Here is a 144,179-nt window from a genome sequence, read left to right on the forward strand (position 1 = left end):
TTTATGGACATGATTGGATAAATGAAGACTTGTCATATAAAAAAGAAGTTTTAACCATTTTAGAAGGATCATCAAGGGGAGTTGTTGTAAAAGCTATTGGATTTACAAATATTTCTCTTGTAACCTTTAGGCGGGTAAACTTTAAATTTTGAATTTTCTAAATTTCCTAATTTCTAAATAATATTTTTACTTTGAGGTCATGAGAAATACTTACCGACTGCTAGCTGTTTTCAACTCAACTCGAAAATAATATTTGATAAGAAGTGAACTATTTAAAAGTTTGTTATGCAATAAATTCACTGTTGTCAAATAAATTTGTTTTTCGAAATATTGCAATTTTAATTATTGTTATTTAAAATAAAGAATTTTGCACTTATTTTATATTTTTTAAAATTAAATACTTTTCTTTTATAAGTTTTTCAATGTTGTCAACTGTTTGACAATTAATTCGATAAAATTCAAGGTTTGAAAAATAATATTGAACCTATTATGTAATTGGAAATATTCCGCCACAAATTTGTGAAAATTTTCTTAAAATTGTGTTTTAACAATGAAGACTACTTTAAAAGTTACCACAACCTTTTCACTTACTTCTTATTTATGAAAATAATTAAAAAAATATGGCAATGGTTAATTTATTGAAACAAATCCAAATTCTTTTTAATTTTAAAATTAAATGCTTAAAAAATGTTGAAACGATGTTTAAAGGACAGAAAAATAGGGGAACCTTCTTTTATTAATTTAAAATAAAAATCTTTGCCACACGCAATTGGCTACTTTTTACCGACCGTATTGTGTATACAATAAGGTAGGTGATGTGATGGCAACAAATTTTGCATATCGAGTTTTCGGTGGGAACGTACTTCTCCATAGTAGGGAAGTGTAAGTAAACTATTTTTAGCCACCTGTCGGTCCGTCGGTCTGTCGGTCTGTCGGTTTGCCTGTCTGTGTATGCACACGTGTATCTCAAGTTCGGCTAAACGGATTTCGATGAAATTTTATATATAAGCTCCAGTCGACCGTCCGCGAAACCTCGTAACTTTTGGAAGAAATCAGGCATCAACAACTGAACGTTTACTACCAATTTCATTGAAATTTAATATTTGAATTCCTCGTATTAAAACAATGAACATATAAATTTTTTGGAAAGATCAGGGCTCGAAAACTGATTTGCGGGCCGATTTTACATTTTTCACCACATCTACGGAACGAATTGATAGAATTTCTTGAAATTTGATATTTGAGTTCTGGTTTTTACCGAAACTAACTGGCGAGCATTTCAGGGAATTCGGGTAACACAAAGCAAAATTCTACTAAGAGCCAAATTTACATTTTTCTAGGTATATTAACTTTAAGCCTACTAATATCCTAAAAATTGAAAATAAGTATTTAACAGACATTTTTATAATATTCTGTAGCATTTAACTTAACTAGAAAATACACATTGCGGTCGGTTATGTGCTGATCACATCAGATTTTTTTTAAATATATTGGTGTTTTTTGAATACATTAATTTTGATTTTTAATTATGGAAGGTTATAGAGGTTTTAATGTTTAAATTATTGAAATTAATTAAAAAATTCCCACCCCCTCCTCACAATAAAACTGGGTTATGTAATTATTTTTTTAACTGTGATTTTATGAAAAAAATAATTTCATTAACAGAAAATATAAAACTGTTGCAATGCGTTCATTGTAATTTATTATAAACTTTTAAGGATTCGTATGATTCGAATTGTAAAATGAACATTTAGCGTAATTAAACGTTTCTTCCAATACATGCCTATACCAACACGTTTTTGAAGCCTGAAAAAAAAACACCAATTTTTGATTTTCATATGTAAATTAAGAATTTCATTTTCAAATATGGTACGGCTGCTTTTGCACGTGAAAATTTTAAAGAAGTAATATAGTAAAAATTTCACGTCTATATTATTCAAGGTTGAAACTCAATTCTATGTGATAGATTAAACAATTTGTTTAAAAGATTTTGAAAAGTATGAAAATTGAAGTTCGTTTAGCATTAGAGGAGATATTACTTTTCTAAGTGATATTTTGTTAAAAGTGCGATTTAACAAATTGTGTTTGAAAATAATATGCTAAACAAATTTTTTTCATATGCCTGAGAAACTATAGTTATTTTGAAAAAGCTTTAATGTCCTAGCGCCTTATCTGTTTGACAAAACTCCAAATTTTCCTTCATCTCTTTTTCTGCAACCGTTTTTTTTATCTTAATACTTTGTTCACGTCATATAAGAGCATGACACTTTTGTCCTCTTCTGACTTAGTTCGCCTTAGCAATCAAATTGAATTTTTATTATCAGAGCAAATTTATTGAAGATTATTACTTTATTATTCATCTCAAATATATGCAAAAGGTATATTTCGTATTTGAAAATTAAGTTTCTCATTATTTAGAGTTGAAGTTATTGTTTGAAAAAATGCAACTTCTAGACTTTAATTGTTAAAGAGAACTTTACTTTTTGACAGACCATGATTTTAATTCACCACGGTTTCAACGTTTTTCATTTATATTTAATAATTTTACTAGCTAGCCTAACCAACTGTATTTTTGAGCATAAATCTCTTTGACATGTATAAATCTTGAGCAATTTAAAATTGGATTTGGGGTCACATATAGGACTTCATTAGAGAATCGGTGTTAAATATCCCTTTTTTTAATACTATCGTGCAAGAAATTAATTGGATATACCCTTTTTTTAATGATTCTACCTAAAAATAATTATTTTATTAAATACGATGACAAACATTTCGTTATAAAAATTTTTTTTAAATTACAATGTTACTTGTTAGTTTAGTGTTAAAACAAACTGCAACCGGTTGTTAGTTTTCCAAGTGTGATGAATTAAAATGGCTCCAAATCATGAAAATAAGGAAATTACATTTTTAGATTTTTTCAAAATAACAATTTTTACATCAAATGTAATGGCATCAAGAATTTATCTTAAAAATTTTAATCAAAATCTATTTAGCAAAATATTTTCAATTTATATTATTCTTGAAAATCTATTTTGCCTTAGAAATGAAATAAATTTAGTTTTGAAAGGATTTAATAAAGGTTTAACACAAATAGTTATTCCTCTTAGTAGTGGAACTTTTAATATTCTAATAAGTGTAAAATGGTTTGTTACATGGATTTACCAACAAAAAATCTTAGATTTAAATGAGAGTTTAGAAAAAAAATTTCCAAAAATGAATAATTTAAATAAAATTGAATGTGAAATTGTTAAAAAATATAAAAATATATCGGATTTAATGAATAGAGCACAATTTTCTTATTTCACATTTAATTGTTCAGTGAATGGTTTATACCCATTATTTCGTTCAATATTAGAATATTCAAAAACTGGAATATATCAATACTATTATCCTTCTGATATTATGATGGAATTTAAACCTGACTCATTTGGAATGTACATTTTAACTTATTGTTTTCATATAATTCATTTCTTTGGAATCAGCTATGGTTTAGTTTCTATGAATTCATATTTTTTTGTAGCAGTATTACAATTATGTATGCATTATGATTTACTTGCTCACAAAATATATAAAATTACAGATTCATCTGAAAATCTTGAATTTAAATATAAAAAACCAATAAATATTTTAAAACACATCGTAGACGAACAAACAGAAATTCTCAGGTAAGCTCTTAGCGATAAACCCTAGTTGGTTTAAGAATAAAGAATAAAAACTACAATAATGTATAATTATAATTATTATTTATAGACTTTGCGATTTAATTAATCAAATATTTGGAATTCAAATATTATTAAATTTATTGACATGTTCACTCTTAATATGTTGTATGGGAATTCAAGTTATGAGAAGCATTATACCATGGCTATTTTTATTTTCTCCACCAATTGCAAATGAATGTGCTATGATGTATTCGATTTGTTATTGCGGAATGTTACTTTCTAATGCCGTAAGATAAAAATAATTTATTTTAAATTTCTATTATATTTTTGAAATTTTTATAGAGTAGGAATTTTTCGGATTCAATTTATAATCATGATTGGATAAATGAAGATTTAAATTATAAAAAAGATGTTTTAACTATAATGGAAGGTTCATCGAAAGATGTTGTTATAAAAGCTATTGGTTTTAATGTAATTTCACTTGATACCTTCAAGACAGTAAGTTATTTTTAAATAAATCTAAATTACTTTGTTCAGAAGATGTGAAAGTATACTCTTATGACTAGTGTTAAATATTCAGTTCGATTAACATAAGAGTATTTTGTATCGATTTAAAAAGTAATCACTACAGTTCAGCTGGAACCTAACAAATGACTTAACGAACTTAATTTTTAATTTATTTTTAGGTAATGATGAATGCTTATCATTGGTTAACAGTTTTTAATTCAACCCAAAAGTAATAAATACTGGATTATGAATTTGTAATGAATGTTTTAAATTATTAATTGATGAATAATACCAAGCAGTTTACGAATTTTCTAAAAATTAATGATCACATTTTGGCACCAATACATCAAAATTAAATGTCGAATAAGTTTCAGTACACTTTGCACACTATTCTTTTGGAGTTTTATTAAAATTGAATTTTTAATTAATATAGCATTTTCGGTTTTAATTACTGATTTTACATTTTTTGAACTTAGCTTGTGCTTAGTCCCTTAAATACATTTTCTTTAAATTGAAGTAGAAATATTTGGAATGAATTTTTTAATTAGAATAAAAAAATTATGGTCTTACAGAGAAATGACAACCTTATTGTTCTGAGTTTCAGTAATACAAGATAAGGCCAAGTTATTCCCTATCTGAAGCCTAATTTGTTTTACTTTGTCTAAGACAAAATAGAATTTTTGCCTAAAATGAAAAAATTCAGCTCAATTTACAATATTTATAGCTAGAAAATAATGTTTCTTTTTTATAAGTTGTTCTAGAACTGTGCATCAATCGAACGGTATATTAATAGATAAAAGTTGAGATTTTCGAACTTCTTTATTGTTAACATGATCTCAATGGCATGAAATCATAAACCTGCACAAATAATAATTATCAATGTAAATGGAAAGAGAATAGAATCACATTTTTAATTTTTGTGTTTTTGTCAAAAATCGAGAGCAGGTGGCTATTATTTATTTAAAATTTTCAAAAGCACTAAACTTTTAATATGCACGAAAAATTAAAATTACTAAATTTCATGGTTTTTGAAATATTTTGAAAATTTTAAACATTTTTTTAAATCATTTTCGCATTTTATTTGTAGAAATTTTTGACAGTAAGTAGATTTTTTTTTTTAATTCTTGTAGCATAGCTAATTCAATAAAATTTGTACAATATAATGAAAACATTCAAGTTACTTTAAGAATTACACATATGAACCAAACAAGATACTTCATATTTCTTAAACTATTTTAAAATTAATTAAAAAACATAAAAATAACAGCAATACTTTCATATGAAAAATTGAATGTAAATAATTAAGGTGTCTGTACTGATTGTTGAATCCATGTAATGAAATTTGCAACATTTACATATACTCCTGGAACATTACTTTGTCCACATCCAATTCCCCAAGCGACCATACCAATAATTACCCACCTTAAATAAATAAAATAATTTGATAAATAAGCTATTTACATAATAGAGTGTTAAAGTTTGTGCCTAAATTTCGCTAAAAAATTCTATAGTTCCCAAAAATTTTTTTTAAATTTTTAAAAATTGCATATTTTCAGGGAGAGACACTCAAAACATTTCATGTTTTTTGTGAACTTTTCTTATAATAAGATCCTAGTGGTAAATTTTGGTGCTAATTAGATCTTTGATAATTAGACTAGCACATGGCAAGATCGCATTGCTACGTGAACTGAAACAATACTAGTGATTTCAAATTGAAAAGTACTACAGAACTTAGAGTGAAAAGATATAAATTAATCAATAAAATCCATCGCTTCATCTTGTGTAAGGTAACCTGACTTTTACAGGCTTATATAAACATCCTGTCACAAGGTATCATTTGTATAAGCAATACTATCAAACATTGAGATAAAGAATTTCACTTCAATTGAATTTCAACCTCATTTTTAGAAATTTCAACTGGAAAATACCCTTGCCACCAATATAAATAATTATTACAGTGCACATTGAAGTCTTACCTGTTATCATTTGTTTGGCATACTAAAGGTGATCCACCATCGCCCTAAAAGCATATTTAATAAATTTTAAAAAATTTGTACTTAGAAAAAATATAAGAAAAAAAAATTTTATATACTGTGCATGCATCTTTTCCAGCAACTCCACCAGCACAAATAAAATCATTTGCACTTAATATGAAATTGGATCCTAAACGTGTTGCTCTCAGATTATTTTGACATGTCGTTGAATCAATAACAGTTACATCGACAAATTTTTGAATTGCTTGATAATTTCCATTAAAATCATTTTTTCCCCAACCAGCAACATAACAAGTAGAATTTACAAATGAAGCAAGTGTTAAACAAACAGTTCCTATTGTAGTGGTTGTTCCAAGAGGTACTATCGATGATAAACGTAATAAAGCTGTATCAGCATATAAATTAGAGGAGTTAAAAGAAGGATTTATGAAAACTCTAGAAACTGTGTAATCTTGAGGTGGTATAGGCTCATTGTTTGCTCCGGCATTCCATTCACCCAAACGAACTTTTAAAGATGTTAATCTAAAAACAATTTTTCCTTTAATAAAAATTTACTTGTTAAGGAAAAGAAATATATTACGGAACATTATAAACTTTATGTGCAGCTGTCAAAATATGTCGATTGTCAACCAATGCACCACCTCCAATATAAACATCACCTGGTACAGTTAAAAGAGCTGCTTGCCATGGAAATTGACCATATTGTGCTTGATTTGGACCGGATGACGGACTATTTGGTGGTGGTGGATATGTTTCACCACATCTGTAATTTCCTAAACGACAACAGCTAACTAAACCATATTGACATGTTACTGGTGTTGCATTTGTTGGAGCAACAGTTACTCCTGTTAAATTCTATATCATTGAAGTGAAAATGAAATCCAAACAGAAAAAGAGGAAATAGACAAAGAACAGTAAAGAAAAAACAGTAATTACAGTGGAAACAAAAAAAAAAACGAACAAAACAAATGAGAAAACATGAATGATGGTCTAAAATTTGATATTATGTTCGAGCAGAGTACAAACGTTTGTTACAATTCTGATATCTATTTGACCAGTTCCATCAGTCGGCGTACTTGGTGTCGCTGTGCTTGTTGAGCAAGATCCTGGTGGAACACATATACCTAAATAAAATTGTTTTAAAAGTAGGTAAGTTGATATTCATTTTAATTTAAAAACTGCTCACATGTAGTCGTAAGAACGGTTTGTCGTGGGGCTCCTATAAAATTAATATTTAAAAATATTTTTAGTACTAAAACAAAAACCAAATAATTCAACAAAGAAAAATTAAAATAATAAAAAATTGGATATTTTCAAGGTTGTTTCAAAAAAATTGTTGATTGGCGAGTAGATTTTGAGAAACATTTTAATGCGGATGGAATAAACAGAATTAAAATCAGAGCAAAGCAAGACGCAGATCAACTGAATCAAGAAACAAAAAAAACGTGCTACAATTAACACTATATGGGATCGTTCTGGTGTGAATAAGAAAAAAATTTGTATTTAAATTTATAAGCAAAACAAAATATTCAAGTTAACCGCAGATTGTAGAGGTGGAAAGAAAATTTTTGTTTTATTACAAGAAGTCGTAAAGACTTCTTTTGTCTTACACTTGGTTTTGTGTATAAACTTTTGGTTAGTTTTAAAAACAAAATTTTAACCAGCTTCATGATATTTCAAATGAAAACTTTCCTAGGAATAACCGATGAACAAACACATTATTAATAGAAATAATAACGATAATAGCAATATCATTATTGTGCGATAATGAAAATGTTCAGCATTGCCAATATTTTTTGCCAATTTAATTTTTCTTGTTGTGGAGGTGTTGTTAACTAAGTTTAACAAAGTTGATTTTAAATAATAACAAAAATTTATTTTTGGAACACAAAATATTTTAGAGTAATTTTTTTTCTTGGATCCTTAAATATTTCGTAAGCACTTTTTCCGAATGTTTTTCCAATATTTTATAGTTATTATACTTTACTGCAATTCTTACTTTCTTGATCATCTAATGCAAGCCATTCATCTGAAATATCACCACTTTTACATTGATTCATTAATAAAAATAATATTCCAATAATTTTGATATTTATCAATTTAAAAACCATCATATTTCACAAATTAAATGCTAAAACACAGCAAATTTTAAATAAATTTGAATAATTAAAAAAAAAATTCAATTCAACTTATGTTTTTCAAATTAAACACTTTTATAAAATATTGAATATGCGATGATGTGTTTAAAGTTTGTTTTTAAATTAAAATCCCCGATATTATTGCTAAACAATATAAAAATTCACGAAAATACTAAAAATTTTAACACCCGAAGCATTTATTTATAGAATATTTTTAAGTAAAAATTAATTTTATGGATATTAAATCACATAATGAGTGTTATAATTCATGATAATTACGATTAACATTCCATATTTTCGGATATTTTTGAATAAAATATGTAATTTTGAATTTTAATTAAATTACATTAATATTTTATTTATCAACAATAATTTCATTTAAATAGCTTTTATTAGCTTACTAACGTTTGAAATTTGTTATATATATGTATAATAGCTAGTTATGAAGCACTAAAAATCGAACAGATTATGAGTTAATAGCATATTTATTTGGTATTTTCCGAACAGGAGAAAAAAAATCCTCATTATATTAATCATATCATAACTAATCAAAATTATATTTACAATATTTTATGAAATACATTTTCTTTAAGAGCAGTTGGATCGGTTAACTATAAGATTCATAAAATATTTTAACACATAAAATATTTTTTTCTATTCATTATTCATTTGAATTCTAAATAATGATGGCAAATGATATTAGGTATCATATACCAACTTATTGAACCAAAAAAATTTTTTGCTCTAATAGACCTTACGTGAAACCATTACTAAATATTTCGTAGAAGTCAGTTAAATTGACAATAAAATTTATTTACTTGTAAAGAACATTGTGGAAAAATAAAAAAACAGGAATATGTAATGTACCACAAGGTCTCATAAATTATTATACATTGCGATTTTTGCGAAGAAGCCTCTGTATGTCTTTAATTTGAAAAAGATTTTGAGAAGAAAGGAAAAAGGCCAAAATAATAAGGTGAAATTGATTTCTTTTAATTTGTTTTTGCGCTTTAAATATTAAGACATTGTTTCATTGAAACGAATATGAGATAGATTTAGTCCTTTACAACATGCTTACTTAATGTTTTATTGAGAAACTTTGATAAAAAATACTTAACCCCAAGAGAAACGCCTTCATATCGATGTATATCCAAATCAATTCAAAAAAAATTTTAAAAAATCATAATATATATGTATATTGGCAGGACAGATATTGTGATGCCATTAAGATTGAAACTGAAATTTTGAATTGTGATACGTATAGTTGACTGAAAGGCTGGGCAGATGTTGTGATGCCATTCACATTGAAACTGAAATTTTGAATTGTAATACGAATAACTGACTGAAAGACAAGACAGATATTGTGATGCCATTAAGATTGAAACTGAAATTTTGGATGGTGATACGAATAACTGACTGAAAAGCAGGACAAATATTGTGATGCCATTAAGATTGAAATGAAAGTTTTAAATTGTGATGACTGACTATTGTGCAGGAGCTGTGAAGAGTTTCGAAATCGTTTGGAAATAAGGAATACACTAAAAAATAAAGTTTCGTCCTCTAGTTCTTCAGTATGCCCCAATAATTCACTATGCATACGTTGCAAATCAGATGAGCAGATAAAATTTGCCTAAACAAATTTCATTACGCACTTAATTCAACCAGACTTTTCAATGGATTTTTGTTAAAATATAATGAGTAATAATAATTTTTGTACAATCACCCTAGATATATAAAATTTCATACATACTATAATGTTTTTGATAATTGGTATCACATATTTAAAATTAATGATTCATGAACAATTTTTGGAGATAAAAGCGTAAACTGGGTTAACCTTGGCCATGAAAACGTTTTCGTTTTTTATATTAAAGATATGAGATTGACTGGTTATAGTTTTTTAAAACTGTTTACACTTTATTAACAAAATTGCTTTAAAAATGAGTAGTCTGTATAGAAAAAAGCAAATAAAATGTTTTTGTTATATTTTTTTCAGGTTTTAGCTAGAAACGGTAAATAACATTCAGGGAATTACAATCCCTCAATGATTAGAACGGAACTGCGACATTGAGTAAAGGTGATAATTTGCCCTTAAATAAGTGCGCAATGAAAACTTATTTTCATTTCGCGGTTGCGGTAAATAACTATGCGTGTGCTACTTGTCGGGATTCCATGCACACGAATTTAGTTTTTTTGCCAATACAAGATATAAAAGCTTAAAAAGTTTGAATATACTTATGGGAGTTAAAAACATTTCCAATAAAAAATGAGTGATGCAAAACTAAGCTGGGAAAACTCTCCGCATGGTTTAAGACAACGTCTTCTTTCATTAAAATAAGGTGGACTTTTAGAAAAGCATTAATAAGTACTTGACAAACTTTCCAATTCATTTGTCTCAAATTTGTCTTTCTTTGGAATTTCTTCAGCTGGGAGAATTTTCTTTAAGCAAAGATTAATATAGTTTAATCTATGGTATTCAAAATTAAAAACTTTATATTGTAAATTCAAATAAGTGTCTACTTCGTTTAATATGCTTATGTTGCAGTGCCTAGGTAATGAATGCAGTGCCTAGTAATTCTGTCTGTAAAAACTCTATAAAGAATTTATAAAGAGACAGTTCCGATAAGAAGAAAAACAAGTATGTTTAGTTAATTTTAATTTAAAATATCCTTCAATATGTGTGACAAATTTTGATCTATCACTCATATTCTCAAATTTGCAAAGTTATTTAAAACTTTTCTAGTATGTGAAATAAAACAAATTAAGAACTTGAGATTCAATGCTGAATATTTTTGAACAATATTCTATTAAATCAAGTAATACACTTTAAATATTGATACTAATTTTTTAGTAATACTAAAATTTTCATCCTAAAAACTAATTCAATTTTATAACATTTTCAATCCATGGTATATAAGATGCAACATTAACATAAGCTCCTGGAACATTATTTGTTCCACATCCAATACCCCAAGCTACAAGTCCAACAACAGCCCACCTTAAAAACAGGTAATCGTATCTTTACACAGAAATAAAAAAAAATTAATAGATGCTATTTTTACCTTCCGTTCATCTCGCAAACTAACGGTGAGCCACCATCCCCCTAAAAAACAAAAAAAAGTCAAACTTCACACGAAATTTTATTAAGAAATTGTTATATGCAAACGAAACTCACAGTACAAGCATCCCTTCCACTTTCTCCGCCAGCGCAGATAAAGCTATTTGAATTAAAAATAAATGTACGACCAAGTTTCGTTTTACGAAATTGATCTTGACACACACTTGGTGGCTTAGTTCCAACTTGAATATGTCTCTGTACTGAAGAATATGCACCGGCATAATTTTCTTTACCCCAACCAGATACAAAACATCTTGAATTGTAATTACGTTCTCTAGTTAAACAAACAGTACCAATTGTTGATACAGAACCCAAAATAACTGGAGTTGATAATATTAAAACAGAAATGTCATTAAATAAATTTACTGATGTAAAATTCGGATGTGTTATAATCTTTGAAACATTATAAGATCTTGCTGGAATTGGTGTTGTACCATTAGTAGAGTTCCAATCCCCTAAACGAACTATTAAATTATCTGGACTTAAAAGGAAAAATTAATATTACAGAATTAAATAAATAATATAGGTTTGCTTTTATATATTTCAAATTATTGATATAAAAATTGATCTTACGTCAAACCAGATACTTTATGAGCCACAGTGATCACATGTTTAAAATCAATTAGTGCTCCACCAGCAATATATTGTTCATTTAATTTTAATAATAATTTGGCCGACCAGGGATAAGCTCCATTTAAAGGTTGTCCTGTTATTGGAGTTGGACTACCAGGTGGTGGTGGATAACGTTCACCACATCTATATCTACCAGGTCTGCAACATTTAATGAGATTAAAAGAACAATTACCAGCAAATAATGCATTAGGTGCAGTGGTAACATTACTAGGAGAAACAGTTGTTGCGGCGGTAGTAGGTGGTACAATATTCTATAGAAGAAGAGAAATTTTTTTCAGAATTTAAAGATTAAATTAATTAATTTTTCTTGTACAGATATCATTATTCTTAAGTCAAGGAGACCACTGCCATCATATAATCCAGGACATGATCCAGGTGGTACACATATACCTTTAAAGAATTTCAATTTATCTTTTGTTGTCGATAGTAATTAAATTCCACTTACAAACAGATCCATTTCTATTAGGATTACCTAAAATTAATGGTATAAAATACGTTTATTGTTTATACTCGTAGGTTAAAGAAGGATAAAAAAATGTGCGATTGTCTAGTTGGATATTTGGTCACTTTGATTGTCCCATCTACATAATTAGTTTCTAAATTTTTAATTTCACAATGCAATCAATGTCACTTAATATCAAAAAAAAAATTCTTACACCAAATAAACAACGTGCATTTGTAGTTGCTTTAGATAAACTTACGGTAGAAAAAATCCAATGTTTCAACGTACAAACTTTCAATAGCATGAAAATTACTTTTAAAAATTATTAATATTAAAAAAATGGCATATCCTTTAAAAATTTGTTTTGAATAACCCATTATCCTTAAAGAAATTTACAAAAAGAAATAAGAGTTTTCAAGCTCTCGTTTATTAAAATATCCGAGCTTAATTAAATTACAGGCTTGGAGCGGCTGCAAATTAATTTTAAAACTAGCCGCGAAATTGTTTATACTTCTTTTATTTATACAAAGACCAGCTGTAATTGAAATTCAAAAGGATAATAATTAAAAGTACAACTTGAACACGATAAAAAAATTACAAATGTTTTACATTAAAAATAAATGTGTTTTTAAATCATTTGATTACAGCGTCTGTTATTATAAAATTTTTATTAAGCAATTTAAATTACAGGCTTGGATTAAGGATAATGATATTTATGCATTTATTTTTAATTCTACATAATTTCAGATTTTTTAATTTTAATGGCATCTTAAGTTTTTTATTAATAAATTTGCAGAGAATTTCCAATAACTTGTATGTAGCTATTTCGGTAAATATAAAGAGAAAGGTACAAAATAAAGTTGTCTAGTATAATTTGCTTGTTCAGAAAACATGTAATTTTACTATGAATAGTACTGATTTTTGTAAAACTCATTTTCAAAAGTTCATCACCTTTGAAAAGTATTGATAGATAATAATAATTTGCCTTAAATGCAAGACATTATAGGCTCAAATATTATGAATATATTAATGTTTTCTATAGAAAATGCTGCCATTGTGTAAATTTACTTGTTACCTATCTGGATTTTAAATTTTTATATTTAATGATTTAATTTAAACGATTATGACTTGTTAAAATAATTAATTTTTTCTCACCGAGAAAAATGTTAAAAACCGTTTTTAAAACTAACTAACCATGAAAACTTTTTAATGGTTCATTTTGCGCTTAATTCAACTATATTTATGTTTGCCCATATAGGTAAACTCATAATATAAAATTTGTCACACAAATTAATTTGAAGATTTACGAGTTATTTTGCAGAGTCGTAAACATGTACGTTCGAATGTATATACATACATACTTGAAACAACATAGTGGAATGTAGATACAACACAATTGAAGATGTTAAAAAAATTAAAAATCGGTAATTGAATTTTATCGTTTCAAATAAAATAATGGGATAATATGATGTACATACAAATGTACTAACAAATATAGTTCGCATGTAGAAAAACTTAATTGGATATTGGATCTCAAATTTTAGTTCATATATCTAGTATCCATAACACATAACAAAATTTTCTTTCACGGTTCCTGACCAAAATATTCTAAAAGAACGTGAAAATTTTTAAAGAAGATCTACTTTTTTTGCCTTTGTTCACTTGTAGGAGGAGCATAGGGATAGTGCATGATATCATGCCCTAGTTTCATAGCGTCATAGAGTTTTAACTAGGCCAACCGTATTTTTTTCTTTATATTAAATATTTAAGCTTATAATTATTTACTGTTTATTTTTCTCTAATCGAATACTATAAATATATGAAAATTACTTGTACGTTATAATATCTGTTGTATACTGGGTTATAATATTGAATATAATTTTTATAGTGACCTGACCGAGGTTTGATTCCGAATACTTTAACCCTTCGGTAAAAGGACCGGTGCCATAACCACTGCACCAATGTTCAGATCTATACTAGAAACTATACTAGAGGTAGATCTATAGTAATTCTTCAACTCATTTGTAGTAAAGTAACAAGAAAATTTTTATCTATTTCCTCCCCTTTAAAAGTTGTAACCCAAAATTGTACTAACTCTTTTTTCAATTTGTTTTTGAATCTAGCCCAACCCTAAATCTATGCAATCAGTATTTTCACTGGTTCAAGGAAAGGAAAAGTGCTACTTAACAAACCATTGATTTGACACAACTCTATTATAAATTTATAAACGTTAAAATTTATTTAAAATACAACTAAATTCAAAATAATTTTAAAATTTTTATTGGAATATATTTAATATTCAAAAAAAAAATATGCACACATTAATTGATACGTATACTAATAGATGGCTCTTATTTCAATTTAAGTGCTGAATTGCTGATAAAAACTAAATTAACACATAAACAAATAAAATAATATTATTGTAATTTATATACCTACCTTTTTAGATTACTTTTACGAAATATGGGAGATTTTTGCCATCTCAATTTTACCTGCGTATCGTGTACATGTATTTCATTTTCTTATCTATTTATATTTAATACAATCAAATTTTCTTATCTACCTGTAAGGTATATACATATATGTATATAAAAATCTCTTCTCTTGTTTTATTATGTGTTAGTTCAATGCTCGCACTACTACGAGCCGTGGCACATATACAAAAAACAGTTCTAACACATTGAAATTATTTTTTGTTGTAATTTTGTATATCGTTTTTCATAGTATTGATAAAAACTGTCATTTTAGCTGTCAAAAAAAAAAATTTTTTTTTATTTTACAGTTACATATGATATATGTGTACATACGTGCATGCATACTATATACAATAATGTAGCACATGAAATTTTATTAAATGAAACATAACCTATAAAAACAAGAAAAGACTTTTGGAATGTGGATACTGGAAAATATTAATTTAGATTCCACTTATTTTTAGTATAGAGAAATGAAATATAAGAGAGCTGAAAATATATACATATGCTAATTTGTTTTGAATATGTAGGTAAATTGTATATATTTTTTGTATTTCTTACTGGAATAAAAAGAAATTAAATATTAAATAACTGAAAAACAAGCAAATCAATAGTAGAAAACCAGATTTTCCATACATTGAATTTAGTTCAGCTTAAAGTTTCATCATAACTGAACGTAACAGTTGTGTTCTATTTTTCGCGTATCGCACAAATTGAATGAAAAATTAAAAGAAAAAAAAAGAAAAGTTTTATTCAAGTAAATTTTTTTTTTGCAATTATTATATACCAATATTATATTATATAAAAATTTGTGTATAAAAAATACAAAAGTAAATATGTGTATATAAAAAAAATAAATTTTTTTTTTCCTGTGCAAATTATACATATTAGTATTATAATCGGTTCCATGTAATGCTTTATTTTTTTATCGAAAATATTGTCGGCGAAAATTTTAATTAATTTCCTTTTATTTAATATTTTTTGTCATAAAACCGATATACAATATTATAACAAAATATTTAAGTGAAATTTGATATTTTAGTAAGAAGAGAATAATTTTTTTTTTAAATGCAGTTGTAAACAAGAATTTTTCTTCTTGTTATAATTGTATATTAAAATAATTTAACATTGTACATGTTCAAAAATTCATTAAGATATAAATATTTTTTCAAATTTTAAATAAAATTGTAAGTCAAGTTTTATTTTCAAATACACGCTAAACATTTAAAAGATGCTCTTATAATTTTAACTTTAAAATAAATCAAAAAAGAAGGCATCAGATTCTAATTTTTGCAAATTTATTTGATTAAAAAAAAAAAATCAAAATTTTTTGCATATAATAATATGTATTAAGATTTATAATACGAAAAAAAAATTATACTAAGGTGTTATACATAGTTAAGTATTTACTAAAGGTACATTTCCAATTTACTTATTATACATATTATGGAATTTCATTAAGTATATTTTATTATTATTTGTCACTGGTGTAGTTTATTTAACCAACACATATACACATACATATATAAATGAATTTGGATAAATAAGTATATTTGTAGAGTTAATCTTATGATAATATATGTATATATTATATTATATTATAAAAAAAATTATAATATAGAACAAAAATATTATATTACAACAAAATATACATAAATATTTTAATAAAATAAATAAAGAATACAATTAATTAATTACTAGTATATGAAATGATAAATGTGAAAATTTAAATGAACATAATTAATTGATTAAGAAAAAAAAAAATTGTATTGAAATTTTAAAAAATTTTTTAGTTTCATTCCTCCACATACTTTTATTGTACATATACAGAGAAGAAAAATCAAAGATTTTATTAAAGAAAGTTGAGATTTAATATTTTTCCTTTTAATAAATTTTATTTGAAATTTATTTTTCATAAATTTTTCACTAAAAATAAAAATACTATTTAGAATTTAGAAAAAAAAAAGAAATACATACCTACTAAAATAAAATATTATACCACACCCTGTGCATGTGTATGTGCAAAATAGAAATAATATATACATAGTGGATTTTTAATACTGGATATATAAATATACATGGTATAAATGCATATAGTATACATACATTATTATATATTTATATTGTGTACAAGTAATCTATAAAGTATATGTATAAGCATATAACATAATAATATAATATAAAAGAAACATTCTCATATTTACATAAAAATAAAATCCTATCCTAATTCAAAGAATTTAAATTTTTTACTTTGTATGTATGTATGTATTTTAGTATAAAACATAATATTCAACAATATTTTTTTTTTGTTTTTGTATTTTCTCAATTCATAAAATTAGAGTATAGAAGAAGAGATCTTGAGAAAAATATTTGGTGTATCTTTATAAACCACTTACTTACCATATATACACATGTATATTTATGTATGTATATATATATTAATATTTAAAAAAAATAATTAAAAAAATATAATTGTAGGTACATAAATTGTAGATTTAATAAAAATACTTGCAAATAAAAAAAGTTGTATTAAGCATTTAAGTGCAATTTAAATATTATATATAATTTCATACGGGTACAAACATACATATGTATTTATGTACATTGAATGCGAAAATATACATTTAGTATTACTTATATATTGCATATAAAAGAAACATAAATAATTTTGTTTTATTTTTTAATTAAATTTTAAATAAATTGAGTAAAATTTTCTAATACCAAATATTTATTTGCTAAAAATTCTTTTTTGCTGAATCTACACACACCCAACGATATAATATATACATAAGTACATTTACAATTTATGCATACATATGTATACATACTTACATATACATATATACATATATAATCATTTATTCCATGTACATATTATTAATGCAGGTATACCTACATAAGTGAATGTTGTGTTATTTAAATTGAAAATTTGTTATCATTTCATAAAAAGCACAAATTATAATTGTTTCTTTTTTTTTTAAATTAATTAAAAAGTAAAGTTTTTAATAAAATTAATATAATTAAATTGAAATTATTAATTGCTATTTTAATATAAAATAAATTAAGAGAATATAAAACAAAAAAAAAAAAAAAAGAGTTAAAGAGACATCTTTATTTACTTTCAAACATTAATTTGAGAAGTTTTTATGAACGCGAATATTCAAACAGGAATTGAAATAATAAAAAAAATTTATACATGTATGTAATTATGTATACATGCTGTCGTATATATAAAGTGTATAATATGTTTGTATATATATTTGAAGTTTTTGCAAATTAGAAAAACTCAAAAGCCAAAAAGAAACCCTCAAGTACATTTGTGTGTATTTTGCCAGCAATAATAAAAAGGGAAAAAGGAAAGAAAAGAGAAAACAAGGTAAGAGAGAATTTAAAGATTAAAATTAAAATATTTTTGTATGTATGTAAATATATTATAGTTAGGTATATAGATACATACTTTTATTACATTTGTATATCAATGTAAAAGGGAAATAAGTTATGTTTTTTTTGTTTTTTCTTCTTTTGATTTTTCGCTGTTTTTTTTTTTTTTTGGCGTTTATCAGAAGAATTTTTGCTGATTGTTTTAATTTTTTTTTACTCTTTGTTGTATTCGTTAAAAGAAAAATATATTCTGTACCATGACGGCTTTGTTGCTCTTTTACTTCGCCACTAAGGTATAAAATACCTACCATATTATATAAAATAATGGAAGGTCATTGAATTTAGAAAGAGGTAAAAAACCTGGTGTGAAAATTAAAAAATAAAAATTAGATATTAATAAAAAATTTTATACCTACTTACTTACATACTAGTTATCTACTACATACTAATCATACTTTTATTTATTACAATTTCTATGAATGATTTCCTATTTACCAATAATTATAATAATCGCATATTTTAAAATTTTTATAAAATAAATGTGAATCATAGCTTCAATATGGTTTACTAATTTTATATCTAAAAGAATGTCAACTTTACCTAGATCTAGAGGTACAATAATAAATATTTCACATTATCGTGTACATTTCATATTCTGTTAATATTGGTAAAATAATAGGCCTAGTTCATGTAAAAAAAAATTGGTGGTAGTGCCTATCCAAGTTTTCCATAGCATCTAGTTTCTTCAAAATTATGTAAAATCTAATCTACTTAATTTTGGAATTGAATTGTAACTCACTTTTACAGAATAATTAAATTATAATTCAACCATATTAGTTTAATAAAAGTATAATTTTAATTGAATACAAAATATTAATTTTTTAATTTTGAAAAGTAGAAAATTTTGAGTTATACTTAAATTTTATTAACAAATTTGTATACTCGTTTACAATTATTATATACATAAGCATTCACAGAAATTTAACGCCGGCTTATTTACTTAAACGTAAAATTTGAAAATACGAAAATTTTGAATTTCATCTCATTTAGCTAAAAATGTATTGATTAATCATGAATTTGAGAATAGAATTTAAATAAAAATGGCACTCGTATTAGATGAATATGCAATCTACTTAACCTGTAACCCATTTTTCTTCTTATATAAACAAAAATTAATTCCTTTTACATGAAAAGTGATTTATTTACGATTATTTAACCCTTTTCTAATATTTATTGTTTCATATACACTACCTGAGTGTACTTATTATTACTGTTTGCATAGTTAAGCTTCGATGTTTAAATGTAATTCAATTTAGTGTCTTAAACTTTAGTTCATATTAATGCTTTTAAATCAAAATTATGTAACACAATATTTATTTACAAGATTTTGTATATATATATAACAAAAAATAATCCTAAAATTGTTTACAATTAATATAACAAACTTTTACTAACATTCTTTTAAAAAGTTCCAAATTCTTTATGAAAAAATAATCATCACATTTAAAGAAGAATCTTTTTTAGATGATAGCATCCATACACTTACGTACAGTGAAAAGCAAGTCATTATTACATACAAAAAAAAAAGTTAAATTAAATTAAGAAAAATTTTTAATTTTTATATAAAAATAAAAACAAAAATGATAAATTTTCACTAAACTTTTCTTATCAAAATTTTTATTAGAATACGCGATTTTATTACAAAAATGTACATAGTATGTAGATGTATATATGAACGCGTGCACATAATACTATTAATATTTCTGAAAATAATTTTTGTTCTAAGCGATAAAACTTTACATATATATATTATGTATGTATGTATGTCTATTTAAATTTTGGTTAGACTAAAGTAGAAAAAAAAGCGGAAATGTTCTTATTAATTGGGTGAATTCAAAATTTAGAGTACTTTAAGTAAGTAAACTGCTACACTTATCTATAATTTTAACAATAATAACAAAGTTCAAGAAATTTTAAATTTAGTAATTTAGAACATTGATCTCGATTTCAAAATTTTTATTTAAAAAAATTCTTTACTATTTTTAGTATTTGTCTACAATTAGAATTTTAATACAAAACTTTTTTTAAAATAGAGTTATAGAACAATTTCTGACGAAATTAAAATTTAGTAAAAACTTTTCAATTCTTTGTTTTAGAATAACTAGTACTTTGTCATTATAGAGTGGAGAATCAATTTAAACTAACAAGTGTTTTGTACTTAAAACTTTGAATTTAAAGTGCATTTTAAAAAAATTCTTGAAACTAAAATGGAATAAATTACAAGTTCTACATATTGTTCACAATATTCGCCGTATGTAATTCTTAGATAAACAACTTAAGCTATGTTTCTAATTTATTCAAAATTTTATTAAAATTTGTGTAAAAAGAAAATGTCATAATATTGCCCAATGTCATTGTATTGATTGGAGTTGCATACTTTTTTGCTTAAAAAATGTTATACAAGTTATTTTAAAATATTAAATTAAGTAGTTCATATAAAGTTGATAATTTTGATCAACACCATAGATTTTATAGTTTCTAAGATATAATCAAATAAAGTTTGAAGTTGTATAGCACCTACCCGAACTAGTACTCCGATCATGTCCAATTCTGCCATATAAAATATGGTGAACTTAGTTAGTTCAATTAGTTTTTGAGTTATCGTTGGGAAGGACGCACGGATGCACAGACTCAAAATTCGACGCTGATCGAAAACATACCCTTGTCACTGTATCTCAGAGCATTATTTCTTAGCTTACATAAGTTCTTAATGCAAAATTTATTTTTGGTCAACAAGTGAAAATCAGATTATTCAACTTGTACACGTATGTGCCTTAGGTATATTTTAATACTATTTACTAAAATAATTGTTATAATAATTTAAATGATTATTTCATTGAATATAGAACGTATTTGCTTAGTACATGTGGCTAAAATTTAGTATGAAATATTTTGATGTTAAAGCATTTTAGTAAAATTTTATTCTGTAAAGAATTCTAGGCATTTATTTTGTAAAATTCTTTGAGGTTGTAGTTGTTTTTTTTTCAGCACATTCTTTTTAACGATAAACCTATTTAAAAAGGTATATCGAATACCAGTGTATCGAGTACCTTACACCTACTTGAATTTTTTCATTAAAATTCAATTAAATGTTTGTTTTTTTCTAACAGAAAAAAGAGCATAGAAAAATTATTTGTCCTTTATTTGACTAATTTTTTTTTAAATAAATTAAAAAAAAAATATTTTTTATACAAAACTTTTTTTAACCACTTTTACTAATTAAAATGCGATGATGTGTGCTCATATGCAAATTTTGCATTTTACCATTAAAATTATTGTATGAGAGTGAGTTACAATATTGCATAAACATCGTATGCATATACAAGCACAAGTGTCACTTGTTATTTTTATAATTTCTTTGTATTTACGATGTAATATGCAATAAGTTTACGCTTGTATAATATTTTAAAAAGCTTTACAAGGCGTCACAATAATTTAAAACGTGAGGTAATTTTTCTTTTGTATTCTGACATACAACGTATCTTTGATGAATGTTTCCCTTTAACAATCTATATAGTAAGAATTGCTTTTAGAAACAAGCATTTATGAAATTATTATTGTCCTATGCCTTAAACCGTCATAAATATTTTGTGTTTCTTTTTTTATTTTTGGAATATAACACATGCTACATTGTTCCACGTTACTTGAACACATAAATTTTATTTTATTTTATTGCTATAGGTACTATAATTTCTTTACCTGCAGATTTTTACAAGTATATATACATAAAAGTAAATAAATTTTATCGCGTGTACTATATAAGTATGAAAATTTTTTTGTTTCAGGACAGAAAATTAAGGATAACTAAGTATACGTTCGTAATACAATATCCATATTATTTTATATGATACATGAGTGTATATTGTTATACGAGAAAAAATATTGAAATGATTTTTAAAAGTCTTTATCTAGTTAAGAATATTTATTTGAAATAAATTGCCCACATACCTTTGCTGTGTTTTTGTCAAAATGGGTATAATATGTAAAAGTGTTCTGCGAAAAAGATATGAAATAAAAAAAGAAGATACTTTTAAATATGTCGGCGTCACCGAATTTGAAAAGCTTCTTTGTTGGCTACAAAGAATTGAAAGCAGAAACTTTTTTTTCGAAAATGCCTAAGTAATTTTTATTGGTTTTTGACATGGTACATGGTTCTTATCGCTTACAAGAAATCATATGTATGTATATACGAGTACATATGTGTTGCGCGTTCTGAGTTGAAATGGACTATGCATATCCGTTTGTTCGCCTCCCTATTTCCAAAAATTAAAATTAAATGAACATTATGAAATTTCATGAAATTTTATAATGTTGCGGGCTAGACAATGATTTCCTTGAATCAAATAACTGTTTGTTATCATTTTGCCGCACATTTGCAATAAAAATTGGTTTCTTTTTTTATTGCTTTCGAAGTCTAACTTAAAAAACTGTTAATAAAATTTCAGTTTTCAATCAAAAGGCTATTATATTCATTTCGGAAGTACTTTCATAATAATTTATTGAAGGATCAATTCATTTTTAAAATTATTCTGTTTTTGATATTATCCCTCCTAAATATATGCAATGAGATATGATTATAACAAAATATTTCTTATAAAACTTCCTGTTTTACATTTTTGCCCTTAAAATTTTATTATACTCGTATGTAATTGTTTTTTTTTAATTTTAAGAAAAAAGTTTTATTGAATATATTATATTACTTCACAACTGCTGACGGTCTTCTAGTTTTTTTATGGTGAATCATAATAGCTGACTTAAATTTAAAAAAAAAATCAAGTGTGTAAACACTTGATGACTTTTGTATTGCAACTACTTACTAGAGAATTGTATTTAACTTAAATTTAATACCAAATTGAATACTAACTATAATCACTGTATAATTTAATTAAAAATTATAAAATTATTTTCAATTTTATGTAATTGAAAATTTTATTTTTTTCCTTTTTGAAAAGAAAGGATTTTTCATGTTATAACAGAGAAATTTTTATATTAATTTTTGGAGAATATTTTAAAAACTTTTCCCTTCTTCACACTCTCTTTTAAACTAAAGTTGTATTGTGGAGCTATTCCATAAAGTTTTGCAAAATTATATTTACTTTTATCCTTTTTTTTATCCTAATTGTTATTTCTTAGCAATAGAAAACTTTCCTTTCAAAATTTTCTTCCTTATAAAGTGAAAGTGTTTTAGTTTTCTTTTGTTGTTATCTACTAATCATCTGTATATACATACATATAGAAATATACATATTTAGAATACACATGGCAAAATGTTTACAAACTATAGTGTTGTTGTTTATTGCTATACAAGTGTATTGTTCTTTTATTTCTTGTATATAAAGTTTTCTTCTAGTTTTTATAACAAGTTTTTCCTATTTTTTCTTTCAATTTTCTTTTTGACAAACAATTAAGAATTTTTTCAAATTTTTATAACTCTTCAGAAATGAACAAATTCTCTAAATGAAGTGAAAACAAAAACACAAAAATTAGATTTAAGAAATTTATCTTTAATATTGTATAACAATAAAATATAGTATAACAAAATTGTGTTACGTTCTTGAACATGCGTTACAATTTTTAGTCAATAATAAAACATTGTCATTAATAATTTAGTTTTGACAATTTTTTGAAATTCTTCCAATTGATTGAAAATATATGTAAAGGTAATAGGCATTATTTTTAAGAACAATTCACTTTCTAAATTATTGTAATCACAACTCTTAAATTTTTCACATTTATCTTCTTTCTCTCTTTTATTACATTACGCCGATTTACATTTAATTGCTTAATAAAGTAATTTCAAAAAGAGTTGCTTATTATTAATCTAATTGTGGCACAGTGCAATCTATATCGCTTAAATCATACTTATTATAAATTATGATATTTTACACTTACCTTTGCAAAAACACCTATCCTAACAAATATCTTAATAAATTGGTTCATTTTTGAAAACCAATTTTCTAATGAATTCTTAATTTTATATACTTAGTTCTCATACCATTCAAGAGCTAAAAATATGTTTATTTCACTTTATGGTAAAAATTCTATGTATACTTACATAATTTACTAATGGAAAAGTTATTCACTTTCACTTTCAATTCTTGTTTTGTGAATAATTTAGTTATGTCGTTTTTGTTTTTTGTAAAAATATGTTTTCAGACTATAATACATTCTATTGTTTTAAATAAATTGGAATGTCCTAGAAAAGGAAAAGTTTTTGTTTTTTATTTTTCAAACCTAAGAAACAAGAGCGAATATTAAAATAAAAGCCAAATAATGCGAACCCTAAAAAACTTGGAAATTTTTTCTTTTTCCTATATTTTGTCTTAAAAACAATATGGTTTTTTTTTTAGATCCGGTTCATTTACTCCTTTTTTTTTTGTTAAAAACTATAAATAATATACACATACATATACAGATTTTGTTACAGCTATATCCAATAAAATATAGGTAGTAATCTTCTTTAACAAGTTAATTGTAATGGCATAGTGTTCAGAGAAAAATAGTTTGCAAAAATTTGTGTAAAATAATAAAAATTAGAATAAAATGGTCACAATATCATCATATCATCACCTGATATCATCAACTAATATTAAGTGTACAAAAATGGTTACAATAAAATTTTGTAATTAAATTTTAAATTAAACTAATTTGATTTACTTTGCTTAGTTAGTTACATTTTATGCTTCTGTAAGTAATTATTTAGTATACACCTATTTTTTCATGCTAAAATTATAAGTGGAAGTCTTTTTACTACATCAAGTAAAATAATTTACTTAAGTGTAGTTCAGTTTCCTAATTGAGTATGAAAATGAACTACACTTTATAATCATTAACTTGATCGCATAATTGCATTTACTTCAAAATTTAAACATTTACTTATTTATTGTTAGATGTAAAGAAATCTTTTATTTAATTCTGAGGAAATCTGCTTCCCAATATTTATAAAATTGCATTCTGCCATAATTACATATATAAAATTTTGAAAAACTAAATGTAAGCAACTATAATAAATGAGATTGAAAAAATTTTCAAGCTAGACTCGCCGTATTTTTCCAAAAAAAAAGTCATAATTTTCGAATACAATTATCGGATTTTTCCACAATTTCCTCAGAACTAAATTTAGTTAGTAAATTTTGGAGGTTTTTGATTATTAACAAAAAATGAAAATGCTTTTCAATTCCAAACTCTAATGTTTGTCAATCACTTAAATTGTTATACACTAAATTTTTAGGAACAAAACTGTGAATTTATCTACTAATTAACACATTCACTAATATATATTTTACATAATATATAAATTTATAATTTTACATTAAATCATATTGTTGGGAAAATATTTGAATTACAATATATTTATACATATGTGCGAACATACATCGTACGTATATGAATGTCCTATTCTGTCAGATTTTGAATAAATTTAATAAACTTATTTAACTGTATATACATGACACTAGCATTTTATTTATAAACCCTGGTATATTGTACTTTAACATTCAACTAATTCTTAAAGAAAGGGAAATACCTAACTGGAAAAAAGCAAAATAACAAAGATATCCTTACAAATTATATTTAATATTCACACATTAAAGGTTTAGTAATGTGTATATATGTACAGTTTGTAAATTAAATAAGAAAAAAAATAACATGATTGTATATAAGTAAGTATAATAGTGTGTATGTAAATGAATTTTTTTTTGTTTAATAATTATTGTTCTATATATATACGAAAATGGAGAAAATGAATGTGTAATTGTAATACAACAGAGAAAGATAAATTGAAAATTAACTGGATTAGTGGTAAAATTGCGTGCAAAAATATCCTTTATAATAATAATAATATTGTTAATTTGTAGAAATAACGCAACCAGTGCGGAATATAATCTTTAATATATCCTGCGAGAAAGGACTCAAATTGTAATATATATATATATGTATATATTTATATACCTAATATTGTTATTTAAAATCCTAAATTCATTTTCTTTTAGAAGGTTATTTTGTTTTTCTTGATTTCTCCTTGGTCTTTTTCTGATTTTTTATAAAGAGGAAGGAAATTACTTTGTTTTTAATTTGATTTTAGTTCGAAATGATATTTTTTATTAATTTTAGGTATTAATTAAATTTTACAAATACCGAATCAATTCGATGGAATTGAAGTTTTTTCGAATGACGAATCATAACTATTTGGGACTCCAGTGTCGGGACTACATAATTTTGCAAATAAAACTCATATACTGAATTACGTATTAATTTCGTAGCATACTGCAATTTGAATGTCAGATATTTTCAAAATTCTAAGCTATTAGTAAAATGTAAATTAAAATCAAATTATTTTTTAAAATCATTGCTCTTAAACAAATAAATACAATTAAAAATAAATTTTGATTCAAACTAAATACGTAAACTTCAAAAATATATTACACAATTATTTCAATAATTTTAAACATTTAGGCATGGTCAAAATGACCAGTATATGAATGAGAAATAATTTTATAAGGCATGTATGTATAAGGAATATGCTACCATATTCAATGTGAAGCAAAAAAAATAAAGTAATGCCATTAATTATGAAATGTTATGGAAAAATTATTAAAATTCATCTCATATACAAATTATATATTCTAATTAAATTCAAAATTATTATTGAAGTAGTGCATCCAACGTGGGAGTCCTTCTTTTCTATTTTTGGAGTATATATCCAATTTTAAATTTATAGCATAATGTTTGATAATGAAGTTTAAATTTTGTAGTACTCGTATAACAAAAATTTGTTTGAATAATTTAAAGACGTTTGGATTTTGATTTTATAGTTTTTTGATGTAAAGAATTATAATATTTTCGATATTGATCCATCAATTTATAAGATTAAACTGCTTTAAGACTGAAATAATGTTATAAAGTAATGTGTAAAATTCGACGATGTTACAAATATTTCGCAAATATCTTATGAAATTCATTTGAAATATAAATTGACTCTTCTAGGTTTCTAAATTATTTCGATTAATTTTCGATAATATCTAGGTAGTATAACTAAGATAGAATTTTTAATTAAATTTTTGTTTCATATTTCTCTAATTATTGTATATGAACAATCATTTATTTTCATTTTCCCCAGTACTTATATTAATTAAAACTTTATTGTATTATAAAATTTCAGTTGTTCATATTTTCACTCCATATTGGACTTAATGATATCTTATTATATTTTTTAACTATTATCATTTATTTACAATAATGAAAATAAATTTCATTTTTATTTTTTCATCATTGTTATAATTAGAAATTTTTTCACGTAATTTTCACAATTATTATCACGTTTCATCCAACTTATGGTCTCGAAACATTTTATACCACCTAAAAAGGAATTAAGAAATAAAAACAAAGAAATAATTAAATTTTATATGCATTTGTGTGTTTATTTAGAGGTCATTATTTCTGGTAAAACTTAAAAAATTTTTAAGTCTGACCTAATCTTCTTTTTTTGAACAAAAAAAAAACATAAGTAGAAAAAGTGAACTAAAATGGAATGAAAATGCATTTTAAGGATTACCAACCAGTAAAATAAAATTAAGTGAAACAAAATATTCGAAATTAAAAGTAAAAAGAAAAAGATTAAGGTATACTTATGATGTATTGTGAACCTAAGCGAAAATTGAAAATAAAGAAACCGGAGGGAAAAAGAAGAATAAAAGTGAAAAATATGGACAAAGAAATTTATTACTCTAAATAATTCAATTTTATTTTTTTCTTTTCGGAAAAGTTGTGTGAATAAATGTATGTATGTGCGTCGTGCAAGTGGTGTGTTATAGAAAATTTTAAGTACTGCAGTGCCCGTCTAATAATAATTTATTTAATGTTTTTTTTTCTGCTCGTTTTGTTTATATCAGTATGATCTCTTTACTTTTGATTTATTTTCTTTTCACGGATTTTAAGAAATCTTTTGAAAAATAAAACTTTTTAAAAATTTTGTAAAAAAAAATTTTTTTTTTGTTTTTAGCTATTTGTAAGTATATAGAATGTAAATATAACAATAAAATACTGACAGAAATATGACAAGCGCAAATTTTTCTTTATTGTACTTATGAATTGAAATTGCTTATTTTCAAATATAATAAATTAGTTTTTAAAATTTATTTGTATAATATTTAAAATGACTTATGAGATAAGAACATGCATATCATAACTAATAATAATTTGGCATTTACGTTACATATAATGTGTCTATTCTCGAAGTATTATGATTTTGCAAATGAAGATGTTAAAAAAGCAAAAAAAATCTACATGATTTTAAGAATTTAAATATTTACAATTTGAATATCAAAAAATCTCTCATGATCCGAAAATCATAATCATTATTTATCTTAAATTACTTAATTAGCTGTCGAAATGGACCGTCATACGAATTCTCCTTTTGCTTTCATCCAGAAGATATGCAACAATTATTAGCATTGTTTAATTATATAGAAGAAAAGAATTATTAAAATATTAGAAAAAGATGAAGCAAAACCAATATTTTGAAGCCTTTTTTGACTAAGCTAACGCATATGCAAAATCTGATATAATGAAGAATTTAGGTTTTTAAGGTCTAGATTTTAGTAATGGTAAAATATCGATTGGTGTAAATTTATAATCAAAGACATTTCTTAAAATGAAAAAAAAAACAAGAAAATTGTTTCTTATAGAAAATTCCACAAATTATCATACAAGTGCTTAAGTTTTAAAAGAACGGTTCGAATTTATTTCCCACTATAAAAAAAGGACTTTGGTTAATTGTTTTATTTTTGATTAAAATTCTACTCTTATATTTTTTAATTAATAAAATGCCCCATATTTTGTAAAAATTCTTTTAAATCCATAATAATTTTTGTTACAAAAAATTTTAACCTAATACCTTATACTAGGTTTATCGACATTTTCTGTTCTAATCATATAAAAGCAATTTTATTTACCCTTGAATTTTATTTGTCACCTGACATTCAGAATATGTGTGTAGGTTCAGAACACACAAAGAAAAAACATTTTTTCTTCAAGGAAAAAAACAAAAACTATTTCATCGTACTATACAAAAAATTATCAATAATATTTAAAATCTAAAAAATAATGTTCCATTCTACAAGGCTTCTATTAAAGTCTGGTAGATCGGCTTCCAAATAGATACTAAGTAAGTAAATAAGAATCTCAGAACTTGCTTACAGAATTTTATAGTTTGAAAAAAAATTATCAAGTACATAATACATGTATTTGCAATGATGAATTATGCAGCCTTACCGCTGTAATATAAAAAAGCGAACAACTTCAAATGTTTATAAAAAAAAAACATTTAATTTTCCCATTTTTTTTTTTTTTGCATTATAAAACATCTTTGCAATCTAACATCTACATGAAACGAGTGGGCAGTATACAAGTTTATGTATTTGGTTATAGATTATAGAGTTTGTACGTACATACTCGTAAATCAGCATAGAGGTGCGCAAATTTAACTTGTGTATATAATAACAACATTTTATGTACATACATTATTACTTTTATCACCTTGGCCATGTAGTCGATAGAATTTATATACAAGAACAACTAGTGAAATTCTAAAGGAGAAAATTTGAAATTGATCATGCTTACTTTTGGGTACATCACACGATTGTTCAAATATAATATTCTTATGAAGAAAGAATTTTACTACTACTACTAAGTACTACTTCATTTTAAGTTTTCCTTTGTTCAGCTGCAATATTATTCTGTTTGACATAGTTTACCAAAAACTGTTAATAATATTATTTAATAATAATTGCTATAAATTCATTTTGTTTTATGGATTATGGTGAAAAAAAATCAGTCACTTATGAAATAGTACGACATAATAATTGACGGATACTCAGAACTTCAATGAATAATGTAAACCACAAAATATTTTTAATTTTGGATTGATTGTAAGAAAATTTTATAATTGTAGAATCTCGACTATGTAATTTATTTATTTATTTTATATAACATTATATAATAAATTATAATAATATTATCAATTAACAACCCTTGGCTGCCAGGTCCATTATGGGCTTAGAAAATTAATTTATCTTAATACTTATGTTATTAACTTAATACTACGTTAGTTTACGATTTCAATATTTTTAATTTTACTTTTTTGTGCATTATGACCTTTATATACTTCTTAACAAGATTAATTAAATCAAATTCCACATATTAAATGTAATTGTCAAAACAAATTTACTTTCTACTACAAATTTTGTTCTTCATTCATAAGGGTAAAACGTCTCAATTTTAAGAATTGCATATTATTACCTGTTCCGAAATTCTTGAATCATAAAATAAGAACAAAGCCTTAGCAACCAAATTTAACTGAAAAATACAAAATCGAAATTTCGGATTTAATAATTTATAAAAATTTTTGCTATATTTACCTTATTGACCTTATACTTGCCTCCATAATTTATAATATAATTTTTATATGTATATTATAAATGGATCATTGCAAAATTAATATGCTACCATAATTAATCAAATGTACATGGTATTTATGCGGGTATGAAAATAAAAATGCAAAACGCAAAAAAAAAACTTCTTAATTTTATCCAAGCCGCAATAAAATTTATGTAAATATGTTTTGTCCATAAACATTAAGAATATTAATGAATAAAATGTGTGAGTATATACAAAATGTATATGTATATACAAAAAAAAGCAAAATTGTGAAAAATACAAAAAATAAATGAAATAAATTCATGAAAATCGCGATATTTTTTTTTCTTTTTTGTCATCTTACGAGCTGTACTCCTTTTTGTTCCCTCTAAATTATATAAGAATATTATAAACATGAAAATCCTACGCAGTTTTCAGGTAGACTAACGTTATTAAATTTATTACGTAAAAAGTAAAAGAAAAAAAATCTAAAAATTTCGTGTACATGTTTCTCATGTTCTTTGTCACAATATATGTCCAGTACAGACTGGGTCATAATTATTGTTGTACGCACAATTAGAGAAATTGTCAAATGGAGAATCATATTTGGAAGTAAAAGAACTATTTTCTTTTATTCTTTTTCATCTTTTATGGCATAAACTATTGTTAAAACTTCTACAATTTGTATGTGCTATATATAATCACACAGATTGGCGGAAATCAGAATTAGAAAAATTTAGAAAAAATTCTTAAGGAAATTCTTCAAGAATCTTAAGGAAAGATTACTCTAGAAATATTAAATTATGTAGAACGAAACTTTTAATAGTTGATACGATTGGTTCAGTTGGTCATATAATATTTACTCATTTGAAATATTTACTGCCGGTGTACAATAGCAGATATGTGCTTTATTATCAGCTCCTCTGATGAAATTTATTTAAAATGCTGGGCAATTGAAATTTATTTTTGAAATTATTTAAAACAAAACGTCTTTGTACAATATAGACCGATTTTTCTTTTAAAAAATAAATTGAAAAATTTTCTATAAGGGGTATGAGAATATCAATGGTATTAATTATTAAGTAATTCTGCGTTAAGTTTTACATGAAAGTATTTCTTATCATCCTGTCATTTCGTTTATTTGTATTAATTTTGTAATATTTTTTAACTTATTATGTTATCAGTAAAAATTTGGTTTTGTATTTTATATATTGAATGATTAAAAAATTTCGAACATAAAAAACCTAAATGAAAAGCTGTTTACTTTTTTGAGTTACTCAAACGAGAATAATATACGTAATGTGATTACGAAATCAGTCCGGTCAATTGCAATATTTTATATATGAAGTATGTATGAGTGGACATATAAAAGGTTTAATATCTACTTAAATTGTTAGTAACAACAAAAATTCTTCTCTGAATGAAATCTAAACTCATCAACTCATGTTTAAGTTAAACTGAATTTGTTATGAAATTTATTTAAATATTTGTTCTATTTAGAGTTTAACCGAATTCTAAATAGATTTAATAAAACATTGGTTCAAAATTTAATTTTTAATGCCTGAAAGGTTCCATAAAACTTTAACCTATTGTAAAAATTACGTTGTACAACCAGTTATACAGTTATAATTTTTTCTTTAAATTCTAAATTTCAAGACCTATTTTATTAGTGAATGGTTAAAAATACTCATATCTTATGATATAAAGCCATAATTTATTAAACTCCTTCACAATAATCTTACCATAAATTAGGTCGAATTAAAGTATGTACAAACAATCTTGTTTTTTTTTTTATATAAAATATAAAAAACAAAAACACTTTAATTTATTTTTTTCCCTCCATTACTTATATTTAAGTACAAGTAAGTATATACAAAGAAAAAGACGTGTAGATACTTACATTATACAAGATGGTTTCTGTTTTAAAAGAATTTGTTTGCTACTAGCGTACATAGAATTAAAAAAGCATGACAACAAAAACAACCCATAAAAACCGAACCGAAACAAAAAATTCAAAATTTTAATATTTATTGCCAAAAGTGTTCTTTAAATTAAGATTGAGATCTCCGAAATGTGTTTAATAAAAAGATTTTAAGTAAAAAAATCTGGAAATTTACTTTTACAAAAAAAGAAAAAAACAAAAACAAAAATAAAATCAAAGAAAAACGACAACGTAAATTATTCTGAAATTTTCGTTTTGTAATTTCATTTTATTAAGATATTTAAATAATAAAGATGGACGTAAATGGGTTCTCCATCCAATTAAATTATTATCGAAAAAAATAAATTAATAGAAAAGCCTTGTTTTTCTTTCATGTTATTACCGAGAATCGCCGAAATGGACTGACCAACAAATAAATTAACAAAAAAAGTAAAAGAAAACCAAAAAAAAAAATTGCGTTCTTTTCAATTTTGAACTTTTAACTTTTTCATTACAAATAATTTCAAAATTCAAGTACTAAATTTATTTAGACATTTAATTTTTAAAAAACAAAATTTCATCAAATTTAATATTTTATAATTTATTTAATAAAATACTCGTATATATTTGATAATCTTTCATGATTGTGGAAAATTTAGCTGATTTGATAATTAGAAAAAAAACTTGAACAATTTCAAAATCTTATAAAATTTCATTATTGTTGTTCCTATGGAGTACAAGAACTTTTTGGAATGTGTAGGTTTTGATAACGTTTGCAACCTGCACATTTTAAAAATCAGCCTATTTATATAGGCTGTTGTAAATGGGAAGTGTTATACACTTGCTACATTGTATGTGTCAGGCGTTAATAATTGGTGCGTTGTATTTTTACAATATACCTAACATTAATATAACACTTCAAACTAGTTGGGAGTTAGATGGAACGTTTTTTTTCTATAGAAACCCTATTTCACGTACATGTAGTACAGCAAAAATTAACCTATAAATTTAAATATTTTGATATATGTATATATTTACGTACATACATATACATATTTTAATAAATATTTGATAAGCACTTGAATAACTGTGCGTAGTCACAATCACTTCTGCGTATAAATTGATGTAATTAAAAATATTACACTTTTAGAGTATTATTCGCCTTAAATGAATTGTTATACTTAAATATTATGTCCCTTTGAATGAAAATCATTCTATTTTAGCTTAAAAAAAATTAATTTAAATTGACAAAAACTTTGTAGTAAAAATTTGTTTTTTTAGTACAGTAATTGTCTTAAATTTCTTATAATACTTTGTAATTATTATACTTTATGAACTATTATGTACAACGAATCAATATATTATTTACCATAACTACATAACTCACGTCACAGATTAGAGTTTTTCAACAATGAAAAATTTTTTAAGTATTTTTATAAAATTACAAACCTTACCTATATAATATCACTCTCACATATATATAATAATGCCATATACTTACTCACTAATTTCTTAGACTTAGATTATATGTATGTATATATGTAAAATATATAGAGTTTTTAAAAGTTTCAACTGATTTTTATTGTAAAAATAAAATAAAAATGGGGTTAAACAATGAATGTCATATTGAAAATATTTTTGATATTCACTTTGCATACTTACCTAATATTATAATACCATATACTTATGTATTATGTATGTATGTTCGTATGATATAATAATATTTTTTATATAATTGCGCTTCAACAAGTTAATGCATAATACAATAGTATTCGAGATACATACATATGTATGTAGGTATACATTATGTGCTTAATGTAAAATTCAATGAAATAAGCACCCCTTTTTTATATTATTATATTAACTCCCCTTTCAGGTTTAGAACGTACTTAAAAGCGCTAAGTTTTTTCCATTTCTTTCTTCAAACATGCTTACATATTAATGTTTGGCTCATTCATATATACATTACAACTTATGTACACCATACGTACTTTTCTATATACGCGAATATAAAAGAACGTAATTTAGAAAATGTTAAAATCAAATGCAATAATTTATATATGTACATACTTTATAATATGTATATGTATGTAGATTGGTATTCGTATTATAACATATTCATTTAACTAGAATGATATAACGTACTATTTATTACAAGTATGTATATGCACATATAGTGCAGTGTTAATCCATACCGTATTCATACTTATGTATATAGCGTAGTACTTACAATGTAAAAAGTATAATATTATATGCATACTGCATACAGTATAGAAGGAAGAATAGGTCAAATCAGGTCATTTCATTGCCTTTTTTTTTCACAAAAAATTTTTTTTCTTTATACTTTTCTTCTCTTTCTCACATTTTTTTCTTTCTCTTTTCATCCTTTTTCATTCTCTTTGATTAGCTATTGTATTCACTACTATTATAGAAACCGTCAGCTCTTATTTTTTCTTTTTGTTTAAATTAAGTTTATTATTTCAAACATTTTGAACTTAAATTCAGTGGGATATCATTAAACTGATATCAATGTATTAATATTATATAATATTATACGAGTACTTGTATATAATTTGAATAATCTTCAGTACTGAGTACTTTTTTCGATCAGTTCATTGATCCTACATACATATACATATGTACGTACGTATATATGTATGTGTTTTGTTTAAACTGCAAAAAAAATTATTAATCAATTATTCATGATATCTTCTGTGTGTAAACACATACATACATATGTACATATGTATGTAAGTAATCTGAATTGAAAATATTCTATGCTTATCTCAATTTGAAAGCGATAAATCAATTTTTCACTATTATTTAAATTACATTTATGTATTTTAATTGCATTACTTTCTAAATTATATTAAGAAAAAAATTTCAAAAATATGACATTTCTACAATATTGTCATAATTTTTGGCATGCTTGTGTTTTCAAATAAATTTACTTCTCATTTAAATTCAAATGAAAATTATTTTATTAAAGCTAATGTTGCTTTTTAAAATTTTAAAATTTTTTGAACCAATCAAGAATTGAATGTGTGTATGTAGGTAAAAAACTGCGAATATATTTTTAACGTTGTTCTTTGGCAAAACATGTACTTACGATTTGTTAAAACTGTAAACTATAATATCTGAAACTTCTCGTTTAAAAATTCTAATTTGGAAAATTGAACTACATAGTACCTTACCAATGAACACCAATTATTTATTCAACTCATATTTTGAACCTTTCTAAGAATTTACACTTTTTATTTTGTTTTGAGTGCTTTGAAATGAGCTTTTGAATTTTTGTTTTATTTTTTTATTATTAAAACTTACATTCTTTTAAGTTATTACCATTGTGAATAAAAAAAACTATAAATATTAGAATTTGTTTTTTCACTATGACTAGAATTTTAATAAGTTTTAACTTTTTAACTGTGCAAACGTAAATATACGCGGTAAATTTGAACAAAAAAAAGAAAACAAATCGTACACGAAAAATATTTTTTATTAAATTTATTTTTCTTTTGGTATACCACAATTATTTCACAATAATATGAATGAAATACAATATATTAACTCTTTGAAACAGAATCTATTTTAATAAATATAGAATTCCACGTATGAATACATACATTTATGTATGTATACATAGATGTATAATCAAGCTCATGGTAACCGTTGGAAATTAAATAAAAACCGCTTTTTATTCAGAAATTTTTCATTTAATTTTTCTTGTACTTGAAAGCTTAGTAAAATAACCTGTAAAGTACAAACTTTTTTGGCATTTATTGCACAAATGTTCTATAAAACCGAACTTGCTCAGGTTAATAATAGCTGATAAAGTAAAGCTGTAAAGGTAACTGAGAGAGATCGGAGTACAGAATAGGATAAAGACAACTAAGGAGAAATCTTTTATGTATGACTAAATATTTAATTCAGTCTCGCAATTACAAAACGCAATGCACAATTCAAATTCTATAATTCAAAATCATAGAGATTCAAATTAAATTAAAATAATTTTCTTTGTGCAAAATTTCATGTATTCTTATTAAAAAGTATTATGTATTTATTGTATACTGAATAAACAACCCTTATCTATGCAGGTACAACGATATGAAGAGGTTTTACTACATGAATTCCCAGTAGAAAATTATCGATTATTTTGCTTTTACATTATTCATTCATTGTTCGCAAAAAAAAAAAAACAAAAAATAAATAAAGTATAATAACAAACGAGTAAAATAAAAATTGAAATGAATTGCATTGAAAATTCATTTAAAAAAAAAAAAAACTTATTTATGAAGAGTTTGTTTTATAATTATACTTACTTACTACACGTTCAGAGTATATAAATTATTTGTTTGTTTGCGTGTTCATTTCATTCACAAAGTTAAATACAAAAATGAAGTAAGTTTCTATACCGTATATTTAAATATCAAGGACGATCATTATGCAGACGGGTCATAAAAATGAGGAATTCTTTTAAACATTTTCACTGCGTTATCATTAATTATATTGATATAATTTTTTATACCATCTATACAGGGGAACAAATTAAATTCCGGCAACTACTAATAATAAACAATGAATTTTCGTAGAGTAGAAATGACTAGAAAGAAAGCTCGTAATTAACAGATTGTCATAATTTTTATTAAATTTACATAATTTTAAAAATGATTCTAATATTCTACACGTTATATAAAAATTACCAATATAAGTTCTAGTAGGTAAAAATAACACCAAGTGCAGTAAAACTGAACTGAAAACAATTCAAGTATGGTATTCTTTTCCAACATCTTTTTATTCAAATTTAGTGGTCTGAAGACTCATTTGGGTGTCCTCTAACTCAAATAAAATTGAGTCGAATGAATATGTTAAAATTTAAAGAAAAGAAAAGCACAATTTCATTACTAATTACATAATATTTGTTTGAAAACTCTTATATAAAGCATTTTTTGTTAAAATGCTTTTTTATCATTAAAAAAAAATTTAATATTGAATTATCCTTTTTAATTCCCAGGAGAACAAAAAACTAAAAGAAAATAAGAATTTTTTTTTTTTTTTCATTCATGAATGAATGAACAAATGAATGGATTAAATCTTAAAAAAAATACGCAGTTAATCTTTTATTATTACATTTTTCATTTTAATTACTGAATTGAAATTAAAAAATAAAATTTATTAGAAAATTTTTTGATTCAAATCCAAGTGTTCTTTTCCACTTACAAAACAACGTACCGAAATGAAACTTTATGAACCTCGACAATATACTCGTAGATATATGTAGGTATACTTTGAATAATTTTGGTCTGTTTCCTTATTTTATTATTTAAATTATTTTTGGTAAATTTCGAAAAACCTTTTGAATAAAAGGTTTTCTTGACCGCGTTCAAGATGTAATCAAGATCTTGAATTTAATATTTTCAGCTATAAGAAAAAAAAGTGATTTTTAATTTTTTCTCTTACCGAGTTACTAGGCCGCAATGATTGCTAAAATGTTATTTTTGAGTTCACTATTTTTTTAGGCAGTTCCATAAAAGTATAAAATTAATCGCCCTCTTAGTCAACATATACTTAAGCTTATATATGTACGTATATATGTATATACTTATTCAATTTTCATATTAGCAAAGCAGTGTAAAGCAGGACTTGTTAACATTTCCATCAAAAAACTAAAGTTTCCCAAGTACCTTTAATTTATATGGCGTGCTCATTGTTAAAAAAATTTCAGTCTAGAACCGTGTATAATTAACCGGAGAATTGAATACGTTATAGCATTTGGCAACACTTACAATATAATAATGAAAGTGGACAATTATTTATAAAATGTGATATTTAAATGAAACAGTGAACGATAAGATATAAGCATTTAAATGATATCAGTATACAAAATGAATGATAAAATTAATAATGTATATTTTTAAGACATAAACAAATAAATTAAATTTGCTACTTAAGTATACTACTTATGAGATTTGTAAATATTTTAGTTTAGAATCAATAAAATAATCTCATAATAAACAAAACCAACAAAACCTCACTTCATATAATTACGATAATTATAGGGACAATAACTAAATTAAATCTAATTACGCGAGTTTAAGTTAAAGTTTTATCAAGTTTTTCGTAAATTATTTATTAGCAATGTAGAAAATAAAAATGCAATTTCCAAACAAGATAATTTAAGTTTTATATTGCTAACATACATATTCACACCATAAAATAAAATATTTTATAAATTACAAGAAAATTTCAGTTTCTCGAATATGGTTTTCATTTGGGCTGTTACTCGTATTACTATTTTAGAAGGCAGGTTGGAGAAGTTTTAAATTGTATATTAGCTTGCAGGCTAATTGATCTGTGGATCTGAGCTCTGATCCTATACTAAATCTTAGTGTATGGAATTTGATCGTAAACAGTAGTGTTTATTTATAATAAATATACTTATTATGTACATAGGTATCAAAAATTTTTTTGCATATTAAATTCCTTCAATAGCTATGATATTTTTCTAATGTTCTCTATTCATTAAAAAATAATAATTATTATTCTTGTTTATATTAAAAATGACATTCACAATTTTTGATTACCTAATTTTAGAATTACCTACAGGGAAAACAATCATGACAAATAAAACTAGGTTTTTTTTTTCATAAAAATCAAATGACGAAACTAAATACATGCGATCAAAATTATATAAAATATTTTTATAACCTTATATCGTATATGAATACTTTTGATATGTACACTTATTGTGGTTGTGGTCAATGTTAACTTTCGGCAATCATAATTTCATGAATGACGAACTTTTGATTGTAAAATAAATGTAACAGAATATGTAAAGGCATCTGAACAATGTAACATATGTAGAAAGCATGAATCCAAATTGTTGTTATGATATACAAAGCAATTAATTTTCTTATTAATATATAGTTATATGTATAGGGTGAATAAGGATGAGAAAAGAGTGAAGAAGGATGAATGTAAAGGTCACCGTTTCATCACAGTAAAATTCAAACCGTTTACTTATTTATAATAATATACATGATTTATTTGCATATATACAGGATAACATACTTTTTTTTTACCCTTATAGTCTTTAGCCTAGTCTCTCTACTATATGCATTCTCGGGCCCTACCAACAGATGTTATGATGCTGTCCAAGCAACAGAAACTGTTGACGAACTCTACTTGTTGTCCATTGCGATCCAGACTTATCGTTCGGGTGTTATTTATTCTCATCGCCTTTGTCTTTTCTATGTTTATTTCTAGACTCATATGCTTGGTAAATTGCTCAAGTTTAATTCGCTCTGCATATCTTTGCTGACTTTGAGCGAAGGAAGGCAGATGTCTAGTTGTCAGGTGAAACACAAGATTGTGTCTCTCTTCGTGAGTAGGCGAGTTGTAGTACGTTGTGAAGAGCAGTTATAAGAGTGGCCAACCTTGCTTTACTCTTGAAGTAGTAACTAAGGCTTCTTTATGCAATGATTGAATTACGCCTTCCATATTGCATTATGCTTGACTTTGTCGAAAACCATTCGGAAGTTGATGAAGAGCACTTAAAGCGATGACGTGTATTCGGTTAATTCCTCGGCTGTGCATTGCTCTTCACGTACTGTGATTAAAATTTTTCCCTCAGGCGGTTCTGGATAGTTGTTGCTTGATATTGATAAAATTTTGTATATCATGCTTGTATATCATTTAATGCTTCTCCAATTATGGAAGTCAGGTTGCCTTTCTTTAGTAATTTGATGATTAACCATTTTTTCCATAACTTTTCTACACTTTCTTCACAACATGCTCGTGAAATGTGTAGTTCTACCAGCTACACTAATCAGGAACACCTGAAGTAGTTCCGCTGTTTTGCTTAAGTTTTCTTATGGCTGCTCTAATTTCACTAATGCTTGGAGGATCTAAAAAAATTCTTAAGTTTTCCTTTTTTTGTCTGAATTGCTAATCGTGCAGTCTACTCATGTAAATGTGTACAATGTTACGGATTTTCTGAGTATTGAAGCGTTTGCTTCAGGTGTTACAGTGATTTTTTTATATTTCAATCTTAATATCGCTCATAAGCAGCTCATGATCACTCTTAATGCTTGCTCAATTCCTCCAAGTGATTTATGGCTACAGGTTTTTATAAAGTCAGCATAATAATCTTAACACCTCCATGCAATTCATCAATTCGGCGTATAAAATTTTTTAATCAATAAACCTTTCATTATAAAATATGTTTAAGTTGAAAAAATCTGTTTTTGGCATTTGTAACCTTATAATTATTTGGTTTGAGTAAATATTAATTTATTCAAAAATTATTCTTAGCACTTTAATTAATATAAAATAATTTAAAATAAAAATAAAATAGTTAATTAAAAATCATATCAATGTTAACTACTTATGCTAATTAATTTATATATGTACATATGTCTATATATTTTTTTCATTTTTAATAAAAGTCCTAAAGTGTAATATCGACTTATTATCGAAATATATATGATGATATTTACATACTTCCATATATTCTAATACGTACATACATATGTATGTGAACAATTTATATTGAAATATAATAAAAATAGTTACATATGTATCAAAGTATTTATGTATATAGGTAATAACGTAATAATCAGTTAAATGTCATTCACTTAATATTTGTTTTAATATTAATATTTAATTGATCTCAACAATTATTATCATTTTATATTTAACTCATATATTTACTAAAGCAAATAAACACACGTACTACATTTGTACAATCGTAGCTTATAATTATATAGGTATATAAATATTAGATAGAAGATTTGATATTATTTAAATATTTGATTTTATAATATTTTTTTTTAGAATTCACTAATTATTTTACTATTTTTAAAGTAATTAAGTATGTAGAATAAAAATTTTTTAAAAAACTAATAATATCTAAATGATGTTAAGTATTTGATCTTTAAAAAATTTTATTGTTGATTTTGTTAATTTCAAATTAACATTACATATATGTATATATGTTGGTACTTAATTTAATAAATTCAAAAAAAAAAGCAGAACTTAAAATTAAACGCGATTTAAAAAAAAATTTTTTTTGTTAGATATTTCGGAATTTCCTATTTACGTCAATTTAAAATATAATAATAGAAGAACAAAAGTTCTATGAATATTTATTTAAAAAGTGGTAAATAGTTAATTTAAGGGTGAAAACTAAAAACTTTTTTTCACACTTTATAAGTAGTTATAATTTATAATTTATTCAATTATACTTACATTTATAATATATATATGTACCTATGTAGGCACCAACGCAATATTATTCTTATTCATAATTTTTGTTTATTGAGTAAACAAGAATAAATTTAATTTGTTTTAGTACTTATTATGCCTATAATATTGATGAATACGTCAACATTTTTTAAACGTCGTTTATGGTTGACTTCATACTATTCTAGCTTCATTTGAAAATTAAACTGCGTACTTGTAAGTATATAATGTGCTTATAGGGTTTTCTATAATTGCTATTTCAATTCGTTACACCAAATTAATTTAAAATGTCAAAAAACGAAGCTTAAATATTCACCGACAAGGTTGTCGGATGTCAAAAAATTTTCATGATCTTTTTTCCCGTCAATTGTGAATTATTTTATTTGAAATGTTTTTTACTTAGTGCGACAATTGATGAGAACTGAGAATTAAAAAAAAATTAAAACATGTTGCAGCATTGAAACAATTTTGTAACCCTTAACTGCTCAATGCAAAAGTTATCAGAAATTAACATTTCAAAAAGATTTTTATATGTTTCCTTTAATCTAACCAAAGCGTTATCACATAAAGCAGTTTGGGGAAAAAACAGTAAATTTTTAATTCTTAAAATTTAAAAAACAAATTTGAAAATTAGTTGAATTGAATGCTTTGGGTTATTATTATCATATCAAATCAGTGGTAATATTTATTTTTATTGAACTTCAACTGTTTATACCTAAAATTTGGCATCTTTCTTTAATCCATTTGAGATCCAAAAATCGATTTTTAAAATAAATATAAGTGTATGTGTATCATGTATAAACATGTATAAGTATGTCATAGATTCAAACATATTATATCCTTACCCATTTTCTTAGCCATAATAGAATTTTTAATATTTTATTTTCAAATATTATTTTGAAGTTTTGGCATTTTTTCAATTAAATTTAAAAAATTTAAAAAAAAACGAAGTCAAATTTTGTAAGCTGTGATATTTTAACCAAAATTTCTTGCATTATCACTTTTTTATAATTAGATTCTTTGAATGATTAATAAATTTTTCTTAATACCATATAAAATCCGATTTTTCAAGATTTTGTTTTTGGTTCGAAGAAATTAGTTTTATGTCACACGTTAGTGGAAGATTTTGTGATTTAACATTTAAATCACCTTAAGGTGATTTAACATTTAATTTCATGGTGATTTACAGGCAATAGTTATTTTAAAGAGTATTTATAATTTATAAATAAAAGTTTTTAAATATGAAATTAGAAGAAAATATTGTTGTTATAACTTAAGAGAAACTCTTAAAGGAAAAACCAAGTTTTCCTCTACGAACAGTCATAAACAGAGGTGACTTTCTCCCAAATGGAAAATCCATTGTTCGCATTTTGTTGCATTGTACAATTTTATTTATCTTCCTTTTCCGAATTTTGATTTAGAGATCTAAATAATATTTATATATGTAGTTATAGTTAAACCGTATTAATTTTGAACAAGTTTTTATTCCAAAACGCTATTTAAAGGTTCGAGTGGAAAAGTTTTTACGGGAAAATTATCAGAAAATACAAACTTGATTGCGATTTTTTTTCCTTTGATTTTACTGCCCGAATAGAAAAATTGAAGAAAAAATCTTTAAAGATTCGAAAAATATGAAAAGTACCTTGCTTATTTTATTTTTGTTTGAAAAATCTGCAAAAAAATTTTTCCTTTTCTTCAGAATTGTGTACTTATTTGTGTACTATTGAGATGTAAGACACAGTATTTCACAAAAATATTTTTCCATAAATTTTCCTATGAAAAAGTTTTGTATGAAAACTGCTGTTTTTCATCATATGTGTTGCTCTACATTTAAATTGTACTTAAATTTAATAAAACCGCTTATGGAAGGAACTTGATTATTAGATTCGTATGTATGTTCATATGTATATATGTATGTTTGAATGCTAATAATATGTTAGAATGTTTATTAACTTTTTAGCAAATATCAAAATAATATAACTAAATTTTTCAAAAAAATTTCAAGTTCATGTGAAGAAAGAAAAGAAAATTAGGTTTTGTTAATTATCATAAAATTAAGCTTTAATTCCTTTTTATCGCTTAAAAATTAAAAATATAAAACAAATTAATAGCAAAAATTAACGTACATTAGAACTTGAATAATATCAAAACTTTTATAATTTACAAAAAGATAAAAAGAACATTCAAATTCAAGCAAACAATAAACAAAAATAATTTCAAAATATTTTCCTAATTATTATTTTACATTAAAAGTAATGACAGATCGTTAAGGAGACATTAACAAAATCTTAATAATATTTTGCCTATGTTTTATAAACTTATTAAAATTGATATTGACAAGTCAGAAAAGAACTTGTTCAATTTATTAAGCAAAATTTTATTATATAAACTTTTACGAAAGTTGTGGATAGCGTTCAAGGTTTTCGACACATACCACTTTTTGATAAAATTTTTTGGAATTAAAAGTTAAAAAAATTTATTAGAAAATTTTTATAGTAATTATTATTATATAACTTCAAAGTCGCACGTTTGAATTTAGAACGTGTTGTATTCGAAAATTTTTAATGGTTTAAGTGCATGTTTCTCTTCAAACTTGTAAAGCATGGTAGTGGTTCCACTCCTACCTTACGAGCTTTTGGTTTGGGAAATAATTTAGCTTTCTATATTACGGGAATGGGCCTAAAAAAGTTACAGAAATTCACATGCAACTGTATTATACAGACAATCAAATATGACATGACCGAAGCTAAGTAACAAGAAAGATTAGGAGATCGGAATTCCTTATTTGCTCGATAAAATCGTAGGAATTCAATGCTATACTGATTGATCGACGATTTCAGGTATCAGTTTTTCAGGTTAGAATTCTTCGAGTCATTTAAGACGTGTACGAGTATCTTTCAGACAAAGATGTCCTGACATGTACTGAGGTAATTTTGTACTGAGTTCCAATAGGCTTTGGAGTACAAAAAACTGAACGCAGGGACGTGCTAGCAAAAAAAACGAACGCAGAAGAGCTGCGAAAAATTGACCATCACAAAATACTTTAATGTATTAAAAAGATAGGATTCGTGAAATACAATAGACGTCACACCATGCAATCTTAACATTTAGTTAACTACAAATTCTTTTGAGTTTACTCTGTTAAAAAATTGTAAAAGAAAACGTAAATTTTAAAGAATAAAAAAGTAAACCGTACTGAATTGTTCAAAATCTATGGTTATAAAAAGTTGTTTGCATGTCTCATTATAATTCTTGCGATATTTTGTCACAATTAAATTTTATTTACTTGACATTCTCGTCATGGGTTAAATTTCGAATTCATACATTGTTCTTCTTTAAAAAATTTATTCTCTTTACTAAATGCGCCACTTAGTTGATCATGTACTTTAATATCTTGAGAATATAATAGAGTAAATTTTTTTTTGCGGCTACTTCATTTATAAAAAAACTTTTGAAATGCTATTAAGTTTTGAGGCAAATTTAAGGACGTCATATTTTCAGTAAGATGCGAATTTAACAAAACTAATGATAAAATTTTGTTTTATCATTATATTTTCATGTTTTGTTTTTCTTTCTTATTTCTTGTATAATTTTCCTTTTGTTTGACTGCAATTAAACTTAAGTTTCGTTATGTATGTATAAAGAAGTCATAAAAAACACAAAACATAATTCGATGATAAAAGAGCTGTAAAAGTTTTTACGGTTGCTCTACACTCCTCCTCCAATTTTGCATTGTTTTTGTCCTTTTGAAGAATTTTTTTGTAAGAAAAAAATTTTATGGACAAGGCAGAATCCGTTTATCTTTTTACTTTCTACAAAAGAAAATGAAAATGGTAGCCTTAATAAGAAATTTCCTTTTAGTTTGTGTGTTAACATATCAACATGAATAAGAAAAGTAAAAACATAAAAAATTTTTGGTATTAGTTTTTAAAAAAAAATTAATTTCTTATTTTTTTCGCTCTCAGCTATTTCAGTAGTTTCTCGTTTGATGAAAATTAAGCTACGTGCTTTTTTATGTCTATGTTTTCGATATTTCCTGAAAGTAAGAAAAAAAATTCTTATTAATTTCACGCTGTGTCAATTGCTATCAAAACTTCTATAAGTTGTTTGATATTGACAAATTAAATTGTAAATGCAAAAATTTTTCAAATAAGAAGTCCTTTGCTTAAGGTCGATATTTAATAATGTATGTATTTAATATATTTTTTTAATTTTTCTTCTACGGTATTACACGGATATACTTAGTACGAATTACATGAAATCCTTCTACGGATTTTACTCAAATAGTAAGTAAATGGAGGAATTCGAGATTTTCATTTATCACAATTTTTCCCATTTTGTACCAGTTTAAAATTATAGTTATGCAATGTACTATTTTTACCTAACAAACGCATGCGTGAGATATGAAAATTATATATGACTAATTCCTAGAGAACCTTTTGAAAATTTTTTTGAAATAACTTTTTTAATTTTTTTCAAAAATTTTTTCGCCTTGCTCCCCTTCTTCACGTAGTATTTCGAAGTAATAGCTCCAAGGAATCACCTCCCAGGAAAACTTTAACACCATAATTCACCATATAAGTTGGTTATATGTGTTATGTATATAATGTTACAAAATATCGTGTACATAAATGCGCAGATAATTTGTAGCACAGTTTTTAAACGTAACAAAACTAAGAGCAATATAGTAATTAGACAATATTTTTAATTTGTGTCCATTGCAATCGAACTAATTTAACTACAGTAAGTTAAGAAATAAACTATCTCTTACTATATCTGATGTCATGTGCTAGCCCTATTCTCTTCCCAATAGTAAAGAAGGAAAAAACAATAATATGTGAAAAAAATTTTCTAACGATTTTATGAAATTTTATAATTTTTTCTAAATAATGTGACTAACATAATACTTAATTATTTTTGAACATACATACATGTAAATTGCTCAAATAATATATTATACAAAAGATGCCCTCTGGCATAATTAATTTTATTTAAAAAATTTTCAAAATATTTTGAGGTTAACCATATTTTATTAAAAAATATTTCTTTAATTCTTATTTTTTAAATATATTGAAAGGAATTTATCTAATTAAATTTTATCAAAATAATGAAACTGAACCATTTATACATGAGAAATGTTAAATTGATCCCAAAATTTTCTAATAAAATAAACTTAAATTTTTTTTCTTGAAAAACAAAAAAATCTTAAACTTCTTATAACACATTAGAGAATTCCAAGGGTTTTTTTTTAACAAAAGTAAATAAGATTTTTTTATTTTTAAGAAAGAAAAAGCAAAACTTTCTTGTTAATTTTTCTTTATTTTTTCTTACTTAGAAAGTTAAGATTAGTTAAAAAATTAAAAAAAAAGTAAAAAAAAAAAGTAAAAGTCACGTGAATTTTTTCATTTAAATAAAATAAGTAGAGTTGAAATTCCTTTGGTTTTTGTTTTTATTTTATAGTTTTTTAGAATTTTCGAATATATACCGAAATATTACTATAAAAGGTTCTTTTCCTTTTGTCGGCCAAAACTTCTGATAAAATTTCTTGGCCTTCTTTATAAAATTAAATTTTTGAAAGCTGCAATATTCGAAATTCAAATCATTTAAATTTGAGGTTTGGACCAATCGATAATTAATCAAGTTTTACGATTTTTAATCATTTATGTTTGTATATATGTAATGAAGCTGAATTAAAATCATTCTATATTATCAGAAACAAGTGCCAGATAGAGACATTTCCATTATTATAATTCAATATGCAACAACGTTAAGTTGAATTTTAAATAAACAAGCTTTAAAAAGACTCAAGAAGGAAGCGTTTGAATTTTATAGTTAATGAGTTTACAGCTTTAAACTAAATCCATGTATTTTGATCAATTCCTGTTAATTAAAAAGTTTTGCTATTTTAGTATGGTTAGATCAACTTATTTTAGTTTTACTAAAAACCGTCTGAATCGAAAAACCGTCCCAATTTCTATATATACATACTTACATATGCGCATGCTTTTGTAAATTCATTCTTCTCCAATTTTTATGCATACTTTTGCACATATTTTAATTCTTGTTCTTTAAACAATTTTTAATTTTGATCAAGCAGACATCTCATATATAATTCAGTGAATTCTTGTCTTCTTTATATACGATTCCATGTTATCGTTTGAAAATATTTTCTTAATATGTGAAAAACACGTACGAAAATAAAAAATCAATTTGAAAAGAACGCACCCATACAAAAAACTTTTATGAAAAACTTAAAAATAAAAAAAAATAAAAGTTTGTTACAAAACTTCAACTATTTTTAATCTGTAGAAGAGATGCTAACTTTTTAAGTTTAACTTTAAGGACTTGAAAAGAAATTTGTTGTTTGTTTTAACTTTTTGTTTTACTTTCATTCATCATACGTTTTAAAATTATTTGGAAAAACAAAAGTTCCCGCCTTCTCACAATTTTTTTTCGATATTGATTTTTGATGTTATATTTTTAGTTTAATATTTCATATAATTTTTTTCTTATTACAGAAAGATGCTTCTTTAAAAAGGATTAAAAAAAAGAAAAAAAAAAGTTGAGATATTCAGATTTTATGTCTTTGCCCTCATAATGTTTTCGAAACGATATGTGTTGTTTTTATTGTATAATGGCAATGGTTTATGTTTTTGAAACGGATGATTGAAATCTTTTGATTAAAATACAAAAGGGAAATTGTAATTTATTTTCAATAAAAACAAAAAATAAAAAGAAATTTAATAGATAAACCCCTCTGTTTGCATATTGTAATTTAGTCCTTTTTTATGGTTTAAGTTAACATAAAATTATTATAAAGCAAATATTGTGGTATAAATGAAAATTTTTCATGTTAAATTCACGTTTTTCTTATATTTTTACATTTTTTCTTGAATTTAATAATAATTATGAAAAAACTGTTTTTGCTATGTTTTACATTACTTGTAAAAATCAAAACGTACAATACTTTGAACAGCATACAATGTTATTATCATCTCATTGCACACAAAGGGGAAGTTATGTGATGGCAGCAAATTTCGGATGTCGAGTTTTCGGTGGGAACGCACTTTTCCATAGTAGATCTGTTCTTTGGAGAGATGTCTGGGTGTCTGTCTGTAATTCTGTCGGGTTTCTGTTTGCACGTGTGTATCTAAAGTTCGGCTGAACCGATATTAATGTGAGTTTTTTTCGGCTATGTCACGGATTGCTTAGCTATTGGGATATGTCACCCTTCGGGAACTGGATTTTTTTGCCGATTTTTTATTTTTCCGTATATGAAGAGAAATAATTCACCAATTGTCTTAAAATTTAATATATAAATTTTAAAACAATGAGCCTACAATTTTTTTGGAATGATCAGGATCCAAAAAAGGGAACAAGTTTACATTTTTCGAGGAATGTTAACTAAAACTTATTACTATATTTAAAATTGTAAAGAAATGTTTAGAACGCATTATGAATTATGTTATGTACTGACCTCATTACGTTTTTATTTTCTTGTTTTCAATTTTCGTTTCATACATCAAGGGGGATGATGCCAAATTGAACACGTCGAATTTTCGAAATTTCGGAAATATATCCCTTCATGCTAGGGAGCATAAACTATTTGTACCAATGAAGTTATTACGGATATTAGTGGAGGGCTTTTTAAAAGAAAAGTATACTGCTTACTGGTTTGGCGCTATAATTTTACATTTTATTTGTAGATCAAAACATTAAGAGTTTAGGAGCCGGTCCGGACGGTCACCAAGCGAAATAATTTGAAATAAAATGCTTTCGTTTTTTCGTTTTTTAGGAGCTATTTGTTGGTGACTTAAGAAAATTTGACTGCAGTTCTAAAGACAAAAATTTTTTTTTTTTTAATTTTTGTTTTATGAAAATGTAAAATATTAATTTTAATTTGTATTTCCTTTTTTTCAGGTATGAAAATAATATGATCATCGCTTTTTGAAACCACACATTTATATTTTAGTATAGATGAAATAACAGTTTAATAATATGTTAAAATTAACGTAAGTATATAAGTATGTGGATTAGGTAAAAAAATATGAAATTAAACAATGAAATTCACAAAAATTCTCACTTCAGTTATAAAATTAATTTACACAATTTTACACAATTATTATTGCTAAATTTTTGATTGAAGTTCGCGTTTAAAACATAAATATACTTACATATTATTTCCGTAAGAATATATTAGGAGTCATTTAAATTAGGCCTACACCAATTAAGTTGTGGTAAAAAAGCATATTTCAATTGCAAATTACCTTATTAAAGTTTTTTTAAATTCAATTCTTTGATGGTTTTTGTGGTACACTATTAAAAATAGAAGTTTGTCAAAGAAGTTTCGTGACCATTAGAACGAGTTTCCTGACAGTATAAATAAAATACAATAAAATTGAATTAGGGTAAGAAAAATTTTGAACAAAAAGAATGGTTGAAATTCAAAAAAAGTGCTAAGTTTTGTAAAATCCGAAATAGTTGTAAATCTTTTTCACGTTTTTGAATTTTTAATTATGATACTCATTTTTTTTTCACAACATATTAATTATACAAACGAGAACGTCGTTAATTGTTTTAGAACATTTTCTAAACTAATTATCTTAGCCTAAGATTTTGAAATTAAAGCAATTCAAATACGTAATTAAGCTAAATTTTGATTTCCAAATTGATCAACCATATATAATAGAAAAGTTAAAAAGAAATGTTAGAATTGAGGCTCCTTGTAATTGTATTGTAAGAGCGGTGACACATTGATTTCTTCGCATACTCTACATACACATAACTCACATTGATTTTTGATTTATCACATTAAAGTTCTATATTGAACTATATATTATGTATATACCATGTTCTAATTTGGTTTTTGATCATAATATTCATGAATTATACATTATTTCAGAATTATTTACATACATATCAAGCTATAACATCTGTATAGATTCTTAGAATAATGTAATTAACATAATGTTAGTTGAATTTTTATCTCGAATATTTTGCAATCATTGAACATGCAAAAATATTTAATCAAAATATTCTAATGAGTTTTTCTGAAACTTATTAATATTAATATTTTGTTTTATTTTAACTGTGTTAAAAGGATATGTGTGCACCTATAAATATATTTTGTATTTTCTATTTTCATTCCATATTATTTTCTTTTCTCATAAATATTTCATCACCTCTACATATAATATACATATACAGTAATATATACATATATGTAAGTATGTATATATACAACTAAATTAGAAATTCTTTTTTCTAAAGATTTTGTGAGCGTATAACATAAACGGAAATTTTATTATAGAAAATTTTTTTATTAAAATCTATGATCTATTTTATAAATCCGAGGTTATTACTATGTCCCGAATATTAAGTTTTCATTTTTGTCGCTTTAACTTAAAGAAAAAACACAAGAAATTCATAAATTTTTTATTTTATGCCATCAATTTTTTTGTGAAAACTATAAAGAAACGAAATAAAAACAAAAAAATTCAATTTAAGGATAGGGATTAAGAAAATTCATTTTTTTATGCATACATTTAGATGTGTGTTTAAATATCACGCGTAAAATATTCTGTATAAATTGCTAAGTAACATAAAATTTGTCTCACTAGAATTTAAATTAATGTCTGTTTCAAAAGAGAATTGTAGATTAAAAACAAAAGAGTGGAAAGAAAATTTTTTATTAAATTTTTAATACTTTGATGGTTTTTCCTTTCAATCTTTCTACAAAATGTCATTCGTTAATCTGTTTTACGAAATTGTTTTCGTATTAAAAGCTACGCGTGTTTAATGGTTATCTATATAGTAACATTTATTATGAAACCTATACTTTATTATGAATTTTACTAATACAACATTATAGTTGCGGAATTAATAAGAATGTGCTTATTACACTACTAATTATTTCCATTAAGATTAACTATACTTTATTCTTATAAAGCTTAAAATGACAATTTTTGATTTGAATTCATGAAATTTGAATATGAGTTTTAGGTATTCTAGCTGTAATTTTAGGTATTCTAGTCAAATTCACTGCATGACAGCACATGAAAATAGATCACAAAAATAGTTAATACTAGTGTCACCTTCAAAATGTGTAGTAGCTCTTAATGCCTTCTCTCAAGTATAACAAACGAAATGTACACCAATAAAATTTTCAATTTTGAAATACGAGAATCCAAAAATATGATCCTATATTTAAAATATTTTTATATTATTAATTTTTAAGTTTCAATAATGATTATAATTTTAAATTATTTACAATTTTACAGAACATTAGCTACAAGGGTATCTGTACAACAAAAAAGTATTTAAGATTGTATAACACAAAACAGAGTCATAAACCAATTTAATAATCCTTCATATACCCTTCATACGTTTTGTTTTTATAAATTATCAAAATTTATTTGTAAATTTTTCTAAATAAATTTACTTTCTGACATAAGACATAAGGTTACAAATTTTATTAAAATTTTGAGAAAAGGGAAGAAAAAATTTTAAAATTATTATTAATGATAGTAATTTACACAAAACCTTAAATATTAAAAAATTTTTTCATTCTTAATATCAAAATTTTCTCCTAGTGTATACGTAACATCATTAAAGACACAGAAGCCGAAATTAAAAAAAAAAATCTATGAAGGATCTGCTCTCCTATTTTTAAATAATAGAAACTGCTATAAAACCTTGATGTATCTTCACACTTATATTATGTCTGTAGATATATGTATATAAACGTTTTTGCTCCTATTCAAAAAATAAAAAACAAAAAAAGTAATAATCTGTCTTCATTCTTCAACTGTCCAACTCATCAAAATCAATTTATTAGGAGCTGAATTTTCTTGATATACGTTATTAACTTATACAAACATAATATCGCACAATATAATATAAATGAATGTGTGTATATTCTGTGTTATATATTCCTATCTAAAAAATAAAAAAAAACAAAAAATGTTCAATTTAATAAAACAAAATATAGAAAAAACGCAACAACAGCAAAAATAATATTTTTCACATCAAACGAAGTTGAAATTTTTTTCTTTTTCTTTAACATTATTATTTATTAGACCCCCCAAATGAATTACATAGGCTCATGTTTTTCTATCTGATATTAGTACAAGGCTAAAAGAAAAACAAAAAGAAAATTATAATAATAATAAACAAAACGATTTTTGCTCAAGAAATTTTAAAATTGGCTTTTCTTAAATTGCGAATAATATTGCCAACCTCCTTTATTATTTGAAAAAGGAAAAGGAGTTTGCATTCTTATATTTTAAATCGTTTAGTTTTGTTAGTATTCTTATGGTGTTACTTGAAATTCTAATAAAAAAATCTTAATATGTACATTCGTAAAAAGACTCTGCCACTCTGGCTACTGTCATGCATAAATATGGTTTATGCATAAAACTCTTAATTATGAAATGTGAGAATCAGCAATGAAATTTCGAAAAAATATTTTCATGCAAGACAACAATTAATTTTATTTTTTCTTGGAAAAATTATATTCAAAGAAATTATTTTCAAAATTAATGAGGATTATAAGGGTAGATAAGTCAATATTAACACAGATTAAATTTATATTTAATTTAATTTTTTTTAGGCTTAATAATTTTAATAAAAGTTTCCAATGGAATATGAAATTAAAGTATTTAAATTTTAAATTTATTGGTTATTGAAGTAGAATGGCTGAATTTCATACTCTTATAAATTTTATATAATTTGTAAAGTAGAAATTTAGTTCACTACTTTGTTAATTTGGCAATGCTAGTTCGTTAGTAAAAAAGAATTTTTTTTTTACATTTTTCTGTTACGTCTTTTGGGAAATTTGATTTCTCTAACGAACTTTTAAGTTAACTTCAAAAGTCAAATTATATAAAATAAAAATTTAAATGTATTGCATGCACATTGTTGTTAAATAAACCCATACATGTATGCCTATGATTACAAAATTTCATACATAACTACATAATATGAATAAGAATGCACACATTTTTTTCATTCACTCTTATATTTACATATGCGTATATGAAATATGAAGCTCTCACTTTTCAAGTATATTACATTTGAGCTCATGTAACAATTAAAAATTAGAAAAAAAATGTCCCCAAATATATCACATAAATTGTGTACATGATTGTGCGTACTTACTTACACATTAGTATATTTCTGCGTATATATACTTGCTTAGATATTATTTTAAGTACATACATTAGGAAGTTATATCCTTATTCTTTAAGGATTCTTTTTTCTTTTAATTTTTAATGCTGATACAATTACGTGAGCTGAATTTTATCTTCTGTTTTAGTTTTGTTATTGTTAGAATATTGGTGAAAAATTTTAATCTCAGTACTTTACGTATAATTTTTGTATATATAAACTTATTCACTCAAGAGAACCTTAAATAAGTTCATTGAATTAATATAATAATATGTATATATACATTTTAAATAAAAGTGAGGCATATAAATAGAATATTTCTTCATATTTCTTACTTATTCATACAGAGTATATTTAATTTTATTACATAATAATTTATTTACTTGACATTTTGCTAAAGAGTTGTCGGTCTGAATGCATTCAATGAGCATAATTTCTTAACCTTATTGGATTTCTATAGAATTATTATAGATTCAATTATAGATTCCTGTAATAAGATTTTCATTTTATTGCCTAGATTTGGTCATTTTAATTTTTAATTAAGAGTTTTAAGAAAAAAAAAACTTAAACTTAAAAAATTCTTGGTCACAGTTTGTAGATTTTACATTGAGAATAATTAAGTTTTGAAATATTTATAAGACATTATTTTTATAATTTCCTTTATCATAAAAGAAAATGCATACAGAGATTAACTAAAATAAAATTTTATAATAACGAAAGTATTGAAATATTAAAGATCAAACAGCATAATTTCTTCTACCATAAATTTTTATTGAAGATTTCAAGAAAATTTATAATTAATGTATTGATATTTTGTGAAGCGAATTTGTTTAATAAATTTCCTTTTTTTTCTGAGTAGGAATCTTATTGTACCATCTCAATCATCAATGGCATAAAACACAATACCGTGCGTCTCAAAATATAATTTAATCGAGTTTACATTAAAAACTCATAAAATTAAGGAATATTCCTTTTCACTACAAATATACAGGGTGTCTCATAACAAAGGGCACTGCTATATGCCATTGTATAGGCCCTTACGAGTAGACAAAATGTTCACAGTTCAGGTTAAAGTTCAGCAGTTACAAGGGCTTAAAATCAATTTCGACTAATTTTCTTTTATTTTTTGAATTTTTAAGTATAACTCCGCGACTGTTTAAGACATTAGTTATAATCTGTTCAGATTTCAGAATCACATGACTTTAATATTCGAAAATATTTTAATTTTAACTTTCATTTTAAAAAAAGTTAATTTTCTATGTGACGTAACATTGAGGCTTTCTCCAATTTTTGTACAACTGGTAACCTTGTAAACTGAGCTTTAATTCGGTATATATGTGGTGAAAGTAATTGGAATTGGTAATTTTGGCACGCATGATACATTTTACATTTAAAATGTCGTTATTCTTGTAGTTCAAGATTCAGCACTGAAAACCAATTATACGTTCAAACAAAAAGCTTATGTACTAAGTACAAAAATAATAAAATTTTGTAGAACTTTTGATTTTAAAGAAACGTCTTAGTTTTTTAGAAAGTTAATTTTAAAGAAAGTTGATTAGTAAATCGAAATAGGTTGCTTTCATTACATTTATGCGTATAGATTTTATTTCATTAACAATTACTGGGACAATAATAATTTTTACCAACATATTCCTTACGGACATCATAATGTTCAAAGATTTGGCAAGAGTATACTTAGTGTTTTCTTTGAAAAATCCTTCAAATTATGTTGGTTTATTTTTTTTCCTCAATTTTTTTCTATATACTTAAAAATGCGTTTATCCTATTTAAAAGTAGAATAGTTCGTTAAAAATCAGGAAAACATTTTATTGAAAGACATCAAAATTATATGTATAACTATATTTATACGTATAAAGGACCAAAAAAAAAAGCGAAATAAGGAAAAATAATAATCCTAAATAATGTTACGAGTATAACACGATCAAAATGGATTATAATGCCAAGTAAAATGCTAAAATTTCCTTACTTTTTCACTATTCATTCTTATTAGGATTCCTTTTTTTTTGCTTTGTATATATTTGAAAGGATACCGAAGGATCTCAAAGTATATTATTTAAGTCCCTTTTTTTCCTTACTTTTTATTATATATTATTATGTTTAGTTAAATAAGGAAACCAAGAAGGGAAACGCAAATTATTCTAAAAGCAAAAAGAAAAAATAAATAGAAAAAAATTAAATTTTTTTTTTTTTTGAAAATAGAAAAGAAAATTTAAAATCTAAATTGAATCGTTATGCAGGGATTTCTTCATGAATAATTTTCATAACAGAGACACAAAGGAATTAAATTTTGCCTCTTGCTATGGAAAAACAAAATGAAAAATGTCATAAAATGCCTAAATACGGGCATATGTTTCTATTTAAATACTGTAAAGGCAAAAAAAAAAAAAGATATCAAAAATCTAGTAAAATATTTTACATAAATTTTTAATCAGATATCAATTTTCAGAACAATTTTATCTCATTAACATAAACTTATTATTGAAAACGATCCCAAATATTATATTTTATGGTAAATTTAAATTAATAATTTGTTATAATAGTTAACAGATAATGAATTTAAAGATTTTAAATAATTTTTAAATTTTGAATTCAGCATAACATCAAATATGTGTAATCAGATAATGAAATAAAAGTTCGCATACCCTGATTTTAATCTGAGACAATTTTCATTTCGATGATTTTGCAATATTTTAGAAAATAAATAATTTTATAATTGTTAATTTGTTAGTCAATTAGATCAATGAGAACTTCTTAATTGAGTATGGTAAAATGATTTTAATATAAAATACAATAGATTTATAAATTGTGCTCTTATCTTTGGCAACCAATTTATTTGAAATGAAATTACTAGTTTTAAAATGAAAATTAATAAACATTTTTTGTGAAATTTCAATTTTCTAAATATTTATGCAGTAATAGCTTAAATTTATCTTAAATGCACATTTCCCGGAACATTGAAGTTCATAAATTTTAAGTTAGAAAATTAATTCACCATTATAGTATAAAATTCTGAACCGAAATTTTCTTAATTTTTCGATAGCGTAAAACTAAATCCAAACCTTTGTACATGTCGTTTAACTTATTCCCATTTATTATAAACTATTTAGTAACTAAAAATATCAGCCAAAATATCATCGCAAAAGAGTCATAAATGGAATCAATAATTCAAAAGAAAAAATTATTTAATCAAGTATATTGAATAAATTATATATATAATTATATATACATATTATACATACATACTGAATCCTTTTTACTTATCTAAATATTTTTATAATAAATTGAAACAGAGAAAGGTTAGAGACTTTATTTATTTATATATATATATGTTAATTTCTTAAGGAACTCTTGAGAATAGCCAATATCCTTACTGTGTGCTGCTCTCATTAACTTCATTTACAAGTCACAACTAAACAGAAGAATAAGTGAATACGAATTTTTTTTAAGTCGAACATGAAGTTTAATAAGTAATGCAATATTTTTTTTTTTCGCAAATTGAAAATGACGTGAAGAATTTGTTAAAAAAACATGTTATTTATTTTTTACATTGAAAAAGAATGGAAAGTTTCCTTAATCCAAGAATAAATGTTTAGAAGGAGAAGAACAATTTCCATCTTATGACATGGAAATTCACATGAAAATTTTATTAAAACTTGGAAACATCAAAATTTATTAAAAAATATCACCAACACATGAAAATTATCAACAAATTATTCATTAGTGTAATCATTATGATTACGAAAATCACATGAAATCATACATTATTTCTATCACGGAGCATCTATTACGATATCCAACTTCGAAAGCAAAAGGTTGTCAAGTTCTTGAATTCGAATTCCATTGTAAGAAATGCGTTCCATTCAATGATCCTAAGCATGAAAAAGCTCCAAATTCAATCATTCTTTTCATGTAAATGGAATACAAAGAATATTTGAAAATTATAGTGTAAAAGATAACCATTGTTCATAATTGATATTCATTGATTAGAAAGAAGTATCGAGTATATAAATTTTTCTGCCGTATGTTATAGACAGCAAAGCAGTTGATCAAATTCTTTATCGACTATCAGAATTGTTTTGATTATTTTGAATAATATATGTAGATATATATTTATACGAATTAAAATTTTTGAAAATTTTGTAGATGAATTTCGATATTCATCACATAAAAACTATTGTACGAGTATATTATGTACATACCAAATAATTTATGTACATAAGCATGTCTAATGCAAAATATGAAGGCATTTGGAGTAAGTTTTTTAGAACATAAAGATATAAAAACATATACGGCTCTGACTAATACCTATCCTAATGCATACTTACATATACATGTTGGCAAGTATGTATGTATTTAAAAATATATACACATCGATGTAGATTAATTTCGTAAAAAGGTTTTTCAGGATCATAAAGTTTGGCACGTGTCTTTGAGAATTTCTTTATGTTTTTTCTTTCTTATATTGAAAAGGAAATTTTTTTTGATTATTTCATATCCTCTTTTCTGCCATTGTTACCATAATTCTTTGATTAGTCAAACGTATTTTAGATAACTTTTATTTCATTTTTGATTTGCAAATATTTTATTTTTACGTTTTAAATATTTTATACAATAATTTTTTATGTTATAAGTCATATGAGTTTCAAGATAAATTAGAAGTAAAAATATGTCTAAATTGTCTGTATCAATGTGTCTAAAACAAAAATGTATAGGTACATATAAACATATAGTACGTGCTATCATTGATCAAGGACAGATTCGTCCTTCATTAAAGGAATATTTTGTATAACAAATTCGCATTTTTATTCACAAAACTCTTTTTACATAAAGAAAGCTCGGTTAATTAAATTTTGCACTATAAATACAAAAATGTGATGCATTATAAGTGTAGTGTACTCACGTTTTTGCACGTGTAAAATTATTACAAGCTCAAATTATGTACAATTTCAGTACAACCAATCCCGCTAACTGTGGCAGTCAAACTAAAATTTTTTAATTTAGAATAATAATTTGGATAATTAAAAAGATTAGGTGCTAAATTAATTTATGTACATATAAGAATTAGAATCATGCCAAATGCAATTCTTATATGAGCAATATGGATTCATATAGGTGTAGGCACACAGACCTACAGCTACAACTATGGCAAGAAAATTTATATTGTATTTTTTTGTGTAAAAATAAAAATATCTATGCAGATGAATTGAAGATATTTTATGATGATTTTATATGTTAACAACAGTGTTATATTAAAGAAAACCGCATATTCCACAATTTATTGCTTGTTCAATAATTTTTGTTGGACAAAGAAAAATAAAAATATTATATGGACTATTAAATTTACAAATAAATGAATATTATATTATGTAGGATCAGAAATATGTTATCTGAATTTAACAGGCAATAAAGTACAATAAGATAATAAGATAATTTTACATGATTACCCTTTTGGTGAAATAATAAAAGAAAATCTTGTTAATAATACGAAAATCATGTCATATGAAAATTTGTCTATCTTAAATTAGAATAATACCATATACCCTTCTGAGTTCATGATTTTTGAGAGCTATAACTTGAAAACAAAAGAAATTTGTTTTCTTTAAAAATAAAATTTTCTCTATATTGAAAAGTGTGGAGCTAAGACTGGCTTATAAGATTTAAATAAAGAAGTAAGGAGAGTTTTTCAAAGTTAAATGTTCAGTTTTGTTATTGAGGAACGTTTGTTTAATTCGCAACATGAAAAAAACAAATTATTGAAAAGGGATTCCACAAGATTAATTCTTGACTATTCTTTATTAGAAGTGTACTTCTACTGAAATATTTGTAAAATTTAATCTTATTTCTCGGTTGGCTGTAATTAATTGCAATTTAGTTACTTTACTTAATTTTTTTATATGGAAAATTGTTATCACATTTTTCCTTAAACATAGCTTCCAGATTTTTCTTCTCGTTTCACATCTCTAAATTAAAGGTATCAAATACAAATTTTAAGATTCACCGAAAAGGATATCTAATAATTAAAATTTTTTTGTTTTGTTTCCGCTTTTAAGATTTTTCATACAGTTTTGGTTTACTAAAGAGCGTATAAACGAAAGGATCTACTAAATAAAAAGCAAGAAGGTGAAATGAAAAATATTTAATTCAGGTCTTTATGCATATTTACCTTTAAGATTCTTTTGAAATCTATTCTGAATAACAATGGACAATGTTTTTCTTTTAAAAATTCTTTTGAAAAGACTACGCTTTGTGAAACTAAGTAATTGTAATTAGCCAAAATCTTTAAATCAAAAAACTTTTAGATTAAAATTTAAATTTGAATATTTTTCTAAATGTTTAAATTTGTTTCTAGAAGCTGCAGTCTAAATTTTCTGAACAATAATTTAAGATCATCAGCTGTTAGGAATTGGGGCGTTATATTTAAAGGAATGATTTTGGAGGATGAAACATGTATTTCATCCTCCAAAATCGTACCTTTAAATATAATTCAGGCACTTGTATTAAGCTTGTTTTCACAAATAATTTATTCTAGGACAATTAAGAGCTTGTTCGATTTTAAAATTATTTCCAGAATTACAGAAAAATATGCATTTTAGGAAACAGCTTTAATTTTTAAAAGTCAATATATAACCTTAAACATAATTTTAGTTATTTAATAACTTTAAAATCAAAATTATAAATTTGTCCATGGATAAATCTTTTACGATAATTCTTAAGCAAAAAGCAAACTTTTCGAATACAGTAATGGGTGGGTATATATATATATATATATATACATATTTGAGTGGTTTACCCTTGTATTCCAATGATGATAGCCTTTTTTTTTCTACTTATATAGATCTCTTTTTCTACTTTCTTATTTTACTTAGATAGAACTTATTTTTATTGAAATTATTTGTAAAGAAACCCCATGAATGTTTGTATTTTTCAAAAATGTCCTCTTGTATTTTAAATGACTCTTACATTGAGAATCTGTTGAAAAAAATTAAAATTTACATGGTAGCATAAAAAAAATTTGCTACTACTCGTATTTGAATTTTTGGTGTATTTGAAATTTTGGTCTATTCTCAGTTGACCAAATGTGAATTTGCAAAAATTTTGGAAAATCTTCCACCTTTTTAAATTTTATTTAATTTATAAATTTAATGCTATTAAATTAGTGCTAAAATGAACTTCTCATTATTTTAAAAAAAAACATCATTTCCATATTTATTTTTAATTTAAAAGAGATAAGAAAGAGATTTCTGTACTTAATAATGTGCACCACATTTCACGAGATGCTCAACCCTGCGTAAAGAATTTCATTCTCTTTTGGGTATAAGCAATTTTTTTAATTGCAGAATTTTCTTTTACATACGGTTCTATGCTGTTATACAATGTTAAAGTAAAAAAAAGCATAAAAAAAGTAATAAAAATTGAACCTTTTTGAATGTAAAAGCCCTTCTGTGTACATTACTAGGATATCAGGACATAATCACGAAAAATCCAGAAAATCACAAGCAAAAAACAGCGCTCAAGATATCTACAAGAGGGAAATTTTTTTCCTTTGTCTTTTAAAAAAGAATTTGTTTTTTAATTTAAATTTTTTTTTTAGTTATTATGTAGGATGAATTTTATTGTTCTACTTAATATTAAAAAACTTGGTCTGGTCAATCATAAGGTATTAATTGAAAATAGCTGTTACCCTATTTTATAATATTAATAATTTATATGCAATAGGGTAACTGCTGCAATAATTTTAGCGTTAAAAGTAAAATGTGAAAGTTAGCACGCTTCAGGTATCCTACTTGTATTTTATATTTTCAATTTATTTTAACTATTATCTATTAATTATTTATTATTATTGCTATAATACCAAAAAGCTAAAAGGCTGCAAAATGTTGTCACATATGTAGAGCATGTGTAATAACATGGAGCTGCTTCCTATTCCAGAATTTAACACATTAGGTATTACCTTTAAACCTGCTGTCTTTCATAATCTCTTGAACGAATATATGTCATCAGCTAAAGAAGTAAGGCAATTAAATATTGAACCGAATAGCACAATTTTCTACAAATATGTGCTTTAAAATCAGCATTAATTTAATAATGTCGGCAACTATCAATAATTTTTTGTATTGGTATTTATAATAAAATTAAATTCACATGTGCAGGTAAATAATTTATTGAAAAATTTGAATACTTGTTTGGCATGTGCGTATTTTGATTCCATATTTCAAATTGATTTCATCTTGAAATACGAAATAGATTTTGACAAATTTCGAATTTTTATTTTTCAAATTTCACTCTCTTTTGCAAATATTTTTGTTATAGATTTTAATTATAGATTTTATTATAGAAAACTGTCTAAATATGTATATATAGTGTTCCGCAAATAAAACTTAAATATAAAAAATCACTTCCAGTTGGTAAAAACCATTATATGTTCAATTGTATAGTTTTCTTTGACTGACAAACAAACATGTACAAATTCAATATATTTTCGTATTATAAAATTAAAGCATTATGAATCTCAGTGTTTATAATAGCTTGTATTATAATCATTTCCTTCAATAGTTCCTTCTTCCATATATTTATTAAAATTTCAGCTCCATTTTAAAATGATCTGATAAAAATAAATTAGTGTGTCCTAAAAAACAAAACACCTACTGAATTTTTTTAATTTCTTGATTCTGTAAAAATTCTAAAGGTCATAACGAAGTTGTTAACATTTACCCTTATCGAAAAGTTGAATTTTCAAAATAAAATATTTTGATATTCCTTTAAATATTCTCAAGAAGTCGTGACGACATTATTGAATTGCATTAGAGCTTAAATGTCATTGTAAAATTCTCGTTGAGATGAGCTCCCTTCCCATAAGATTAATTATATATATTTTGCTGTATATATTTTTTTATTTTCATGAAAAAATTTTCAAGAAAAAAATAAGCAAAATTGAAAGAATAAAATTTTGCTGCATAAAATCTACATAAACTTGAAAAAATACAACAAGTATGTGTGTATAAGTAATTCGTCAATTCAAATGCAAAAATATTGAAAAATGCAAAAAAAAAAAAAAACAAAAAATTTATAAATGTATGTACGAGTAGTGCTTGAATTTTTTCGTTGCTGCTTAAGGATACTGTCAAATTTGTTGTTTCTTTTCTATATTCTAAAAATCCTTTTTCAATGACTAACAAAGTGATTTTCGTTTCGTTAAAACTTTTTTTGCTTTCGCAAATATTTGTTGAATTTTTAGAACTACAAAATATTAATGTAAGTATAAACATACATTTATGTATTTCTATAGCTTTTCTTTATTTTATTGAATTTTCTTAAAATTTTTGTTTTTTATTAAAACTTACGAAAAAATTAGAACTATAAGAATTTGTAGCTAAAAAATAGAAGAACATAGGCATATTACAATACATCTAAAATTCTAAACCTAATTTAATAGAAACTAATAGAACTATAGAAACTATGGAAACTAACTAATCAATTGTTTTTATTCAAATAAACTGAAGTATATAAATTAATAATTTTAAATAAAGGACACTTCATGATAAGATCAGTACAACTTCTTTTTGTATTCAAGAAAACTTGTAACACAATTCTGCGCATTATTGACTACTAAACAGAATTAAAATTCAAAGCCAATTATATAGGAGGAACGAATTTACTAATAGTTTATTAAATAGGAGCAAATAATTTTTGATAATTTACTTATATTAAAACGAACTTAATTTTCAAAATTTTTCTTGCTTTCTTACTCTTGCTTATTTTAGTATATTTTTTAATTGAAACTTTTATAGACCCATAAAGTTCTAAATACGTCAAAAGTTATGGTAAATAAGCATTTCGAAAATACTGTTGATGGAGACTGCAAGAAACATGTTACTCAAATTCAAAATTTTTCAAATATTCTCAAAATAATATCATAAATGAGAAAATTTTTATTCTATAAAATTCGAAGATAATCACGAAAACCTAACCAAAATAATATTAAAAAATTAGAGGGATTCAACATGAGGTATAATAAATAGTTAAGTAATATTTAAGTAAATAGAAAAAAAATCCTATTAAATGATGTCAGGCGAAAAAATAAAAAATAAAAATTACATTCTCATTTGATTTCATTTCCTTTCTCTCAATAAGTAAAATTCTTGATAATAATGAGTTTTTCAGTTGAGTAAAAAATTAATTTGCATGTACAGGATGTATGAAAAATTATTGCAGCAATTTAAATTTTAGCTTTTTCATCCAGTAACAAATATTTATGTAATTTGAATGTAGAATTTAAAAATATAACAGCTAAAGTATGATTACATTGCGCAAATATTAGTTTTATATCAGACTATGTGTTCGTAGTCAATTCTATATAAAAGCTATATAAATATTATTAACATATAACAGTATATTTGTAGAACAAACTACTTCTTCTTTTCAGATAACTTTACATTATATTGTTCCACCATTTACTCGTAGACATCAATTTTCTATGTAAAAACTTTCCATAAATTTTTATAAGTGGAACACCCTACTGTTTTATGTTCCCATATAATATTCAATAAGTTCATTTCAACAATAACGGATATATGTGCACTTGCACACATATATATATATACATATGAAGAATTTTATGTGTAAGAACAAAACCACAAATTTTAAGGTTGAAATATTATTTCCATTTTATTGCCTTAATTATGGTGTCCTATTGGTTTCTCTCATTGTTACAGACTCTTTAACATTATTTTATTTGTTCTTGTATATTTACTTATATGAAATGGGAATACATGTCGGCAATTTGTATATACATAATTATGCCGATTTGTATATTTGTATAGACATATATTACGTTTGTATGTATGTGCGTAATATAGTATGTAAAAATGATATTTATAAATTAATCATACAATTATTACTTGACTGCGATGACGGATAATAAAATCATAATGAATATGAAAAAGTAGGCAAAAAAATCCCTTACTACTTATGCATATACCTATGATCTACTCGTCCTTACAAAATTAGTCAAAAAATAATAAAAATATATATGTTTGTATGTATGTATGAATGTAAGAGACTCTTATAGAATTAAACATTCTTGATGGTAATTAAAACCAAAGTAATTAAAAACCTTGTAATAAAAAAAAATCAAAAGGGAGTCGTTGGCCTTTTTATATTTTATTCCCATATCGAATTTTTAATTTTCTTTTACAAAAATATAAGAAATTTAACAGGGAACACTGTGTTAATAATATGAAATAATATACAAGGAAGAATATATGTATATACACAAATAATATATTTAATTATTTGTACGACTATATTTAGTTGTTCCTATCAAATTTTGCATAAAAGATTTTGCAAAGTTAGAAGAAAATGAAAAGACAGCTGCTTTAATTTTGAAAATCTTTGTTGTTATATAAGATTCTTTGGTCATAGCCTTAATCTTTTTTCGTCATAATAAAAAAAAAGAACTTTTACACATAAATCAGAGAATTTCCAGTTGATCATTTGATCTGGTGCTAACTAAATTCTTAAATGCAAACTATTTTTATTCACAAATTTTAATGCCACCATGTTGGAATATTCATTTTATTATAAAAATATCCTTTTTAAAATATATATAATAAACAACAACATAACGCGAATCCTTTCATTTTAAAGATTAACTTTTAACCAGGAATTTATTTCACTTGTTTTGTATTTTTTTTTTAATTTAATTAATGGAATACGTGAAACCAAAAATTTCTCTTTTTTAGATTAAAAAAATTTGTTATTATTTTTTTTCGGTATACTTACTTTAATATTCAAATATTGTTTTTATATTTAATTAATTAAATAAACGAATCTTATTACTTGTATTTAATCCTAAAATCTTCTGTGCTTAAGATTAAATTTTATTTATTTTTATAATTTTTTTGTGGAGTTTTGTTGAAATTTTACCCTTTTATATAGTGGAAATTTAATTAAAAAAACTTAAATTTTTAGGTTATTACAAATAAAAAAATTTAACATGATGTCTGAAGGGAGTAAAGTGGGCTACAAGAGCTTTTTACTAACAATAAATATCTTTAAAACTTATTAAAAATATAAACATAAATTGTTTATTTTTTCTTAAGAGCTCTATGGATTTATTTTATATGAAAAAAATTAAACTTTAGGGCTTTTAAAATCTTGTAATTTACTTTTACTTTCAATTTCTAAAGTTTGATGAAATATTTTTAATTTCTAATAAATGTTTATTAAAAATTATTTATTTAGAAAAGTTAATTTAAGACTATAATCTTTTAAGGCAAAATTTTGAATTTTCATTAAAAGACAAGGATTTCCTCACCATATGTAAATAAAATTAATTAATATTAACTAATTACGAAAACTCACGAAAAGTGGAATTTTCAAATTTGTTCATAAATTTTCATTAGTTTCTTAAAGAAAAATTCCTGGGTATAGGCTCTCAAAAATAAAATACGTTGCTCAAATTGTAAATGCAAAAAAAAATTCCCTTTTAAACACGTAATTTTTTATCTTTGAATGTATTTTTAAAGTTCCTAATGATATAATATGCATTAAAAATGTTACCAATAAAAAATGTTAACTTTCTAATATGAATATGATGTAGTTATCTATAGCTATAAATTCTACAAGCTCATATAAACAAAATTTCTTTAAAATCATACATAAACTAAGACCATTCATTTTACAAAATCGTTTCTTTTGCTCTTTTTAATTATACATATTTCAATATTATGCATTACACTTTCTAATTATTAAGCCAAGATCTCATTTCTTGAAACATATAAAGGTCATATACATACATAAGTAATATATTTTGACTTTAATATAGATTTCAAATTAGGAGTTTTAAATCCGGAATTGTTTAGTAATAGTGACTAGTTACTGGTTACTAATTTTCTTACAAACATATGTACATAAATATATATCTGTGTTTATATGTACATGGCTTATAAATATATGAAACGTGACATTTTTAAAGAGGTTATCATTAAACCATTCAAAACTATTTTCAAATATTAATATTAAAAAAAAATATATGTACAATATTTGGTACGTCACAGTGATCACAAAATTTTTTATATAAAATTGAAATTCTTACCTTACGTATAAAACGTACAAATAACTTATAAATTTAAAACAAAAATTATTTTATTTTCTAGATAATTCAATAAATATTTGAACATATTTCTTTAATTACAATTTAAACTTTATCACTACGTAAACAAGTCAAAGTGTTAATATGAACAAATTTAAACTTTGTCTTTGTTAAAATTTTTCTTTAGTTTTGCTAAGTAGTCATTTTGCTTTTCTTTTTCATCACATTGTTTGTAAAAATTTTAAAAATAAATAAACTTTTTTAATTATAAAAATTTATTATTAATAAAAAAAAAAAAACATTTTTTGTTTTGCCTCCTGTGAGGATTGAACTCACGACCCCAGGTTTACAAGACCTGTGCTCTACCACTGAGCTAAAGAGGCTATAAAATTTTAATTGATAATTCATACTTTTGTGAATTGAAACGAAGTTTCATAACAACAAACTCTAGTTAGTTTTAGAAATTTGGTAATTAAAGTGTGTAGTTAAAAAATAAATATTGTGTTGTTTTATTTAGATACTTAAATTTCGGCATATTATACTGTATTATAGGTGCTTTGTAAATTTAAAATAATTATACTTTTTTTTTAAATGTAGTGCATATTATATGTTTGGGAAAAAATGCCACGACTTCAAACCTCAGTTGTGACTTGTGATATAAACTTACTTTCTGATTAATATACGAGTAGTACTTACATATGAAGAAATATGATTTAAAATGGTCTTAAGCACGTATATTTTTTTGTAATTAAATAGACTATTGAAAATAAAGTTTATTATAAGACTTAGTTTATCATACTTTTTAAAACTTTGGTTTTGATTTGATATTTAAAATAATTTTAGGTTGCATGAAAGCTATCCAAATCTATGAAACCATTTGAAAAAAACTATGCTGGCTTATATCTGAACTCTAATTGGATCACGGTCTGTTATTTGTATAGTTAAAATTAAATTTTATTAATTGTATGGCAACTACAACAACCAGCACATTCAGTGTATTTAATTTATTTCAGTTTAAACTTTCACGATATATACAGGGTGTCTCGTAACAAAGTGCACTGCTATATGCCATTGTGTAGGCCATCATGAGTTGATAAAACTTTTGTGTGGAGATTATGTTCACAGCTGAACAAGTTCGGAGTTACAGGGGCTTAAAGTCAATTTCGACATATTTTGTTACTTTTAGAAATTTTAAGTATAACTCCGCGACTGTGTAAGACAAGTGCATCAACAACAATGATTTGGAAACTACAGAGTTAGAGCTTTCTTTTGAATATCTACATTGTGTATATTAGCCATTCTATAGGCATATAGCAGTGCACTTTTTGACGAGTCACCCTGTATAATATACAAGATGTAATGGGACACTTGTTTACAAAAAATTCATTAATACCTGTCCTTAATAGAAAAGAAAAAAACCTCTGAAAGTTTGGTAATTTTTTTTATTCGCTTTTGGATTAAAATACCATCAGACAGAAAGACGGACGAATAGAAAAAAAGACGGACAAACGGACAGTTGTAAATTAGCTCAGAATTTTAATCTACAGGAAGAGTAACACGGTGAACACCGATTTTTCTTATTTACATAATTGTTTGCTTTCGAAACCTCTTAATATAATTGTAACTGAAAATAAGTTAAGAAATTACAAAATAAAATCAATCATTTTTGGCTACTCTAACATAATTTAGATCTGATTTAAAATACAATCACTGCAATTTTCTTAAATAATTTATTAAGGAAAAATTTTACATCGTATTTTAAAAAAAAAAAACGCACACACAATTTATTTCATGAAGATCCTAATTTTAAGAAAAATTAAATATTAACCTTATAAGTACGCACAAAATGTGTAGGCCATTAAAATATTATTTACTAAAGTTTTTAAAAAGTCAAGTCTCTGAAGTAAAGTTAATTCTCATAAGACTGCAAACTTTAAAATTTTTAAGGAATATTACAGTATTTTATTTTTTTTTTTTAGATATTTCAAGGTTCATTTGATATCCTTTTACTTTAATGGGAAAAGTTTTTTGAAGAAATTTACGTTTTCATTTTTATTTTGTTTTTTCTTGTAAATGTATAGGTGTACTTGTTTTTATCTACCTTTATTTGCAAAAGGGTTACCATACTATATTGATAATTTAAAATTAGTAGTAACATAAACCTGCAATTTAGAACACAAAACCTTAAAAATAAGAAAAAAAGCTTAAATTTTTCTCTGGCATTCTTAGTTTAAAAGTAAAATGTTTAAAAAATTATACTTGCGACCTACAGAACTTTGTATGAATTTCAAATGAATTAGATTATTTACTTTGATTGATAAATTTTACTTTATCGTTTGGCAACTTTAATAGAAACTTTCATTAATTACGAGTATTAAAAACTGTTTAATAAATTATTACATTATGATGAATTTACAAGCAACACCTCTATGCAAGTCAGTTGTGGTAATTTTTTATGACTTTAATTCTACTCAAGTTTGAGATAAGTCGGTATCCATACGATTTCAAAAAACTTTCATCATATCTCCTAGACTGATAAGTTTACGATACTAAAATTTTATAAAAACACAATTTAGTAATATAATTGCCATTCTTGCAAAATTTAATAGGAATTATGTTTGAATTTGTATGGCTGTAAATTCAGTATCCGAAAATATTCAAGTTGTTAAAATCAACATTAATTATTTTATTAACAAGAGCACCGATTTCAAGAACTATATTGAATGTTGATTGGCACGGTCAATAGTTTGTACAAGCATATCATTTAAAATTTGATTAATGATTAATTCCGAAGCTTTGTGTGCAGTAATGTGAAAGGCTATAATTTGTTATTTTTCTTTCGGAAAAGTAAATTTTTGGGTACTTTAAGTCTATGTTGTGTCTAATTGAGATCGGTAATTTTTTTTTAATTCCATATGAATTTCTGTACTTGCTTTATGGTTATCGTTATATTCTGTTAAAATCGGGTGATAATCTCGACTAGGTCAAGGTTTTTAAATGCACTTCATACTTGTACATTCATAACATGTCAGTAAAACTTTTTGATAAAATCGATTTTATAAAACAAATACAAAAATATAAGTGAAACAGCAAATTGATTGTATATACAAGTAAATTTTAGATATACTTACGTATTTGATATATGTATATAGAATACTTTTACAATTTAAGGATCGAAATTAAATACTCATTAGTGAAATAAGGTTGTGACAATAGAATAAAATTTCTGTAAATGTAATTGATCTAATGAAAAACTTGTTTTTGTATTATACAATTAAATTTTATAATTCATTTAAGTACTAAGAATTTTCAAAATATAAAAAAATCTTCGTTATACATTTGATATTATTTTAATAACGTTTAATACAGAGACATATACACAATTATACAATCATATTTATTATAGTTTGTAGGTGGTAACCCTTTAACAATCTACAACCATATAAAATATTATCTTAAGTTTTAGATTTTTAAGGATATTATTTTTGTGCTTAGGAAGAAGGATTTAGTATAATTTTATTCTAATGCTAGACTTTTTTAAATTTAATATTTTACTCTTTTTTTATCATATATTTTTTATGAAAGCTTTGTACTTGAATTTTTATTTGTATTCGTTAGTCTGCGGGTGGTAGGTACACTTGTATCTATACATAAAATAATTGTATATGGTTATGTAATAAGGCCAAGCTGATAAGTTAAAATAAATATGTATACACAAATTTACAAACTAGCTACCATAGGTATATAGATGAAAAGTTATACATATAAAAAAAATGGTTATATAGATTAAAAGTAACTGCAAAGAATTTTATTTTGTGTTTTTGTTTTTATTTTTGCTTTTACTTTTGCAATATTATTAAGAGTTTTATGAATTAAATTTGAATAATTTATAACTAAGTTTCCTTTATGTAAAACATTTTGTTTTTTTTTTCTGTTCTGCTCATAATATTTACAAAATGGAATGAGTTAACTTGACTTCGAAATTATTTTAAAAGCAATATAAATAAATATAGGAAAGCTTAAAAGAAGATTCTTGTGAATCCTTGAAGACTATATTGGGTTTAATAAAAAATATTAAAACGAAATTTTGTTCTTATACTGGTTTTTGTGTTTTTTTTTTTCTAAGTAAACAAAAAAATGGGTAAATTTTAAAATTCAAAATATTTTTGACCATAGAAAATTCAATAAAATATTTTAATTATTTTCTAAAAATTCCGAAATAAAAAAAAAATTCAAGAATAAATTAATTTAAATTAATTTTTTGTTTTGGGTTTTTTACTCTTTTGTTTTTTTCTTTTTCTACTATCTATTTATTATTAAAACATACATATAGGTACATACTCGTAATATACAAAGGGAAAAAAATTATTTACTTTCTATTAATTAAACAGAAATGAAAGACCGGAGATTAAAAGAAAATAAATTTAATTTACGTTTTACTTATAAAGGACTAAAATGAATATTTTAAAATGAAATTTTCTAAAGTCCAATTGAAAATTTAATATAAAAAATCTAACACTTTAGGCTTATTAGAAATAATTTTAGGACTTTTAAATTTATAAACGTACATATGTATGTATTTAATATCAAAAACAATCTTTACTAAATAATTTTATTTCGTTGCCTCATTAATTAAGTAATCTTGGAAGTTAGTTGAGCTTAGTTTAATTATAGTTTTAAGGTACAGTTTACGATTTTTATACCAATACATAAGGCATAAAAATCGTAATAAAAATAGATTAATTGTAGTGTTACATTTAAGAAAATTTCTAGATTTTCAGTCAGAAACACATCAAGCTTTTTCTGCAAAATCTTAACTAATTATGTAAAAGTTTTATACAATTATTAATACAATTATAATATTACCTAAGTATATTATATCAAATTTACCTGTACAAGTTTATAACATACTGGTGATTTTTAGTGCAAAGATATGCAAAGATACACCAGTACTAATATTGAACGGTCCGATTGATATGATATAAATTTCAGAGCCGTACTAGTATAAATCTGCAATTAGTAAAAAAAGCTACGTGCTTTCTTAGCATGTTAATAACATCAATTGGTATTAGAAATTTTAACATTATTTGCCATTTTATGATGAGTGCACAGCCTTTTGTGCAAAAACTCAAATTTTGTTAAAATTACCAATTTGAAGTCAAAAATTAATTTAAGTGATTTCATTAGAAAAACAAAAATGAAGTATAAAAATTAAATTATATAGCATTATTCTATTTAGTGGAATAAAATAGAATTTTAAATTTGCTATACTTAGCAATTTTACTGATATTTACTCAAACATTTAAAATCACTTTGAAATCAGAAATAGCCACTCACAAACATTTCAACTATGCACGTAGAAAATTTGCTTCTCGATTCGCACTGTAAAAAATTCTTAACAAAGCAGTTAAATTGGAAAAATTTTTCATTAAAGCAAAATTTTCAATTCAAGCAAAAAGAAATAAAGTGACCTGACGCGAATTTAAAAATAACTTTTATTTTTGTATGAAAATCACTTTTGAACTTTTTGTGTCTTTTAATTTGCAATTTATTATTTCTCAAGTTTTTTTTTTATAAAAATAACTTTCTATAAGTAAAATGTAAAATCAAGCACGTAAAATTCTAAATTATCGAATTTAAAGCTCAAGAACAAAACAGAAAAATTAAAAGAAAAATTGTTGTTGCTATGATTAAAAAGAGGTTTAAACTTTTCGTTTTTTGAATATTTTGCTTTATTCGACCACATTAATCACCAGGACCACGTGCCTTATATTAAAATTAAATTTTATAATTCTTTTTTTTAAAGAAAAAGATACAAAAAACGCAAATCATCGAAAAAAAATTGTACATTATTTAAAAAGCTTATAAAACTTGATTTAAAGCAAACAAAAAAATTGTTGTCCTTTAAACTAATTTTAGTTGAAATGTAGTAGAATTATGCTATGACAGCATGTTTTTATACATATGTAATTCAAATATTGATTTTTTTTTTAATTTTCTAAAATTAGACTTTTATTTTCTGTTATAATATCTTGGATCAGATATAATTCATAGTAATATAAATTTAATTTAAATTTTGAATGCTTCGTAAAAATTAATTTCGTAGAATAGATTAAAAACTTTAATTATACTTTAGAATTTAGATCATAATTCCTAGCATTATATAGACTATAAAAATACGTGTAGGTATGTACATACGATTTAATATTTAAAGCTGACATTGTCCACATATATTGCCCCACCATCCACGATTAACTAATAATGTAAAATATGACACATTATGTAATGAAAGCTGTTTTTCAACACAATCCGTAAATATTCCAGGAATATTTAATTAAAACCATTTCTTTATATTCAAATTGCAGTAATTTCAATGCATATGTGTAAAATTGCTCTTTACAGAGCACTGCTTACCTTAAATTAAGTATTAGTTGTTAAAGTGACTTACATAGCCTAATTCAGCTCGTAGAAACTTTGTTTAAATAACATACGTTTCGATTTTGAAATTCCCCATGTAGGTGGGTATATTTTTTTTATACAAAAGTTCGTTACAGAAGCTATTGTATCTAAAATCAGAAATAACAAACGTATATATGTACTTAAAAAGAGCCAATTTCACCTACAATGAATTTTATCACTTGAAAATTTTCAAATGTAGATTAAAATATAAGAATATAAAATATCATGTTATGTCCAATATGTCTATAATTGGCCAGACACACTCATTTACTTTCTCTTTTATTATTCTACTTATTTTATCATTAATTTTCTCAAGTACACCTACATACATATATTTAAGATATCAGCTCAATGCCTTTAGATTATTTAAAAAGTAAATTTACGAATTCATAAAAAAGGACATTTTTTTTTTCAATTGTTTTACCTCACATTTTACCTCACCGTCAATAAAATTTTTGTATTATTAAAAGATTTAAAAATTTAGGTGAAGGACATTTTAAAAGTACTTATATATACATACAAAAATAATTATGCTTAGGTAGGTTATATTTCTTTGAAATGAATTTTTTTTTTTCACTTTTAATATTAAAAATCAAAAAAAGGAAAAAGGTAAAAAATTTTATGGACATAGTGACAAGTAACATGAACATTTTAATACACATATTTCAATGTGTTGACGATAAATGAAGATAAAGAGCTTATACAATCTTATTAGGTAGGCTTTTTGACTATTAATAATAATATACACTTTTAGATAATTATTTTCTAACAAAAGAAAAAATAAGCAACAAAATGGTAAAACTCAAGATTACTCATAGTCTTCAAAAACTTTTTACATTTAATTTGTATAACAAACAATTAATCATAATTTTAATTAGTATATATTTAAAATCATAAGTAAGAAAAACAAAATGCCTTTTAACCATTGGCTTGTTTACTTACTGACTTAAATTACTAAGGCGTAGGCATTTTTCGTTATGGCTTACAGAAAATTTCAAAAAGATTCCAAGAATTTTTCTTTTTCAATATGATACAGGCATTTTGATAAATATTTTTGATTAAGTACAATAATATAGATCGCACAAATATATTGCTTTTCAAGGTAATAAAGCAAGAAATTAAAAAATCATAAAACCTTTTCGGTACATTTTCTTTATATTTTTAGTTAAGAAAAATTTTCAGCATGTTTTAGTCGAATTAAACTGGTATTTGCTAAATACGAGTAGTTTTAACAAAAACTTAAAAATCGTATTTTTTAAGATTAAGCACTTGAAAATAAATGCAGTCAATATATTGCTATCGAATTATTTGTAACCAGATTAAAAATTAAGCTTTTGTATCAACACGGTAGATAATCGTTCGAAATTTTTGCTTAACCATGCTTCTAATTTTAATAGATTTGCTACTTTACAAAAGGATTTTACATATTCAATATAACATTTTAATATGAACTCTTGATTTTTAAAATAAAATCAGCTTTTAACTATAACATCAAATTATACATATTAACCAAGAATTTAATAGAACACATTTTTAATCGAATTAATTCGAAAGTTGTTATGAAAAATTCCTTTTAATCTTTTAATGTTTATGGATTTTAATGAAAATTTTATAAAATCTAAATTTATTTCTCTTATAATAATTTATTAAATAATTATTGGGTTTTTCCATTAGCCAAAATCGATAATAATTGAATTTCATAAAATTTTTCAAGGAAAATATGCTGTTTTTGTAAACTTGATTAAATAATAAATGTACTTTTTTATTATAATCGGATTAATTTTAATAAAAATGAAATTCCCGAATTAATTTCGAACAGAATAAAAGGTTTTAATATTTTTATATTTTTTTTTTTGTAATATGGATTTTTTGTTTTTCTATACCACAACGATATTTTCAAATGTATATGTACGTATGTATGTGTACACATTGCATAAACTTGAGGTTCACTAATTAATAGTAGAAACGAGTGTTTAATGATATCAGACTACATCAACATAGGATATTCACGATTCTGATTTCAAGAGCAAACGAAATAATTATTTTAAACCGGCAGAGTTCATTTATTTCACTTAATTGTACAATACAAGTTTCAATTTGTTTTCAAGTGCGACAAATTTAAATGCGTGATTCGCCATTTTTTTATATGTGTTAATAATACAGTTATAATAAAACTGAGCAGTAATAAAATTTATAAAATACTAAACTTTTAAGTAAAATATTGGTAATTTTAAAAATCTATATTATGCAAGGAAATCTCTTTCTCCGGGAATTAGAAAATTATTTGAACGCACTTAATTAGTTGCCAATAAAAATCGTTTTATATCTGTGTGATTGTAATGGCCTTTGCAACAATGAAAAATAATTATAGTCGCTTATATATAGTATCCACATTATAAAGTTGTATGTGCAGATTTTGCATAATTACATGGAAGAATGATTTTCCATTATAAAAATCCTATTTAATTTTTCAGTTATTCACTAAATAAAAAAAGTTCTAAATAACTAAAATAATCTTCAATTTTTTTTTAAACAAAGCCATAAGTACGCTGTTCATTTCAGAAAAAAATATTATAATTTACCATTCCATACGAAAACGTTACCACAATATCTCAAGCCCTAAAAATTCATGCTTTGCAGGGCTCATTCTCTTTTGGAATTTATCTTGAAATTTTTTTTCAATATTAATTTCTATTTAACTAACTATTTAGAAACATTTTTGATTTTTTTCTTATTTAATTTAGTAGATTCTCAAAATAGATTTTTATTAATATTTTAACAAGAATATGTGATCAAAAGTGGTATACAGTACCTTTTTCATCGTAAAAATTGTAAGATGCTCTCACTATATTCAAAACACGAGTGTACCTACACACTCGTATGTACTACGTATGTATGTATACTATTATCATTGTCCATTTTTTGTAAAATTCGAAACATAAGTGAGTTAAGATAAGGTAAAGAAACACTTAGAATAATGGAAAAAATAACGATATGAAAAAAATAATTGTCCTTATTAAGTTTAAAAATTATTTTTGTATCGCATTTGTATAATAAATTTATGAGATGTTTATATACAAAACCTATACTTTTATAATGTTCGATAAACTTTTATTGAAAATTAAGCAACTTTTACTAAAATTAAATTAAAATAATTTTTTTTAAGAATCATGTTTATTTTATTAGTTAACTCATTAGTCAGTTCTGATTCTGTGTTATTATAAAAGCAATTTTAAAATTTGTAATTTTTTGATTCTATAACCAAACAACTCGCACATATTACACTAGTAGATTTTCAAATAAAAAATTAAACATGTACCTTAAAATTATATGAATTGCATAGGTTTATATATTTTCACATTTTTTATGATAGAATTGGTTTTTAAATGGCTGCGTATAAAATTTAATATTGTTTTTATACAAAACCGTTTTGTATAACTTTTAATGTATTGTCCAAAAAATCACTTTTATTTTAATGCACATTAATGTTTCAATTTTCATGTACGTAGTTAATTTATTTACATATATATATAGAATTGTATGATTATTCCTTTTTATTTCTGTCCGAGGATTCGTCCATCTTCGCGCCCTAGAATATAATATAAAACTGGAATTTTATACACAAATAGATATTTGCGATGAAATTTTTCAAAGATGAAGAAATTGTTATCAACTTTTAGTGTAAGAGTTGAACTCCTAAAATTTCTGAAATTGCCACTTTTTGACATTACATAATTATTAGTAATTTCACCTCTTATATATTTGTTTAAAGAATTTATGAGTTAGTTTAATTGTATGGATAAATATAATACCAATGTTTATCCTTAAAAGAAATGATCCATTTTTTTCACATTCCTCGGGCATATGTGCCCACTATTGTTTAAGTAAAATATTATTATTATTTTTAATATTTGTTCTGTTAAAAAAACAATATGCAGAAACAATCAAACACAAAAAATAATCTGCAGAAAATAATATGTATGTATTTAAAATTAATTTGTTTTTTTTTTCTTTTCCTTTGCAGGACCAATTCATATTCAAACAGATATATAAAACCGACAAGTATTGTAAGCGGAAACATTTTTAAATCAAAAGTTGAAAAAGGATCAAGCGATTATTCCGATTAAAATGCTATCATAGATAATCCCAATAATCAGGATTAAATTTAATTACAAAAAATAAACAAAAAACAAATGCTAATGAATCAAAGCTATATGTACGTAATTGAGCACAAAACAATATTTTTAATTAATTTAATTTAAAAAAAATAAAAATAAAAATGGCCAACCAAATTCAAAGAGAAAAAAATCGGTATTAATTGAGATAAGTAAAGTAATCAAAGAGAAAAGGAAAGTGACGGAAAAGGGGTAAAAAAAAGAGAGTGAATTCGAAATTGAAGTTTAAGAATTAATAATTTTTTTATTTATTTTAATTTATGTATATTAAAAAATTGTTATAAATAAAAAAAATAATAATTTTTATGTTATCAATTTAATTTCAATTGTTATATCAAGAGTTTTCAAAAAATTAAATTTTTTTTTTAAAATAATAATTCTAAAATTTAAAAAAATAAACAAAATATATTAAAAAAAAAAAAATTTGAAATAAAAATTTTTTCGTGGTGAGAGAATTTAATAAAATAAAACCGTCAACCTGGAACTAATGGAATTAGAGAATATTGTGGCCAATACGGTCTACTTAAAAGCTAGAGAAGGTGAGTTGTAAAATTTTTAATAATTTAATTATAATTTGTTATATTGTATAATTATCACATAAAATCTTTTTGATATTATTATATAAAATGAAAATGATATTTTTAATAGAAAAATTCTCAAATATGTTTTTATTTTGTTGAGTTGAAGTGATAATTTTTGCTTAAGGACTTTAGTTGTAACAATCAGTAAAATAAGGTAAAATTGAAAAATACCAAAGAGGCGAGACCAAAAGAAGAGATAAAGAAAAAGTATTTATTGAATAGTGTAGTTGATTTAATCTTAAAGCCTTACAGAATATTCTGCGGAATATTCAAATCCGCAGGATGTTGAACAAGGTTTTTCAGGATGTAGGGCAAACAAATAAAATTCTATGCTTCCTTAAATATGCTTAGGTATACCTAAAAACAATTTTTTTTAGCCTTTTGTGTTTTAAACTAGAATCAATATTCCATTTCTTAAATAGATTTTACGTTCGAAAATTAATTTTTTTTATAATAAATTAGATTTTTTCTTTGTCCTTTAACAACTTATTTTAAGTATAATAATAATCAAAACACACAAGTTAATTAATATTGATTTGAACAAATTCTACTAGATTATTAACTGAATTACAAAATAAATTAACAAGAAAAAAACTTAATTAGCTTTGTCGTGGGATTTCTTTGTTATAAAATTTAATATTTATAATATAAAATTATTTTTACTTATTAAAAATTACATTGAAAGCCAAAATTCATTTAATTTAATAAAATATTAATTATTTGTTTAATTTTATGCAATATTAAAATTTTCACAGAAAAAGTTGAAGCTCATCAACTTAAGAACAAAATACAAAAAAAAAAATCATTGATAAATATAATAAGTAAATATAAAATGTAATTTAATTGAGAAAAACATATACAAGCATATACAAAAACTTACATACTTTATGAATTTTTTACTTAAAAGTATAAAAATAAGTTTTCAAAATTAATTTTATTAAATCTTGTTGTATAAAATTCAATTTAATAAAAAAGAATATATTGTAAAGAAAATAAAATATCAAAAACTAATTTAAGTAAATCTCTTTTCATAAAATATTACGATATATAAACTTTATTTTAGCATAAACTGACCAAATTATTGAAATTAATTCTATTATGCAGAACAAAAAATATGAAAATAGTCGTATATTTTTCTTTTCTTTAGTTCTCTTGTTAATATTTACTTTGTTTCATCATACTTTTAGCAATAATTGATAATATTATTAATTACGATGTGTTTGCACATAACGAATCAAGTTTTTCAATTTTCACACTATTATATTTTTAAAACTATAAAAATAATTTAATTAAAGAAAACTATTATCAAGTGCATGCATATGTACATACATATATGTATATATTTAGATTTTGGAAGATAATAGTTTGTATTTGTTTTGCATAAGAATACAAGGTGGATATACAATATTTAATTACGATTATTGAATCAGATATGCACAAATGAGTATGACAGTAAAAGCACAATGGTAGTAGTATATCATTTCGTAATCAAGTGCGAATAATTCCAACAGATGAAAACTTACTATGCACATTTTAAGAAAAAATTTAAAAAGGAAGTTCTTATACGACAAAAAAGTTCGAAAAAGTTATTTTATGTCTAAAACTTGTTGAATGTACTCGTAACAAATCGTTTCAAACATAATTAATTATCTTCAAAAATAATTAATTGGAACTTAATCTTGTAAAGTCACAAGACTCGAATAAGTTTGATTTTAAAAATAATTCTCCTTAGTCTCAAACGTTGACTACTGAGCGCGTTTTGAAAATACTTAAAGTTTTGTATATACATCACAATATGCTTTTCGAATGGGGAAGCTAGTATAATTTAATAAATATGTTCGATATCCAAAGAGCTTGGCGCTTAATCTAAACTTTAAAAATAATTTAACCTATGATTAACAAAGACTTTTTACCGATCGCATTGCATACAATAAGGGTGGTTATGTGATGGCACCATATTTTGGATGCACAGTTTTCGGTGAAAACGCACTTCTCCATAGTCTGTCGGTTTGTGTGTGTATGCGTGTATCTTATGTTCAGTTGATCTGATTTTGGTGAGTTTTATATTTGAACTTATTTCGGCTATGTTAGGAATCGATCAACTTTTGGGATATAGCAGACCTCCGGAACTGGAAAAGAGAAATAATCAACCCATTTCCTTGAATTTTAATATTTAAATTCGGGGTGCTAAAACAATGAATCAGTCAATTTTTTGGAAAGATCAGGACCCGGAAATTGAATTAGGGGCCGATTTTTCATTTGTTACCATATCTACGGAACTATTTGATGGAATTTCTTGAAATTTGACATTTAAGTTCTGGTTGTTATCAACTGTCGAATTTTTAAGGGAATTTAGATGCCACAAAATAAAGCTTTACTAAAAGCCAAATTTACAAAGTTTACTAGTGCCCTTAAAATTGTAAAGAAGTATTTAAAACGCATTTTAAAAATTTTCTATAATACTTTTACTAAATTAGGCGATATACTTTGCGGCCAGTTATGTACTGATCACATCAGATTTTTTTTATTCATTTCATTATTCAAAGAAGAGCAAACATCAATGCTGATGATTTAAAACCTCAATTAATCCATGTAGCTGATTGAAAAACTATTAAAAAGATTTTCTTTCATTTGGCATGAGCAAAAGTAAAAAGTAAAAAACGTAAAGCTACTTTATACTATAATATATAAATTTACAAGTATGTTAGTATTAAGGTACATATATATGCCATAAAATTACAGGACGGGTATGGTATGAAAAAAACAAATTTCAGTTAATTTATAAGTATTAAAAAAACAGCATAAATACATACTTAAATATATAAAATTGATAGGGGTGAACTATACAGAAAAAAAAAAGAAAAAAAAATGTAATAATAAAGTGGATGTTTTTTTAAGAGATGTAGGGCATTGATGCAAAATAGCAACTATTTATAAAAAAACAGGTTAATTTGATGTTTTCTCTTTTCTGTTCTTTTTTGTGCTTATTCAATTTTTACAAGTATGAACCATTGATAAGTGCAGAAAAAAAAAGGGAGAAACCTTTACAGAAAGAATACAAAGGTAGAAAACAAATTGACAGCAATAATATCGGTTAGGTTATTTTTTAATGCGACAATGAAGATAAATTAATTTTAGATCTTACACAGGTTTCATTTAACTCAGTTAACTATAATTAACTTTATTTTATTTATACTTTTTCCCTTATTTTTTTTCTTATGCAATTAATATCGGTCATGATGATAATTGATTTTGTAGGTATTTTGTGTACTTAAGGATGTATACCCTCAAAACATATTTAACACTATTGATGTATAACTTTCTCAAATATACATATAAAATGGAATCTATTTATAAGAGTGATTGAGAGGAGTACTTACACCAATTTGTCCTGTTCAATGGCATCAAAGTTTTATATGAAGAATAAATATAAATTATTTAAATTTTTATAAGTTGGTTCTTCTTTCTATGTGCATTGTGAAATTGAGTCAAATATCAAAAAGTAATATCCAACCTTTTAAAACGCTTAGAGCGTTCCCTCGAGACTCTGGAAATTTGTTTAGTGTTTCTATTAATTCTGTAAATGCCTTACTTATTAAGCCTCATATCTACACTGAATCTATAAAATTAACTTCTATGTAATAGGATTTCCGATCAAAATAAAGATCCGCGTGTAAAGGTTTCCCAATTATAACTAAGTAATTTAAGGAATTCAAATTTAAGGAAATATGTGTTAATATATTGGTAATTGTATTGAGTCTAATTATTCTGGCTTACATAATAATTAAACATCTTAAATTAAAAATTTAACAAGAAACAAAAATACTCCTAAATAATAATCAATAATTTAATACTTTTATATAAATTTGATTAGATAGAATCTGCAGTAATAAGAATACGGCCCGTTTTCCATTGTTTATTTTGTTCAAACATTAGGTTTTAATTTCATGTATATTACTGCAGTCATAAGTTAAGTTAATATATCAGTTATCTCATTTGAAAAAAAATTTAGTACAAACTTGGCTTATTTTAAAAAGTTGCTGAGATGCTAAATTGTAATGTTATTATATAAAATTTAATTACATACATTTTTACTGAAAAACGAATTCTAAAATTTCAATTGGTCATAGATTAATTTTTAATTCATGTCACACAATTTGAGCGCTAACTATGTGTTAATTTTTGAAGTTTATCTATTACACTGAGCTCTATATAATATAAAAAAATCAATCGGCTGTAAAATCTGTGAATTGCCACAGCTGCTATTTATTTCTATAAAAAAATCAGCTTTCAATAAAACCACATTAAAATCATTTTTAAGTTACTGACATTAAGCAATAATTTCATTTATAAACTTTATAAAAGTGATTGCAATTCAAGTAGAATTCTTGTTTTTTACTTTATTTTATTTTTATATTAAATATTAATTTATTTTTTTTTTTTGTTCGATTAAATTGTCACTATCTGTATGGTTTATATCAAAAAATTTTATTAAAAATGTAATTTATTTTCTGTTAAAACATTATTGAATTACTTATTCTTTATTTATTTTAAATTATTTATTCCAAAAATTAATTATATGCGAAATATTAAAAAGTATTTCCACCTTGAATTTAATATTATTTATTAAGTGTTAAGATTTTAGAATAAAACATAAAATATATTATTTTTAATAACCATTATAAATTTTAATAAATTTCAAGTGATTTTAGAAATAAATATTGTAAAAATTGACTTTGAATAAATAAATAAAATTGTTTCGAGACAAATTCTAAAAGGGGGCGATAAACCATGTTAATATTTTAACAAGAATTTTTTTTAAATAAATAAATTAAGTATAATTCTGACTATGTGATATTAGCATCTGAAATTGATAAAAAATTATATGTAAAAGTTAAACCAAAAGTTATGCAGGTTTATAACTCTTTAGTATGTCACTAAATAAATTCGCTAGAAATGCTAAAATTAATTTTTATTTTGAATATTTTGATACAAACTATTAAGTATTTGCACGCCAAATAATATTATGATGATATTTGTATACTAGCTTTTTAAACTTTTCTTCATATATTAAACAAACAAATGGCGCAACAAAATTTTCTATGCTCATTTATTTCTATTCTCCTATTTCAATTTTCTAATAAATGTTACATTTGCAATAAAATTCATCTTGCTCATAAATGTGAAACGTAGTAACTATATAGGAGACTCATTATTTACCATTATTTTATAAGTTCATTACAATTTATTAAATTATTTTTTTTTCAATAAGAGCACCAAAGTTCATATGTTTCTGTTATTATTTATTTGAACATAATAATAAGCTTCAATAAGTCAACATAACACCTTGTCTATTCATAAACAATTTATAATATGAATAAATTAAGTTTGAAGTTTTAAATAAAGAGTCGATTCACTTAGTAAATGCATATGATTAATAATTATTCATATATACATACATTTTACACATAAAAATTAAAGAAATTTGAAATTCGCATTTAATATTACTTAATTGATATTCTTATTCCATATAGGTATGTACACACAAATATATGCATGCCGTATATAATAAAGAGCGCTCTCGCATTTATATGCTCACGAAAAACGTTGTTATTCTATTATTTGTCGGCGTATATACATGCATATATCAATTCCTAATGTGTATGTACATTTACGTAATGTACTCAATTTTCTTCCAGTCGCAGCATTAAATTTTTCAAAAATACAAACATATATAACACATATGTATGTATGTATGTAATTCTAATAAATTAATGTTAACAAGAAAGTTTTCAAATTAAATTGAAAATATTTTAAAATAATTAAAACTTCAAGTGAACTTAATTGATTTAATTACAAAAACGAATTGATTTTATGATTCATTTGTAAGAAAATTAAAATTTAAAAAAGTTCAATAAGCATATACTGTGAACAAAAATCAAAACTGTGAGTTTTTTTTTTCAGCTTCTTGTACTATGCTAATTAGGCACGGTATTTAAACAGTTTTTCGTTGATTTTTAATTATTTTTCGATTTTTCTGATATGCTTAAATGCGTTTATAAAAAGTAAATTGTATAACGATTTCAAAAATAGCATACAATAAATATAATGAATGTAAGCACCTTATATTTGCGAAAAAAAAAAAAAATTATTTGCTATTGCTGTTTTGTATTACATTAATTTTTATTTTTCTAATGCAACCTAAATTTAAAAACAATTTTTTGTTTTAATCTTATAATATACAAAAATTTCTAAACATGATTGAATTATTATTAATATAAAATTGATGTTAAATGTAAATGTAGCACATTTAAAAATTGCTTATAAATATTACGAGTATAAGAAAAAAATTTTCTTAGCTAATAAAAAATTGGAGAAAAAATCAAATTACTTTTGGCCTAATAAACTTTGATTATATTAATAAAAATTTTCAATGACAGCTAAACAACAAAAATCATTTAATAGAACGAAATTTGAAAACTTTTTTTTTATATTTTGCTATTTTGTAATTGGCTATAGTTAGTTGATTCTCTTAAATTTTAATGAAGATTTTATTAATAGAAGTTATTTATGCAAAATTCAAAAATAAATATGGTTAATTTAATTATTATTTAAAATGTTTTAAATCAAATTAAAATTTATTTTTGGAATTTGCCATGTTTTCTACATAAGTGGATTTTTTTAAGTTTTTTTTTTTTTCAAATAAAATATAATTGGTGTAAAATTGTTTTGATTTATTAAGTCAAATACGAAATTTACTATTTTCGGAATGCATATTTAATTATTCAAGCACATATGCACAACAAGTTCAACATTCTTGCACAATCAATATAATCCCATCAACAACTATAGAGCTATAACTTAAGAACGCAAATGTTATTTGTTTTTACAATTAAGTATTTTAATATTATGTAAATTATTTACATATCAGAGTAATAAGTGGCTGTTGTTATTTTTTTAGTACATTGTTTATAGAAAATATGTGATTTACTATGTTGTGAATTAAGCTATATTATGTGATTTAATAAACTCCATATTGCAGGCTTATGTGAGACAAATTGAATTAACTATAATGTCCATTCAATTATTATATTAAATTAATTTCAAATATTCTACAATTTTTATCCGAAATTCAATAGACTACACAATGTATATGATCCAAATCATTTAGTACAAAAAATTTCCCGTATTAAACTATTTAAATCGCTAAAAAATCTGAAAGAATGCAATTCTAACTGAAGTACCAATTTTCAATCTGCCTAATTTAATATGAAGTGTTTAACTTATTGTCCAAGAATTTATTTCAAAAGTCAAATTTTTACACATGTTATTAATGCTTGTTTTACACAATACATAAATAACAAATTAATTACATACAATAATCTAAAAAAATCAGAAATTATAGTAAGTTAATAAAATTTCCTCGATTTTTTTCGATTGACCAAATATTTTTGTTTTTTTCTCTAAATTAAAGCGACAACTTTAATTTTACAAGTTTTCAGAATGGCTACTTATTGATGTTTTCTTCACATTTTTCTATTAAATTAAAAAATCAAACAAAAAAATGTCACCTTTAAATTAATGATTTTTTTATTTTATTAAAAATTTTATGTTATCATTTTAAAATTCTAATTTAATTTTATTGGCATATTTGAATTTTTATTTACAATTTAATTTATTTTTAAAAGTAATTTATTTGTACGATTATAGTTGTGTCGTCGTTCCAGATTTTAGATTTGAATTTTAAATAATAACAACAAATAATTTGCATAACATTATAGTAACATGACATTTTTAATTGACATTACATTTACATTTTTCTCATTTGAATATTTTAAATTTGCGTAAATATTATATACATTTATATACATACATACATATATTATATATGTATGGTTATATGAAAAAAACATTAATTACTTAATCATTTAATTGTAATTATAACGTAATTAAGTAATTTTATTCAATATTCTTACAAACTAGTACATTATAAATGTACATACGCATATTTGCATATAGTCATAATTCGCATCGTATACATACATACATATATAAATAATCATCTTAGAAAAATTTGTCTTAATAAAGTCATAATTGTATAGAATAAACGGATTGAAGGCTTGAGATGCAATCTTAAATTCAATTATTCATTTTCAAATATACTAAAAAGTTTGTAGTATTAAAGAGAATTGATTAAAGTCAAAAATTTCAAAAAATTTTTTGTATGTACGATTTAAAATATTATAATGTTTTTTAAATACTCGTAGATCGAAATTTTAGAAAATTAATTGCAATACAAACAAACCTATTCCCAAATGTACAGCTGCAGCCCGAATTGCTTAAAATTTCCGAATTTAAATAAGCATGTTTAATATTTTAAATTAAGCAGCTGAAATTGTTTTAATTACGTGATTCATCACCAAATCTATTAGATTTTTAGATATAGTTTTTATGATAAATCTTGAACCCCTTTGAATTATAGGTACATTAAATCATGTTCGAAGCCGGATATTTATATTCTATAAAATTGTAAATAGAATATGAACACGAATTTTTTATTTAAACTATTTAGAGTTGACGAGAAAAAAATTTTTAGTAGAATTTTTTACTTATTTAATGTAATCACATTCTTTTGATGAAATTCATTCGAAGCAATCTAGGTAATTATTGAAAAGCAGTCATTTTCATAAATAATTAAAAAAAATATATAAGTATATAAAACTACACAGAATTTTTTAAATACATAAAAAAAAATTAACCTTTACTGTCATTGCAAAGAGGTATACGAAATTCATTGTAGAACGAAATCCCGAAAATTAAAATAACTTTTGGCTAAATCTGCAAAATATATGTAACTATATATGAAAAGTATTTTAAAAGCAACTTCATTCGAAACTTGCTAGTTCAGTTGTTCAAAATAAGAAAAAAGTAAAATCACAATGTAAATTAAAGTACCTTTATATACATATGAAAATATTCAAAAGTTCCAAAATTGAATTTTCAAGAAGAAAAACGAATAAATACTTTATGCATGTGTTGTATTTAAAATTTTCACAGTATCTACTTACATATATCTTAATAATTTTATGAATGAACAGAAAACAATAACAGAAAATCCTACTAAAATATAAAATTCTTAAAGCAAATAAAAGCTCATGTTATACTTGTGCATCGATTGTGGAACTTGGGCGGCTGATAATTTTATTGCTCAATAATATCCTAAAAACAGCTAATATATATATTAGTAGTAAATATATATATATATATATATATATATTTATAGATTTTTAGTATAATATGCGTATGTAAATTTTTTACGATGTGATTATTTATGAAATTAAAAAATACTAAAATCTACAAAATGGCTACAAAATATAGTATTGTTTACGAACTATAAAAGTAACGAAAATCAAAAAATTCACAGTCAATATTAAAATGATCATGATTTTGCTATATGGAACCATTAATATTACATATAGAGTTAGCCAGAAAGACCACATAAATAAATATTTAAATGTTTCAAATCACGTCTCTTGCAATTTTGAATTGTGGTTTTTCGGAAAATTTTATTTGTATATTATTAGATAATTTTATTAGTTTTTTCTTTTTCCTCTAGAAAATTTAAAAATTTATTTACAATTTTATTTATTTAATATTCAGAAAAAATAAGTAACAATAATAGTTTTTAGGTTACATATGTAGCAGAGCAAATAAAAGCAATCTGTTTAACAAGTAATAAAGTACAATTTGGTGCTACCTAAAAATATTATTAATGTTTTATTTTTAACAAAATGACGATTAAGAAAAATTTCATTTGTACTATTCGACTCTATTAAAACACCAAACATCCCTTATAATAAAATAGGATAAAAAAATAGACTGCAAGTTGCAATAGCTTAAAAATTTATAGATTTTTATTAAAACTTGTCGTATACGAAAGCATTAAATTTCAATGAGAAATTTGTTGAAAACGTGAATACAAGAACCAAAACCTTTTACATCCAGAACTCTTTTTGAAAAATAAACTTCTTCAGTTTTATTATTAATATGAACGCAAGACATGGACCAAAAGAATTAGGAAAATTTTCAAGTCTATAAAAATCGAAAAAATATTATTTTATTCAAGCATGGGCACTTGATTTTATTTTTTAAAAAACCTGTTCAAAATTGTTAAAACAGAAATTTAAAATTTTATAATTTTCGACACAATTTTTATATTTATACAAAATTGAAATAACAAATGTATAAATTGAAGTTTTGATTATTAAATCATTTTTATTCAATTCAAAAATTCAAATAAACAAAATTTATTATAGTTACAAGTTTGGAATGCAAATTAATTTTAATTCACTTACGTATTTACCGACCAACTTAAATAATATTCATCACATATGGCAGTTTTCATTCAGCATCTATATACATTTTGTTAAAATCTGATTTATTTCCAATGTAAAAATAATTCAAAAAAAAAATTTTCTACTTTACTATAAAAACTAAAAAAATATTTACACGCTACCGCAGTATTCCAATAATTAAAAATAAACATGTCCTGAATTAATTTTTTAATTTTGATGCAAGAGAAAAGTAGAAGGAAAGGAGAAAAGCTAGAAGGTATAAAAACTTTGCATATATACAAAAAAAAATTGAAAATTTATTGAAAATTGAAAAAAAAACTTTTCTAATTGCTTTCAGTAGCTGCCGGCAATTTTCTTTTTTTTTACAATGATCCAATTTTCTATAATTAAGTGATTTCAATGGAAAAAATTTAAAAAAATGAATGTGATAATTATCTTATATATGAAAAGTTAATAAATCTTCTATTAAAATTTTTTGAAATTTAATTTTACATTAGAAGGTTAAATAAATCTTACAGAATAATATTGGTGTTGTTAAATTTGGAATAAGAGACTCTTACATATGACAAACTGATTATTAATAAATTTGGGATTCCAAAAAACTTTAAAAATTTAAAAAAAGATAGCCTACTTTTAGGTGAAAAACAAAAATTATAAAAGAAATTTTTAATTTGTTAAGAGATCAATCCGCTAGAGTTTTTAAAGAGCCGATTACAATAAGCTACTTTAAAGTTTTATAAGTAAATCAAAAGTTTTATAAATCGATTCATTAAAATATGGTGTAAAGTTGAAGTTTTGAGATTATATAATATAGACTCGTAAATTGGCCCCCAACGACGGCTACGTAAGCAGACATTTTGGGTCATATTGTTTTGAACAAAAATACTAAAAGTTTTGACAATTGATGGCAAATTTTGTTAATGTTTTCATCTTTGCTATTTTACTATTTTCTCGAGCAAAAAAAAAAAAACTTTTAAAGGTACATAATTACTAATTAGAAAAAAATTTGTATGGAAAATTTTCCCTTCAATTTATTTTTAAAATCAATTTCATAAAAGTCTAGACTTTTAACACATGTTTCATAATTTTATTAAATAAAATGTTAAAAGGCTTTTAAATACGTCATAAAGATGTTAAAAATTTTTAAATCAACTTGTTAATTGTAAGTATTGAAAATCATATAATAATTAGTAATTAATTAACGTTGATAATATTAAGTGAAAATTACTATTAGTGGGTGGTTATAATATAAAAAAAGTTTTTCAATGAATTAAGTGTTTAAAAATTAAAGAATTTTTTCCTCCCTCTGGGTTGTTTTCTTGAAATATATTTAAGATAATATAAATATATGGCACTAAGTATATAGATTTTTTTTAAATTATCTAGCAATTTCCCATACTATTTAACGCATTCGCTGCCAAGAGAGTTTTGGAATATTTAACTCCTGGTGCCAATTCAAAATTTTTATTTTACAAGATAAATAATGCAATAATATTGCATAAAAACACTCATGAGGCTTCCCAAAACTATTGTAAGGTGTTTTTAGGTATCTTTAGGTAATACGAGATATCTCGTACTTTGGCCTACTTTAGACAATTTTATTTGAATATGCCAAATACGAGATAGCTCGTACTTAGTTTTTTATTTGATTTCAAAATAAAAAAGAAAAAGTCTAAATTTAATATTCGAAATTCAACTTTATTTCAATAAAATAAACCATAACAAAACAAAATTCATTTTTTTTTAAGTATTAAATATAGTAAATTACTTGTGATGATAAATTTTGAAACAATTATTCACGCAAAGAGCTGGTTTTTCAGAAATTAAGTTTCATATAGTTGCACAGTTCTTACTACGAGTTATCTCGTAGTTGGCAGTTTTGATACGAATTCCAACTACGAGATAACTCGTATTTGGCAGCTAATGCGTTAAATTAAATTTCAAATTTTATTTAGAAACACTGATTTAAATAAAATTTTACTTAAATTTTTTGTTGATTTTCAAATTTCTTTCGAGTATATGTCCTACTGAATTAGCACAATTCTCTTATTTATTGGCATAATTTCATTCGCTTGATTATGATTAACAATCCCAAACACTTACATTTCCACCTCCCATAACTACAATTGCAAAATTTTCAAAATGAGTATTTATACTGAAAATATATTAATTCTACTCAATACAAATATAAAACTTAAACATTAAATTAATTTATAAAACACGTTACTCGTACATACATCTGTTATATAAAATTTATCATAACTATATGCAGTACAATAGTACATAATATACTTAATATGGCGCTAAAAATTATAATTATTATTCATATGTGAAATAATCAACATAAAATTTAAATATAAATACTAAATTAATTATTTCAAGAACAAAATATACAATTAATATTAGCAACAATATTTATTTTACAAATTTATCAATATGGTTATGAATATAATTATGAATATCAATAATTATGAAAAAACATGTGCTCGAAAATAAAAATGAAATCAATTAATTAATTATTGAGGGAGTACTCAATTTGTAATTTCAATATTAAACATTTTCTGTGGAATAAAAGAACTTATTTTGAATCAACATGTAATTTTAATTTACAATTATCCTTACAATATACGGTATATTTATATGTTTATATAAATCATAATGTAGAAATTCATATGTATGTACGTATATACAGAATAAGATAATTTTGCGTATAGTTTCTAAAAACTCCTAAGTAGTTATAATTAAGCGCAATGATTTTTTGAGAAATATTGATGAAAAAATTTAGTTGAATTTAAAAAATAAAAAAACAATTTATGTAACAAAATAACCTCTAGTTCATCATAGAATTTTGACTAATTTAGTATTAAGGCAGTTTATTAAATTAAACATATTCGTCTATAATTATAATTTTTATTATCAAAAATCAAAGTTATTCATTAATACAAATATGTGACAAAATATAGTACAACTCGTAGGTAATTTTATAAGATAATGTTAAAATATTAACTACAACAAGATATTCAATAAATGAATTCAATAAATGAATATCCGATTATATTTGACGACAATAATAATTTTCGCTATAAGAGTATAATACGCTTTAATGCCATATAGCAATGATTTAAAAAATAATTTGTATAACATTCAAAATTCAAACCAAAATTCAAGGACAACATAAGGATAACCACAATCTACATAATATGGCGTCCTGAATACAGGTTCTAACCATAGTTTTTTTTAATTTTACCGAAGTTTACCTCATTAAATCAATATGAGTTTTCTTAATTTATACATCTATCTATATCTTATTGAATTAAATCATATTGGATTTTTAGATTCTATAAAATTTCAATTTTTATTTAACTTTAAGATATTTAATTACGTAATATAATAATAAAGAATGAAATTGTTTCAAAAATTTTTACAAAATGTAAAGTCATGGTTTTTCATTTAATTTTGCTCTTCTGTACTGTTGACTGTAAAAAATATTATAGTGTTAATAAATTTAGTACTGAATAAAATGATAGTAAGTGTTCTTAATGATCATATAGGATAATTTGCTCGTATAATCCAAACTGATATATATTTTCTCATTATCTGTTTGATTATCATGTAGTATTATAACCCATTAAAATATTTATTATTAGTATTGTTTTTTTTTTTAAATACAAAAGAGATGTCTTTCAATTGAACTTTTTAATTTTCATTAATAAAAGTGATAATCATTTTCAATATGAAGAAAAATAAAAATATTAAAATGTACATAAGTACATATGTATATAAATATATTATCAGTTCATATAACAATAATGTGCTAAAGTTCTCTACAAAGTTTTCATTTAATATACATGATACATAAAAAGTATTTAAATATATTAGAAACAAAAGCCATTATTATGAGCAGGACATACATATTTATGTGTATACAAACATTCACATGTCCATTATAGGTGATTCTTAACAAATTTTAATTATTATTAAAAAAAATTAATGCCAACAAGTAAAATTTTATAATTTAATTCTTAAAGATTAAAATAGCCATCTAATTTTAAACTTTTTCTTCAAGCGTTCATCAAAATAGTGAATTTTTAAAAATTGCATGAAAACCTTTTAAATTTAAAATTCTAGAGAAGTTATTATACAAAAAATAAATTTAAAAATTTTAATTAATAACTTTTTCTTTGTACTTTAACTGAAAATTGAAGTCATGATGTCGAATTTACAAATCTTTTCATTATAAATTAAAAATTATAAATTATAATTAATAAATTATAAATTAAAACAAAAATACCTTTACGAATTTCTTGCCATTCTTTAGAAAATTCAAAAATTTTTATGGCAATTTTTACAGAATCACCCACATATATTGAAACAATAGGAGAATGTCCTTTTTACAATAATTAAAACTATTAATACAGAAATAGAAAATTTCAATAACTTTTTGAAAAAGTCATGCCCTCTGTAATAAGCATTAAAAATAACAATGGAAAAAGTTTTTTCATTTTCTCTTGCTTTTCACTTCTTTTCTTTTAATTTTCCCATTTTTTTTTTTTATTCTTGTTTACTTTTATTACTTTTCGTTTTGTCCTTTTCTAATTTCATAATTTTTTGTTTTCTATTTTCACTAATTGTTTCTGAAAGAGTTAATTCAATCATCATTTCAGATAAATAAATTTTGTTTGTTTGTTAAGTTTTTGCTTCGTGTGTCCAAGTTACGTAATAAATAAAAAGCAATGGGAAAAAGAATATTGAAAAAAAGTTCAACTTTTTAAGTGAATTGAATTTTTTCTCGTTTTTTGTAGTTGTTTTATAGTAACTTTTTGATATTTACTATAACTAAATTTCTTACACCATTTAAGTAATTTTGTAAGTTGTTAAAATGAAATTTTTTTGTAGAAAGAAAATTAGTTTTTTCTTATAGAAAATCATTTAGTTCAGGAATAGTTTTACTAAATGAATTTTTCATAAATTTTTTTTTTGTGTTAAAAGTACGATAGAAAATTTTCATTTTAAAAAGTATAAAATGTAAAAGTAATAGAAAAACAACTTCGATCTAATTGAATTGAATAAAAGTTAAAATCGATATTACGTACTATTGAAATCATGTAACGTAATGTAACATAAATGTTTCATGCTTTTTTATTTAATTTAGTATTTCAATAAGAATGTTCGAATTAATCAAATTTAAAATGAAACTCCTCTCTATAATTCCAAGTTGCTAATGGACTATAATGGCAAAAAAATTGGAATAATAAGGATAATAAGAATAATAATAAACTTTTCAGGATACAAAAAATTGCATAATAAATATTTTTTTTTTCTAAACTGTTATAATAATTTAATATTATTCGTATTAGTATGTGTGAAATTCTTAAATCAACCAATATTACCGCTAGTATTAAATTGTTATTTAATCATAATATAGTAAGCTATATAATGTGTGTGTGTATATGAGTACAGTGTAAAACTAAACCACGTATAATCCATATTTTATGAGCTTATATTTTTATGTACATAAAAACAAAAAACTTTTTTTTTCAAACCAATCGCCGTTGTTATTTCGAAAAAATTATTGCGGGAAATTATTATAGCCTCGAAATATTAACAAAATATTCGTTTACATTAATTTAAACATATAATGTGTAAATTCATATTGCGCTATAGTGTATGGTGTAATATTATACATGAATGAATGAATAAATACGTAAATATGAATTTATTATAAATTTCATAAATTTACGAGTATGTACATCTTAATACTATAATGTAAATTTTATATCTGCACATAATATGTTCATGTATATGTATATACTTAAGTATTATTTCTGTAAATTTTATGGTAAAATCGTATATTTTATAAGTTACGACTTTTTTATTACGTACGTAGCTATATACCGTTTTACTTTCAAATATTATGAATATGAAAATATTGAAATAAAATTTATTTCATTCCTACATATGTGTATTAGTTTGTATGTATATAAGGTCTTAAACTTGACCTTAACCTTAAAGATCTAAAATCTGAAGTGAATTGTTCATAATTTTCTTAAATTTTGAGTAATACAGTATTTGAAGTTCATTCTGGGTGACCATGGGTTATCCATGGTATTGCGACTTTAAAAATAGTGTTCGTTGCTGTATAGATATTTTGAAATGTTTTTATACAAAATTATGTATTTCTAAAATTTTGTAAAGTTTTTCAATAAAACTTCAATACATTTTGAATTCTAATCATACTATGCCACCTTTTAAAGCACATACTACAAGTGCAAATTTATCGAATTAAAGCAAAAGTCTATATAAAGTTTACAAAATTGAGAAATCACAGTATTAGAATCCTTCATATTCAGATCCGTAATCCAAAAAAATTTCCTTCAATTCGAACAATTCCAAGGTGTGATCAAATTAAAGAGAGAAAAACACTACACTGAAAAATTTTAAAGAACTTTTTTTTTTTAAAACATCCACAGTAAGTATATTTTAAAGTATAAGCATATTGTAACTATATTAGTTATCAATAGGAAATTTAAAAATAGAAATACGACAGTGTTGCCGCAATTTCTTCATTGTTTGCCAGTTAGCCGAATTATTTAATCATATTTTTTTTTTTTTTTTGTTTCCTTGTTATTCCCCTTGGGAACATAGGGCTTCAACATAGCCTCTCCAACTTTCTCGGTTTTGTGCCAATCTTTTTATTTCGGCCCACGTTTTGCCTGATTGTTCTAGCTCCTTATTTACACTTCTTCTCCAGGTCTCCTTTGGCCTCCCCACATTTATTTTTCCTTGGGGACTCCACTCAAGAGCCTGACGCGCAACCGATGTTGTTGGGCGCCTTAGAATGTGGCCAATCCACTTCCATTTTCTTCTTCTTATTTGTATATTTATTGGATCTTGTTTCGTCATCAGCCACAGCTCTTGGTTCATAATTCTTCTTGGCCAGAATATTTTACATATAATTTTGAGGCATTTGTTTACAAAGACCTGGATCTTCTGTACATTAGCTTTGGACACCAACCATGTCTCACTTCCGTAAAGCAGCACCGATTTAACACACGCGTTGAATATTCTTCTCTTGGTTCCGCGTGCTATGTGGGTTGACTTCCAGGTTGCCCACAACCTGCCGAATGCGCATCTTGCCTTAGTGATTCTGTGCTCTATGTCCTTATTAGTTCCCCCATCCGTTGTTATTGTGCTGCCCAGGTATTCAAACTCGGATACTTCTTCAATGGGGCTACCCTGTATGCAGATGGGGGCTCGACTCGTGCCATTAATTCTCATGAGCTTGGTTTTTGTTGTATTTATTTTGAGACCGATTTTTTCTGCTTTTTCAGCCAACTTATTTATGATCATCTGCATGTCTTCGGCCGAGTGAGCCAGTAGCACGACGTCATCGGCGTATTCTAAGCTTTGTAGCTTATGTGTAAGCTGCCAGTTGATTCCCTTACGTAGTGATGCTGTCTCCCTCATACATTGGTCTAGCACTGTGATGAACAACAACGGAGACAGCGGGCATCCTTGTCAGACTCCTACCGTTGTCTTGATGGGGGAACTAAACTTGCCATTTTGTAACACCACTGATTCGGCGTCATCGTAAAGCGCCTTAATGACTTGTATTAGTTTTGCAGGGATTCTGTTTCTCTTGAGTGCAGCCCAGATAGCATTGCGCCTGATTGTGTCGAAGGCACGCTCGAAGTCGACGAAGGCAGCATACAGGGGGCTATTCCATTCTACTGACTGCTCGACTATCAATCTTACTGTGTTTGTATGTTCTGTGCAGCTCCTATTCTGTCGAAAGCCCGCCTGTTCTTCTCTTATATTCTTGTTTAGCTTCTCTACAATTCTGTCATGAATTATTAGGGCTATTATTTTTGTTATACTATTTAGCACTGTTATGCCTCTCCAATTTCGGCATTCTGATAAGTCGCCCTTCTTGGGTAATTTGATTATTACTCCCATCTTCCACTCCTTGGAGATTTCTTCGTCTTGCCATATTTTTTCTATTATTGGCTTTATTGCATTAGCCGCCGTGATCTCTCCTGCTTTAAACAGCTCAGCTGGAATACCATCGAACCCTTCTGCTTTGTTGGTCTTTAGCTTCCTAATTGCCTCTACTATTTCTCTGATGGTTGGTGCCCCTCTGTTGATAGTAGTATCTTCTCTAATGTTTGGCTCCATATTCTCGAGTTCTATATCTTGGGTTTGTATGTTGGTTTCTGCGAAGTGTTCTTTCCATCTGTTCAACTGGTCTTGGGTTGATGTGAGCAGACTACCATTCTTGTTCTTTATCGGTCTTTGCTTTCGATAGCTCTTGTTTGACAGAATATCTATTTTTCTGTGGAGTGCTCGGGCGTTATTTTGTTCTGCAGCTGTTTGGGCTTCTCTTGCTATGTTATTGTAGAATTTTCTCTTATCACTTCTTATCATTTTAATCATATTGACCCTAATAAATTCACTGAATCTCCGAATTCTTTTTTTATTATATTAGATTTACTAACATTTTTTTTAAAATTAATTTAAAATTCTAATAAATAGAACGCTATCTGTGAACATTTTTTTCAAAAAACATAAAATTATGTACATATACGTATTCTACTTTTATTTTTTTACTCTATAGTAAATTTTTTCAATATAATTTGAAAAAATTCGCTTATTGCAGTAATAAAATTTAGTTTTTACAAATGCACGCGTTACATCTATATGTATATGACAAGTGATTACTTCAAACAATTCTCATTAAACTTTTATCAATTGGCTTATTACGTGAATTTTATAAAATTATAAATATATATACGAATATATTTTTTTCCTTAGAATTTAGATTATAAAAATCAAATATGTGTAGGTACATCCTTTTTTTCAATTTTATTACTGCTATTTAACTTGGAAATGTAAAAAAAGAATGAAAAATAATGTGTCACTAAAAAGACATTACATTTACTTTTATAGTCTATGTGGGAGCTAGTACACAATACAACAATATTCAACATCAACGGAATCAATGTAATTTTACTGATAATAAAGGACAAAGTAGAGAAAATCAAAAATATTTAATGTCACTATTAACGCTTTTATTCACCTCTGATATTCTATGCTCTTTTTTCGAATCAATTTATGTGGTATATATAGCTAGTAATATATATATATATATATCTAGTTGGGAATTTGCCTTTTTAAATATATGAAATTAGCTATGAAATTTTTTTATACATTTCCAGTATATTCAAACATATAAATGTTATGTAATTATAAAAATTGTATTCAGTGTCATATACTCGTAAGTATACGATTTGCATGGAAATGCGGTGTGAAACTTCAAAATGTATAGTTAAGTATGTGAGGGGAAACTATACATATGTATTTAAGTAAAAAAGTAAGTAATTTCCGACCGAACAAAATCAATAATGGTTTGCAAAATAGAACATTTTTTACTCTGTTCTTGTATAATATTAGAACACGTATTTTTGTGTCATACCTTTGGCATGAGTGTACAAACTAAAAGAAAAAAATATTTTAAATGTGGCAACTTAATTAAGTAAAATAAGGTGTCGCAGGTGAGAGTACATTAAAATTTTATATAGCAAAAAGTATGTGGAGTCTTGGAAATACTAAAAATTGAATTTTTTTTTTGTTCTCCAACTATACATTCGATATTTCTCATTGTCAACTACCATTCTAAATATCTAACAAGTAAAAGCGTTTCAGTCGGTATAAACCGATTGAATTACCTACCCTGCACCTTTCATTGTTGTATAGCAATTACTCAAACCTGTCAAGCAATTCCACCAAAACTTCAGAAATATATTTGAATTAAAATTGGACACACGACTGCCAAGTTTCATGAATCTGACTTTATTATTTAATTATTGAATTTCCAAAACTAACCTATTATTAAATTATCAACTTAGTCAAAAGTTACGTTAACCATTTAGTTAAACCCATTAAAAGTTTACTCACATGAATTAATATAGTTGCAAGAAATAGCAATTATTTCTACCGAAGAAATTATCTAACAGGCTTAACTAAGCTTTTAACAGGGTGTATAAATCAAACATACATAGAACATTTATAATACAAATACTTATTTCTTTTCAAGAATTTTCAATGCATTCACATATTTATCCGTGAGTAATTCTCATTGTGAATTTTTCACAATCATAATAACTTGATAATTGACAGCATCTAAAATTTTTATAGAAAGAATAATATAATAATCAACTTCAATTTACCAGAAGATTAATTTAATTACAAATATATTAGAAAGAAAAACACCATATGATACTTTCAAACCAAATAGCATTCATCTGGTTTTTAAAAGATAAAAGAAGGCATTGAATATTCATGTTCATGTAATTGAACAAAATCTTTAATAATTTTTAAACATGGGACTGCAAAGTAAAACTAATGTATAGGAAAATTTAGCAAATAGGCATATTAATCTGGAAAATTAAGATGTGAATATGGAATTTAAGTATTTCATAAATTGTATAATTACTCTTAATATAGGGACTATTCCGATTGTTTACGAATGTTTCATTTTGCAATACAACAATATTAACATTTTTTAGTCTTAGATATTTTTAAATTTTATATTGTAAGCTTCGTATTGTAAAAAATTTTAATTTCTCCATTTATAGTGTAACTAAATATTCCAAAAAAAAATGAATTTACAAATAAAATTACGAGTATACAAAAAAAAAATAAGATTAACAGTTTTCTCTCGATTTCCGACTAATTTTAAATAACTATTAGAATCTCAAGGTGAATTGTAAATTATTTCTGTACTATAAGATTATTTCGTTTTAATGACATAGTAAAATATTCTGGATTACAGAAAATGGAATTAAAGATATGTTGATATCTTATGGTATGCATAACAAGCTTTGTAACCTTCGTTAAATTAAAAATTAATATCGAAATTTCAAATGGATTCTCTTAAAAATTTTAAAACACAAACGCATTAAGTATTTTGGGTTGCATTTCGTATAGATCAGAAAAATATTGGTTTAATTGTATTTTCATTTCCAATATTCAATGCATTTACATAATCTAGGTTAAGGGAAAAACTTCCTCTTTTAATCTTTTTATTCAAATATTTTAAAAGTACAATTTTAAAATTCTGATAATTTCAAGGTAATTTTATGGTAACAAATACATATTTAAAAGTATGGATAGAATTATAGACAAGTCATTCCAGAACATTTTATATTTAGTAATTTTTCATTGAGTTTTCAGGTTTAGCATAATTTTACATTCTTATTTTGTAGTTTGATTTTAGATTGCGGAAGGTTAACAAAGTTATTGTTTGTCACTATCCATGGCACAAATTAAGAATTATTTTCAAAGAAAAATTGAGATATTGAAAAATTGTCAATTGAAATTTTAATAAAATTGGCATTTCTTTACTATTATACAAATTATACATTTTGAATTTAAATAAATTTGTTCAAATTTCTATATGTACGGAGCAACCACACTTCTTTTATTTCTCCAACGCAAATTTATCTTTTTCAAATAAAACATACACATGTCATGCCTAACATTTTCTTTAAAATTATGTATGCACATAAGTATAGTAAAATTCCAATTTGATTTCAAATCATTTAATTACAATTTTAATGAACTTCTTAAGGAATATTGTAAAATATTATAAATCCCAGATTATTTTTAAATTTTCTGACAACAACTTCAAATTTAAAATAAATTACCCTTGCTAAATACTGGACAAATTTAAATATATTCGGACACTGGTATAATAGAAAATATTTTGTAAAAATAAGTTTGAATATATATGTATTAACAATATACGTATATACAATATGCATATAGAAAATTTTACCTGAATTTAATGTGTATACGAGTATGTATATACGTGTGCATCTGTTATTTTTTAGGCTTTGTTACAATATAGTATGTATTACAAATGGAATAATGAATTTATTAGACCTTTGTTTGCGAAAAAAAAAGAAAATTTTTTATTGATTTAGGTCATGCAAAAAAATATCATCACATAATTTTTATTTATATAATATAAAAATAAAAAATGTTCTCCCTATACCGAACAGAGAATACTAAAATTGTTGGATACAAAAACATGAGAAAATTATGTATTATGTATGTGTTTTCCAATTAGTTTAAACAAAAATTTAATAAGAGGCAAAAAAGGTCACAAAATTCTGACGATCTTCACCGAGACATAAAATGAATAATTTTACATAAATTATAATAAACACTCAAAGGTATATTTGAAGGTAAAAAACAAATAAAAAACAAAAATGTAATGTAAATATTAAGGAGCAAATATTTTCTTACCTTATTGCTGAGGTCCTCGAAATTCTAAAAAAAAAATTGTTACATATTAGAAATTCTTGTTTATTCAAACACAATTATTTTTCCGATTTGAATTTGTGGTCCTTAATTTAAAATATGTATGTATATATGTACTTCATTTTTTAAAGAACATTTTAAAGAGATACAAAACTTAAAGTACATTTCGTAAATATCTAAATTATCAAGTAGTATAGTAAACTAGCCATTTATTGAACAGAAAACCAAACCTTGACACAATCTGGGTACAAAAACTTGTTTTTCAAATATTCGAAATTATTTTTCATGGTTGTATGGTAGTTACTCGAACCCTATCAAACCATCCCACAAAAACTCCACGAACATGTCTGTCGTATAAATGGATCCATGACTCTAGCTTTGATATTTTTCAGAATAAATAAAATTAGCTTTTGTTGTATTAATATATAAAAATAACCGGAGTTGTATGGTAGCTACGCGAACCAGTAAAACCAATCCATTAACATTTTTAGAAGATATTTAGAATGTAATTGGACACACGTATAAAAAATTTCGTATTTGTACCTTTATTTGTTTTCGAAATATTCAAAATAATTTCTTTGGTTTGTATGGCAGCTACACGAACTCATTGTCTGAATTGGTCCAATAGCAAATGGGTCTTTTCTTGGGGCTTTTTTCTTTTCTTTTTGAAAGTTTGGTTGTGTTTTCCTTATTTGTTTTTGAATTACCGTGCGGTCGAATGGACAGACGGAAATGTCCGTGCCAGAAATCAAAAAAGAAAGGAAAAAAATGAATCCAGAATTTTACGCTAAGCAAGAATATATATACATCTCCATACCGCAGATGTCTCCGGCAAGTGGTCACAAACTTCCTACCAAAGTTAGTATACATGTAATTTCAGCTTGAAGGCCTGAAAGATATATACATGGCATTAATTTTATTAAAAGACTTAATTCAAAATGTTGCGATCAAAAACAGCTACAATTTTAATAATGTTTCAATACTTACTTATAATGTTGTATACGTATAATAAATAACACATTGAATAAGCAACCAAACACTTATTATTTTCGTAATATTATTATAAACTATTTATTTGAAAACTAATTTCTAATAGCTTTCAAAATTAAACCACAAATCCTTGAAAACGGTGCAATTATTATTTTTTAATAGAACGCTCTTATTTATATTTCTTGAACCTTTTTGATTCTCGTATAACCAAATTTTAGAATGAAAGAGTAGTACATATTCCACTTTGTTGACTGTGTAATATATGTTCAGTTGGAAACATGGCTTTTCCAATGGACCTTTCATTTAAACACAAATTAGAATTTAATTAAAAATAATAAAAATGCACACATATATTTAAAAATGCGAGTATTTAGTTACATATAAATATTAATTTATGTAAACGTATTTCAGAAAATTTTGGTAAATTGAGTATGTCATATGTACGAAATACATAAACAAACATATACACTATTAAGTGTCATTTTCGAATTTATAAGAGAAATTTTTAATTTTAAAATATTTTTTATTGTGTTCTATTTATATTTCTTTGTTGAATTCTAAAACATGCTTGAAGACTTAATAATTGTGCTTTATAATAATAGTGTTTAAGAATTTAATTTTTATTTGAGAAAATTTATTGATTTAATTTTGCACGTTTTTATTAAGACAACTTGCTGATCCTAATGTTTTGCTTTAAAGAAAAAATTTTTGAATTGAGCAAAAATTTGAACTGAAATTTTTGGAAATTTGAAAGAAAACAAGAAGCTATATGAAACAGCATTATTTAAAAATCAGAAAAATAATAAATGGGAAATATTTATTTTAATTTTTTTTCGTCTTTTCTAAATCTAAAAAAAAAATATTCGTAAACTTTATTGGTCCCATAAGGAACAATATAAGTATACAGACATAATAAGGCATAAGGATATAAAGGATAAAAAGAAACCTTTTAAAAACAGATGATCCATAAGTAAATGTATTCAAAGGAGTAGAAACAACTAAAAGAATTACCCATAATGATGATAAACAATGAGTGAAAGGAAGTGTTTTTTTAGAAACGAAAATTTTTTGATAAAATCTAATTTATCATCTAGCTCATCATCAATTTATTAATGTCATACAATTTACACTTATATATTTCGGTTTTTTTTTGCGATTTCTTCTAAAATCCAAATGTGATATATGTACATATACATATGTTTGTAAGTAGCATACAAACTGGGCGACAACTTAATACTCGTATATAGCGAAAACAAGGTGAAAGTAGAAATGATTTTGTTTTTTTTAAAAGGATTATTTTGAAAAATTTTAAATTACCGATTATTTTGTACATCCTTGATTTTATTCGAGTATACTGTGTGTATGTATATGTGAAAAGACATTATTTTCTTATGATATTGATTGGTTACATTAGTACTTTGTGTCATAATCGTATATACATCTAAGTAGATAAATAGAACGTAAGCATACAAGAGAAAATGAATTAAGAAAGTATACACACAAGTATATATAGATTTGGTCGTTTACGAAGTTTTATATGAATCAGTTTCTTATATTTTCTTATATCATTACACAATAAAATTAGATAAAATTATGCGAAAAAGGTTTTTCTTTTATCAAATTTTTATAAATAATTTGGTATTGGATATTTAGTCAAATAAACGCAGCGACACTTTGTGAAATATTCAATTTATATTTTTAAATTTAGAAACATGGAATCATGTATTTATAAGACATGTATGTAAATAGCGAGAAATGAAACTATGGGCAAAATTAATTTCAAAAGTGTTCGCAAAAAAATTCAAAATATCAGCTGTTATTTTACAATTTTAAGAAAAGTGTGGAGGGTTATTCTATTTCCCGTTGCCCACTAGTGAGCAAATGTGTTTAATTGTATGCACATCTTTTTGCAAATTGACAGAAAATCAATTTTTTAGAACATGTTTTCTTGGGGCCTAAAAGTCTGGGTTTTTTGATACATTTTGATAAAACATGTTAATGGGCATACTTAAATTTTTTTGGATTTTTTATTTTTTATCATAAAAAATACTAGCAGTAATATTGATGAATATAATTAATAGTGTCTCCAAAAGAATATTTATTTGAATGTCTGTCATAATCAATTTTATAAATTTCCACTTGCAATCATCAATAATTTCATTGATTTTCATTGAGACAATCGAATCTATCGATTTTGGTCTGAAAATTTTATTAGTTATACGATGCTCCAATAAACTGTACACAGGAACATATGATATACATACATACATCGACTGGTTATATATTCTCGTAATATATGTACATACATACAATTTTCTCAATAAGAACATATACTTATGTACACATTATGAATTTTTTATTTACTATATATTTTGACATAGGAAAACCAAAAAATCGATTATGAAAATTTTTAATATGCACATATACCAAATCATTTAGATTATTTCCTCTTCATTTGTTCGGAAATTTTGAAATTTCCAATTGAGCAAACCGTATATCACATTAAAATTATTCATTATAATCGATTAACCTGTGATTAATGAAATATTTTGTTATATTTTTCTATTTTTCTTTTGTTTGTTTCATTTTTGGAACCTTCAACCAATAATTGAAATTATTTTTAAATAATTCTATTTACTTGAAAAAAGAAATTATTAAATTTTCATATTATTAGGCATATTTCTAGAATAATATAGAGTTTTATCATATAGATATAGAGCAATCTTGAATGAGCTTAAAATAAGACATGTACTTGTATCGTCTGAAAGCTAGAAGGATACTTATGGTAAATTGGGTGCTTTTAAAACGAATTTGAAAATAGAAGAACATGTATTTTGGACTCATGTATTTTCTTATTAAATGCTAAAAATATTTGAAACCCACGCTTTTATGAAACAGAAATATTTAAAAAAAAAATAACATTCGGAAACAAAACTTAAATGTCTTTCTAGTTGGAAAATAACAGGATGTTAAAAGAAAATTATTTTTTTTTTTAAATCAAAAATTAAAATTGTTTTCGTGAACGATAAATGCAAGTATAAAAATAAAATTAATAAAATTTTGGTATTGGCACATTCAACAAATTTTAAAATGACTTCAACTCATCCATTTTGTAGAATTGTTTTCGTGTGTTATTATAAAAGTCAGGATCTTCTCGACACGTGAATGTTATTTTTTTCATCAATTAATTTTTCTTGTAAATATATTTATACATATATATATACGTACATAAAATTCCATAAAATCAATTTAATATAAAAGCACTTAAATGCTCGAAATATTTTTCATTTTAAATTGCTGTTTTTTTTTTTGGTATCTCAAATTCTACGATAGTAATTTAATGCTTTTACTTTGTTATTTTTAAAAGGAATATTCAATACATGTATAGTAACTATACATCTACCTAACATAACACTTATACACTAAAATTATATCCTCCAATATATTTAGTGTAAATAAATGAACATAAACATGTGTTTATACGTGTATATATATATATAAATTTATGTGTCGAAAATAAATTGATATCTCCTTGTCGTTTAAAATTTCTTCTCAATTAGATTTTTTTGACCTATTTTTAGGGAAAAATATAAATATTTGTTATATACATTTAGACATACATATCTATATAGAAGTAGAAAAAACTAAAATGTGTTTTAGCATGCCGATGGCTCCTAATTACGATATGTTACTCGTATCATTAAATTAAATTTTACAGAACATAAAACTTTGAAACTTTGTATATGTCTTTAATAAAGATATATTTACATACATAAGAATCGAAATTTGACATCAAATTTTGAAATTAGAAAAAAGGAACAAAATGTGTTCACTAATATAGTAATTTTTCTACGGTATTAATGCGATCACCATAAAATTTTGGAAAGTCCTGCGATAATTTCTAAAAAAATTTCAAAGACGTATCAGTTCGGAAGCTATAACGAATTAAATTTTCGAAAACTTTTAAACCTTCATTTGCCTGTTTTGAGTATGGGAAACTTTTTTCATAGATTATCAGTATTGATTGTTAGCGTAAAATTTTGAATCATACTTCTTTTTGTCTCGTCATATTCTGATAGAATCCCAAAATAGAGTATTTAGAGTGATGTCAGATTTTAAAAGAGGAATCAATTTTTATACAATTACTTATATTATTAATAAATAATTTAATTAGTCGTTTTTCAACTTCCGCTCCGAGAAACTTTTAATTTTGGAAATCGAAAGTTTAATTTTATTAAATATGATTTATAATGTTTTCTGTTGGGACTATCAAAACGACTAAAAGGTACTATACATTGTGCATAAACCTTTTGGAAAATTATTAACCTTATAAATTGAAAATGAAAATGAAGCGTTTACATTTTATGTTTTAGTATATGCTTTTTTACAAAAAAAAATATTAATTAAGGAAACACAAAGTTGAGGTGGTAAAGGAGGCTTATGGGTAAATTTTGTTTGAAATTTTTTTTTTTTTTTAATTTCGTGTTTTTTACACGCGAAGTGAAACTCAGTGAAAATAATTTATTTTTTGACGATTTCTTTCAAATTTAAGTTTAGCAATAATGTTATTTATACGTATGTAAGGGCTTTTCATATAGATTAGTGCTACATTTTAACGTTTTTAGAAATAATTTAGTTACAGAAAATTTATTTAAAGAACATTTTTTTACAATGATAAATTTAATTTTCGTCAATATTTTTTTCGTTATTTCTCATTGCATTCCTTTTTGATTTTTTTATTTTTCAATTTTACGAAAACGTGTAGGAAAAATATTAAAATTTTCATGATTTTTTGTGACAAAAAATCATGAAAATACAAAAATTATTATTATTATAAATTTGAAATAGTTAAAATGAAGATTTCTTTAAAGTAAAGACTGCTTAGAATAAAATTTACAATAAAATATGGCAAAAGTGTGAATGAGACGATTGATTATAGGTACAGATTTTGTGTGAATAGAATCTATACTTTAGACGAAGATAATTAATCAAATACTCAATTTCCAACAATATATACAAACAAAATTTATGGCATTATTTTCATTTTGTCCAAGCAAGTGGTCGCCTGTGCAGTCATTTACAAAGGCGCGAGATGAAAAAGAAAATTCCACAAGCAAATATTTTTAACAAATTTTCGATTTTTTGATTCCCCTTGCAAACACCTGATTTAGTCAACTATATCATTAAATATTTTATCAAATTATGTATAATAAACAATATTATTAGAAAATTTTCTAATCTATAGTGCAACCATGCTCTTAAATGCGCATTTATTTTGAATAATTTTCAAAAATAAACTTTAAAAAACGTAGTTATTTTTATTAAATTTAACGTTATTCAAATTGATAACATTGTTGTCATTAAATAATCCAAGTATCATTGCTTTATTTTGTATTGTGTGTAATATTGATGAGCCCAATTATTTTCATTCACAATATTTTTTAATAAGTTACTTATATAACTTCTTATAACAAACAAATAATCTATTAAGGAAATTTTGACTTCTCTTTTATTTAAACATAGTAATGTTTTCTTTACAACGAGTGTATTTATGTAATATGTATGTACATAAAATCAATTGAAGAGAAATATCTCTCAATTTGTAAAAATATAGAAGAAAATATTTGTTGTATGTGTAGTGCAAATCAGATATAGTAGAAGCCTAAGGGGAGAATGTTAAAACACTTATTACATTGCTGGAGGTGCAGAAAATCTCACTACAATGCTATAAGTTTTTACTAATCGAATTTTTAAGTAAAAAAAATGTTTATTTTCCTTTCAACAATGATTTTCAAATATACTTACATCAACAAAAGAAAAAAAATAAGTGTAAAAATGTTATTATTTCCTTTAAAGACAGTAACAAAAGTTAAAAATACTCTGTAACGCACGTTTTTCTGCTTTTTCTTCCTTCCAATTTCCTTTCTGTGTCTATGTTTTCTTCTTCTTTTTCCTAAAGTATAAAAAAAAATAAAAAGAAGAGAGTAAAATTCAATAGAAAATTTTAAGTTATGTATGTGGTGGAGTATTTTATATTATATACACAATATATGTATGCATGTATAAAAATACGTTTTCAAACATAATGAAAAATGTAATTTTATTCTTTATCTTCCTCTTAGCTACCTGCTTCCTCTTCAACCATTTATTTTCAGTTATTTTTCCTTTTAAATTCCCCATTACGCCATGTGTTTACTTTCACTCCTCTGAGGTACAGCTTGAGTTTCTCTCTTCTTCCTTTAAATTTGACATAATATAATTGAAAGTTTTTTATCTAATAAAATCAATCGATCGATGATGTTGAAAAATTTCCCATTTTATGATTTGGGCTACACGTTGATTGTGTGCTTTTAACAATTCGTTTGTTTCACTTCCTTAATTTATTTTCTTAAGCCAGATGACACTTTTTTTTATTTTTGAAAGAAAACTCAGAAAAAAATATGAAAGAAAAAACTCAAAATACTTAATTTTCTCACATTTTTTAGAAAATTTTACTACAAAAAAGGAAACCTTTATCTTTATACTTGTTTATACACAGAAAGTGTAGTAGGGGGCACGAAATAAATAAGCAAAAAATAATGAACAAACAAAAATGAGAGAAAACAAAACAATAATAGTAAGTAATTGATGAAAGACCGTAGAAGTAATTAAAGAAACAATAAAAAGTTGGCACAGCATATTTTGAAGCGTACTATACTTAGATTTCAAGAATTTCATACTTATATTAAATTATAAAAAAAAATACAGAGTAAACGAAGTTCGTTCGAACTTGAGGAAATTCTCCACAGACTATGGGAAACAATAATACTCGTATAAACCAGAAATATTTTGATTTTTTTTATAATAAAAATTAAAATATAAAAACAAACAGTTCCATGCCAAAACACATAAAGGTCGCCAGTATAATTGCAATATGTGATCCTGAAAATACTTCTGCATTTGGGTCTATAAAATTTTGTATTTCGTATGCTCAAAGAAAACAAATTTTTTCTTTCTACACAAAATGTAAAAAATTCGATAACTTTTATGCAAAATGTAAAGATCTTTGTATTATTGTAAACGTCAGGAAAGCTATCTAAAAACCCACAGGTCACGATTTTTTTTATACAAAACATGAAATACTTTGATTTTTTATGAAAAATGAAGAAAACTCGTTATTTTTTATATAAAACGTAAAATACTTTAATATACAGTACAAAACGTAAAAAATTCATTATTTTTCTTAAAAAACGTAAAAGGCTCGGCATTTTTCGTATAAAATGTAAAATACTCTAATACACAATACAAAACGTAAAAAAACTCATAATTTTTCATAAAAAACGTAAAAACTCGGTATTTTTTTTATAAAATGTAAAATACTGTAAAACATAGTACAAAGCGTAAAAAACTCATAATTTTTCTCAAAAACGTAAAAAATTCATAATTTTTCGTGAAAAACGTAAAAACTCTGTAGTTTTTATATAAAATGTAAAATGCTTCTATACACAATACAAAATGTGAAAAACTCATCATTTTTCTTAAAAAACGTAAAAGGCTCAGCATTTTTCGAATAAAATGTAAAATACTTTAATACACAATACAAAACGTAAAAAAACTCATAATTTTTCGTAAAAAACGTAAAAAATCGGTATTTTTTATATAAAATGTAAAATATTTTAATACACAATACAAAACGTAAAAAAACTCATCATATCAGTATTTTTCGTAAAAAACGTAAACAAATTTACACTAGTTTGTAAAAATCGTAAAAAAAACTCAGTATTTTCAAAAAAAAACGTGAGAAACTGCATCCTTTTCTACATTTTTTGTAAGAACTATGTAGGAAACTTCATTGCCTTCAGGAGAACTAGGAAAGAATAATTTTTTTAATATTAACAGAAAAAAGTAAAATAATAAAATCAATAATTGTACTAATAATTTGCGCCATATATTTATAGTATACTTTCAGGTTGAGTTCTAATATTCCTATTCCTTAGTCAAGTTTTATCTAGTACTTGCTAGCACTTATTTTTTTCCAAGTCAGACTATAAGTAGACCTTAATCATTGCACTGAAAAAAAAAATGTTTTTTTCTTTTGAATAAGAACGTCAAAATAAAATAAATACAATAAAAAAAGTAAAACGTGTGCACTACTCTGTTACTAATGGAAAAGGAAAAACAAAGATCACAAAACAAAAAAAAAGCAAACAGGAAAAATAAAAAACTTCAATAGCACTATAGTCAAGGCACTATTAAACAAAATAAATGAAGATAGTGAAAGTGTTAATTATCAATTAACACTACTGGCAACTGATGGAGCTTTTTTTTGTAGTGTGCAGACTTACTCGATTTTCACATTTTTCGTTTGTCAGTTTTTCTTTTTCTTTTTGCTCAACTCTTTCAATTTTCCATTTAATTTTCTTTATTATTGTTTTGGCTTTTCTAGCCATCTCTTTTGTCTCGTTGTCATTTTGATCGGTTGTTATTTTCATTTCTTTTTTGTATAGCTTGTTATGTTCATAACATTTTAATGGTGTTGAAAATAAATTGCATGAAAGGAAATTGTTGGAATAAAGATACACATATAAACATATGCATAGATATATATACGCATATATGTTACATTTATAGAGGAAAACAAAAAATAGAAACAAAGTAGAAAAACAAAAACGCAAAGAAAAAATTATGCCTATAGCTGTAATGACATTGTATTGCATATTGTGCGTTATGAATTTTCATTGACATAATAACGAAATTTTTAAGTGAAACGGCGGAAAATATTTTAAAATAAATAAATGTATTTGAATTAAATGAATTTAGAAAATTATATTTATTTCACTAACTATGTATACTTGTATTGGTTATTAGTTCACTTTCATATTCTCTGTTGCATTAATACTACAGGTGTCACAACAAAAAATTCCATCACAGATTCCATAGCGATGCTCAGTTGTTCAAATATGTATACATATTGTTATTTGAAATTTCTGCATGTAACAAATTACAAAATTATAATTTAGGTCATTCATATTTCAATTTCATTAATCAACTCCACATTCATGATAACAATTTTTATTATGAAAGAATTAAATTCCCAACATTAAAAATATATATCACATTTTCACGAACTGCTCCTGTATATACAAATTTAATTAAATGGAACATCTTGCTTCAGTAAAAATAATATATGAAAGTCAAACGCTAAAAAAAACATAGAATAAATTTTAAAATCTTTATTTATATTTAATAAAGTCCAATATAAATTTCTAGTATGATTTCAGTAACCTACTGATCTAAAATACTTAAAAAGTGTTCCTTATATCCTGTCAAACGAGAGTCTCTATGTTGAACTGTTTCGAAGTTTTCAGTACTTATTTCTATCAAGAATGGTAATTGGATCCAATTTTATAAGAAATGGCACCCCGATCTCTCACACATTAATCTTTTTGCTAAAAATATCGTTTAAATTAATTTCCAATTTATTTGCAAAACACTCTATACAATGTTGCAGCTAACTTTTATGCAATTAATAAATAAATATTCATATACACGGAAAATGCAGTGTTTTTAAATATGTTTTAAATAAAAATTGAGATACACATACAAACACTTTACAATTCGTATTCTACATTAAAAACATATTTGTATAGTTGTATATTCTACGGCACTTGCAATCAATATTCATTATTGTTAAGTAATGTATTGCATGCATGTCTGTCGAATATTATCAAATACATATATATATTGTATGTAATGTAATAAATTTTACGAAAACAATATTGACATATAATAACAGATTTTTAAATTAAGTGAAATTAAGATAAAACAAGAAACCATGCCAAATTAATTATAGAAAGGTAAGAAAATGATGATTTTCACAAATATTTTAAATACCCGTAAATAGATTTATTACAATTAAAATTTTTAATTAAAACTAATAAGAATATGCACAGATCATGTAATTGAAAATAGCAAGAATTTGCATTTCAAAATTAATAATTAGTTTTACCTTTCGGAAAATTTCATAGAACAATTAAATTTACATCATTAGAATTATAGATTATTATAGATTTATTATAGATTTAGGTAAATATAAAAATAATGCAATATTTCATAAAATTAAAATTAAGTACGGTAAGAGGTTGATTACCAGTAATTAAATGCTAAGCAACACTAATTTAAAATATTCATAATTAAAATTTAAACGCACATAATATTCATTTAAAATTAATATAAACAGAATGTTGATGCCATTACATTAATAATTGAATTTGCTTTGAACTAATTCTATACTTGAATTCAAAATAAGAAATTGTCAATTTTAATCCCATCATTCGTCAACATTTCAACAATATTAAACATAATAATCGTTTGATCCGAACAATAATCACATATTTCAAATAATAAAAAAATTGAGGTGAAATTACAGAGGGTATTAACCTTCAATTATATACAGAGTTGTATATTGAAACTGTATTATTGTAGTGTTGTTATAAACTCCGCACTGTGTCATTAAAATTCAATTTCAAATCACATTTTCTTCACAACATACAAATTAATTACATAAATGGTGTAATTATTTTTTTCTAATTGAAATTTTTAAAATAAAAGTGAAATAATCGCTTCGGATTTGACATATCCAATTAGTATAACCATAAATAAATAGTTATTTTTCATGTCATATAAGTAATAGTACAGTTAATCAGTAATAATTATTTTATTATCTGTCATAGTTGCAAGTTTAAATTTATATTATTTTTACTCTTCAAATTTCTATTTTTACTGTATATTTTAATCAATATGAAAAATTAAATATATTTTCTCACAACTTTCATACTAGTCTATTTTTTATTAATCAACTTTTTATATACATATAAGTGCTAAAAAAGTGGTAAAAAACGTTTCATTTCCTTTAGGAAATAAATTTGAATAATTTTTTTTTTTTTAATTTTTTCTCAAGTTTTTCTTCGTTATAAGAAAACGAATAAAAAGGTTAAATTTGGGTTATAAAGAAAATATGAATAAAATTTTAGAATTCTATTTTAGGAAGAAAACAAAAATACATCAAATTATATTTATAATAACTTCGAGATAGTCGAGGCGAAATCACGCGAAAATCAAATCCAAAACGCGAATCACAGAAAATTCGCGTAAGAATAAAATACGAATTACGTAATGCTTTTCATTTCCATTTAATTCAATATAAAATAATTGAAACAACAAAATCTAATTGGATTATGTTTTGTATAAGAAAAAAGAAGTAAGACAGAAAATGCAGTAATGAAATTTTCAAACTGAAGATTTTGTCTTTAAAAATATATTTCGTGTCAAGTGGCAAATAATGCAAGAAAATTTTGTTTATAATGAAAGATACAAGAAAGCGATTCGTCTTGAAGAGAATTCCATCTTGCAAGAGTTCGTTTTGTAAGGATTTGATTGTATTACATTCCATTTAAGAAAGAAGGATGAAAACCATTTCCACCTTTTTTCACTTTATTCTTTTAAAAGTATAATTTTTAATAGTGATCTTTTAAAATCATCTTAAAAAATAAAGGAGTCGCCCACGAACATTTTATTTTGTTATTTCTTATTACTTATATAATTTTGCTTAATTTATGAAAAAGAAATATTACGTAAATTCCATTTTGCTCGTGTGGGTTCATTGTTTATTGTATTTTATTTTTTTGTTTTTGTTAATTTAAGAGTTTCTTTCCTTTACTTTCCTAAAAAGGATTATGTTATATAATTATTTTTGTTGAACAATATTCTAGGTACAAGGTAGAAGAAAATATAAAATACAATATTGTACGATATTTAAAAATATTTTTAATTTTACTTTTAATACTTGATATGTATTGTGTTTTTGTTTTTTTGATTTCATATAATTTATTTAATTAATTGCTTAAATAAACAATTTTTAATTAACTGTTTTTTTACTATAACATAAAACCACAGCAATTTATTTTAATATAAAAATATTTTAAAAAGAATTCTCTATTCGTATACCATTAGAAGGTTAAAACTATTTTTAAAATTATAAAAAAATATAGAAATTTTTTTTTTCAGAGAAACTCTTATGTTGTAGATCAAATTGTATTTAGAGTATATTTATAATAATAAAGAAATATGAGCCACTAACTTCAATTCAATTAGAGTTACCAATTTTTTTAAAATTGGAATTTTTACATGAAATTCTCATGTCCAATTTGTTTTTTAACATTGTATGACTAGGCGTGTGATATTGAAAATTAAGAATTGCTAATCAAATATTTATTACAAAGAATGGTTATTACTGCAAGTTTAATGATATTATCTAAACTCAACATTTAATATCAATAAATATTTTATATTTTTACAATTTAATTAATAATTTCTAAATTAAATAATTTAATAAATTCTTTTTAAATTTTTAAAAATTTTATTTTAAATTTCACATAATTTTGCTAAATTAAATTAATCAAAATTCAGAATAAAATGAAAACTATTCGTACAGCTATCTGTCCACAACTTCTCATTGGCTGTCATGACAATAGCTGTTCATGATAACCTAGTTGCATTCAACACTAGCTGTTGCCATGAAGAGTTTTATAGTAATATTATTTATCTTATATAAATATCACAATACAATTGGTTGATGAATTCAAATTAGAAATTCAATTTTAATGAAGGTAAAAAGTACTTGATTTTATTTCAATTCTAAATTTTATATGTTCACACATACAAACATTCCTTTCTTTATATTATACATACAGAGTCTGTTTATTATTATAAATATATTTCTTAAAAAAATTGAAATATTCAAAATAATTATTTTTTTTACTTTAAAAAATTTTATAAACAAAAACTAAAATAAAATTTTAAAAATTTTTATTCTATGCAATAAAATATGAATGAAAATTTATTTTATTTAAAAACTTTAAAAAGAAAAACTTAAAAATTTCCTTTTATGTTTCATTATACATAGAATATATACGAGTTAATGGATTAATAAAACATGTACATACGTACATTAAAATTGCGTAAAATTATATAATATAGACATACCCTATTATACTTGCACATACAACATAATATATTTACATAATATCTGCTTTTAAGTTCGTAAGTACAGGAAAGAATCTCACTTAATTTGCGTGAAATTGTTCAAATGAATAATAATATGTTATTTCTTAAGTGCTTTCCAATTTTTCAATTGCTTTTTATGATTTATTATTATATTTATTGCATTATTATTACCTTACTTATATATTTATTATTTTAACTTATGACAGAGTGTTTTAGTTTTATACATAAATAAAATGTTAAATTTATCGAAAAATAATTAATATTAATTATGAATACATGCATGTATTGAATTTAAGATTACACGGGTAATATTGAATAATATTCTTACTTACAACCTTTAAATATAAACTAAATGAGGCATCCACGGACAACTACGAACGACAAATATGTATGCTATACCATATATTTAATATTTTTATTTTTGTGAATGGTTTGCTATAAAAATATCTAAGCGCTTGATGTCACAAGTAAAAATGTCACTTTTCATTAAGAGTCAATGCAAAATACGGTTGTAATACACTCAATCAAAAGCTTTCTATGAAACGAATCTTTTAAAAAAAATGTTCCTAACCAAAACCAAAACTTCAATATTATTAACCTTAAATATATGGATATTGAAGCATATGTTTGATCACAATACCCTATATAAAACATTTCAAAATTACATTTATATCGACAACTTTACACATATTTATGTGTATAAATTCATGCAAGCAGATTAATACAAGAAAATTACATGCACTTAATATAATCACAGGTACAGGTGTGTTTGTTAAGTTTAGGTTGAAAAGTGAAAAATGAGTAAAAATAACTTTAATTTATTTTTAGTTTACAATAATATGATGTTTTGTTAATTCCAGATGTTGGGCACAAATATTTTTTTTATTGCATTATATTAAACATTCTTCTGAATTTTTAATTAAAACAAAATGCTAGGGAAATTGAAATATTCATAAATATAAAACTATATAATATTATAATTTTAATTATTTTATTTTTGCGAGATTTAATGCAATTATTGTTAAGTTGTATACTATAGATGCAGACATTTAACATATAAAAAATTTATGTTTATCTGCGTTTATATTTAAATTAAGATGGCATGTAGTGAAAAGACTAATTTTCAATATAAATTTATGCAAATTTAAAAAGAAGATTATCGTTTATTAATAATTTCTAAATGTATGTAATCTTCCAATAAATATATAAAACAGGAATTTTTATTTAAAATATTTATAAATAATTGTAAAATAAAAACTTTATAAGTACTTGTATAAGTATTTTTAAAATAATTTAAACTGAGAACCTCTTAATTAAATCACACAATAAAAATATTAATAAACTTCATCCAGAGTGAAAACTTAATTGTTATTTTATTTATGCAAAATGTACAATTTGAAAAACATTTTAAGGTTCGGGTTTCGGAACTGTATAACAATATACATTAACTTCAAAAAAACAAATTGTATCCCATCCTAATTCTGGTTTCATTATTAATTAAATACTCAGTAAATGAAATTATTGATTTCGTTTTCAGTTCTAAAAAAACCTATCTGCGTTATATATGTATATATGTATGTGGCAAGATCAATATTTATCGTAAATTTTACGCATTTTTTTTCAGAAACTCTTAACAAGAAAATTACAAAATCTGCTTATGGCAGGTTCACTTGACTCAGAATTTATTTGAGCAGAGAAAGTACAAAAAATCATTATAAAAATACACAGTTAAGGATAAAGTAAACGTTAATGAAATTTCGAAATTCTCAAATTTAGCTATGATTTAAATTTGAACAAAATTACCTACTATTGATTTCGTAAAATTTTTTGACCGAACGCAGTTAAAAGATATTTCAGATTTTCAGGTTCAAAATATTTTCATAAATATGAAAAATTTTAAGCAAAATTGCTTAAATATTACAGTTTTTTAAATTTTTCATTATTAATATTAAATATTGAATTTTTAAAATTATACAAACTTTAAATTTTAATCAAAATTATTTAAAAATTCACAATGAGAAATTAATTATAAAATCAATATTACACATAATTAACATTTTACCTTAATTTGTGCAATCATAATGTTCTGTTAAATAATTAATTTATTTCTTTGAAATAATTTTCATTAGTGTTAAAACAAACAATTTCTGAATTTCATTAATAAATTATATAAAGCTTATGATTATAAATAAGCATGTATGTATATATATATTCACACATATTGGTTTTAAATTTATAATTAAAATTAATTTGCCAGAGATAATTAAAAATTATCCTTGACCAGTAGTACAAATTTATAGTTACATAATTAATAACGTAACTTATATGTATAACATTTGTGCACTAGTTTAAATTTAAAATGAAAAAATTATTTCACATGTACACATATATACAATATGCATGTGAACACGTTTCCATAATTATTTATTACACGTCATTGCTATATAATATAATATGTATGTTAGGGCAGATGCATATGTAGATTACAGAGAATAGCTAAACTAATAAGTTAAAAAAAAATTAAATTACTTTTTTTTCGTGGAAAAAGGTTAGACCTGCAAAATTCAAAAATATCATATGTAGTCTTTGAAAAATATTTACATACATATTTTTAAACTGGACAAGATTGAAATGTGAGTGTGTGTGAATACATACACATGTGTATGCGCGTTTCAAACCTTGTCCTTTTTGTTGTCTGATAAAAAATTGTATGTATCTCCATTTAAAAAATGATTCCATAATCTAACGCTATAGACCTATTTTCTCATTTCTTGATGAAACTCCAAAAATGTAAGAATATTTCATTTTTTAGCAGTTTTCCAAAAAAAACAAATGCTTATTAGTTTCCCAATGTCTGTCTGTCCGTGGACATGTTTGCAAACCTTCTTTACCCTAGAAGATAGAAAGCTTTTGATGTCGTTTTCTATACTTCAATTTCTAAAAGTCACTAATAAGTAGTTTATAGATACATATATAGATATATATAAGAAGTAGTATATTTCGTTAGAAGAAAATTTTTTTCCATCTTCAGTTCTTTTCAAGTTATCGCCCTTTCAAAATTACAAAATTTGAATTTCTGGTACCTTATATTTCCAAAACTGCAAGCTTTTTATCATATCATGCCATTAAAAAATGTAATAATTTTTCTTAGCTCACGCAAATAACCCTTAAATTCTAGCATTGTGTTAACGCCTTTTTAAATTTTTTTTGTCTTGTCCTAAATATATGCAATCCTTGTTATTCTAATAATTTCGTATATGAGTGAAAGTAATTTTAATAATGTAGTATGTAACCGGATTGTTTTTAAAAACAGTATTTTCACTTGTTGAAGGAAAAGCGCTACATTACAAACCATTTGTTTGACCCAACTTTCTAACACTTCCTAATACTTGTTGCAAAGAAATTTTTATTTTTAACTTTTATTTTATTTCATTTTTTTTTGTTTGTGTTTACAATAATTTCCGTTTTAAATAGCAAATCACAAAAAAAAAAAAAACTTTTTATTTATTTTTTGCCATTATTAAAATTTTTCAAGAAACATTATTTTGTTCCACGTGTATTTGATAAAATGTAAATAAAGCATTGTGTGCAAAATATCGAATAAAAATACTTTATATAAAATAATATAAATTTTTATGTATTATATGTTGGTAAAAGAAATTTGATTGAAATTGGAAATACATTAAAGAATAGATTTAATTTTTAAAGACATACACATACATACTATTTACTTATATAATACATGTACATATATTAAAATTACAGTCGAAGAAAATCTGTTTATGTTTGATTGATTAAATTTTTTAAGAAATTTTCATTTTCATAAGAATTTCAAATGAAGATTTCGTAGTAATATACATATGTATGTATATTTAAGAAATGTGTTTGTATAAAAATGCTAAATTGTCAAAATTTAAATATGTTGTTCTAACGTTGCTTTTCTTCTGATACATAAGCAGTTACAAAAACTATTCTATAATCAAACACTCGATTGTTAATTTTAAATTGTATGAAGCTATTTGTAAGGCTAATGAATATATACCAAATATTTTTTTATTTTGAAATTACGAAATCGATTCTAAATAAAACTGTGGCTTAAAAAAATGATATTAAAATAACACGAATTTAGATTTTGATTTAATTAAGTAAGTAATTTCTAATAATCTGGAATTACTTATAATTGTAGAAAATAACAAAATGATTTCTGCCATATAAAAAAGGTTAGACATTTTGTTCTTATAACAGCACCGGAATAGTCCATCCAGATGTAATTCAATGAAAGTAGATGTACTAAATTTTGAACTGTGAGAAATTAAAATTTTCATAGGAAAAATTAAGAGCACTTCATCATTGTTTTTTTGCTTCTTTTATTTTTCAAAAATTTCTGCTTAGTAGTTGCTTTTTTATTTTTACGATATTTTTTATTTGGAAAAAAAATTTTTTTTTTTTTTTTTTTTTTTTTTTTAATGTGTTAAAATACATACTTAAAAAAATAAATGTTTTTATTTCAATTTTTTATTCCTTACGTGATCATTTTTTTTTCCGCAGTTCTTTTTATAAATTTACAGGAAGCAAACCACGTTCACTTATCGTGTTATTCAATAATGGCAATAATACCATTGTCTGTCTGTCTGCTCGTAATAGAAAAAAGAAACACAAAAAAAAATAAAATAAAAAATGAACTCAGTAGCGTTAAATTTTATGTTTACGTTTGTTTTTTATGGGGTCATAATTATTTTTCTCTTGGCTTGTTTGTTTGTTATTTTATATTTAATAACAATAATAATTGAAAAAATTTCAAGTTTTATATTAATTTTTTTTTTCATTTTATATTTATATATTTCATTCATTAAATTTCATATATACATACACGATAAAAATCATTTTTATATTTTTGCGAATCATGCCATTTTAATTTAAAAAAATTTTATATAGATCTGATTGACATCTGTTATGATAAAATAATGTATACTTTATACGCTATGTATAAGATATCAAAAAATTTCTGAAATTCATTAAGCTAATAATAATAAAGCTGTGAGCGAATATTTGCCCTTGTGAAACTCGAATATCAATTAGTATAAAAATATTTAATGAACATTGTTTAATGACTTTATATTATTGGTGTCATATTACGGATGAGACCATCGAGTATATTAATGTACATATCTACAATGGTTGAATTAAATTAAATTGGAAAAATAGCATTTATATTAATGATGCCAGAGTTTTAATATAAAAAAAATGTAGACAATGTTTATACATCAAACATAGTTCATCAATTTTATTTGACGACAATTGTGTGGCCTACTATTTTTCTCCTATCTGACGTTTACCCATGCAACATTGATCAAATTTTCATCATCAAACAAAAACAACCAAGACTTGTGTGCTTTAAGCACAACATATTTTTATATTTTTATGAAATAATTTCTAATTGCGAATTAGAATTTATATCATTTAAATTGAATTATAACTGAAGAGTTAACTTATAATTTGGGTGATGTAATTAATCAAATCTAAATATATATGTATGTTCATAAATAAAATTACATAATTTTTACCAATATGTACTAATTTTATTTGAGAGCCCAATTTTATATTTTAATTCAGAAAATTCAATTGAATAGATTATATTCATTATTAAGAGTTGTTGCAATTGACATTGATTAAAGTTGTTTAATAAAATTTTGTTACATAAATTCTTTAAATTTCAAGTAGAAACTTTCAAAACGTTTTGATTTAGTTTCTTTATTTTGCACCTATAAGTATGCAATTTATTTAGTTTTACAAGCTATAGTAAATTCTTTGTAATTTAAGTAACACAAATTTTCAATAGAATTGTTTAAGAAAAACAAATAAGAAACAAATAAAAGTGTTTTTTACAAATTGTGCGCATTTATAAAATCAGTGAACAACACAGTGTTTCAACAAAAACATTTTGTTGAAATTTTTGTTTATTTCTGTTTAAAAAAAATATTTTATTCTCTCCTATGTACTTAACGTTTTTTTTTATAATTAAAGAAATTTTTAGTTCAAGCTAATAAAAAATTTATTAAGAAAAGACCAACTCTTGAAGAAACATTTCTGTGTACGAGTATGTGGTTAATGTAATTAAAAAAATCCATAAATGTTATTTGACAGTTTGGTTTTCTCATTAACTTTTTCCTTCTAAAATAAAAACGAAAAATCTTTTGCCCTGTCTTTTTTTTAATGTTTGTGGTGGAAATATTAACTGTCTTAAAATGATTTATTATTTGTAAGTCATTACGACCAATAATTATTGTTCAAAAGAAAAAAATTTAATGTGGTCGAAAATTAACTTACGGAAACATACATTTTACTATTATTAGTTTGGCAAAGGAGTTTTAAAAGTGTAAAAATGGAACAAGTAACAAATATACTTTAAAGAACAAGATCTAAAAGAATAATTTATTGGTTTCATAATGAAGTGAATTAATTACTCATTTTATTTTAAGAATATGATTAAAAATATTAAATTGAGTCCACTATTAGAGGTTCATCTTCTTAATGCAAAAATTGTTCATTTAATTTTATCCCATTTTTTTTTGTTGCATTTCTAACCTTCCATTATTGAATATAGATAAAAAATATTTTAAAGTCTAAAGATATCCGCAACATTATCATTTTTTCAAAACTTTTAATAATAAGATTAATAATTTCATAATCTTTTATACATAAAACTAATTTTCAATAGAGAAAATCTCTTCACAAATGCATAACGTTTTATATTCTAATGTTTAACATAAACTTGCAAAGTGTTAGACGTATTTATCATCATACAATTGCAAATTTGTTTGTACACGTGAATAAATTTTATATTTTATCGCGAAATTTATTTTTTGATAATCTTTATATTATGACTTGCACTCGAAGATATTAGTCAAAAGTTTCTTTTTAATGAATATTACGTCATCCTATATAAATGTAAGTTAACAACAAAAATAAAGGGAACTGTCAGAATGATTAAACGTAACTTACTAGTAAAAAAAAATATTTACACTAATAAGTGATAATCGAGGAAATGAAGAAACATTTTTTTCAAATTTCAATTGAAAAATATATGAAATCAAAAAAGTTCCGACTGTAAAATTATTGAGAAACTTAATGCTAACATTTTCGAAATGTATGAGTAAAAAGAATGAATAATGACTTTTAAAAATGTTTTTGTGACGCTGCTTAGCAAAATATTTAATATTAATTAATTATTATAAGCAATAAATTTAAAGCTAAATTTATATTTCAAATAAAAATTTTAGTTGCAGACGAAATGATGCTTAGTATTTACAGTATTACATATGTATGTACACATTTTGGTCATATTTGATAATTCATTAAGTTTAGGAAATTGTCCACATAAAAATTATGTCAGTCAAAATATTTTTTGAACATTTTAACATAAAAATTCAAACTTCAAATTTTATAATATTATTAAACCCTAAATTTTATAATTTAGGTCAAAACTCTGTCATTTCTTATTAATGTTACAGTATAAATTTTCAAATAATTTACGCATCGCATCTCTTCATTCAATTGCTTCCACTATTGTACAAGTTTTTCCTCTTCCAATGAAATTTGTGGTTTACCATTCAAACTTTTGATATAAAATAAAATTAATTGCGCACGTTTTAATGAAAATGCACATTTCAAATTAATTTTTATAATTTCCTCTATATTTTTTAATTTAACATCATGAAAACAATTTACTATTTTTCTTTGCCTTTATAAAATTCATGTCAAAAAATAATATAAAAAAAAAATAGTTTTATATTGCTTAAAAGAATTTACTTGCTAATATTAAAAAGTTTAACACAATCTTAATAAAAATTTCTTCTATATAAAAAGCAAAATGCATTTTTTATGTTAAATGTCATTTTTAATTAAATATGCAACTTTATCCCCTATATCAAGCTATTTTAAATTATGTCTTAGAGCATTTTATAGTTTAGAAAAAAAAAAAATTATGTTAGATGGTATGTATGTACGTTAGTATATGTATATATAGGTTGAGTATCATTTTAATTTTCCTATTAAAATTCTTTGAAAATCTTGTATATAATCTGCATGGTTTAATGCTGAGACACATTGAGGGAAAAAGGGAAAAAAATAAAATAAATGGCAATAAGGAAAAGGTAACCGAAGTTAAATGAGAAATTTTCTTAATTATTTTTCTGAATTTTTTATAAGGCTTATATACTTATTCATTTTGTCTCACGAAACCAAGTAGGAAACGTTTGCGACTCCATAAAGTGTACATATTCTTATTCAGAACCATATTGTAAGTTGACCGGCCTGTTGTTGGAGCGCTTATTTGAAATTGTAAAAAGCAAGAGACTTTAAATTACTTTAATGGAATAAGTACTTCCCAAACAAGTGAAAATTGCATCATTGCTTATCCAAGTTTTAAGTTTCCCTCGTCAGGATTTAAAAAATAAAATCTAGCACACTAAGCATAAAATTCTTGATGAGTTTCATGCAAACAAAATTAAATAAAACCTAGCCGGTGTTTTAATTTTTTGAATAAATTAGAAAATACTTGTTGAAAATTTTGCGAAAATTAATTTTAATAGCAATTTTAAACATTATTACAGGCCGTAACCTTTGGTTTTAGTTAAATTTTAAAAAATTTTATTAAATCTCTTTATTCTTTAATGGTACTCACTCAAATTACCTTTATACTCTTTAATTGGGCTCACTCGTAGTGATCGAAGAGTACACATCAAAAAATAACATTGACATAACAATCAATTTTCAATTCGACAAAAATAATGGTATTTTATGTTTGTGTGTGTGTATGTGCGTAAATTCTTCTTCCAAATATACCAAATTATTTAGTTTAAAATAAAAAATTTTCTCTTTAACTTACGACTTTCAAAGATGTAAGCCCATACTTCTTCATATATATGTACATATACATTTTTATGTGGATATGTACATATTTATTTATTTTTATTTATAGATGAAGAAATATTATTTAAAATAAATAATTTTAATGGAAAATTGACATTTTGAATTTTGAAAAGTTTTATTTTAAAGACATTTTTAAAATTTATTTATATGAACTTAAAACTGGGTTGGCAGATCTATAAATATGTACATACGTACACAAATCTAAAAGTCAGAAAATATAACTTGTTTGGCAATTAGAAAAAACAAATATATATGTACATACAATGCATATATACATATATTGTTAATGTGCGTGTACATTAATATGGTATAATATGACATACATATACACAAAGATACTTTTTTTATACAAAAATTCCATCATTCAATTTTCAAGTTTTCTTTAAAAAAATAAATTTACACTTAAACAAAACTTATAATACGTTAACTAGGCCTTATTATGTCACTTACCATTAAAATATAAAAATTATTGTTCAAATTGTTCTTTTTTCCTAAAATTAGACATGAATTTTCGTATCTTCATGCTTATGTACATAAATTATTCAATGTTAAGAGAAAAAGTCAAAATCATTTTTTTAAGAGAAGAAGGAAAGATTTTTAGATTGGTTGTCCGAAAAGCTTTAAACCTTAATCTCTTAAATTAATTGCATTAAAATCTATAAAAAATAAAACGTGTTCAAATATTTTTCGTTAATAAAATTTTTAACTCAAAAAACCCGGAACCCAAAATATAAAAGACAATATTTGACATTCTCCGGGTCATTCATTTTTGAAAATGTCATTGCAAGTAGAAAGATTACTCTTACAACAAATTAAAATTCAGTTAACAGAGTCAGCTGTGCTAAAATTAGAGAAAATTTCAATGTTACGTCAGGTAAAAAATTAACGATATTTAAAAATGTAAAATTAAAATTTAAAATTTTTCGAAATTTAAAATCATGTCATCCCGAAATCTGAAAAGATTGTAATTAATGTTGCTATTCATGAGAAAGTCTTTGTTCAAAGGTTTTTTATATAAGGCGCTATTTATCAAATATACGGAATTGATATACTTACTTAAAATTTTGAAAAGTAAAACAAAATCAGTCGAGATTGAATTTAAACCTCTTTAATTATTTTTATTGAATGTGTATACTCGCTTTCTCATAAGAGTAAGCACCGTTTTGTTTAAAATGTTTTTAAAGCGTGTAAGGCGTTTTTATAAATAGGCATGTCATGCTCCTATGTAAATGCAGTGACCAGTTTTTCACAAAACATAAATTTTGAAAGAGGCATGAAAAAATTTTAATACTCTTAAAATATTGATAATGTCTTATGTATGCATGTATGTGGTTTAATTCTTAAACAATATTTTTTTGTTTTTTAAACATATTTAAACAAAATCAAGCAAAATAAAAACATGAGTTATGGTGTATAATGTAAGATAGAAATACACCTTGAATCTGTCGCTGTCTTCAACCTTTGCAAATTTCCAATACATTTACTGTAAATTTTAATTTCGATGACTTATGAATACAACTCACCATTTTAATAAGAGAAAGTTGAAGATTTTTTAAGTAAATTTTGAATTTTTATTAGAAATGAGAATGTTGAATAAAATTCTTAAGTAAAAAATTTAAAAGAAAACACCAAATATTTCAATATAATTTCAAGAGAAAAACGTAAAGTTTATGATTTCACGCGATTTTAATATGTTATTAAAAATGTTTTGTTTATTTTTATTTTGCACCGTTAAACAAGAATGAAAATTGAACAAAAAAATATTAATGTAAATAATATACATACTAACATATTCACATATAGATTTGTGCAAATTCACGTACACACATTCGTACATATACCTTTGTTTTAAAAAACGTATCAACTTTTCTACAGAAATAGATTCTAGAATAGAAAATCTGAATGAGAAATGAAAAAAAGAATAGCAAAATTTTGTATAAAATAGCTAATAAATACTAAAACGCCCACAACACATTCAAAAATATTTTTATATATTTTTTCGTCTTTTTTTTTCATGTTTCAATTTAAATTCTAGCATATGTCTTTCCATTATCTTAATTCCTGTCCTGTCAGATTAATTCCATTAAACTTGTCATCGTCCTCTTTTATACGACTAAATACATACAAATATTCATACAAACATATTATATGTATTTAAATAAATTTTGTAAATATTTATGTGATTATATAAAATGTTCGTGCAAATTCATATATGGGGGAAAGATTTGTCAAAAATTTAATATTGAAATAAAACAAAAAATAAATAAAAATACATTAAGGTGACCATCTGTTCTCTTTTCATTGTACACGTCTCTTTGCATCTAAATATTATATCTATATATATATGTTAACCGTTTTGATATTTGGAACAGATTTTGCACTTTAAGTGATTTTTTTTACAAGTAACATAAGAGTGAGTTTTGAAGAACAGGTAAACTCCATTTTATAATTGCATTCTTGCATGCAGAAAGCGACAATTAAATTATAGCAACAAAATTGCTATAATTTAATTGTCGCTTTCTTTGCTCTCCGTTTTTCTTTTTAACATATGGTCACTCTATATTAACATAATATAGTATTAGGCATATATTTAAATTGGAAAACATAAATCACATTTTATCTATAAAAGTATATGTGTGTATGTATTGTGTGTCTACATATTTAATATTTCGATTAGAAATAAAAAAGAATTTTGCTTTTAAATGTTAATAAGCAACTATACATATGTAAATGTATTGTAGCGTAGGTATATATGACATTATATGTATGTATATATAAGTTTTGATTAAATAAATTTAATATCTTATAAACAATTCTCACATTATGATTTTAGTTATCAGAAATCCAGTTTTGGGAATGAGACATTTTAAAAAATGGTTTAATTACCATTTTAACCAGATGCTACAAAACAAAATTAAATATTCCTTAAAATAATTTTTAATAACTATGTTACGAATATGTTCCACAACTCTTAATTATTAATATCTATATTAAATATTCAACATGCACTTATGTACTATAAGCATATGAAATAAAAACATAAGATATAATAAACACTATTCTTGTCCCCTAAAATACACAATAAATTTTCTTGACATTCAATCACAAAATTTAATTGAATTACTTTTCAAACTTAAAACAAGTTAAAAATGTTTTGGTCGTTATAAACAAATTGAATTATACCCTGCACCTTTCGTTGAAACTTCACGGATATGCTTGACCTATAATTGGACACACAACTGCCAAGTTTCATGAATCTGACTTTATTATTTTGCCGAATATAAAAAATTTGATGTTGTATGTTGTATGGCAGCCTCCCGAACCGGTGTAGCTATCCCATTATAATTTTTAGAACATGTGTAGAATATAACTGGACACATGTGTACAAAATTTTATATTTATAACTTTATAAGTTTTTGAAATATTTAAAATAAACTCCTTGAGTTGTATGGCAGCTATCCGAACCCGTTGTCCGAATTAGTTCAGTTACAATAGTGTTCGTTCTTGGCACAAAGGAAACAACTTGTGAGAGTTTGGTGTCGATTGCTTTATTCGTTTTTGAGTTATCGTGCGATCGGACAGACAGACGGACGGACATGTCTAAATCAACGAAGAATTTTACGCTGAGCAAGAATATATATATGTCCATACCGCAGATGACTCCTTCAAGTAGTTACAAACTCCATAAACTTCACGAAGTGCAGGGTATAAAAAAGCTCAAAAATAAAGAGCTTCACTACAAAATTAAGTAAAACGAATACACTACCTCGAAAAAAAATATTGTAATAATGGAAAAATTTAGACTTTTTGACAATTAATAGGAGCTTAATAACAACTTATTAGAAAACGACATTAAATAAAAAATTTCCTTAAATGTAATGTATTTATTCTAAATAACAGTCCAACTGTAAAGGAAATAAATTACTGTTATAAAAACTTTTTCGTAGCATTTAACAATTCAGCTTTTCTAAACTGATTAAAAGACTTAAAACTTTACTCAATAAAACTTTGTTTACAAATCTCAATAAAAGAAGCATTATAATTACCATAAATGTATACAAATTACTTACATACAAATTACTTAAAAACATATCTTTAACATTTTATAAAAACCAATAAAAAAAAAAGTTATAATAATTTCTATAATAAAATATTTTTTACAGCACAATAAACGTGCAGAATAAAATTATATAACGACACAAGAATTGTTATGTTTAACATCATGTAATATATATGTATAGGTATAATATAGCAAAATGAATGTTATTTAATCTTACAAAACAAGGCTTCTTTGACATTGTTCTGTTATTTTATTAATTGCTCTGCAATGTAAATGGTTTCAATAAGAAACAATGATACACGAAAAATAACATGAAAGCGCTTATTTTGTATTTTAAAGGATTTGTAATTTACGACGTTTATAATTTAATTAAAAGGAAATTTAATATAAAATAAAAACTTTTTCATATATAAAACTATTAGACCGCCAAGTCAAAAATAGTTTCCAATCTTTTCAAGGATCACAAGGATAGTTGCAGAAATTATTTGTATGGAAGAAATTTGAAATATTTTTAACTCTACTGATTCTATTGCTTTTGAAATTAGTTTTTTATAAATTAATTAGCTAAAAAAGTTGAATGAATTGAGTACAACTTGTGCAAGATAAAGTAAACCAAACACTTTTCTATAGTATATATACCAGGAACAAAAAGACAGAGTTTCCAATTTGTAATATTATATTAACTAAATATTTCTTTGTTTTTGTTAAAACTTCAGTTCACTACATTGTTTCTATTATTACATAATATAAATTCTTTTACACTTCGGCTGACTGTCAGTTTACTACATTGTTTCCATTATTACGTAAAATTCTTTTACACTTCGGCTGACTGACTTATACACTACACCTTAACAATTTGTTTTTGAAATATTTAAAATTTGCTTTCATAGTTGCATGGCAGTTACTCGAACCTGTCTAGCCATTCTTCTGATCCTTAATTAAATACGTAAAAGCCAAGTTTCATAAATCTATTTTTATTATTTATATTTGAAATTAGCTTTTGGAGTTGTATTGCAGCTACCCGAACTAGTGCAGCCACTCCATTGAAATTTTTTGAAATGTTGACATTTTTTTCATAGAATTTTTCCCAGCTGCCTAAACTCTAATTTAAGCCCTAAAACATTAAAAAATTTTTTATGGTACAGAAGATATAGTTCAAAAACCACAAATATTGTGAGCCACAAATTCAATTCAAATCAAACCTAAAATCAATAAAGTTGGGTCAAACCAATGGTTTGTATTGTAGCACTTTTCCCTTCAACAAGTGAAAATTCTGCTTTTAAATACAATCTATGTGTACCTACCACACTATTAAAATTATTTTCATTCATATATAAAACTATCTCTAGGATTGCATATTTTTAGGATGAACGATTTATGCAGTCTTTGAAATAAAGCAAAAATTAATATAAAAAGGGGTTAACATAATGCTCTATTTTAAGGTTTAATTGTGTGAGTTAAGAAAAATAATTATATTTTTTAATTTCACGGAATTTACCGTTAGCTTTTTGCGTTTATAAAAATTTGAAAAAACTTGCGGTTTCGGAAATATAAGGTGTCAAAAATTCAAATTTTACGAATTTCAAGGGGCGATAACTTGAGAGGGGGTGGAGATGGAAAAAAATTTTCTTCTAACAAAATAAACTATTTATTAAGGTCTAAAAGCCCCTAAAATTTCAATCTTGTACAGACTAGGATCTAGAAGAAAAACGAGATCAAAAATTTGGAAAAAAAGACCTTTAGATAACGGTAAATTCGAACGGCCATTTTGTTTTTCTAAAGTTTAACTATAGTATACCGCGCTAGGGGAAGCAAGCCACTGCCTTTCTGCGTTTGAAAAATTTCAAAAATGCTTATGGTTTCATTGTAACAAATATTTAAAAAAGGCCATTTTTAGGGTTTTGGGGGGGTATAACTTCTAGAGGGGGGGGAGATAGGTAAAAATTTTGTTCTACGGAAATAAGTTTCTAGTGAAGATCTACGTACATATGAAATTTCAGCTTTCTATCTTCAAGGGTGTAGAAGTTTTGTAAACAAAAAAAGTGTCCACGGACGGACGGACGGACGGACGGACAGAGTGAAACTAATAAGCACTTTTTTCAAAAATTTTTTTGGAAAAGTGCTAAAAACTAAAATTAAATTTAATTTAATATTCCTTTTTCCAAAAATATTACATATTTCTTAAAACAAACAACAAAAATTTACTATGAAATTCACCTAATTCGGAAAAAATTTATGTTTTTCTTCTTTCAAATCTTTTTCTATTCAATCGCATATTTTGAATTAATTGCTTTACTGGAACACCTCTTTAGTTGTATCAACCGTATATCAATTAGCTTCATAATTTTAATACCATATAATTTACAAACTCCGTTTTGTTCAAAAAAATTATTTCCTATTATTTCCTATTCAAAAAAATTTTTTGTCTATTCAATAAATTTCAAAATTTATATGGAATGTCTTTAAAAATTCACTCCAGCTGGATAATTTTAATAACTTCAGATACCAAATGGTGTCTAGATTTCGAAAATATTTTTTCAAATTTTTAAATTGCACCCAGTCTGAGAAAAATGCATTTAAAATTTTCAAACCATATAGGTACCATTTCTTATAAAAATTGGCAAAAATAAAAAACCTATAAATTTTTTTTACCAAGAAAAGTTTCGAAAAAAAATTTTTGATTACTAGATTTTTTTTTTTGTTTTTCCTAGTACAAAATTCTAGTTTTTCTTTTTAAAAATTTCAAATCTTTTTAAATCAATTTTTGTTTTTCAAACTAAAAGTTTGTGTAAAATTTCGTTCCAATTTTGTTATTATTTGTTACATTTCAATAAAAACGTTAAAATTCAGATTTTTTATCAAAATAACGGCTCTTAAAAATGTCAACTGCTTAAATCAAAACAACTTAAGTCAAAATTTAAGCAGCTGGACAAAATTCTATAAAAAAAATTTCAAGGTTTCAAAAAATTTTTTTGATTTTCCCTAAAATTCGAATGCCTGATATTCCGAAGGTACATAAAATACAGAATCAAGGAGCATGTCTATTTCAAGTCCTTTACTAGGTCTTTCTGAAACTGTTTGTTTAAAGTTCCTACCTTTTTCAGCACTTAAGTTATAATCAAAAAAATTTAGATAAATAAAAATTACGTAAAAATTTGTTAAAATCCTTGGAACTTGGAAACCCTTAAGATTTGGCAACCAGCCCGGAAGAAAAGCTTTATCAATTTTCGATCGTCTAACCAATATAATAACAATAGTATATGTTGTTGTATACCTTTCAGAATTACCGTGTATGTACACACCTATACCGCAAACGACTCTTTCAAGTATTTAAAAACTCCGAACAATAGCTAATGTACCCTTCAAGAAGGTGCATAGAAGGGGTATAAAAAATTATTTGCAAAATAAATTAATAAAATAATTGGATTGGTTCAAAATTTTAATGACAACACAAAAAGTCATTTTAAGACATTTTTAATTAACCAATTTATATGTAAATACAATTATCTGTTTTTTTTTAAGTAATTATGTAGTTTGTGTTTAATTTATTTTTTGGTTTTAAGTAATTAACCAAAATTCATTACATATGCTGTCATCTCGTATGCATATGTATCTACATCTAATTGTTGGAAGTTGTCATATTAGAAATGACACAATTCTATAATTTTTTTTATTTAATTTTAGCATCTTTGCATGCTACTTTTATTATATTAAGATTAATTAAGATAATTTGGTTTAGGTATGTTGGCTTAAGTAGTAAATTGATTTTAATGTTTAAATCATTTTTAATTTTAATTATCTGTAAATTAATTTAATTACACGGGTAATAGATTTAATTTAATTACAGTAGATCGCATTACCAAAATAAAAGTGTTTTTATAAGGAACGCGATTAGATTGCATAATAATTTTTACAGTCTGTAAAAATTATTTTGCATGTGTAATATTGTATGTAGATCAATTTTGGTTCATGATTTATTTTAACTTTATATCATTTTTGACAATTTACTCTTAATTTGATATCTTATTAACCAAAACGAGAAAAAGTAAAAAGAAAAAGATTTGATATCTTGCCAAAAATGAAATACTTACAAATTTAATTATAATTAAAATTGCGTGAACGCAATTTGAGCATAGGTGCGTAATTATTGGAACAATTGTTCTGAGAAGAAAAAATCATGTTATACAATATGTTTTTCAACGTTATCACTTTGTTTTGATAAAGTTCAATTTAAATTTGATTTTGAGATTGAAGCAAATAGAACTTGTACAGTATAATGTCACCTCTTTCTTTCATTCCAAATGGTTCTTTTGCTTGTATTGTTTGGTTTCTGATGAATAAGAGCTTATCAAATAACATCTAAAATGATAGTACTGTTGGAAAGGTTGAAAATATGCTGAAAATTATTTCATCAATTCATAAAATTTAATATTCACATCACAAATATAAGGCGTGCAGGACTGTTTATGTGAACCTTAAAGTTTTATATTCCTATTTTAATTTAATGTCGTCTCTTAAAAATCATATTAGAATCAAGAAAAATAAACAAATTGTTAGTTTAGGGTTTGTGTGTCAGTTTTTTGAGGAAACGACTTCATAAGTCTAATTGGTCACTAACTGTTCTATAAATTTCGTTGAAAATTTTTCTATTCATTTAAAAACAATTAATTTATTTTTAATAATTCTCAAAACTACATACAAAAGTTCAATAAAAATTTAATCAAATTTATATAGAATTTTATAAGGCAATGTTTTTTCCATTATTGTCCAAAACCAATGGTTTAACAAATTTTTAGTTTCGTGGTCATTTATAGTTACACGCACTCGTTTAGAGTTCGTAAAATAAAATATTTAATTTTCAAATATTAAAATCAACCTTAAAAATTACTTGGCATTAGAAATGATAAAGTTCATACAATGAAATCCCTACAAAATATTTCAGAAGTTATTGAAAGTAGAACAAATCTGTTAAGAAATAATGAAAGATCGCCCTCAGAAACACTAAAACATATTTTTATTGAAACCATTGAAATTTTTAACTAATTAACTGCTCATGCAAAAATTAGCTAAATTTTAGTTCGTTTAATTTTTTCTAAAGTCACAAACTATGGGCAACTCTTGCGAAATTTGTTTAAGAATCGTTGTCGAAATCTTTAAAATAATGTAATAAAAATGAAATACAAGCAGGTTTTAGAAATAAATAATCTTAAAATTTAATTTTTAAATTTCATTTGAGGTGCAAACATATAATGCACCAGTATTTTATTATCACAATAATAATATGTAAACTTTTCTCTCTGAAAAGAGCTCGAGTTAGTAACAAATAGTTACAGATACAAACCTATAAAAATTTACATTTGAAATTCACTTATAAATGATACAAAAGTTACTGAACTAAAACTGTTTCATTTTCAAAGCAAGAATTTGGATTTGATTCTATTCATTGAACAGGAACAAAAAAAAATATTTACAACAATAATTGTTTAACAACATAATACATACATATGCAAAATTACAATGGAGTGAAAGAGAGAGAGGTAAACTTTATGTAGGCATTGGGCCTGAATTCAGGAACGTAAAGCTATATGTACATATGAATATAGTAACTACATACATACATGCATACATTTAAAAATAAAAAGTTTTCATTATTTTGAAATAAAAAATAAAAAAAAAATTAAAAATGAATTTATTTTCATGTTCAAATGTTTTAATGTCTAAAATGTGCAAGACCAAAAATGATTTGTTTTTATTCATTCAACTCTACGAAAAAAAAAAAATTAAATTTTTTGATTGTATAGAAAATTTATGACAGAAAAAAAAGAGAATTTTTGATTTATGAAATAGCTACTCGGGAAATAAAAACTGAGGGAATAAATTTATGTTGTAAAAAAAAAAAATAACAATTTCCAAAATTTTCTTTTTCATTTTTTCATTATAACTTTCTTTCTTATTTTATAAATTGAAGTATACTACAAATGTACAAATGATTATAAACTTTTCAAACTAAACCTACAAAATTTTAACACGGTAATTGATGTATAGAATTCAATTAGTAATTTAATTGAACCTAAATAATTTATCGGTATTTCTTGCATATCAAATGAAGCAAATGAAATATACAAAACGAATTTAATAAATGTGCATTTAGACGAATTCACAAAAGTTCAAAAATTTTTACAATGCATAGTGTACATATATATGTACCACAGAAACCGTTTTAGAGATCAGGAAAACCCAAAGTTCCTAAAATATCCATCATATCCATCAAGCGCTGTCAAAATAGCGCAGTGTATAGCGTATAACACATCACGTAATTTTTTGCTGCATATTGTGTTAATGAAAATTTCTTACATACTTATATATACAAACACATTTTATTTTAAAATTCTATTAAATATACAAGTATTTCCATACAACAATAAGAGAAATTTCTAATTTATACTCACATCCATACATATTTTATACGCTTATATATTGTTAATAAAATTTTGGTTTTTTTTTTCATTACAGGTACGAATTCAATATGAACTATTTCAATTAGATTTGATTTTTTTATCATGTAAGTACAGAAAATAATTAATCTTTTTGGAAAAATTTTCTATACTTTAAAATTTGATACTGATGTTCTACGCTTTCGTTACACACTTAAAAGCAAACAATAGTTTTATTATTTGCGCTGTGCAACTAATTTTGCTGCCAATAAAAAACAAAACCAAAAATTTAAAGTGAAAATGTTTTAAGCTTAAAGTTCCACCTTCATCTGTATATAGAAAAAAAATAATTTGCGAAACCTGTCAGTTTGAAATTTAAAGCAAATTTTTTGAGCCTTTTTAAGCTGATTATATTAAAATTTAAAGTTGACAAATATGCTCATACGAGGTTGTAAAGAAAAGAGGTCATTGTTGGAAACATCTGGACAGATCTACCTTTGTTACAGAAAATTTTTGGAAATCAGTTCTGCCAATCCGCACATCTCGAGAAAGATCTGAAGGTCTGAAAAAAGCAAGTTAAGCCTGTGCAAGTTCAGACACCATTCGTGAATACGCCCGAGAACTTATAAGGTCGCCTGAAATATGAATTAAATTTTAATTTGCAATAATGTAAGCTATCAAGAGAAAGATGTTAATACATTTGAGAATTTTTTTAAAGCACGATAAATAAACAGGTAAATGAACAAAAATGGCTTTCCTTGTTTCGAAAATTGCGACTGGTTAGTTATTCTAGCAATAAAAATTTAAAAACAAACTAAAAGCTGCAATTTACTTATGAATTTTCATACCAAACATATTAGATTTGTACTAAGAATTTTCAATTTTAGAATTTCCATTAATATTTAATAATTGGAAGTGAATTATCTATAATTGATCATTCTTATAAATTTCCATTTAACTAAGCTTTATTTAAAAGCTATAACAAGAAAAATATTTCTTATAGGCTTAAAAATTTAAAAATCAATTTAAAAAACGAAATTTATAGGCAAAATTCATTTAAATAAAAAAAGTATCCTTAACATTTTGCTTAAGAACATTATTGCTTTTTGTTTTTAATAATTAAAATTTGATCCTAGTAAATACGGGCTTGAATTTCCAATACATTGAATGATAAACGAGAAAAAAATAGAGTTGACCTTGTCAACTCTGAGATACCCGTACGAATTTGTTATCCTATGTGCGAATAACTAATGTGCCATAACTAACTATGGGGCAGACTATGACTTTAAGTTGCCGTATTACCATATTAATTTATGCAAAATTTCAGTACTATGTGTTATTCAAAATACTGGTTGTGCCAAACTATTTATTGATGTTGTTTGGCAGCTACCAGAAAGAGCCAAGAAATTTTAGCGAATTTTATCAAGCACATCGGCCCTGCTAATATAATTACTTGTGTGAAATCTCAATATCACAGCTTTTATAGTTTCTGAGATATAGTCAAATAACTTTTGAAGTTGTATGGCAGGTACCAGAAGAAGCCAAGTAATTTCAACGACTTTTATGAGACACATTGGCCCTACTAATATATTCGTTTGTGTGAAATTTCAATACCATAGCTTTAATAGTTTCTGAAATATAGTCAAACAACTTTTGAAGCTGTATGGCAGGTACCAGAAGGAGCCAAGTAATTTCAACGACTTTTACCAGACACATCGGCCCTGCTAATATATTTACTTGTGTGAAATCTCAACATCACAGCTTTTATAGTTTCTGAGATATAGCCAAATAACTTTTGAAGTTGTATGGCAGGTACCAGAAGGAGCCAAGTAATTTCAACGACTTTTATGGGGCATATTGGCCCTACTAATATATTCGTATGTGTAAAATTTCAATACCATAACTTTTATAGTTTCTGAGATATAGCCAAATAAATTTTGAAGTTGTATGGCAGCTACCCGAACCGGTACCCCGATCATGTCCAATTTAAATAGGGTTCTGGCACTTTTTACAATAAATCATTTGTGAAAATTTGGTGAACTTAGCTCAATTAGTTTTTGAGTTATCGTTCGGACGGACGGACGGACGGACGGACGGACGGACGGACGGACGGACGGACGGACAGACAAAGCTAAATCAACTCAGAATTTGACGCTGATCAAAAACATACACTTGAGTCTATATCTAACACCGTTATTTCTTAGCGTTACAAACGGTAAGGCAAATTTAGTATACCCTTCGAACATACGTTCGTACGGGTATAAAAAGACAACCTTTTAAAAGTAAGCCAAAAGCAAAATATAATAAGGAAAAAAAAGTCATTTTAAAATACATACATCTGTGTGTATGTATGTACACCAAAATCTATAATTTTTATACCCTGCACTTCGTGAAGGGTATATTAACTTTGGTATGGAGTTTGTAACTACTTGAAGGAGTCATCTGCGGTATGGACATATATATATATTCTTGCTCAGCGTAAAATTCTGAGTCGATTTAGACATGTCCGTCTGTCCGTCCGTCCGTCCGTCCGTCCGTCCGTCCGTCCGATCGCACGATAACTCAAAAACGAATAATGCAATCGGCACCAAACTTTCACAAGTTTTTTCTTTTGTGCCAAGGACGAGCCCTATTGTTATTGGACCAATTCGGACAACGGGTTCGGGTAGCTGCCATACAACTCAAAGAGTTTATTTTAAATATTTCAAAAACTAATAAAGGTATAAATATAAAATTTTGTACACATGTGTCCAATTATATTCTGCACATGCTCTAAAAATTATAATGGGATAGCTGCACCGGTTCGGGTGGCTGCCATACAACTCCTACAGCAAATTTTTTATATTCGGCAAAATAATAAAGTCAGATTCATGAAACTTGGCAGTCATGTGTCCAATTATTGGTCAAATATATTTCTGAAGTTTTAGAGGAATCGCTTGACAGGTTCGGGTACCTGCCATACAACTCCAGAAGCTAATTTTAAATATTTGGAAAAATAATAAAGTCAGATTCATGAAACTTGGCAATCATGTGTCCAATTATGGCTCAAATATATTTCTGAAGTTTTGGTGGAATTGCTCGACAGGTTCGAGTAGCTCCCATACAAGTCTAAAAGCTTATTTTAAATATTTGGAAAAATAATAAAGTCAAATTCATGAGACTTGGCAGTCGTGTGTCCAATTATAGGTCCGACATATTTCTGAAGTTTTGGTGGAATTGCTTAACAGGTTCGAGTAGATCCCATACAAGTCTAAAAGCTTATTCTTAATATTTGGAAAAATAATAAAGTCAGATTCATGAAACTTGGCAGTTGTGTGTCCAATTATAGATCAGATATATTTGTGAAGTTTTGGTGGAATTGCTTGGCAGGTTCAGGTACTTACCATACAACTCCAAAAGCTAATTTTAAATATTTGGAAAAATTATAAGATCAGATTCATGAAACTTGGCAGTCGGATGTCCAATTATAGGTCAGACATGTCCGTGAAGTTTCTATAGAATGATTTTAGAGGTTCAAGTAATTGCTACACAATAACGAAAGGTGCAGGGTATAATTCAATCGGTTTATACCGACTGAAACGTTTTTACTTGTTTATTTTTTCGAAATTCAGCGAAAAACAAGCAATTTACGATCATAGCAACAAAATGTATATTTTGTCTACATAGTCAACACTAAATAATTTTTCTTTAAATTGTGTTATTTTGTTAATACTGTTTTGAAAGAACAAGAATAAAATATGGAATTGAAAAGGAAAAGGAACAAAAATTAATTAAATTTTTTAATATGAATTTTTAGTAAATCTCATAAAATAAATCACCATCAAGAAATTTTTACAGCATTCATGCTAAATCTAAAATTTTTCATATTTTTATTGAATGATTCATAATCATAAATAGTAAATCATAAATAGTAAAAATAGTGACAGAAACAACGTTTGTTCCCCTAACGAAGTGCGATAGAATTAATAAATAACCTTCTGCTATAACGAAGTATTGCCTCACAACTAATTACTTAAATTATCAAATACTAAGTTTCACTCAAGTCTAATATTAAATAACATTGAACTTAAAAAAACTAAATCTACATTATTTTAATTATAACTAAATTATAAATCTACATTATTTTATAAAATATGTACATATATGTATTTTTTTTCACTTTGTAAACGATCTGATTTCCTATTTTAATTCGTAGATGTTTTAAAGAGAGATAAAAATGTTCCAAATTTCTATACAGTGTAAATTAAAACTGAAAATTTTATCATGCTGCATTTATAAAAATGCTTTTTCGCACAAATTCAATATCAAAGTTGCTCACACATACACCATTTGTAGTTTTGAAATAAACAAAACAAGTTTTTATGACGTTAGCGAATCATTTTAAAATCATGTTAAAAGTAAAATTTCCGTTATTCCAATTTGACTTCATAATAATTTCCTAGAGAGCATTTCTGAGTTACACAATATTAAAGGCTATTAAATTACGAATTCCATCCCAAATAATGTACAAATCAAGTTTTCATGCCTGTAAATAAATTCATTATCCCATTTTTGGTATAAATACACTTTATTTATTTAAAAATTCCCATAACAGATGAGAAACTTTAAGAATATTGGAAATTCAAAGGTCCTGTGTGGCCTTGTTTCCAGAATATAACATTATAAACATTTATAATAGAAGTATCTACTAAAAAAATATTAACATTTTATGTAGTTCATCGTTTTTATTTATAGAGCGCACCATGAAACTCCTCCAATAATTTAAATCAAAAGCAAAATCTAAACAACTCTATATAAAGAAGAAATAAATGGTCACGTTTATATAAATAGACTGGTATATTAATAATAGAAATTTTGTTGTTTAAATTATTTATAATTTGGTCTGGAAAATTTAATAAAATGAAATCTCAATGGAATGAACACTGCAATAAAAAAAAAAGTTTGAACTAGAAAACCCTAAAAGTTTATTTTTTTCACCTCTTTTTTTGTTTCATTTCTATGTATGTATACAAAAACTTAACATTTCGTATAAAAGTAATAAAAATGTCTTTGGGGAAAACAAGAAAACAAAAGCATGACTGTTGCCAAAACTTCACTAATAAATTGCCATTCTTTTTTTATAAGAACTTTATAATTCGTATTTTTCAGGGTATTATGAATTTGTTTCGTTTTTATTGAAACTACTGTATGTAGTAGCACTCTCTTGTAAATACTGTTTATGCTTATAAAATTTCTCAACATTACACAAATTCTTCTCATAATATTATAAAAGGTATGTGTATACTTCCAGAAACTTCTTTAATGCGTCGAATATTTCAATAGTATCAATTCTTTTACAAAAAAATATTCAAACGCTTTTCGACTATGCAATCAACATATTATTTATACCATATTCGGCTTCTTCCGGGGCAAATTGCCTTATAGCCTTTTCCCAGCACCTTTAAGTTAGCTTGGCCAAATATTGATTTATTATTTTTTTCTTCATTTTTTCCATTTTTTTTATTCATATGATTTCGTTTTCTAAATCTCTTTTCGTTGTTTTTTGTATACTTGCATATATTTAGAAAAAAAAGAGTTATTTTAAAATTTATTTTTTAATAAAATTTTTGCGAATCCTTGAAACGATTCCATTTTATTTCACAATGTCTTCCTTAAATATATAATGCACATAATATTTGAAATCAAAACGTATAATAATATTTAAATAAATAGTTTTAGTTGCAGTACAATCAGCGATATTTTGGCACCATATTATAAAAAACCGTATATAAAGTAAATTTTAATGATAAGCGATTTGCTGCAATATTTATTCAAAATTCATCCAAATTTTTAATATTATATTAACGCGGAAATGCATAAAATAAAAAAAAGAGAAATTGAATTAAAATTATAAAGTAAGGTTATTGGTAAAGGAGCATTCTTATGTATTTCGTTAACAACCTGATTGTATTTTTGCTTAAATTGTTTTGCTGTATAAGCGTATAATAAAAAATTATAAGTTTCTCAATTTTGGCAACTTGTATATAATCACATCTGTGCATTTAATATTATATTTTAATATTTTAAAAGTTAAGCTTATTTAAATGAGATCTAATTCAAGAACAATTTTAACTATAAGCATTATAAATGGCACAACTGCTACCGAAAAGTTATAAGAATAAAAATAACGCAACCGCTAAAATTTTATATTTTAAAAAATTTTTATTTCCTCATCAAATTGTTTTTCAAATAAGGTTTATTAAAAATATAATATTGTAATGGATGCATAATATGTAATATACATACATATATGAAAACTCTATATGAACAAAATGCAAAACTTTTTCACACTAAAAAGCTATTTTAAAAATTGAAAATTTAATCTTATCTTGCAAATGTATCATAAACTATTTTGAAGAATTGGGCATATATGTGACATGATTTAAAGTTAAAATATGCCATGTATGGCATAAGCTTTTATGCATAAAAACAATAATATTAAACTAGTATGTACATATGTGTTTTGTGTACAAAAAAAATATCTTTCAAGTATTCTTGTTGGGACAAAAAAAGCAAACTTTATGTTCAGGAAATGGTATGTTCCCTATATAAGGTAAATATTCAATAATTAAACAACGAAGATTTTTAGAAATTGCAACCAGACATCAATTCCAATAATGTTACCTTTCAAGAAAAACAATATTATTTGTATATTTTTTTTTATAAATTCACTAAAAAATAATTGAAACAACAACTAAATACCAAAATTTAATAAATACATCCGAAATACATAAAATATACACTATAATAAACACAATTTAAATTACTGCTTAAAGGATTATTTACCTAACTTATACACATATACGTGATATATAAGAATTTTTCACCAAGAAAGTAAATAAGATCTTCATTTTATAAAAATAATTTTGTATATGAATTAGATTACATGGTCAATTTGAAATGTAATTGGTTATAATAATAACTTTTTGTTTTTATATTATTTTCTTACTTATATGGAAATGCATAGATGGCACGCTACAAAATTTATATATACTTTAAGATTACATTCATAAGGATATTTTCCTATATACATAGATATATTGATATTATATGTATAAATTAAATTTCTAATAATCAATTTAAGAAGATTTCAAAAAAATTGAATGAATTTGAACATAGTTATCATTTAAATTACAGAAATTATAAATTTTCAAGATAAAAATTGAGAACGGCTTAAAATTTATCAAATAATTTCAGAAAACATGGATTACTTATAAGTTTTCGCTTTTTTTACACCCATAGAATGAATTTGTGGTGATATAAGACATTTATTCAAGTATCTTATGTTTCGATCTATATTCAACATTTGTGTAAAAAAATCATTTTTTTTTTCTTCAAAGTTTATAGATTATCCTAAATGCTAAGAATTTCTTAAGTACAATTAATAATTAGTATTCAACCTATGAGCTCCTATAAATGCTTAAAAAGTTATGTTAAAAATAGAACAAATTTTGAAATTCTTACATTTGACTGAAAAAATGTGAAAAACTCACGATTTAAAATTCCAAATTGAACATTTAAATATTCTTTTAACTTGTTTTCTTTTAATTAAATAGTTCTTTTTTTTGCTCTCTTGGCTTTCATACATTTAAACTAAATACAAACTTATTAATAAATTTAGTTTGAAAACTTTTTAAATCTTGAATTTTTTTTTATTCTCTTATCCGTATAATACAAATGGTTCCAAAATTTCTACAATTTTTGCCATAAAATACAATAACAAAAGTGAAATGGAAAAATGTAATTTTTACCCTAAAAACTTTATGTATGTATGTATGAATATAAAAAAATATGCAGCGAATATTTTATCTTTATTCCGGTTTCATTTATTATTTTTAACATGGAACCACATTACAAAAGTTTATTTATCTATGTATAATTATGTACATGCATACATATATGTAATATACATCTAAACATTTCTCTCCAATTACTGAATATACTCTCCATTACTCTATAGAAATCGATATACATAAATATACATATACAATTCACATTGAAATAACTATGCACCATGCACTTTTAACAACATTGCATCATAGCAAAAATTTACCACAGCATTTTTTAACCTTACAATTCGTACCCTCTATAGTACCCTCTATTTTGGGTAGAATAAAGAACATTATGTAAAACATCATTATTATTTTATTGAACTTTTTTAAAAGTCCCATTAATACACTTAAAAGTACACAACGTGTATCATAGTTAAATTCATTTGTGTGTATGTTTGTATATTATATGTGAAAAAATAGAAGTGAAAAATTATACACTAAAGCATGAAAATTCACCGCATTCATGTTTTATAAAATTTATGGGAAACTTTTTCGTAAATATCAAATATAGTTTTCGAAATTTGAAAATAAATATTGCATACACAGAAAACTTTTCACATAATGTTCTTGAAATTTTAAATTACTTAGACGGTACTCTAAAATAGTTCTTTATGAAAATGTTTTTTAAAATATCATTAATTTATTATTATATTTTTGTAAAATTTACCGGAAGGTTATGAAAGGTTTTTTTAAATTTTCTTTATTATTCTTATTTAATACTACTCTCACAGTTCTTTTATCTAGATATTCATGATTTTGGCCATATTCACTTTGAATAATTTTTCTTTTAAAATCGCTATTTTATTACGGATGTTATTTTCAAAATCTTTTTTTCTTTTCACAGTAAATGTTAATAGCGTCCAGCAAACAGCTTCCGGGACATGAAATTTTCAATACTTTCCAATAAACATTTTAGGTTAAATATTGACTTGGAATATTCAACAGTCCGAAAAAATACTTTGAGTTTATAGCATTGGCAAATAAAACTGAAAATTTTTTTAAAAAAGTTTACTATTTTAGTATTTTATTCATGTTGTACTTGAAAAAGAGTACTGGATAAAGAGGGAATCTTATGCTCTTCAATATAATGAGGTGAGCATGGGGATTAACTGACCCTTATGTTGGGAAACATATTTATTTGTCATATTTTGGGCTCATTGTCGAATACGCCTTTGAGGTTTGATCGCCTTACCATTCAGAAAAGATTTCTTCGTTTCCAATAGCGTGGTTCACGTTGGTCCGGTCCTCTTAAGTTACCGCTGTATGAAGACAGGCTATATTATATTTAATCATGCGGACATTGCGTTCTCGTAGAATAATCACTGACGTGGTTTTTATTCATCAATTTGTTTCAGGAAACGTTGTTTTGCCGTTTTTAATGCTTGTCTAAGCAATTCGTCTGATTATAATTTAAGCGAGCTAATGGATTTTCAAATTGCAACCGGTTAAAATTACTTTTTTGATACTTTTATTAATGTGAGTAGAACGACTGCTATGCTCGTGTTTCCTAATTATTCAAATACGTCCATCATTTCCCCTTCAATCTCTTTTGCGAATAAAGTGAATATTGTTATTGAAAGGGTAATTTCTAATTATGTACATTGTATATGACACAAAAAAGTCAAATGAAATAAAAGATTTCTTAAATTATAATTTTCATTAAAGACATCAAATAGAAAATATTTTTAA

The 144,179-nt window shown here is 24.3% G+C and overlaps 1 protein-coding gene, 1 long non-coding RNA gene and 1 other non-coding gene across 3 annotated transcripts; 1 reads left to right on the top strand and 2 right to left on the bottom strand.

Moving 5' to 3' along the window:
- Window positions 1-5,470: 5,470 nt before the first annotated feature.
- Window positions 5,471-15,606, bottom strand: LOC129614482 (transmembrane protease serine 9-like). The gene is made up of 14 exons (XM_055529086.1): window positions 15,549-15,606; window positions 12,498-12,524; window positions 12,366-12,442; window positions 11,993-12,303; window positions 11,477-11,900; window positions 11,364-11,404; window positions 11,197-11,320; window positions 10,680-10,740; window positions 7,350-7,382; window positions 7,190-7,287; window positions 6,744-7,018; window positions 6,262-6,685; window positions 6,146-6,189; window positions 5,471-5,591 (listed from the first exon to the last, which is right to left on the bottom strand). Exons 1-14 carry the CDS (start codon window positions 15,604-15,606, stop codon window positions 5,471-5,473), a joined length of 2,118 nt encoding a protein of 705 aa, XP_055385061.1.
- Window positions 15,607-15,622: 16 nt separating this feature from the next.
- On the top strand, window positions 15,623-77,850 carry LOC129614465 (uncharacterized). The gene is made up of 3 exons (XR_008697381.1): window positions 15,623-15,725; window positions 17,855-18,344; window positions 77,750-77,850. It is a non-coding gene; the product is annotated as an uncharacterized LOC129614465 (long non-coding RNA).
- On the bottom strand, window positions 67,578-67,649 carry Trnat-ugu (transfer RNA threonine (anticodon UGU)). The gene has a single exon. It is a non-coding gene; the product is annotated as a tRNA-Thr (tRNA).
- Window positions 77,851-144,179: the final 66,329 nt, after the last annotated feature.

This window comes from Condylostylus longicornis, unplaced genomic scaffold (genome assembly GCF_029603195.1).
Source record: "Condylostylus longicornis isolate FDR11 unplaced genomic scaffold, ASM2960319v2 ptg000110l, whole genome shotgun sequence".
NCBI lineage: Eukaryota > Metazoa > Arthropoda > Insecta > Diptera > Dolichopodidae > Condylostylus > Condylostylus longicornis.

Excerpts from the sequence above, each read along its gene's own strand:
- LOC129614482 (XM_055529086.1), bottom strand. The coding sequence starts at position 15,606 with ATGTATGGAAAATCTGGTTTTCTACTATTGATTTGCTTGTTTTTCAGT. Across the intron at positions 12,443-12,497 it reads TAATAGAAATGGATCTGTTT|GTATATGTGTACCACCTGGA; the intron begins GTAAGTGGAATT and ends AATTCTTTAAAG. Across the intron at positions 12,304-12,365 it reads ACTTAAGAATAATGATATCT|AATATTGTACCACCTACTAC; the intron begins GTACAAGAAAAA and ends CTTCTTCTATAG.